The sequence below is a fragment of the Streptopelia decaocto genome (assembly GCF_964273445.1).
Source record: "Streptopelia decaocto genome assembly, chromosome: 5".
NCBI classification, from domain to species: domain Eukaryota; kingdom Metazoa; phylum Chordata; class Aves; order Columbiformes; family Columbidae; genus Streptopelia; species Streptopelia decaocto.
The window spans coordinates 53,391,787-53,535,965 of NC_138659.1; the positions used below are offsets into that span (position 1 = coordinate 53,391,787).

General features: G+C 43.0%; 1 protein-coding gene across 2 annotated transcripts; it reads left to right on the forward strand.

The window, feature by feature from the left end:
• Positions 1 to 19,711: 19,711 nt before the first annotated feature.
• Positions 19,712 to 38,512, forward strand: CXCL12 (C-X-C motif chemokine ligand 12). Of its 2 annotated transcripts, XM_082054500.1 has the most exons (5): positions 19,712 to 19,885; positions 25,197 to 25,314; positions 28,626 to 28,712; positions 32,383 to 32,480; positions 34,379 to 38,512. In XM_082054500.1, the coding sequence occupies exons 1-5, from the start codon at positions 19,825 to 19,827 to the stop codon at positions 34,408 to 34,410; spliced, it is 396 nt and encodes a 131-aa protein (XP_081910626.1). In that variant the 5' UTR covers positions 19,712 to 19,824; the 3' UTR covers positions 34,411 to 38,512. The 2 variants fall into 2 exon arrangements, with proteins under 2 accessions (XP_081910626.1, XP_081910627.1); XM_082054501.1 differs by lacking the exon at positions 32,383 to 32,480 and having other exon boundaries at positions 19,724 to 19,885.
• The last annotated feature ends 105,667 nt before the right edge of the window (positions 38,513 to 144,179 follow it).

The window sequence follows — 144,179 nt, forward strand, 5'->3', positions numbered from 1 at the left end:
GTGGCACCTGCTGAGAACTTGAGGCTTTAGCAGATAATTACTAAATCCCTTTGGTGCTCTCTACCAGCTGGGTATGAGTTTACTGAGTGAATTCAGAGTGGTCACTGTGTTATGGGCACAATGAGACAGGCTGCTGCTGAGCACTAGAGTGGGGGATGTGACCTGGCTTTCTCAATGCTGTAAAGAGGTGTAGCCAGCACTTTTTATCTTGAATCACCTACATGAATAAGAGCTACTCCCTTGGATATGTACATAGTTTTTAGTTGCATCAGGGCAGTTCAGACAGAGTGTGAAGGAAGATGTGAAGGGTGTGAATGTGGTAGAGACTGTTACATCTGTCAGGTGATAACCAGCACCTTTACCTGTCCAGGGCTGAACAGTGTCAAACCATTTTATAAGATACTTCTGTGCCTTGGCACAACATTGAACATGGTGTAACAGAGTCCACAAAAGCAACCAATTAGCTAGAGAAATCAAGAGGTATGCCATGAAGTAAGTACCTTTATGGAGTTGTAACTTCATGGATGCCTTCATGGTTCTCCAGCTAGACCAAAGGCTTCTCTTAATTTCTAGAGACAGCTGGTGGTCACTGCCAGACCCACTTCAGTTCATGTGTGCTATTGGGCAGCAGATAAATGGTGTGAGTTAAGCAGATTGTGATGCAGTAACAGCGTTGAGAACCAGGCTCTGCACAGTCCTCTTTTGCGTGGCCTTTTCTATGTCCAGTATTGCAGACTTGGAGGGGTTTGAAAGATGTGGAAGGGTTTGTGAGGTGTTTTCCAGAATTAATTCTTCACTTGGTGGGAGGAAGGAAACTTGAACTCTTTCTGCTGTTTGCTATTATTATACACCTCTTCCCTCTGATATGCGGCTTCAGTTCAGAAGTGAGGAGGTTTCTTTCTTGTGATAATAAAAGAGAGCTCAGTAAGAGCGAAAAGGGGAAATGTGAAGATTGGCATTTTGTGCTTAAGTGGGCCCAAATCATCTTGGCTCTCGTACTGTTCTTTCTTAGTGCAAGGAACACAAAGCAGCAAAATATTACATCCCTCAAACTCATACCTGGCTTTGCTGTCATAAAAGCAAAATTTAAAAGCAAACCCTCACATTTTCACCAGGAGACACTAGCTATAGCAGAGACAAACAGCCAGGCTTCTTCACAGCCCCAGTTCCAGTATCATCATCTTGCTGACCAGGAATCTTTCCCAGCCTGGCACACAGACACACCAGCTGGCTGGACTACCACCGTGAGTAAATACATTTGGAAATGACTGTACTATCACAGAGCCTTACGAATACATCAAAGTGTGCTACGTGCACAGCTGGGGTTTGTCTCCCTGCCTGCTGCCAGGAGCATGTAAAGGTTCCAGCTTCTTCCCCTCAGTCTCTTCATCCATATATTCTCAGCCCTTCCTCAACCCTTCAAAAACAAGCGTATTATTAATGATCTTTTAGTTTAATAGCCACAGTATTATGGAAAGTCTGAAAAGAGATCATTCCACATGCCAATAATCTGTCCACCAATTCTTCTCTTAGTGTCAGATGAGCATGCAAAGTATCTTTATTGCTATTCTGGTTAAATTTAGTTCTCAGGCAAATAAGAGGCCCTGACTAGAGCTGAGGGATAGTGCTGGCAAGCAAAATGAGAAAGAACAAGGTATTTAAATCCCAAACTTCATACTTAGCAAGTGATATCACCTTGGGCTGCTGGCTGTGTTAGGATTGGTCCTGCGGCCAGGCCTGGAGAGGAAAAGGATAGCTGAGCATCAGGGGATTCTGTTCTGGACCACGCATGGAAATTTTCAGGTCTCCTGTAAAAAATGTTAACACTACATTGCAGATGACTTCCTGTAATCTTTGTGACACAGTTTGTGCACCAGGCCCTGGAGAATCTTTGTGTCCAAAAAGCTTGCCTTGGTGGATTTCCAATGATGCAGCTGGGAGGCAAACTGGGTCCATCTCATTTGTAGCAAGGATTATTGCAGTCTCTGCTAATTCTTGTTTCCTGTGTTAATGATTTCTTTCCGACAAAGTGCTCTAAGAATTATTTTCTTGCAGCATAAAGGGTAAAGGATAAAAATACGCCCCATACTGCCTTGAGTCTGCTGCCCGTTTCTGCCGAGCCAGGGTGAAGATGGAAGCAGAAGGTTTTTGTCATTCTGAATTTCTTGGACAGTGAGGTCTTTTTGTTTTGTTTTGCTTTTCTTTCTTCCATATGTTTTTTGGATACCTTTTACCCATTTGGAATTCAAGTCTCCCTGTTTCCTATGCTAGTAATCCTGCTGCCTCCAGCTGGGATTCTGCAACACAAAGTACTTACAGGATTGAATACTGGAACCAGAAGTCTTTAACTGCCTTCAGAAGCATCTCAACCTATGCAACAGTGTTGGATAAATTCCTGAAGTATGGAAGCTGGTGCCATTCTGGCCCAAATGAGTTTGTCTTATAAGTTTGATTATACCTGCAGTAATTAAGGGAAGTGTTCATAGTTTTCCTATCCTGTAACCAGGGCTGGCACCAGTGCAAAAGCCCCAGGGCTTCCAGATCAGGGCTGCTTTCAGACCATTCTGTGTGTACATAAAGAGATCTCAGAACTGGACATGCTGCAGTAACTTTGCCATGAGTTGCTCAGAAACATCGTAAAGTTCATATTTCACAATCATTAGCCTCAGCAGTGCCCATCTGTTAAGCACTGGTAACAACTGCAGTGTTTCACAGCAGATGTTCTCCCTGAACAAGTGCCTGCATAGAGTTTGCTGATTTCCTGGATCACATCTGTTCAGCCCAAATAACCCTGCAAATAATTGCTAAAAGTCAGTTCAGAGTGAATGCCCTGTCTTCTGGATTTACACTGGTCTGAACAGTGCAGAATTGCACTCACTAGCCCTGTTCTCAGATACTGATACAAATCAAGAGGGGGGTCAGTGAAGTATAAAACAGATGGAAGTGAGATCAAAATAAATCCTTCCACTTTTTCCCTGTAACACTTCAGATCACAGATGGGAGAGCTGGGATGCAGACAAAATATGACAGGAGGTTACATGAACATCTGGAGTCCAAACAAATGCTTCTTTATATAAAATAACGTTTAGTAAAGAATGCCTAAGAAATGTGAAAACTGGACCCAGGCTTCTCATGGAAGTCACTGCCAAAACTCTTGTTCACGTAAGCAGTCCTGCTCTGATGACATTACAAATGTCTTGTCTGAGTTGCATCCGATGGTAAATAGAATTTTAAAAGTTTTCTCTGATTCTTTGTGGTAGAATTGGCTTTGCCAAAAAAAACTTCACAAGGATATTTCAGGCAAGACCCAAATGTCTAGTATTTGGACTCTCTCTTCAAAGCCACAAATATCTATGAGGTGTCCAACTCCTCGTGAGAGCCATTGAGAAACAAGCACTTAATTCTGCTTTGTACTTTTAGAAATGTCTCATCTGATTTAGATTTTGACATAGCTGTTAAAATGGCATGACAATTTAAGCTAACACTGTGGTCCAACCATTTGTCATAGAACCTCTTTCAGTGAGAAGATATTCTCTCACAACTGTCCAGCTATGGAACAGATTTAGATGTCTGCTCTTCATGTCTTTCAGTGCAACACCAAGTTGCTGCTCAGAGATGGTACAGGATAATCTGGCTGGCTTTGCACTGGAGCTGCTGAGGAGCACTCACATGGGTTGTTTCAGCATGAGAGTAAATGGGAATGTCACAGAATCAAGCCTGCTGAATGTCAAAGTCTCTGCAGGTGATGCTGCTGTACTTACACAGATAAGAACATCTACACAAAGCCTCAAAACCAACTTTCTTGAGAACCTGATCTTTTCAGTTCAGTTGGGAAATGTTGAGCATAGAATAAGAACAGAAGTTAGTTTGTATAAAGTTTTAGGAAAGGATGTGTTAATAAAGAAGGTCTTTGGATTGCAGAGAAGGTATCTGGAATTCTTGATAGATTATTAGAGTGGAAAAATCTGCGTATCCTAGTGTGTATGTTTATGGTTTGTATAATGGAGGACAAATAGGTAGCCCAGCCTCTACCCAACTGGAAATCTGTGTGTGATTAAGGAAGGAAGATGTGCTACCTTCACTGCCATTAAGTGGGTTACTCCCTTATATCACTGTCATGGACCACATTCTGATTTAAACCACATGTTGTAGCTGGTAACCTCAGATAAATCAATGTTTTCTGCCCTTCTAAGGTATTGTCTGTCACTGTAGGGCATTTAACAAACTGCCTGTAAGGGAATTGCTTGTTTAATCTAAAGCAGAAATACAGCCATCTTGAGGAGAGAAGGCAGAAGCAAGACCAATAGGACTTGTAACAAATACGTGAGAAGTACTGAAGTGGCTGAGATCCTCCACTGCAGGTGGTTTTCTGTGTGCACGAGGAGAAGGGGATTTCTCTGCACTGAAGGTCAGATATGCAGTGCAGGTATACCCAGCCAAATAACACCAACTGAGCTCAGTCCTGTCTGCTGGGTCAGGGGCATGGTGACAGAGCTTCCTGTAGGTTCACACCGTTGCACGGCACCTTGCTGACAGAGCTGGAAACTGAAGCCTAATCAGAAGAACTACCCCAACCACGGTGCCAGTCACATTGCACTTTTGGGTGCTCTTGGTATGTTAGTAAGACTATGCTGATCTTGTACAGCTCTCAGACTTAGGTTTGATCTTTTGGTGGGATTTTCTCAGGGCTTATGTACTTTAAATTCACAGATCTCCTACTAATTTAGCTGCAAACTTATAAGTGAGGAAATTAGATGAGATACAGATTTTAGGCAGCTCTGGATGAACAGTATTCCTAGCTGGAATGCTCATTCAACTCTTGAGAAGGGTAGGGTTGGGGAATGAGTATACAGAACTTATTTTTTTGTTTATTACCTCTTCAAATGTAAAATCCTCAGCTGTGATCCAAGGGGAGTAGCCATTTTATGTTCAGATGCAGCCCAGGGGAGACATGTGCCTGCACCTTAGATAGGTTCTTGTTGTTCATTCAGATTCAACTGAATCTGTATTTTGAGTTTCAGCTGCTGGCTATTGAAAACAACCAAACTTAAATGTGCCAAAGCCAAAGAGGTTGTCACTAGCATAGACATGTTATGTACAGTGTGTGTCTGTCATTAAATGCTGTTAATTGCTTTGGCTGGGTAGCCTGCTGTTCCCCAGTTGATTTCTGCTGTAATCCCAGCCTTCGTTCCTCTTCTGCAATGGAAACATTTCTTTCTTATTTATTTTTGCGTGAGAAAACATGTTTCCATTCTGAGCCTCTAGATACCACTTGGGTGCCCCCCTGACCTTTCCTCGTGGGCCCGGCCTGTGTGAATGACCAGACCAAGGAATGTGGACAAAGGAAGTGCCATAAAGTAGAAATATTGCTGGCTCGTAAATTCCCTCCACCACAGCAAGGTTTCAAAATAAACAGAGCTACGGTCCCTAGGACAGCATAACTCAGCAGTGCAAAATTCATCACTGATTCTTGCGCAGGAGAGCAGCCTGACGTCAAAATGAAATTCCTTCAAGGGTCCCATCTGCCCTCGCACCAGATCTGCATTATGTTTCCATGTGGACTTCACCTGGCTTTGTTTTCCAGGTTATTCCTCTCTGTGCAACCCATATCAGACTGAATCCAGGGTGGGAAGCTGAACTATAGTTTTTATTCAGGTCACTGGGATACAGTGGCCCTCATATCCTCTTGGTGACTTTTATAAAAATACTCAGTTTTTTATTTAACTGCAATCTTCCAGCCTATGGCATGAATGTATCTGTATCTCACATATCTGGGAGTCCAGCCATGAGAACTGCCCACTGCTGGATACCAGGATTGCTTAGGCAGATTCAAGCATCTTCTCAGTGCTGGATCTGCTCAGCTGCACTCTTGCCTCTGCTGTGGGGACACTTCTGCCTCTTTTTATAAGGGCTCGAGACCCCTCGTTTCTGAAATAAGGTTGTATCCAAACACCAGATAACTCCCACATGGTTGAAGAAGAGAAAGATTTATGCACCACACTGCTCTCAGCTTCTGGGTGCAATATTCTGTCATCAACTGTCCATGAGAAGACGGAAATTCCTCTTCATATTGGGAGCTTTTTGAAGAAAAGGGAGCTTTCTACTACCTTTTCCCCCAAAATAAGACCTACCCCAAAAATACCATGATTTTCAGGATTTTTCAGGGTACTCAAAATATAAGCCCTACTCCAAAAATAAGCCCTAGTTACAGTTCATTTAAAAAAGTCACTTTAAAAAGTGTCCAGGTATCTACACACATAAAAAAGTAAGAAGTTTTGGAGCAAAAATTAATATAAGGCCCTGTCTTATTTTCAGGGAAACAGGTTAATATTGCATAGGCTCACTCTGATAGGCAATGGGCAAATAGCTATCTAAGTTTCCCAAAATCTCAGTCAATGTGAAGAAGTGGGATCAAATTGGGATTACCTGAAAAAAAAAAAAAAACAAAAAAAAAAACAACAACAGCTCTGGAATATAGGTAAAAGCATGTTTCTCAACTTCAGATACAGACACAAGTTCCCACTCAGAAGCCTGTCTTATGAGTAAGAGCAATAGAGTCAACAGACTGGCAAGCAGACACCAATCGTTATTTTTCCACACTTGTTTGGGTTGACATCAGAGGTTTTCAGAAGTTGAAATTAAGGAACATTTGATGAGCTTGTACAGCTTGTTGAAAAATTCTCCATTTTGACACAAAACATACTGTCTTTCCACTGAGAACCAGTATCCTCCCGCTCTTCTCCCCTGACTCTGTTGTTCTTTTCTAAAAATAATTTTATTTGTTTACTCAGCAAGAAATTGAATGTTTCCAAGGACACTGAGACCTTTTTTCTCTTCATCAAGAGCTCAAATGTCCACTGAAGAAGCTTTTATGAGAAATTTTCAATCAGATCTAATGAAAAAAGAGATGAGGGAGGAAACAATGATACTTATTTTGTTGAAGCACACAACAGAGTTCCTTAACATCAGTTGTGGGAATGAAGAAGAAAGTGTCTGTCTTTGATCTGAAGGGAATCCTGTAGTTTTCCTGAATTCTGCCAGCTGCTCCAATTCGGCATTTCCACTCAGACAAAACCCTACATTATGATTGAGCCTGAGACTAACATAAACAATCCTGTGCCCTTTTAGCCCTGCTGTTAGAAGATGGAGTATCAGTAGAGCTGAGAATTTACTCAGTACGTCTAAATGAAGTGTAACCTTCCAGAGCTAGATGGCATCAGCTAGATAACCTCATTCAAGTGGAAATAGATGAAGGATGACATTGAAGATCACATGATGGGGCTGTAGCTGATAGTCCTGCTTATGAGTTCTGTACTAACTACACTGGACATACAAGCATCAAAAAGTTTGTAGTTGCTAAATCTACAAAAATCTCCCCAAAAGGCCAGCTAAAAGTTTTGTCTGAAAGTCAAGGAGAAGAGATTCATGACACCATAGACTGTATAATGCAAGAAGAAATTTGGTATAAATGTATGAAGAAAAAACTGAGGTAGCAGTTAAGAGAAAGTCCTTAATTATTCAAGCATCCAGGCTTTGGAAGTCTGTCAGCAGACCAAGTGAGAGAAGTGCAGAATCAGAGGGTCATTTGTGTGATAACAGGGTCTGGACTCAGCCCAGAAGTTCCTTCCCTGCACTGTGTAACCTTAGAGTCCACAAACCTTCATGTACTTTTTAACCTCTGCAGCTATATATCTCTTATGAATTAAATGTTTTCTAAGAGTGTGAGAGAGGCACTAGTATTGTCTGAAGGTTGTACAGGGATGCTGAAAGAACTGTCCAATGGGACAGACACACTCCCACAGACTAGAGGACATGGATGGCAGATATTTCTGAGCCCTCCTTCCTGAATGCAGGACCATTGCTCAGGACGGATCTCATGGGATGCCTTAGGCAGCATCTTGTAAGGATGCAGGTTCTACGTGCCCAAGTGCAATGCCAGTGCTTGCACATCTCTAACGGACCATGTGGGACCTACTTTTATAGTAGGTGCTTCCAATGGAGCAGAGCACCTGGAAAGGGCAGGCTTTGGATAAGAAAAGGGAAAGGCAAAACAGAGGCAGAGAAAAAGTAGAGAGAAGTGGAGAGCTGAAGGAGAAAATAAAAAAGCAAAACAGAAAACAACAGAGTGTGAGGCAGGCTAGGGGGTAGGAAAGAGGCTGAAAGGATGACAGAGATAAGAAACTGGGGAGAGTGGACAGAAAGACCAGCTGCTGAGCATGTCCTAAGCAACCTCTGGCTTTGCAGGCAGTGGAAATTAAAGAAGCTGACATCTGAGTCAGGTCTCAGTGCAAGTACCAGGTAGCTATTATTCACTTGACTATGCCCCTGTTTCACAACAGTGTCCTACCTTGCTGCTCTGGGCTGTTTTCCCTGTTGAGTATGACCCTCCCCCTCTGTCTTCCAGCTTCCCAACCCCAGTAGTGTAAATGTTTGGGAAATTCCTGTTCCTCTTCTTTTGTAGCATCTGGTGTTAGGGCTGAATAAAGCTCTTCAGGCTGGGAGGTTTTGGAAGGAAGCCCCACACTCACTGGGCCTTTTGCCAACAAGTTAATCCTTTCTGTATTGACCCTTCTAGAGGCAGCAGTCCCAGGCCACCAAGGATCTGATAGCCTTGAACTCTCCATGCCTGGAACTGTGCTTGCTGCTTCTTAGTGCTGATCTGTTCCCAGCAATTTCCTTCTGAGGCCCCAGGCGGCAAAGCAGGGGCAATGCAGATCAGTTAAATCATTCCTTATTTTCTCAGTCAGTGCTCCAGAGCAACTGTCATTGTGTCAGTCAAGATAGAAGATGTTATGCCATGTGCTTTAGCTGCTTTTGTTTACGATGCTGCTGCCTTTCATATGTACGTGCCAGAAACTCTATGTTTCTCCATAGACACCCAAGGCACTTTCCCAGGGCCATTGACTGTAAGCTGTATAGATCATTGCAACATCTCTTACTCGCCTGCCTCAAGCATGGAACTGAAATCAAGTTGGGCTCAGGCAGAGCTGAAGGTACAGAGCAGTTAAATGGTGTTTGCTGAGCTGTATGTGTACGTGTGTTTGTGTTCATGGGTGTTAAAGGCAGCACAGACACATCCAGAGCAATTCAGTGCAGTGTGCATGGGCATGCATCTGCTGTGTGGATGTTTGTCCTGTGTCCCATGGGGAGCCTGGGGTCAGTTCCATGACTTGGAGTAGGTAAATGGAAGACAGAGAATATTAATTATATTTGGCAACATCTGAAAGTCTCTCAACTTTCACAAGGAGCCATTGTAGCTGAGGATCACTGCAGCTATGGCAGTAAACTGCACTGCTTGAGACCCCAGGCTTAGCATTGTCTTTAAGACAGACTTTCCATGTAATCACAAATTCCATAAATAGCTCTTTGAGCCGTAGTCCTCCTTCAGCAGCTGTTTTCCAAAAACCAGTACACTCACACCAGGCACTGAGTCCAGCTGGAGCTGGTAGCGCTCAGCATCTCCAGCAAGCAAGGTTTGGCCTCCCAGAATCTGCTTCACTGCGAGAGGATGCCCTTGCAGCCATTGCCCAGAATAACACTCCAGCTTGGTTCTTCCATCCTTAAAACAGGAATAAAAAGCCATAACAGAATCATTTTGGTGGGATTTGGGTGCCTGGATATAGTTTCCTAGTTCTGTTTGGAACAGCTCAAGTGTGCAGGATGTCTGTCAGGTGACAATAAGAAGCTTATAGACTCATGTATATCTGAGATGGCAGCTGGAGGCCAGGCAGGTATCTCAAAGACTTAAAATGACCTGATGTCTGCATTCAGGGAACTGATGCCCCTTTCTTAGGGTCTGAGAGGTGCTAAGACATCCCCAAAAAGAACTCCATGGCAATGTCTATGCAAAGATATGCTTAATACAGTCAATCGGTTGATTTCTTCTTCACCTGTATTACAGACAACTCGCAGGCAGGCTTGCTCTCACTAGCACATTAGGAGGAGTGCAGAGAAGCATCTGCCACCTGAGTTTTTCTTCCACAAATAAAAGCTAAGCCCAAGGGTTTTTACAACCTTTAAACAAGTTACTCTTGCTCCTGTATCCCAGCTGCAGGCAATCCACCTGGTCAGGGTGTTTGCTTGGGAGGAAAAAGCTGCCTTCGGTGGGAGATCTGAAAAGCTTTTGTTTCCTCACCAGTTCTCCTGTTTGAGAGTGCATTCAACACCTCCAAGAAATGTAAAAGGGAAAACTATGGCCCCTGAGGAACCGACAAGACTGTAAATCCAGAGAAAATCTTCCTGTGTCATTTACGAGCCAGCACATCAGATACTGGCCTCTCATGCAGAGTGGCTTGGTGCAGGCACATTCCTTCCTCTCCTTCTCCCAGTTACAGAAGCAGGGGATGTTTACTGTCTTGTTGTTCTGGGAAAGGAGATTGCAAGAAACAACATTTAAATCTTTGGATGAGCACACTACAAAAGTTCGTTTTGTTCTTCTTCACAAGGAAAAATAGTTAGCTATAATCTGCCAGATGGACATAGGGAGAAAGTCCATCATAAACTCATGGATTTAGCATTCTAGGAGCGATGATGCAAGCCTAAAGACTATGTTTTCTCTGAATTCCCTGGCTTTTTTGTGCATGTTGTCCTGGGAAGTCTACTATTTTGGCTTTTCCCATGAAGTTATTGATAAGTGTTTTACTGCACAGGGATACTGCCATCAGCACTTTCTGCGAAAAGGAAGGTTCAATATTACTCTTGTTTCCGGGTGTTCTTGACTTTATCTTCATGGCAGACATTGACTATTCCATAAATTCCATCTGCAGGTTTTCAGATATTGCAAGAACTGGAAAAAGCTCTTTATAATCAGGGGTGGGAAGAGGAATGAAGCCGAGTTTTGTTTTACAGGGAGAGTGGTGCAAAATTTTTAAAAAATAGAGTCTATACCCCACAGTTCTTATTTCTACTGAAGTTTCTGATTCCCTGCTAAAATCAAATGATGTGAGATCTGCTTGGAATTGCTGAAATCAGTGAGAAGCGAGGAGCTCCACATCCTTGCTGGAGCTAAGCCCAGACTCTTGGCCATGTGCCGAGAGGGCATGCTGCAGGAAGTTTCAGCCATTCTTGCCCTTGAGCATCTGGTCTTGACCATGACTGGAGAGAGGATTCTGGACTATGTAGACCTTTGATGTGAAATAGCACGGCCTTTGTACTGCTCTCATCCTCTGGATTCTTTGCATCTGTGAATGCCATAGTGTATGTTAGCTGGTTGTGCTGTGTCAGTGACGTCCTTCTCCTCTGTAAGATACCAGGCTTGTGTCCAACACTAGTCCCGCCCCCGAACACCACTGAGGGAGCTTCACCAGAGCAGGATGAGAGCTAATGCACTGGGTGAACTCATATTGGGCATTTCATTGCATGTGAGGAATTTCCAGATGTGAAACTCTAAAAAAATGTCAATGCCTCTGTGTTGCGTTTGCTCTATTGAGTGGGAGCAGGGCCAAGGATTGGGTCCTCAACCTGGAACATGCTGTCAGAGCTTTGTGTACATGTTAAATTAACACAGACCAAAAAAGATGTACTTCAACTGTGTTACAGATGTTGGGGAACTGATTGTATACATGTGCGAAGGAGGTAACTATGCCAAATTTAAACACCTATTTTATTCCCTTGCAGGAGGCTGATGTTCTTAGAGCTTAACTTAATGTATGTCATGAAACATGACGACTCTCACATTTCTCATGGGAAAGAAGGTGCAGGGGCTTACATACATACAAGCATTTTGAGCTAGGTCTTTTTCCTGAAAATGTGAGCAATCACCATAAATGACGAAAAAGGCAAAACTTTATGACAAATTTTCTTCTAAATCACCTTGTTGTTTAGATCTGAATGTTTTTTTTACTAAATGAAGCAACTCTTGAGGAACCAATTCCTGCAGTCATACAGTATGAACATACTGACTTTTTGAAGGTCAGTAATTTTGAATTTACTTTAACCGCTAAAATGGAGATTACAAGATCTTCTCACATGTTTTCGTCAAATGTTTATCATTTTCACAACTGTGTTCCAGTCTGGTTAATTAAAATAATGGCTGAACTACTTAAAATGGATCTCAGTCTGGATGAGTCCCACACCTTTATGCTCTTTGTTGATTTGAAAATAGCATGCCAAACTGCCTTGGGTGAGCTAACAGAGCCACAAGTGCTTAAAAATATAAAACCACCTGCACATCAGCAAATGTCAGTCCTTATTTGTGACTTAGATACAAGAAGATCAACATTTTTTGGGACTCATGATATTGACAATGAAATAACATGTGCACTTATCATTTTGTTGTATGGGTCGAAGATAAAATAGAAACCATCTCCAGAGAGGAATATTGTAAAGTAGTAAATGAGTTTAAGTAGAATTTTTACACTCCCGAAGGGAGGAATTAAAAATAGAGACATTAGGGAAAAAAATATTTCTGATTTCAACATGTATTGGACTATAGAAAGGCCTCCTGGGGAGAAGAAATAGAAGCTGACTCTCTAAAAACTTTTAAGCACAGATTGAACACAGTAGCAACAAATCTTGAATCAGAAACAACCCTGTACTATGAGAAAAAAAGGGCTAGATTGTTTTACTATACTTCTCCAAGTCTTGTAACTGAGTGACTCTGATGCTCTTTGTGGATGGTGGAAGTTTTATAAGCAGCTGGAGATCCATTAGGTTGAAAGATACTGTGAGAGTACCAGCTGGTCTCATTCCTTCTGTGTTTTGGTATGTATGGTGATAATCTCCTGAAATATATACCCAGGCCCAAATTCTGAAGCAGAAGTTAGGAAGAGTAGCTGTAGCCACAAGACCAGACCTACTCGAAAGAGGAAAAATGAGGAGCTGATACTTTTGCCAACATACTGAGGGAGCAGCAGGTCACAGGTATGTACTTCAGGGACTGATTTCTGGCTGAGTATTTCCCTCTAAGTGAGCAAAAGTTTTAGGAGCTGGCTTTGAAAACCTCCGTTTACACAATCAGCTATTGGTTACATGATCCAGAAAGGATCTGAGTAAAACACAATTACGACAACCAAGCCAGTGATAGAATCTGGCACAACCCAATTGCCCACATCCCAGTTTGGTCTGGTCCTGTAAGACACGTCCTTGTTGTGTAAGTGACACGTATGTTAAGTGATGTTAATGATTGTTTATTATAAACTAAATGTTTTTGCCATCTGGCAACTTTAGATGACAAATGTTGGACCATTTCCAGCAAATGAAAGGTTTCAGTCACCATAAACAAGCTGTTTGCTGGATCTCACTTCAATGTGATATTAATACAGCTGCCCATAGCCATGAGAACAAATCTGTAAATACAAACTAGATTTAGTTTACACTGTCTGCCTCCTCAGCCCTCTGCGTATTCAGTGTACAGGTTGCCCAGGCACCATTGCCTGCTCCAGGCACAGAGCATCCTATCCTTTCTCTCCTACCTGATTTTTTTTTTTCTTGCTTGTTTTTATCTTACCTATTACTCTGGGCTTTTAGGTGATGAAACTCTGGTTACTATTCCCTAAAATGGCTATCTTCATGGTTACATGAAGTATAATACAGTAGTATTATACTTTTTCAAAGCAACACTAAAATAATGAAGTTTTTAAATTATAAAAACTCACTTTTTAATCAATCCAACTTTCAGAAACTTCTCGAATATTCACAGAAGGAGGCGGGGGGGTGGAATTTTCAAACCTCAAAGGAAAGACAACGGCACTTTGAGGAGCGGCTTGTCAGGGCCGTACCCGCCTCCCGTCACTAGAGGGCGCCCCGACACACGGGACCGCGCGGCCGCTCTCTGGGAGCTGCGGGGGGGGAAGCGGAGGGAGTCGGACCCGACTTTTATGGCCCTGAGCTTGCAGCGACGTTGGAGGTTTAATTGAGAGCGGGGATGTGCTTTTGGAGTGGGCTTCTTGAAGCCCTCTCTCTATTCACTTTGCATCACAGTGCTGCCTCTGAATGGGTGAGTTCGATTGCTTTGGGATTAAAGAAAGTGATAAAATGAACTCCAGAAAGGCATGTACTCCAGTTGCTAAATCAGAATGCTGTCGTTAGGACGAGACTACAGCTAGACTAAAGAACACCCTTGAAACGGGACAGAATTACTGCTTTGCTCTGTATATCTGTTCTTACTGCTCTGTGCAGGTTGTTATAATAGCATAGGCAAAATCATGATGCCCCTGCACTTTGCTGAGGGAGAAGGCAGCTGAAAAGTTTGTTTCAGAGCCTGAAAATCCCCAAAGTGTGTAAATATTTGAGTTATGGTGTTTCATTCATGCCTATATTAAATTAAAAGCAAATAATGTAAAAAATCCCAAGAGACATGTGACTCATATTTGTTTAGTCAAAGGAAAACCTGAAAGAAATGAGATGGGTGCTGTATGGACTTCTGATCATTTTGACCTGGCCATCAGGCTAAATCTTTTACCTGCAGACACAAGTCTGATCAGTTTTAATGCTCTGGTCTTCTGTGTATCAGTTTCCCACGGAGAGTGTACAAAGCCAGAGCTGAGCTTGGCCCTGGCCAAGCATCCCAGGTGCCTCTTCTTGCTGGGAACAGAGAACCTTTGTTGTTGAGGTCTAGGTTCCTTGAAGTGGCCTGCAAGCTCAATGAACCTGAACACTCCAAGCGAAACTCAAGCAAAGCCACACAGTTTTAAACACTCTTGGAATAAAATCCCCTCTACAGCGTTGGCTTGGTGCTCAGGGGGAGAGGCAGAACATGCCGAACTTGGCTCTGCTTTACCCCAAGCTTTCAGGAAACTCCTCACAGTAAGGCCAAGAGCTATGTTCATAACAAAACTTAAACCCAAGCAAAATTTATCACGTTTTGAGTTTCTTCATGAAAGGTTAGACCATCTTGGGATGTGCTCTGCTGGGATAAGAGGAGGGATGGATTCTGCCCTTAAGGGCCAATTTCACATCCATTAAAATCCCAGCAAAACTCCCAGGGAAGCAAGCTTAAACCTTTAAACACTGAAAAGCAGCTACCACAGTTCTCTGTCACTCTAGTTAACCATCTATAAACAGTTACTCACTTGACCTCCATTTGATCTCTCCCTCTGCCCTCCAAGGAATCTTTTGGGGCCAACACACATTATGGATATCTCTGTGTACATGAGCATTTGAGGCTATTTTACTGCAAGGAGAACAAACGTCTTGCAATTCTATCTGTAACTTGGTTATTTGGGGAGATTATTTTTTCATTCTGCTTAGCACACAAATCCAACAAGCTGCTTCTATTAGTTTATACTGATTTTTGCAAATAATTAATTCTGAAAGTCCTGTTCACTACACATGTAAAGGAGGAGCTTGGAACCCTGACATGGCAATAAGGAGGGAAAATAGTCCTAGCACTTGAAACAAGAAGGTCAATTACAGGAGTCAATAAAAATCTTAAAACCACTCTATGTTTGTCCTCTTCTATCTGCTCCTTGGATGTGCAGCAAGACTGCAAAGTCTTCAAGCTTTCACCTGATTAACAGTCTTGGGAAAAACAAACAAACAAACCAAAACAAACAAACCATTTAGGAATGCCACAAAAATAAGATGACTATTGAAAAAAAGAATTCTTTAGCAAAACAAGAATGTCAGTAAGATGGGGGTAAATCTAAGGGCATAGCGTTAGTAATTGAAGAAAGAAGAACTTCATATGGTTGCCTTGATTTTTTTTTTTTTTGAAAGTATGAGAAATCAGAATTTTAGAGTTACAAAAGTATAAAAATACATAAAAACAATGCAACACTGAAAATTTCCAAGCAATCTCAACTCTGCAGCCTAAGGATACCATGCAATGGTTAATGTCAATTTTAACATTTTAGCTTAATTTATTTCCTTTCTATCACAGCATCATAGTATGTTGCAATAAGCAGTTTAAGCAACCATGCTTTCAAAAATATATATTTAAAAAAAAAAGTTACCTCTGCAGACAGAGGTACTAAACTGTTGTACCCATTATCATGTTGCCTAGTGGATCATGTTACAACAAGGCAGAGATAAAGTTGATTTGGTACTTTAATTGTGTAGTTTCACAGCCTAATATATATAGATTTCTAAATGTATATATATATAATATATAATATATATAGATTTCTAAATGTATTATCTTTAGCTCTAGATCACTGAATTTCCTGACACTAACGTGCTTGGTTTGTATTATATTTTACTCCAGATTTCTGAGATCTGCTGTGAATCTTAACTCCACTTAGATTCTGTGTGAACACTATTGCTGTCCAAAAAATGATGCATTTAGTTACAGTTAATAAGTCCAGGAAATATTAAGGAAGATCACAGTCAAGTAGTATTAATGAAAACTAGATGAAAACAGGGGTACTATTTTCCCAATCTGAGCACATTTAGTTAAATTCTTAACTCACAAAAAAGTTTCTTGACAATAGTAAGTTGTGTTGTACTGACCAGAAATGGCTTACTTTAGACATAGTCTATGGGGATTTGAAACAACTTCATATAATGATGATTTCATTGCTGGGTTATGCCAGTCTAAAACTCTAAGCAATAGAAATGTTGCCATCTCCTCATTTAAGAGGAAATGTAATTTGATACAAACACACTAAAAATTTGGAACATTGTATTATTAAAAAAGGCTGTCTGAGGCTGTGTTGAAATCAACAGTAGGTCTATTTAAGGTTTCTGAATTCATCCTTTCTTTGTTAACATTCAGATAAAAGATTAAATTTACTGGCTATTAAGGAGCTCTGGCTGCAGCTGTTTTGTGGAGGGGTGGGATCCAGCCAGCTCATCGAGGGGTGCAGACTGGATTTTTCGAGCTCTGAGATAAACACTGGTCAGTTCTGTGAGAGTTAACATTAATTTGAAACGAATTTTTCAAGGAATTTAACACTAGCTAAGTAATTTGATTTCCTTTTAAAATGTCCAATTCCTTCAGATTTCTCTGAGTTCGTAATTCTAGATTGAGGGTGGGGGGGACCACAAACTATAAGACCTGCATTGAGGATTTTTTCCTTGTTTTGATTTGCTTTGTTGTTCTGCTACTGTTTAAATCTTAAACTGGGAATCGTTGTACTATAGGCAGCAATATGTTCTTGATGGGAAAAAAAAAAATAAATTGCAGTTCATAAAAGTTGCTCGGTGTTCGGATGAGGTCGGTTATTGTATGAAGATCTCTTCTTCATCCCAGTAGCAGGAACATAGCGGTGAAGTCGAGAAGGCAGCCCCACAGTGCAGGGCTGTATGTTGGTCGGGTCTTTCCTCCCTCCCTCGCCCTGCAGCCTCTTTCAGCGCTTGTGTTTGCTCTGGCCCGAAACAAAACTCGTCCCCTTGACGATACCCAGCGGGGGAAACTCTGGGCACTGAGCAGGCTCGGGTGGTCCGGTAAAATTGCCCTGGCAAAATAACCCTGAAACTTGCTGTGATTTCTGATTTTTGTATAGTAGAGAGCATACCTATAGGTGGGCGCAGATGTGTGTGCGTTCGTGGGGAGGAAGGAAACAGAACACAAAATACAAGCGGTTCAAGCGGCAGCCGTCGAAACGGAGCGGTCCAGCACTGCAGGGTCGCCTTTCCTCCCATGAGAAGCTCCCGGGGACTTTGCCCAGCACCCAGCGTTGGCGGCGACGGAGCCCCGCCTCCAGGCGGTCCCCAGGTCCCCCTCACCCTCCGCCGCCAGGCGAGCCCCGAGACCCCCCCCGCCCCGCCGGACACCCCTCCTCCCGAGTGGGGAGGCAGCTCCGCGCTGCCTCAGCCGCCGCTGCCGGGACTCAGCGGGGCTGGCCCCGGCGGTCGCTGCTGCGGGGGCGCGGGGGGCGGTAGAGGGATGCTGTCGGGTGCGGTGTCCCAGGTATACTCCTTTTCCCTGCTCCTCGGGAGACGCAGTCTTCCACGCAGAAGCGGCTTGGCAGAAAAGGACAGCACGGGGAATCCGGTCAGCCTCCAGCTGTAAGAAGGAGAGTGCGAGCCTTATTTGAAGCTGGCTGCACTCGGTTGTCGAGGAGTGTAGGGAGGGCCTGTGTATCTGCGTGCTGCATCTCTTCGAGTGGGCTCTAAAGGTCTGTCCAGGCATTTGCTGGGACCCAGCCAGTTTTCCCCTTCAGTTACAACATGTATGTATGTCTGGGGATGCCGAGGGGGAGACTGCTACTCAGATTTAACTCTGATCTCATTCTGCATCCATCCAGTCATTTTTATTAGATCCTTGAATTGCTCCTTTCTGTGCCTGTAGCAACAGCAAAGATGCACTATTACTCATGTGAAGGGCTGTGTGAACGTCCCCATGCACCACCCAGAGCACTGGTGGGACAGCAGTGCTCCTAGTAGTGTTTGCAGTGGGATTAGGATTCACTTCTCACATCCCTGCAGGATGTCACAACTGTCACAGCAGTTGTGGCCAGGCTCACAGCACTCATATGATTATGGGCTCTTTCAGTGCATCGGGTTCCTGCACTACTATGCTAGCTTACCTAAAAGAAAGAGGGGAGAGCAAGATCAGCCTAGACAAATTCAGTGCTCCTTGGTAAGCAGGGACCAAGAAATCCAAATTACTAGGTTTAGGGAGCTGAATGTGAGAAACAGCTTCACCAGTGTGTGTCACGGAGGGAGCCAGTTTGCGGCGCAGTGTCAGTGCAAGTATTTACCCCGGCGTTAGAAACAAGCTCTGCTACATGAAACAGCACAGCTGCAGTATTTGGGTTCCTATTTCCAGTCTCATGAGCTGCAGCTGAGAGAGTTTGAAGCTACTCAGGGTATAATCTGACTGTGTCTTTGGTGGTATCATGGACCTGTCCTGTAAATACTCAAGACCAATATTAGCTCTACCCACTCGGCCTCCCTCTGTCCCAACGGGCACCTGTTTTAAATGCAGCCGAGGGGTCCAAATTCAATCAAAGCCTCGATGTTTATTTAAACTATTGTATGGCAACAAACAGGGCCCTGTGGGCTTGGACTGCAGACAACGAGAACATGCTTAAGTCAATTACACTTGACAATGTAACAGCTCAGGGTAAGCGGCACCCGTTAGACCTCCCGGCTCTGCAGCGCTATCGGGCTTTCAGCCGAGGTGCCAGGGAGCCCGACGGCATCTGCAACACAAAGGAAGAGAATTGTGACAGCAAATGTACAACTGGGCTCCAGCTAATACGGGGAAAAGGTGGTGTTTTAAGCCGAACATGCGGAGGCAAAAACTGAAAGCCTCGCTTTCTCTTTCCCCCCGTTCCCCAAAATCCCCAAATAAACTTCGGGGAAGATGCTTCGTATGAGGTACTGGATCTGAAGCCCAAGACACCACTGTAAATATAGATTCGCCCCCACGGGAATGGAGACGGGCTTTTCTATTCTTCACGGTGTGAATGCTTAGACGTGACAGGGTGCCTCCCCACAGCTGTCCCAGCTCCAGCAGCTCTGGTTCAAGAGCAGCGCGGCCGGGGTGCCCAAAAGGAACCGGGGCTGGCATAGTTTGGAGAGGAAACTTTCTCCCCCGTCCTGGCTGGATGGGGTGACCGTGATCGCGGCTCCCCGCCGCAGCCCTCGGCCGCCGTGCGGGGGGAACGAGCCGCCGCTGCCGTCCCACTGCGGGCTCGGGTCGCGGGGCTGCTGCGACAAGCGCTTTGCCTGGGGGAAGACTGCCGGGCTGGCGGAGCGGAGAGAGGAGCCCTCGCTCCTTTGGTTCATTTCCAAACATTTTTGACAGAGGAAGGATGTAATAACATGCCACGGGCAATAAATCATAAGCTAGCTACTCCCCCTGGCTCCCCTCCCCCAGCCCCGGCGGTCCCGGCCCCTCTATAGAGGGAGGGGCGGAGGGGACTCCAGCAGAGCGCCGCAGCCGCCGGGACCAGCAGTCCAGCTCCTGCCTCGCGCCCCGCCAGCCGCCCCAGCATGGACCTCCGAGCCCTGGCTCTGCTCGCCTTCGCCCTGGTGATCATCTCTCTCTCGGAGGGTAAGTGCGTTGCCGGGACGTCGCCGCTCTCCCCGCCTGCTCGCCGCCTGCACCGCTGCTGCTCCGGGCGCCAGGGACCCAGGCGGGGGGCGACGGTCCCACGGAAATCCCCGCTCTTTCCCCCGCTCCCCACAGCTCTCCCGCTCTCCTGGCTCTGGCTCCCGTCGCGGCTCAAATGTGCGCGTCTGGCGATCCCCGAGCGATAGCTGTTGTGAGCTGGAAGCGGGCAGGCTCTGCCTCCCTGGCTCGCTCGCTCACTTTCTTCAAAAGAAGGCTGACTAAAGCGGTCCTCTTTGCCAAACTTATCCCAGATTGAAATCGGCTGGGGGAAGACTTTCTACAGCACTCGGTCTGCAGGGAGGTGGTTTGGTTGCAAAATATGCATGTAGATTTCTCCTTAAAAAACCGAAAAGTTAGAAGAAATGAGAAACATGCCGTTGTGCGGTTCCTTTTCTGTCCTTTTTTGTGATCTATCTTACCTCAATCAGGGCAGAAGTGCGTCAAAGTGGTCACTCAGCAGGAATTCACTGCACCCCCGGCAAGGGTGCAGGGAGAGGTTTCGGAGGGGCGCGGAGAGGTGCACCGACGAGAGGTCTAGGGAAACACGGGCTGCCAGCCGACGAGCGCTGCCGCGGCGGCAATTATCGCTGAGGCAGCGACATTGGGGCCGCCTTTCCCGCACCGCGGTGCAGCGCCGTCTCACAGCCCGCCCGCCCCACGCCAAGCCCCGCGGTACCGCCTGTCACCCCCAGCCGCAGCGGCAGCTGGCCGGCTTGCTTTCCGACTGCCCGCTCTGAGACCCGCCGGGCGCGGGCGGCCCCGGAGACCGTGGCAACCTGTGCTTCTGGCTCTGCATCCTGCGGGCAGCGGGGAACCCAGTGCCGCGGAGCTCCGGAGGAGCGGGGACCGCGCGGGACAGCCCCACTCCCCATGCGTGGCTGGACGGGGATCCTTCCCGCAGCCTCTGGGCATCTTCCCGGCGCTCCTTCTGCGGCCGGTTTCTAGCCTGGCAGAGATCTGCCACCTTTTGTCCCCTCATCGAAAGCTTGCTAGCTAGGTAACGAGCGTCCTTTCAAACTCCGCTCCCGTACCGTTCTCCCATTCTGGCTCACCGAAACTTGGGTGTTCCCCGCCCAGGGCGGCAGAGGATGCCCTCCGGTGCCCTCTTTGTTTAGCCTGAGAGAGTTAATTGCTCTCGATAATTTTGCCAATGTCTTTCCACAGTGCTGTCCCAGCAGCAGCCCAGTCCCGGTGAAGCACACAAAAAGCCAGCGCAGAGCAAGCACTTCCCCAGAGACTCCCACAGGCAGACCCGGCCAGGTGGGCTCTGGTCCCCGGCGCGCTGGGGCTGCGGGCTGGGAAGCGATCGCGCAGGTGGCGAAGGCAAACCCCGGGGGCCGTAGGTGGCAGGGCCAGCTCCGACCCCTCGTTCCCCGCCGCCACCAGCCCCGCGGAGGACACGATGTTCGGGCACCCAGAGAGGGCTCTCCTCGCCCTTCGATGTGGGTCTGCAGCGAGGTGGGGGAGCGCTGCCGGCCTGCACTGGGGCTGCAGCCCGGATGGGAGGCACAGGCATACTGGACCGGGGCCGGCGGGGGCTCAGGGGTTCCCCATCACCTCCTCTCCCCTCGGGCAGCACTTACCGCAGGGCAGAGGGGCTGGTGGAGCCGCATGGCTGCACCTCCCTTTGCTCCCTGCTCTGCGGCACTCCTCAGCTGGCAGCAAATGGCAGTAGGTATCTTCATGACAGAATAAGCATGCCTGGGACCTGGCTACTTGCGTGAGGAAATGGCATAAAATGTTGGAGAAAAACTAGCCTAAGGAGAGAGACCCCACCGGCTTGCAGGGATCAGAGTGAAGTTCTTTGCCTACTACTTTGCATGCCATGTAGTGCTCTCAGCCCTGATCCAGATGAGGGCTTGCAGGCCTACCTTGTTCTGAAGGGCAGGTGAACTCTGAATTCTTCCTAGCCACTGTGATAAAGCTGTATCTGCCTATCATAGCCTCAGTCTCCAGGGAAATTGAATTGTCTTTAAAAGTTGCCAGCCCTCCCCTGATATTGACAAATTCACCCTTGGATGAACAGAAGTAAAACAAGGCTTCCATGAAATGTGTTGTGTGTTCACGCTCAGCCTGCTTGCCTGGATAGAGCTTCCCTCTCCATTCAAGCGCCCCGAGCTTTCCAGCTGACACAGAAAGCTACTGATGGTAACTTTGTGGCAGACATGGCAACTCACTTGTTCCTTTACTGTGCCCAGTTCTACCCTGAGTGAGGCAAGCCAGATCCCAATGAGGTACCATCCAATGTTGGTAACTGGCCACTCTGTGAGGGAGGTTTTTGCAAGTGCTTTCTTGCTAGACAGAACTTGCCAGCAAAAGTGGATATTTAGAGGCAGCAAAACTCAGCTTTGAATTAGAAAACAATAAAACTATTTATTATTAAAAAAACCCCAAACTACTCAACACCAAGAACCTTTCAGATCCTTCTAGTCAAGATCAAAAGAGGTGTTCTCTTTTTCTTTTTGTCTGAGGAAATAAGGGTGAAGGAATGACATTGAGATGTCTGAATAGCCTCTGGCTCTTCTGTAACTTTTGACTATATTGACCCTTTTTAACCAAAAGGGCCAGACAGACAAAGGTCTTAAAAGTTTTATGTGCCGAGAGTTTCATGAAAACTAGTGTTTTAAAGTAATATTGCAATTAACAGACTACATGAATTTATCCTGCTGAGAGCATGGCTTCAGTGTTGCTCAGTGCTTGTTAGACGTCAGAGAACCCACAGAGCATTAACTCATGCAGTACAAATCTGTAGAATAAATGACTTAATCAGCTCTAGTGTGCATGGAACAATTTGTTTCAAATTTTAAAATGAGATAAGGAAGATGTTTGCCAGCCTCAGGGTAAGACCAGAAATATCCACTTCCCAAAATATGGCCCCCAAATGGCCCCTTTCCCCTTCTACTTTAGGATGATAGGGGTTCATGTGTTGGGAGATGCCACATGCACTAGTTTTCCCCGATTTTAAGTCTTGCTGAGAGCAGAGTGAGATACAGTCGAGCTCTCAGAGCCCAGAGTGTTAGAGGGACAGTGGCAGGACATGCTGTTTTCTTCTAAATGATGCTGAGAACACAGTGCCTGTGCTGCTGCTCTGTGGTGCTTAGTGCCTGTTGCTGATCATCACTTGGGGGCACAGAAAGGCTAAAGGAGTTCTTGTGCTGAGAGGGGAGCTGTCATTCCACCTCACATTGGGGTGTCAGAAGAACACTGAATGTTGGGGCTTCCCTTCTTTCTTGCTGTGTTGGATGCCAGGGAACAACTTTTGGACTCATGGATGTGTTACTCATGGTTGAATTTGCTCTGCTGCTAATTTCAAGTGATGGGATTTTAAGTTCCTCTCCCAGTCTCACAGAGGGCAGGGCTGCATTCCCAAGTCACAGATCTGAACAGTTCATCTCTTGCATCTTTAGGATAAAGCTTGCTTACACTTGGTTGGTACAAGCTTGCAGACCCTCTTCCACTACAGCTGTGCTGAGCATTGTAGTATGACTGCATTCAATTTCAGCGTTCCTTTCAAATACAAACTCACTGATGTGTAGCTATCAGGCACAGATTTGCAGTGGGAAATCCTAGTGCCTTTCTCTTTCCTTTCCACATTAACATTAGTCAGTCTAGTGCATATTTGTGAGGCTCACCCTGCAGGTGGGACCTTCTCCTCCCATTTATTAACTCATAGACAATATAATTGTTTGGTCTGCCATAAAACTGATAGAACAAGTCCTCCAGTCTTCTTAACTTATAGGACAGATCTTGGTGTGAACCTGGAGGAACTTTGCTTCCACTGATGAATTCCTCTCATGTCTGCCTATCTGCCTGTGTGATCTGATTCTGGCTCATCTCTTAGTAGAGACACCTGGAAAATAGGGTTTTCCCTTCTGAGAACAGGGTGATTTTACCATGTTGTCTGAAGTTATATGTGCTAGAGACAGGCCGTGTGCAATCTCTGTGGATCCACTGCACTTTGAAAAGCTGTCTCTTTTCTCACCTTTCTAGATGGCAGTTTAGGGATTCCAAGCCTTTCTCTGCTCTTTAACTCTCCATCTGTCTTAAAGGGAACTGGATTTGGATGCTGGGTGTGTGTCTGTGTGGCTAAATAAACAGAGCATCAGATTGCCTTGTGGGATCTAAAGCCCTGTCAGATATAGATCTGACCATCTACAGCGTGAGCCAGACCTTATGGGTTAGGAGTATGAATTTTAATTCCTCCCAGAGGCTGAAAACTTCTCCACTGAGAAATTGTTTAAAATCCTAGGCAGCTCCTCCTAGATTTCCAGGCAAGGCTTCTGTGTTTGTATTTTAGTGTGCATGGGACTTTGAAGCTTACATACAGAGTGAAGACCTTATTTATGTGCACTTATTTGCTTGTAATTAAGTTCTTCCGTGGAGAAATCCGGTAGCCAAAGGACTGCATCAGAGGCTGTGGTAAGAGCCAGGCTGCTCAGTTCTGCATGCATATTCATTGCTGATTTTTAGCCTAGAGGGCTAATCATTAAGAATTAATCTGTGCCTAGTGCTGCCAGTGACGAGACATCCAGTCTGGTGGTCTCTGATTTGTATATGAGGAGCCCACTGCCCGATAAATATCTCCGCGATTACTGTTACTTTGCCACCGGGTGGGAGTTCAAAAGACTCCAAATCTCTCCTGTGAAATCACTGTGATCTCGCACCTCCTCGTGTGAACATCTCGTCTGGGAATAAAGGTTGGCTGTAGTGGGAAAGGTCAGCTGCTGGGCCCTGGGAAAGCCTGAAAGACTCAGGGCTTTTCTGTAGCCAGTAAGTCCCCCGTGAAAAGCCTGCACCTGAGCTGAGCCGTTTTGATCTGAACTGTTTGGAATTCATCGCTTTCTTCTAGCTACCTTCTAATTTGGCCTCGGGTCAAAATCATTTGGCAAGAACAACACTGAGGACAAGTGCCCCCTCTTATGGCCTTTATCTTGTCTAATTACCAGGAGCATCACTGCACAATGGAGCGGTTCCTTATTCTAATCTCTTCTTCTTTACTTATCTCCATTTTCTCTCCCTCTTCTTTTGTTTTCCAAAATCCCACGCATCATTATTGAAAGGCTGGGTACTGGGGTAAAGGGACTGTGCTGTGAGCTGTGGGCAAATGCCCTCCCAAAGCTACAGCTTTTCGATTGCTTTTTTCCACCTGCATATTTGGAGGGAGTTTCTGTCAGCCCTGGTCTGTGTATCTGTGCTGCTGACGGGGGAGCAAGAGGGAGTAATGTGTCCTTTCTCTCCCTGTGTTTCACAGAGAAACCTGTCAGCCTGACTTACCGGTGCCCATGTCGATTCTACGAGAGCAACGTGGCAAGAGCCAACATTAAGCACCTCAAAATCCTCTCCACACCCAACTGCTCACTTCAGATTGTGTAAGTCTCTTGCTCTTTTCATCTGGTTGCAAATCTCAGGTGTCAAAAGGAAGAGTCACAGAGCTGGTTCCTGCTTTGGTGGCTGCAATTCAGTCTGTGTGTCATGCTATTATTTCCAATTCATCTCTTCACCCGATGTGTCACATACAGCTGGATCTTGCTTTGCCTCACACAAAGGATGTCCATTGCCTTAGATGTGGAACTTCACACCTTGAGAAAAAGACTTTACTATAGTCTGAGTCTCCTAATGCTCCACTTCTCCACAGAAAGGAGATAAACAGGGAAAAGGAACTCCCAGATTTTGTGTAGCCTGCACAGGAGGTACAGACTCTTGACATGTGCTGACCTGATCTAGGAACACACCAGGTACTGACAGACTCTGGTAAATCACAGATCACAACAGGACACAGATTATATGTTCCCCATGGAAAATAACCTCTTTGTTTTTGCTGTAAAAGAAACACTGATATTCAGAAAAAAAATAGGGTTGTAGACTTCTGAGTATGTGTGTTTTTAGGAAGGTCTTTTTGGTTCATTTGTTCATGGTTGGCCTCCTCTCTGCTCTCCCAAAATTTAGAATCTTCAGAAGAAAAACGTTAGCATTCATCTTTTCATTGCAAGGGAGCCCTACTGCCATCAGCTTCTGTTAGTCTCTGTAACAGGGTCTTAGTGACTAGAGAGTGTTCCTGTTCAGTGCTCCTAACACTAGTTTCGTCTTTGATCCATGTTGAGCCCTTCCAGTTGTAACTTACCTTCTGTGGAAATCCATCTTTTGTCATGCAAAACATTCTTGTACTCAGAAAACTGATGCAGTGGCATGAGATTTCTCAGGAATCTACAGATAGCATGCATCCATTCATGAAACAGTTTTTATTCATATGATGTTTTCCTTTTTTAAACCACCCTGGGTAAATCATATACTTTTTCTCATGCATGCTTCTGCCTTAGGATTTGGTAGAAGACAGTGAGAAAAATGTAAGCCTCAGCTGAGAAATAATTTCCTTTCGCAAAAATGGCAAAACCAGCTGTGACTAACTCTGATCTCTACCTATAAACAATTTTAGAGGCAAGCATCCAAAATGCAGTAGTGTATGGATTTGTGCTCTGGGATTGTAAATGGATGTCATAAGGGTCCCAGCACTAAGACTTCGTAGAGGATTTGGAATTTTCTGGAGTCATTTCAAGAAAATGGCAGGCATTTAAGACAGGATAGAGTAGACATTTGTCTCTTAATTAACATGGGATTATAGTAATTAGAAATGCATAGGAGCATGAAATGCAGAAACACAAGCAGTTCATGTTTGCAATATGATTTAGTGGCACACAGAACACATGCACCTATGGTTGTTACTTTAAAAAGTAAGGCTCTTAAAAACTTACCTCCAAATACCCCTGAAACATCATGAGTTCAAACTAGGTCTTTATCAAAACAGAAGCTGAAACGGAATCAAAACTAACATACGAATTTCTCATACTGGTGGTTGTAAGCACACTCTGAATTTAGTGGATAGGCATTTTACAGTGGAGGTGTTAATTAGAAGCTACTGTTTTCAGGAATAGAGAATCTCAATGAAATCAGATAGTTTCAAATTGTTTGGGTTTTTTGTTTGTTTGATTGTTTTTTGTTTTGTTTTGTTTGTTTGGTTGTTTCTTTTGGATACTTTTGCACAACTACATTCCCTTTTATGGTTGAAGGGAATTGTACCTGAACAAAAAGCCTAAGAGCAGGCTTTTGTCTTTGCTTCTGTTGGAAGTCATCTCTCCAAATTCAGGAATCTGCTCTGTCAATGTCTACTTCTACAATGCTCACCCTAATTTTCCTGCTTTTCATTATGGGGAAATAGGCATTTTTTGCATGCAATTAATTGCATCTTAAAGTAGACACCTAAACCAGTTCAGATTAATACTCCATACAATTGCCTAGGTCTCTGCCATGACTGTACAAGGAACATGGGTTAACAGGCTCAGAATTAAATGTCTAAAAAAAATCCAGGGTGACAGGAATTGCATTGCATGTGGCCTAAGGCTGGTTACATGTGCTTTTGGTTCTGTACCCTGTGAGGCCAGCTCAAGAGTTCCCAGGCATTGCTAACATCAGCAAATCCATTCTTGCTCTCTGTTGGTATCACTCCACTGGAAATACTCCAGCTTGGCACTGCTGTAAGGGAAATATGAATTAGGCTCATTCATCTTTTTTATTGGCACAGGGCTTGCAAGACTGAATCTTCGATGTGTTTATGTTACAGCTGTGTTGTTGCATAACTTCAGACCAAGGAGCCTTTTTGACCTGTTACTTCTTACACCATAGTTTCATATTCTGCAGATTTTGTTTTATAAAGCGGGGAACATTTTGGCTTCCATCCAGCAAAATACTTTAAAAAGCACTGAACTTATTCTTATAGGCATTTCCATGAAACTGCTGTTTAAGAGGAAGTTTCTAAGCAGCTGGAGCAGTGGCAGAGCACTTTGGGGAAAGTGGGAGATCACAGATCTCTCAAGAAGCCCTGAGATCCCTGGAGGGTCAGACCTGCTGAAAGGCTATTTGTACTGCTTCTGTACAAAAGACGCAGATAGCCCTAATGCCAAATTCACAGGAAACTCAAATTAGCTAAACAGTTTGGTGTGCAAAGTATGGCTTGGATACTCAGGAGAAACCCCTCAGGAGGTTTCTCCTTTTGTTTCCAGTGTGGTGCAAATACATGAGGAAAAACTTGCCTCCGCCACTATGGTACTGCCAGTTGTCTTCCTGCCTGCAAACTGTTAGTTCAGACTTGTATAAAACAAAAGGCTAATGAGTGATCAGACCCTTTCAGAGCATCCAAGAGGTATGATTTGGTGTCTGTCCCTAAAACATGTGAAACTTCAATTTTGGGTTGAATCCAAAAGCTGTTATTAATTAATTAATTGAGAAAATTACCTATATTTACCATGTCAGTATTTCCAAATAAAATTTAGCTGTTGTCAGCACTGAGCTCATAACAGCCCAGGTATGAATTGGAACACTTAGATTCAAATTCTGTATCTGTCCCATCCCCACATGCGTTCCAGTACAGACCACAAGAATCAACATCAGAGACAGATGGTACCAGTGCTTTGAAACCAGGGCTATTTATAATAGGTACCTCGAGGATGGTGGGCATAACCCATCCTCTTCATGGATTAGCTTAGAGCAGCACTGACACTCAAGGAAGACATAGCTCTACTGTCCCTAATAGAATTGCAAACCTGTGTGCAAAATCAGGCATCGGGAGGTGGGTATGGACTGAGGAGTATCACACACTAGACTCACTCTGACTTTTCTCCTTTGGCAGTGCAAGGCTCAAGAGCAACAGCAAGCAAGTGTGCATTGATCCCAAGTTAAAGTGGATCCAGGAATATCTGGAGAAAGCTTTAAACAAGTAAGGCAAGAGACAAATGGACTTAACACCTAACATCCAGAGTTATTAAAGGGTAGAACATTAAGGGCTGGCTCCTACCATATGGACAAACTACTCGTGGAATCAGATATTGTTTTGAAGACGGGTTTGGAGTTGACCCAGTCTGTATTAAAACAACGGCTTCTAGTATATCCTAAATGTTAAAGGGAGAGTTTTCCCAGGATTTGAGGCAAAATCTATCCTAATGAATCCATTCTGGGTTCCCCAACTCGTCCTCTTTTTTTAAAAGAGCCATCCTCCCAAGGAAAATACTTCCTTTATACCCCCTATTCCTCAAGCCAAACTACAATGAATTAAAAATCTATATTGTTCCAGTTTCTTTGGAGCCCCTTCTCCATGTTACACTGGGAGTCTGCTTGCACAGGCAGCTGAGGCTGAGGGGGTCTTCATGCTAAATATTGTTTCTGTTTTGATAAGTGTGGAGTGCTATTAATATTGGCCAAGGCAAGATGTGCTGCCATGAATAAGGCTCTCCCGCATGGCCAGGGGAAAACCAGCCATACTGGGCAAATTCAAACTTTTAAAATCTATTTTTATTCCCTTTCAAAGTGGGTGATCAAGGCTATCCCAAGGTGGACCCAGCCTATCTTAGTTCAATTTTACAGTAAGCAAGAGCAGCACAGAGAACATTTCTGTGCTGAGCAGCAGGGGAGGGCTCCAGCCTTCCTGGGATGACTTGTGATGGTACAAAACATTTCCTTGCTTGCTCAGGCCCCTGCAATTGATCCTGCAGCAGTATTTTGGCCAGCAAGTCTACCTGTGCACTCAGTATCCCTTCCACCCTTGCCACCACATTCCCACCCCTCAGTAACCGCTGTAACCATGCTGAACCTTGTGCCCCTGCATCTGTAGGGTAAAGACAGAGCTGGAATCCAGTCATTTGCAAAAGCAATGCATTCTTGGAGAAATGTGAGGAAGGGTATGACCCCAGGGCAGATGTGAGGCAGTACAGGTAGCTGAATGCCTTCCACTATTTGCTTTGCAAACGCATCTGCCAAACAAGGGGTAGAGTTGGAAAAAAAAAAAAAAAATCTTTGTTCCCTTGTGCTTTTACAATAAGCAAGGCAAGAAATGCTTCCAGAGGTAGAGAGATTCCTCCATGTGGCCCATTCAGGATCACACTGGGGCCAAGAGTGAGGAGGAGGAGGGAAGGAAGCCAGCTAACAAACTGACTGGGATTCCAGCTCTGACAGCTCATCCCACCTCATCTGATGCTCAGTGCCTTCTTTGCTGCCAGCACTCAGCCTCTTGTCCTTTGAGCAAATTCTCTGCAGAGTTAATCCAGGTTAATGCTGCCAGGATGGCTTTGGATTTAGGCACAACTGAACCTAAGAGCAGGATGTGGCTCATGCTGACTATCCTAGGGACTTGGGCTACTTTGTTTTCCAGCTTGGGAAAGTTCTCAAGCTCCTGCCTAAGTTTCTGCTTGCTATCAGCCCCAATGAACCCTTGGTGCTGTTCATAAGATCTGAAACTTAGGAGGCACTTAAGAAATTTGTAGGGTTGGACAAATGTGATTATGTGCTCCGATCCTGCCTTCCTAACTTAGGGGAACAGCTCAGCTGGTACATGTTCTGCTCTCACTTCCACTAGTGAAGATCTAGGGCCAGCTCTACTGAAACGAGTGAGCCTGTGCCTGATCTCCAGCCAGATGCTGGGTTTTGTTTACCTAATGCTAATCCAGAAGCAGTTCTGCTAATTTGGTGGACTTCATCGTGGTTTACATTGAGTAACAGAAGATAATTTGGTCCCAGCTCTGCTGAAATAAGATGACAGGAAGCATGTATCTCCATCACCTAATCCTGTAATCATGACATTGTTTTCATTTTCCAACTAGTAATGATAGCACCAGTGGCATTTTCATGCTCCACGGACAGTCAATGCTCTGTCTGTAGTATTTTCACAAGGCATGTTTTTGACATATTTTAGTGCACAGCTTTGTCTTCTTCAATGAAATGTACTTTGGAATATATTTATAGCGCATCAAACAATTCATATATTTGAATTGGAGCCATATGAATGTTGGTAGTTTAAAACACCGATATCCCTCTAAACTACTAACAACTTGTAAAATAAATATATATAGATCTATAAATGTTAATGTAGCTATCAATTTCAATCAGCCATATATTATATTTTTTCACTTGTACTGAAATTGTATGAAATGTGACATTACCCTATATGCACTAGCAATAAAATGGCTAATTGTTTCATGTTATGAAAACCCAATTGTAAATGGGAATTTATTTTTCTGGAATAAAATCAATACATTTTGTAGAAAGAACTCTTGTAATTGCTTAAGTAAAATCCAAACTGTCAAGACATTTTAATCTATACCAGTGCTTCAATATGAGAATATCTTTTGTGTTATAATCTGCAGCTAAGGGTAAGGAAAAGTTCATAGAATATAGTAGTCCAATACAGTTGATTGTGAGACCAGAGATGGTTTTTAGTAGGGAATTTTTTTGCTCACTAATTCTGCTTAGCCTTTATTATTGCTTGATATTCATCACATCTCCATGTAATAGACACACTTATGAGACATCAATAAAATACATTCAGGCTGTCAGGAATCCAGATTCATTAACTGGCTTTAAAAATCATTGTGCGGCTGCTGTGGCCAACACCATTCAATGTTCATCCATTTAATAGACAAGGGGCAAATCAGTGTTTTCTTGAAATATCTAACAGACCCTTTATCACTTCCAGGCGATCCCAGTCATCATTTACAGTATATTGACTGCCTTTCCTTTTTTCTTCTCCCTTTATGCAAGGATATGCAAAACCATGCCCTTGCAGACTTAACACAGCCCAAAATAAACAGAGACCAGCTTGTCCACTGCCACATTATATAGTCCCACCTGAGAAGTTCTCTCACTCTGAGATGCTGGAGTCCATTAAGCTCAGTGGCTACTGCTGGCATAGACGAGAGAGCTGATGGATTAGGAAAAGATAAAAAAGTCAAATAGGAAAAAACTTTCCCTTGTGCCCACTGGGAGAAAGGAAACTCCCAACTCCTAGGAGCTGGCTGTGATGGGAGCCAAACCCTACTGCTGCCATCTTACATAGTGTTTGTAAATCCTGGTGTGGCAGCTCTTCCTAATTTCTGACCTCATTTCTAAATAAGGGCTCAAGTACATGATGCCAAAAAACTACCTCCCAATACCCCACCACACATGTGCTGGGGTATAATGTAGGTGACTCTCTTTACCACCTTGTTTTAAGGCACCGAATGCTCACAAATCCTATAGAGTAGCCACTGGTTCTTGTTGATGGCAATGGGAATGCTGGGTGCGAAGCCAGAAATCCAGTCTTCCTCTGCTTTCATTGTAGCTCAGGGGGTATTGTGTGGATAGTGGGGCTCCTGGGTGACAAGTTCTGGCAGGCATTTTGGGGAGCTTTGGTGTTTTGGGTAAAAGAGTTGTTCTGGCCTCAGAATTTGCAAATATCCTGTCACCAGGGCACTTTCATTTACCCAGCATTCCTCTGAGGCAGAGGGTATACAAAAGAGGATGTTATAATCATTTGCACCCTGCCAGCAAGATGGGAAGGGATCATAGGATAAATGTGAATAAGGCCTTTGTATATGGATAATTCATGGCAGTCTTTTTGTATTTTTCTTTTAATTTAGACCACGTCATCGCACTCATAAAAAAAAGCAACAGAAGAAACGGGGCCCACTCTGCCCTTCCCGTGCAACACCACTAAAGTCTCCAGGGAGGAAGAATGGTAGGAAGCATTAGTTTCTGAGCTGGGATATCTCATGTTCAAGTCCCTGCTCTTCCACTGACCATCCTATGTGATCCTGGGCAAATATATTAGCCTGTCCAGACCTCCATCATTTTCTCATATTTGTAGAGGATAACATCTGTAACCTCCCTGCAGAGCAGTATTATATAGATAAAATTACTAAAACAGGGTCAAAGTTCAGCCACAACAAAGGTGGGAAAATTTTCCCATTTTAAAGGTAGGAAAATGGACACCTAAAGAGGCCAAAATAACCTTGAGGAAAAAACAAAGTCAAAAGAGGTTAAAGGTTTGGAAGCCATATTACTTCTAGCTGGCCATATTCTTCCAATACCAAATTGACAGATTTAAGCTATAAATAACAGCTGTGAATTTGTCACTGGTGTTTTTTAATGACAAATGCAGCACTAGGTGGTGATAACATGATCTGATGCATTGGTGACTGGTTGACACCTGTCCTATGGGAGATGCTAGGCAAGTCCCAGAGAACAGTGTTACATATGCCAATGCTTTGAATGTCCCAGTTGTTTTTTTCCACCAAGGTGTTGTGTCCTGCCTTTCTGCACAAAAAGAAGTAGGGTTACTGGTGTGGGATATTGGCAAATGTATCTTCAAAGGGGAAAATTTTGCTCGTGACTTAGTTACCCTCTTTATACCCAGATGAGTTTTCCAAGGCTACCTTCAATGAGAGTAGCCACAACTGTCTCTGGCTGTGGTCACACAGTCTTAGCTGTCCAGCAGGTTTTGAATGGGAAGTTTGTCCTGATCCTGTAGGCTAGACAAGACATGCTGGGACATCAGGGTTTTTGAATACCTGGTGTTTAGCCTCTAACACTTGTAACTCAGCCTTAGTTACCTCATCTATATTGAAAAGGCTGATCAGCCTAGACCAGAAGTAAGGGTAACTTCAGACAAAACCCAGAGGCCACCAGCACAGCCTGGCTCCCTGTTCTGAGTGAACCCTGCACACAATACACTTGCACTTTGCTGTGATGTCTAACCCACCACTCCCCCTGGGTACCATGCTCACACTGAGCATGGGAGACTTGATTTGTCTGCCTCCTACCCTGAGCTCCCTGCCTTGGCACTTAATGCCTCACACATTTACTGTGCAGCTTGTGGCTGCTCACCCTCCCTGCCACCCCACCTTCCCTGGGCAGCTGGTCACCATGAGGTGTGATGTGCTCCCTAGCTGCCCACAGCAGGTGAGGTCTCAGAACAGGGAAGCCACAGGGATGGCTTCTGGCTGGGCAGTACACTCTGCAACCTCTGGTCTACAGTCAGGACATGGTGGCAGCTGAACACCAACAAGAGCAGAGCGTGGGCTGTACTCTGTGTTCCTTCATCCCCACAGAGACATGGCACCCTGTGGAGCTGCAGTCCATGATCTCCAGCACAGCTGTGGGGTAGGGGCACGTAGAGGAGGCATTCCAAGTGTCACTTGTTCCACTACTGGGCTGCTTAAAAATTTTTAATCCCTCCTTTCCCTGGTAGTTTTTGTTTTTGTTTTGTGTGTGGTTTTGTTTTTTTTTTCCTCCTGAGTCTCTTTGCCCACTGATAATTCTCTGCTCTGACTTTCAAGTCCAGAATAAGCTTCCTAGCCAGCATCCCTCCTAAGTTAGCTCTGAACACCTTACTAACTGTGATGAGCACAACCTGCCCAAAATAACTCCCATTGCTGGCATTGCCCTGCTGGGTCCCAGTAGCTCCTTGTGGAGAACTTTCCCCAAAATACTTCGCAAATACTGGTTGGAGGGGCTGCAAAAGAAATGCCTTTGTGTTAGTCCAGACACAGATTTGCTGATTGACTAGGCCTGATATCAAAGCTTTTGCAACTGAAATAAACCTTAATAGTGTTTCACTCTGTTCTTCATCAACAGGAGGTTCAAGATGTAAGAGGCAAGCATTGTAAGCCGTCTACAGGATTTCTTACTGTAGGACCCAGAGAGCAGATAACCAGTATTAGGGAATGAATACATTTCACTGTTATCATGCAGCACAAAAGCAACGCTTCATGCATTTCCAAAGGATTTTTTTTTGTTTGGGTTTTTTTGTGATTTTTTTTTTTTCCCCACAAATTGGCTTGCTTTCACAGTGCTATTTTTATATCGTAAGATGTAAGTATTTGAGAAAAAATATGTTTTTATACAGGTTGTTCTATTACCTAGCACTGAGGGCAGATATGAATTTAAACTAACCCTATGTTATTATATAATATTTTATTTCCTTTGCTATGTAGAGGTCCTGCTTTATTTAACTTTCTTTTGGTTCATGCAAGTCTCCTGGAGTTTTAAACCTAGAAGGACATGAACTGTACAGTGCAATGATGTTGTGTAAGTAGTGGGGGAACTCCTTGCCTCCAGAAGTCATCAAGGCCAAGAACATAGGAAGGCTAAAAGGCATCAGTCATTGATGAAGGTGGATAGCATTACTATGGGTGGCATTTATAGGTATATTGAGTAAGGGATCAAACTCAGGTCTACAGGGCTGAAGCCCTTCTCTGAAGACCAGAGACCTTGGTTACAGCTGTGAGCAACTGGGTCAATGCAAGGTGCTAGTACTTGGTTTGTAACAGTTGTGTGTTTTAGGAGCCACAACACTGGCCTGATGTCACCTGGCATTTCCTATGTTCCTGTGTTTCTGATGACAAATTTTAGCACAAAAAGGAATGGGTTATTAAAGGTCTAACCACACGATCATGTTGGAAATCGCTGGAGCAGTCGAATATGCTGCCATGCACCAGGTGTCTCTTCCCACCCATCCACAGGAGGTGGCGTCAGCTCATCTGGCTAGCTTTGCACTGAAATATGCAGAGATGCATTCACATGACCCTTCACCAACGATGCTGTAGCCTTGTCTACTGAACAGTCACACATACACGAGGGCAGTAACATCTCTGATTGCTCTGGAGATACCTAGAAGAGGATGTCTGGCCACATCTTTGGCAAAAAGAGATGCCTGGGCAAGAGATGGTCTGCCTAGTTTGTGGAAGGAGTGGTGTTTCCCAGGTGTGGAAATGAAGGCTGACACTCACTGTTCACCAGTGGTCATGGCCCTGTTTGCTGGTGAACAGGATGGCCTCTGCAATTTCCTTTGCAAAGTACACCTGGGGACAGGTACCACTTCTTGCACCAATTCCCTCTCTTAGCCAGAAATGTCTTTCTCCTGATTCTTACTTGGATATGCACTGTCTTTGCTATATAGTGTATGGAAAGACACTTGGAATACTGCAATAATCACATTGCGCTCTGTGGCTGGATCCAAGGGAAAACACATTTGTGCAGCACAATGCTTGTGTTTGTGTGTATCTGTGTGTGTATTGTAAACAAAAAGATGTTATAAGATTGTACTTTTTTTGAGCGGGTTGCTTCAAAAGGAAACCTCCCTCTTTGCAGCCTGTGTTGGGAACATTGAGTGTTTCACTAAGCACTCCGTTTTGTGGCAGGCATCTTCGGTGCCTAAGAGGCACTTTGGCTAGCCAGAGACTACCTTATTTCCATGTGGATTCAGGTAAAAATCTTTGAAGTATTTTCCTCTCTGCAAAACAGTGCTATTACAGAGAGTGCTTCAGTTGGGACCACATCACCTCATTTGCTTTAAAGAAGAAATCAACTGCTGTGCCTAAAATGTATGTGTTATGATTTTGACATTCCTTCTATTATTATCATTACCAACTTGATGCTTTAAGTATATTGTGTCTCTATTTTGAAAGGTCTGATACCACTATACTTGATGAGAATTGGAGTGTTGATTTAATGTCAGTAGGATCAGATTGTCTGTTGTAAAGGTAAAGACAGAAAGAACTGTTATGAGAAAACCGGAGTTTCTTGTCTCCTCCCTGCACTGTACTTTATATCCCAGGGTCCATCTCTTGTCCCCACAGATGCACCCACAATTGCTAGTGGTTTGTCAGAGGTGGCCACTTGAGTGTCAAAGCCAAGAATGACTTTGGGGAAAGCGTGGAAGAATCTTGGTTCTGACACAGATGGGGAGCTTGTCCTTTTCACCCAGGACAGTGCATTCTTCACAGGTGTTTCCCATCCAAGGACAGCTTGAGGTCTGATCAGTTCTCATTGGAGTAAACAGATAATTAAATAATCCTAATTTTGATTCAGCAGCATACCTTGCTAATGATTATAGAGGCCATGAAGACTTTGTTTTTAGGGGAAACATAAGTTTTCAAGGGAAAAGATGGGGTGGGTAGATGTGACTGTACAGTCTTGCCAGAGCCCTGCTGCAGGCAGTGCTTCGTTAAAGGGGGTGCATGTGGGGTCAGCGCCAGCAGGGAAAGGTCTCTGGGCACAGGCCAGCCCCACATTACAGCCTGGGCAAACTGACTGCTTTGATAGAAGCATTGAGATGGGCAGTGCTGGAGCACCCTGGCCAAACCCTGGGGTCTCAGCTCTGGACAGTATAGCCAGGTAGTGGAGGTACTGCAGGAAATGGGGTCACCTGACAACCTTCTCTTCTGCGGCACACTAGTGGGCATTGCAGGGGCAGATTGTGCTAAAGGGAGGGCATTTGCTCCTGGGAGAAATGCATGAGTAGCAGCAGGAAGGAAAGGGACTCCCTGCAAGGCTAGGGAGCACTGACTGCCAGGTGGTGGTTGTCTGGGTGCCTCGTGGGCTCGTTGCCTTGGGCACTTCTTGGGACTTACACTGTGACCTGGGCCCTGACATGGCTGTAGGTAAGACCACTCAGGGCATGGGGCTGCTCTAGGGAGCCAGCACCATGTCCCTCCCTGGCCTGGAGCAAGGTTGAGCCCAGTGTGAATGCGGGGTTGTCATAGACCTGGCCAGGAGTAGATGAAGACTTAAGTGAGAACCTGGTAAAAGGTTTCTCATGCTTTGGACCAAAATTCAACCTTGAGTAGGAAGCTTTGCTTTTTGCCTGACAATATTTTCATGATACAATGGGAAGAGCAGCCGTTCCCTTCACACTAGTGAAATCCATCACTTGGCTACCCCACACTCCCTGTGCTGTCCTGTGCATGGCACACTAGTCCTCCCTTGCAGACCATGGTCTTTGCAGGTTAAAAAGCATTAGAAACCCGTTCAAGGAGAGCACTAGGGTTTTCTCTCTGCCTTTAGATGTTGACCAAAGATTGAATCAGAGCAAGGAAGTGTGGGCAGATGGGAGTGACATGGGGACCGCACATGAAAAGAAGGAGGGAAGAGATAACACTGAATTGGTGCTGAAAAAGCAGCTTCCATAAATGTGAAATCATCATGTGTGGTATTTTCAAAGTGCAGCTGTCGAATCCTATGGTTGGATTTTTTTCTTTTTTTAATAGAATTAATGGTATTTATTGCTGTGCCAATTTTTTATTTATATTAGCTTTACACTTGTATGTATATCTTATCTGAATTCTGCCCAAGGAAGGATGAAGGGTGACTTTTTGATATGTTTTTAACTAAGGTGTTTGAACAAAGGTGACTGTTCATTTTGCAATGAAGGCTATATTTGAAGTGAAAGATACACATTTTGTGGAAAATGCAGTTCCTATAGAAGTTTTTCTTGCTGTTTCCCCTTTATTAGCATCTAAAGAGTCCTTTTTTCTGGCAACTTGTGAGTGATGTGATCTATAGTAACCAGGGGGTTCTGAGAACTCATAATCTAAAATCTGAATTATTTTCTTTACCAACCTACTATCAAGCCAAGCCTTGTCTGCGAACTTGAAACTGGTGGCCACAGAGAAGAAAACGTGTCATGATTAAAGGGCTGCATGAACCTCCCATTTTCCACTCCTTAAGAACTCGGTGTTGTCAGAATGTGGTAAATACTGTATTCTATTTTTTTATTAAGTAAAAAGAAATATCTTCCCAGATAATGTGAAAAGGGTTTTGTATTTGTGTTCCTGTATGGCAGCTTTTATGGAGGAGTTGTATTATGCTTTTGAAATTACTCCTTTCATAGAATATTTTGAAAATAAACACTTTTATATTGTTGTAATTTCTCCCATAAATGTGTATGCACTTAAAATTTTCTTAATAAAAATGTTTATCTAAATGAAATTATTACTTGTTTCTAATTTCTTTCCCTCACATACAAACAGCTGTAAGTTTCACAACAGAAAAAACATTCAGATGTAGTTTAAGTGTCCAGTCTCAAGGATGCTTCTGTGTAGCCCCATGGGCTCAGACTCTGTGTGGGGAACCTGAGACAAAGTGCCCACAGCATTTGGCAGGGAGGGGCAGTGTAGCAGACTCAAATATGCCACCTTTTAAAGGAAAGGCTTCACCATTTTCTTCCTAAACAGAAACCTAAACTTTTTTTTTTTCTTCCAACTTGTCTCCTGCAGCAGGTTGACTTCAGTGGAACTGGGAACCTTGAGCTGTACTCACTCCAGCAACAGGGAAGCCATCATCATCTGTGCTAGGGAAGGGATGGGAGTTTCTCTGAAGAGCCTGATGGGTGATGCATTTGACAAAAGAGCAGATCTTGTGAACAACACCCTCCTTTGGGTTGCTTTTCTAGGGCACAACAGGGTTAACCTTCAGTTTGAAGTGAGGAATGTTTTTTGAAGCTTGTAGGACTGGCTTGAGATCCTGGAGGTGTAACCCTAACTTGGATAATGCCATAGGGAATTTGCTGTGAGCTTCAAAACCTGAGTTGAAAACTGGCTTTTGTCAATGCCTTCCCTCATCTCTGAGTCCCCATGGCAGGAGGGAAGTGTTTCCTCAGGTCACCCTGCTCCCTCCAAAGCTGTCCTGCTCAAACATGCCAGTTTTCCTCCATTCATCCACTGCTACACAGGTGAATCGCAGCACCACAGGCAGCTCTCGCTGGAGCAAAAGTTAGGGGTAATGTAATATCTCATAACAGTGAAACAGTGCTTAAGCCTTACTGAGCTTCCTATTCAATAAATATTTCTTGGCCAAATTGTTGCAAGGCAAAAGACATGTAAAAATGGAAAAAGGAAGCTCAGATGACTGATTATTCCTCTGCAAATCCAGCAAGGATTTAATAAGAGATTATGAAAAATTGAGCAGGTAATTGTGAGTGCAGATGGTCAATGAGAGATTCCCAGGCCACTGGGAAATCCACTGTGAGTGATTAGCTACATTATATGTTAATATCAAGAAAAGTCTCCATGTTACATAGAGTACTTTGCTATGACTTTCATCAGGTTTTTTCTCTTGAATGTGGAAGTTTTGGTTCTTAATTCCTCAGCAAAGCATCATGGCAATGTATCTGTGAACTGCCTAGGAATTATTGGTGAAACCACTTTATTAGCACATCTGGCTCTCTTCATAGGCAGATTTCCAACATTTGCAAGCTGAAGTAAATCTGCGTTCATGGTCTCAGCCATCCTGACAGAAGACAGCATGGGAAATACTCCTTCTTGGGACCAGCTGGGGATGTTGCCACTGAGGATGTTGCTCAGGAGCTGCTGTGATGCTACATGACAAGGGTCAGTCCCAGCTTCTGGTGAATATCTCCCTGTTTTATAACCAGGTCATCCCAAGAGTCCCACAGACAAAACAAGTGCATAGCTTTGAGACTAGCAAAGGCAAAATGGAGGAAAAAAAAAAAAAAAAAGAAAGAAAGAAAAAAGAAAATAAAGGAAAAAAACCTCAAAACCAAACAAACACAAAAAAGCAACCAAACCAAACCAAAAAAGGAAGGTCTAGAACCTGAAGCCAGAGAAATTAAAACTGAAAACAGATTTCTAATTGTGGAACAGATTAGCCTTTGAAATACATTCCAGAAGAGAATGGGGGGAAGAACCAGTCTTTCCTATGTCTTCAGAACAGGTCTGAGCACTGTTGTGGTGTTAGCCACATACAGCTCCCTAGGCTCTCAGGGGACACAGGGTGAAATTCTGTTGCCTCTGTTACCAATAGGATCAGATGAGATGAGCTAATGATCCCTCTGGCCTCAGAAATCCATATGCAGAAAGCCCCGGCTCCAAGGGAACATTCCTCAGCCTGTGATTAATAACACCAGTACATCATCAGCCATCCCAGCTCTGCTTGGACCAAGGCTGATGATGAGTCCTGCTGTTACACAGGAAACAGATTTAGGGTAAAAGGTCTTTGGTCATGAAGGTTGCCCTTCAGCTGCAGGGGCAGAAGCATGGCAGTGAGACAAGGCTGCAGCTCTGTCCCTGGTCCATGCAGCCCCAGACTCCGAGGGGGTGATTTGCTCACACAGGTCCCCTCCAGCAGGAATGCTCACACTGGTGATTTTTCCGTGTATGAAACCCCCAAGTTTCTTCCTTTGTCTCTTTTTTCCCCTGACTCTTATTTGTCCTTCATTCTGTCCTCTGGCTCTTTGAGGATTTCCTCTTTCCTTTCAACTGCAGTTGACACAGCTCAATCAACAAGTCTTGCTGTTTTAAAGCTGTCTGTCACTCTCTGCCAGTCATCAGCACTTTCTTGCTTTCTCAGCCTTGTGGGTGCTCTCTGGCTAGGGCCAGTGGTCCATTTCCACTCTCTGAAAGAGGTGGTAGGACTTTTTCCTTTCTGTCCTTTGCAGCCACTGTATCAGAGCAGGATCAAGGGCCCTTTAGGAGAGGAGCTGCCTGAACGCTGCTGCTGAGCTCTTTGGCTTATTTGGTCTTTGGCTCATGCCTGAGCATGATGTCTGATCCATGTGCCCCTGCCTGCCATAGCACCATCCTTTGTCACTTAAGCGTGTCGCCGGCTTGGGCGCCTTCCAGCACCTCCCTTTACTGTTGCGCACAGTAGCTGCTGAGGAAATCGGTGACCTGCTATTGCTTCCTTCCCACTGCCAGCAAACGGAGACCCTGACACTCTGGCTTTGTGAGCTGGCAGAACCAAGAGGGTGCTTTGGGCTTTTGGCAAACCCAAGCCAGACCATTGTGGCTTGAATGGAGGGTGAAGTTTAGCACAGTCTGTCAAGAGGTGGAAGAACACAACCTAAGGACAGAAGGATAGAGGTTTAAAATGCTGCTGTAGCTGACTGAAATCTCAAAAACATGTGTGATTCTTCCATCCCAAAGATCTGCAATAACTTCCAGCTGCCTAGTGTGCTGCATGATTTATTGCAGTGCTTGGAAGAAGATTTTGGCTGTGGTGAAATATGTTTCTATGTTGCCTGTAAAAACAGCAAATCTGAAGAAAGGGTTCTCTGGATGTTGTTCAAATTGCCAGATCGCCAAGTCCTTGCACACAGTACCACAGAAATATAAAACTAATATAAATTTAATATCTAGCACACGCTATCTGTTTGCCTCTGAACACCACAGAGAGACTTAAAATACTTCATACTACATTGTACAATTCTTACGCAAAAGGAAGACTACTTACATGAGCAAGTGCCAAGCCCCATTGCATAGCCTGGCTCAGGTTGTCTAAATTAGAGCCTTCCCACAAGGCAGAATACTAGTAAAATAATTCTGCACTAAATATTTGGAAAAAAAAGGAGGAAAAAGAGAGGAAAGAGCTTTTTATTTCAAAATCTAAATATGAATGCAAACAGGAATCAAACCACGTGTGCCAGACCTACAGCCACAAAAGCAGCTGGATGACTACTGTCATGCTAAGTGTCCACGTTCAAAATGAAGGTCCTCACAGTAATTTTCATTGCTTTCCCCAGCCTGGTTATCCCAGTCTTTCTCCTTCCTGCATCTTCTCCTTAGCAGTAGCCTGCTAAGTGATCTACTCTAGCTTTGTTACTGATGGACTGGTACCCCTCCCTGCCCTTGAAATCCTGGAGCAGACATCTAGTCTTACCAAGGAAGCGGGGAGATCCAAGGGGCATTTCCAGGATATATCTATTGTACAATCTTGTACTCCCCTACTCCTGCATCCCGTCTCCTTGTTTGATTTTCTCTCTGTCCACTAGTATTATAACTGGGAAAAGTCCCCACTGTTCAGGAGTTGCATAAACACAGAAAGATAAAGTCACTCCCTACCTGATTGATTTCATGGTTGAAGATCTGCTCTGCTGGGCTCTTAATCGAACATACATGTTGCAAGGAGTGCAAGTTGCTATCTCTTCGTTGGGTGTTGGAGAAGCATCACACCAGATGTAGGATGGCTTGTTAAGCAAGTGAAGAAGTACAGATCATCTAATGCCACATTCATCTCTTTCACCATATGTAAGATTTGGTTAACAGAAAGTATTTCAGTTCCTTGGAGGGGTGGAGTAATATAAAAAGATAATGGAGAAATGACAAGGAGAAGCAAGGTTTCCCAGTCATTCAGTTACAAGAGATAAAGCCTGGAGAGGGATGCTCTGCAGGCGGGAGATGAGTAGGTCTGAGTGGCGCAGCTTGCTCTGCACAGTTCCCACGTGGCTTGCGCCCATGTGAATCTTAGCAGCGCTCACCCCGTGTATCACTGTTTTGGGCATCCAGCCATCAAGGCTCCTCCCCTTCTCTCCATTGCCTTCCCTTCCCCTCCCTCCTTCCTCACTTTTAACTACTTTAAGATTTCTGTTTCCTGCTGCCATATTATTTGTTGCTGACTTTGGACATTCTTTATTGCCTTTCATCAGGCTTCCCAATGCTCATACACTCTATGATGGTTTGGCCTGCTCTGCCTTTTGTCTGTGCAGAAACAAAAGCTTTATCTGTTGCCCAAAGACCATGGTGACTTGAGGGCTTTCCTAGTGCCAGCACCTAATTGCAAACAAATGGAAGTCCCCTGCTATGTCTCCAGCCATACTGTGCCTTGGTTGGGAGGGCCTGATTCTGCTCACTCTGCACTATGGGACTGGTGAAATGCTCTTGATTTACAGCAGTGTCTCTCAGAGTTCCATCTGGCCTACAGCAATCTAACTGCCTTGGAATAGAAGGCATAAAAGCCAAACGATGCTCATGACATAAATATCTCAGATGTCTGGTTTCCCTTAACATCAATGAATAAGGGGCAGCTGATTGCAATGGGCAATCTGGACACTCTTCAGAAAATCCTCACAGAGCACAGAAGCAAATGGCATGACGTTTCCACGGCATTTCTGCCTCCTTTGAAACCCACAAAGGGACCATCACTCCATGACAGAGACTGCCAGAGAGAGCACACGGAGCAGGGCATTAGGCTGCAAATGTGTAGCTCACATGCTGCACACAGACACTCCTCTCCCCAGCATGCAGAGCTGCTTGTAAATTAAACTTTCACCCAGGAAAAAGAGGGAGAAATTATTAATAATCTGACATTTGCTTTATTTCAAAGCAGGACAGAAAAAGTCTGAATATCGTGTTTTTCTAATGGAATGGAAAACTTGGAAATAATTCAATCAGGAAATGACAAAGTAAGTTGTTCTGCTCAAATTCACAGAGAGCTGGGTTTGTCTAAGTGTCATAATGACTAATAGGAGTTGTAGTTCTAGCAGTCCACCCCATCCCGGTTTTCCCAGGTTGGACTACATCTCCTATCCTTCATTGCTGCTGTGGCCCATCTATGACTTACTGGAACACATCAGCCAAAGGTGTTTCATGGGGTTTACAGTTTCTCCACAGCACCTGCCTCATAAAAGGTAGTGGGAGAATGAAGAATATGGGAGCTGGGACAGAGACTGAGCACGATGGATTTAATCTGAAATATTTTCATTATGATTTCCCCCCTTAGCAGACAGTATAAAATTTTTTGAAAAATTCCCCTGAAAATCTTCAGTTTCATGAAAGCTATTTTTAATTGCATAAATACTCTGGCAGAAAATTCTCAATCACCTCTACATTTCCTGACAAGTTATGACTTAGCTGCTATTCATTGTTTTTTTTGCCACTCTTCAGCTTATTCAACTTCACTGGGGAATCATTCTTCGGTATCAATCAGTAGATGAACAACCCCAAGTCCTGCCAGCATTATTTCTTTCTCTGTTGCTCTCAAGAGCCTCTTTGCTCCTTCTTCTGGTGGTCTGCACAGGCTCATCCCAAGCAGCAATCTCATCACCCTGTGTGAGGGCAGGTAGCAGATAAAGGAGAGGGAGGATTATTCTTGCCTGCTCTCCAGCAAACAGATCTGGATTTTTTTTTTTGTCAGGCTGATTTTCTTGGAATCCAAACATTCAGTGGGAACATGGCCATGCTGGTTAAACTTTAGTGGGAAAGTCCATATGCTCTGAGGTAACTTTTTCATTCTCTCTCAATAGTGCTCAATTGTTTCATTTTCATAATATTGAAACCTCTAGTTGTGATAAGGTAAAATGGCTTGTTTTGACTTCACTATTTTAAACATGACCTAATAATATAACACAGCAGAACAACATCAAAAGTAGATGTTTTTATGTTTTTGAAATTAAATATAGTCCCAAATCAAATAATTTTGTGGAAATAGTTTTCCTGCAAGAAGTCATGATATTCTGACTTCCCCTGAGCCAATTAGTAATGGAAACAAATGGCAAAACATCAGTAGTTCTCAGGAAAAAAATAGATATTTTTTTTTTTTTTTAAATCAGTTCTAACAGCCTCTCCAGACCATGGTTTTGGAGAGAGGAACTTAAGAGGAACAGAAGACCAATTTTTCCATCCAGCCATGCTGAAACATTGAGGGTGAATCCCTGCAGTGCTTCTGGGGTCTGTTGCTAGCAGCAGGGAGCCTTAGTGGTAAGAAGGGGAAGGTACGAGGGTGCCCAACGATGATGCTCTGGCAATATCAGTGCCTGAAAACTGTGGAAAGCAGCATGAGCAGCAGCCAACCTGGATGAGTCTTTCACGTACATTTCCCTCTGGGGGCTGTTCTGCAAGGGATTTGAATTAGGTGCAAGATATGAATCTACAAATGTGGTATTTTTGGTCATGTTGCCTGTTTTGTATTAAACCTCTGCAGCTTAGCTTCTTTCTTTTTCTTTTTTCCTCCATTTTAGCAGCTGTGCAGGGTGCAGAGCGCTGCCTTAACGTGCCTTAACATAACCAGAAAAGAAGACAGAAGAATTATAGGAGTAGGGGAAAGGTGTAACATTCTCCTACCAGAAAAATATTTGGGGTGTCAGTGGTGGATGGACTGAAAGAGTAGAAAGGCGTTAATCAGAGAAAAAGGCCAAGTATCAGATTCCAAGTTTTGTCCATTTTAGAATTAAGGAAGAGCCTCTACAGGCAAAAAATAATAGAGCTGATTTCTGGTTTTCTGTGAATCCGAGAAGGAACCCACAATCAGATATGCACAGTACACCCATGTCCTTTAGTCGTTCTTGGTCTATAAATTCAGGACCCAGATCACTGAATGCTTTTACTCATCATACAAACCAGTCTCTGTAAAAGCAGAATGAGGTCCAAATGACTGCAAGTCATTTTGTCAATCTAGGGAAAAAAAAAAGAACAAAAAGCAAACAAACAAAAAAACCCAAACAAAACAACAACAACAAAAAACCACCAACAACAAAACAACAAAAAACCCAACCAACCAAACAAAAACAAAAAAACCCCAAAAAACAACAACAAGACAAAACAAAACAAACCCCCCACACACACCAAAAACGCCCCCACAAAGAAAACAAACAAACAAAGAAACAAAAAACCTCAAAAGGCCTAAAAAGTTTCAGGTATGTAGATTTAATGACATGAAGAACAAAGTCAGTGGACTTATTTTGGATTTATACTGTATAACCAATACCAGAACTTTGCAAAGTATCCTCCCCTTGGACTGTTCATTGCTTTGTTTTACTTTAGGATCTGTGGATCCTAAGTCTTTGAACATTTGCCTTCAGAGAAATTAAATTAGATTATTGGTAGCTTTCATCCTGCAGTCCTAGTTGCTCAGACTTTGGCAAATGTCCTTCCACAGAGGAGCAACCTTTGGGACCTGCAGAATAAAATGCAGAGAAGGCTGAGACAAAACCCACACTAATACACTGTGAGGAGTAACAAAACAAACGACTAGAGCTGGAAGGTGTGCTGTTCCCCAAACACAGAGATATGCCTGGTCTCTGTGAGTAAGGTGGGTGCTGCCATGTTCCACAGCAGCATAATGAGCAATGCTCTGTGCTGAATCTTTGTGCAACAAATTCATCCCAATGCATGGAAGATCATGAGAGGTCATGGCTATCGGTGTGTGTGCGTTTGTTTTTTTGTTTTGTTTTTAAGCGACAGTTTTGATATGGGAAAGAGGAATTTCTAGGCAGGTGTTGATAGATTGTAGTTAGGGAAGATTTTCACTTCTGAGAAGGTGGGATTTGCTTAGGGGGATAGCATAAGCAACCCAGGATGTGTAAGAGCAGTTTGCTCTCTGTTTCTCTCAGGGGCTGCATCTTCAGCAAAATGGTGTCAGATGCTAAATGTCTTCCTACATTGCCTTATCGCTTCTAATCACCCTTATTTGCTCTGCTCACAGGAGTTTCTATACAAGATGGGTTCTGCTTTTCTAATGCATTATCCAAACTTGCATGAGCAAATCACTTTAAAGAATTGCTTAAGGAAGCCATTTAGGAAAATTCCTATTGAAATGAAGTGTTGGGTGACCCCTTCAGGGACCAGCTCTCTCTAGTGCCGCAGGACAGCGGAAGCCTGTGCTCTCCTCAGAGATGTCTTCTCCTGGAAGCTGGCCCAGAACCGGGTAGGAGCAGCCAGGGCCTTCTGGCCTCACAGCTCCTCAGAGATAAATCACCAAAGCCCCATTTGGTAGAGTCCAAAGTACTCTGCTTCAGAGGGGACAGTTTGCAGCTATGATCTGCATGATGTCTCCCACAGCTCCTGGACCATTCCCTGCTGCCGGGAGGTGATGCTTGCACATCTGTGATGCTGCAGGAGTGACAGTCAGTTCAGCAATTTGGCAGGGCAAGGAGATCTGATCAGACTCCTTTCTTTGCTGAGTCACCACACAGTTATTAAGCTCTTAAAATCTTTACTTATTTCCAGTGGCCTGGAACAATACCTCTTTTTCCCTACCCAAATGCTTATGTTATGAAGTGGCTGTTGGCTTTGAAATGAGTCAGGAACTGACACACTCAGTCCAACCCATCAGCTGGGGACAGTCCATTTCCTGCTCACTGAGAGCCAGAGAATATTTACAACTTTCCCCCTGCCCCCCAACAGCTAAAGAAGACCAGCACTACAACAGTGTGCTTGGTCGTTCTGTTAAAATTTATTTATATTGTCACCTGCTCGCAAGTGCTGCCATACCAGAAAGAGCCTAATGCAAATTAGTAGGCAAATGAAAAGCACAGGATTGGGTGCTGGCAACAAAAATGGACACGAGCCCTTCTCTTTGTTCTCATGAGTGCAAGCATCCCTTCGGGGAGCCTGAACTAAGCACTGCAAAGGACACAGCAGCCCAAGAAGACCAGCATCTTAGATACACAAAGGAAAAAAAAAGAGTGAGGAATTCCTACAGCTTGGATCCTCATGACAGGAACAAGGAGTAATGAAAGTAGAGAAGCCTCCCACAGCAATAGGTGGATGCCTGAGGACTATGAACCTCCTCTTCCTTTGCAGTGTCTGCAGGGAGAACCAGTTACAAGGCTTGCATCTAGCTTCCAGGTGTTGCTGATGGTGCCTGGCTAGGTCCGGGTCCATGTGCAACATCTCCCTCTAAGTCATCACAAACTCCCCTTCCATCTCCTCTCTTTGCATAGCCACAACCTGTGCAGCAGTGAGACTACAACAGCTCCAGCAAATGGAGGAGGGGTAGCAGTTAGCAGGTGCTGCACCATGAGTGAGAGATGATGACAAATAAGTGAAAGAACAAGGAGCTGAGCAGGTTGCAGATCACACATGAACTGAACTTACCTGCCTTTTCCTTTGGCTCTTTGATTTTCAAGTCACCCTGTAGCTTCAGTTCAGTTTGTTCTTGATTCAGCCATCTGGCATGCTTTGAAAGTTAAGAAAACAAAACAAAACGAGAAGCAAGTCTGAGTTTATTGCTTTGAAATTTGCACATTTGTGTGTAAATGTAAGCAAGGCCACTGCATGCTTCAACACTTGCTGCCCACTCAGTTGTAAAGAAACAGGAAGCTGTAATTATGCCAAACATTTTTCCTGAGTAAAATGTGTGTATAAGAGCTGTATGTGTATGAACACATACATAAATGTACCTGTATACATATATTTATGCGTATATATAGTCATACATATAATCATTTTACATGTGTATAAAAGGCAGCCAGCAACCTAACAGGCCAATAAAATCACACCCCAGGTGCTCCAGCTAGAAAGCACAGAGAATTTTATTAAATTTTCTATTGAGCTTGGCGTGTATATCAAGCCTTACCTAGTGCTACCCATAATATTAATAAGGAAACGGCACCGCAGAGAAATTTGAGAGTGTTCAGTCCTTGGAAGGGACACATGAGATGTACATTAGTCCTTCCAGTGGGAGCACAGAGGAGACTGTAAACACCCAGGCAAAGCTGTACTAGAGATCTGCTGGAAATTAGTGCTTTTTCTCTTTGGAAGATGGAGTTGTGAGAAGATTAAAGACTTTTGAAGAAACAGACTGATTTTGGCAGCATCTTCTATTTGGGAAAATTGAAGTCAAATGGCTGTAACATGGGGATTGCCCTGCAGACCAGGAGGGGGAGGCCATCTGGGACTAAATTCAGCACAGGTGGGGCTGAGGAAATGCAAATCACTACCAAGTCTTGCTGCAGAACAGGGGGAGAGCATCATGTTAGCCAACAGCAAATAGCTCACCATTGCTGAAAATGGTTCTTCAGTTGATCTCTCATTCTGTATCATTGCTTTTCCTTACACTTCTGGATGAAACAGTGAAGAAAATACCAGAACTGCATAAGAGGGATTGCATTTCTCCTTTAGGCTCTAGCTGATAAGGCATTTGAAAAATTGTGTTATCCATGCAAGAATATTTTTTGGGAAAGGTCCACTTAGTTTAGAAGTAAACAAATGTTACAGGGGGGCATTGTGTTACAAACCTTTATGCACTGAACTGCTGGAAAATAGACTAATTAAGCTCTGAGATAGCTCATATGTGTATAAGGTGCAAGCATCATTTACTAGCAGGACCCTTTGTGGGCAGAGAAATACTGAGTTATTGAAATATTTTGGCTAAGCTGCACTCAGCTGTTGTTTCTCAGGTTAGCCTGACCATCCTGATGAATTTCACACCAGCAGAACTGGATTCAGGTGCCATCTCAGTAGGATCAGGGCAAGGAGATGCTCAGCAAACTATATCCTACTTCCAGCTCTCATCTGCTCCATCTTTGTGCTAAATAGCATTGCTTCCCATCTCTCTATCCTTCCTTTATTCTTCCTCCATTACAGGATTATCCAAATTGCTCTGAAAGCCCTTTTTCTCCCTGACATTCTCCTTCTATTTTGGACTGGAGACTGTTCTGCAGAGAAAGGAGAGAAGGAGCTGGAGGGAGGGTAATAGTGCAATAGTTACAAACCTGGTCTCATATAGATGCTGCCAAGTGGGCTGGGATATGATGTGTAACAGCCAAGGCTCTACTGTGTCACCCCCAGTCACTGTCTGTGATTTCTTCTCCACTGGGGTGACTACGTGTTGGCAACAGCCACTCCACATCTGTCCCTCAGTGCTGCTGGGTGACAGTTGTCTTTTTTATAATGAACACTACCAAAGCACAGGGGGATTGAAATTAACCACATGCTTGGCTGAATCCAGTCAACCATTTCAGATGAAAAACATGAAGCAAACCTCAAAAGTAGTTCAGCATTTCAGTTTGCCATTTTAAAATTAAAATGGTTTAATTTTTCCTTTTAAAAGAACCTTCCTTATCTAAAAGTTAATTTAATCAAAAAGATAATTTGAGACAAAACAAATTATTCTGTGTTGATAATCCATTTTTTTAAATTGTTCATTAAAGAGGTTCATCTCAGTGCAAATTACCTCATTCCTTGCCTAAGTTTCCTAATTCAACTACATAAAAAGTCAGTCTCTTTCCAGCTCCTCTCCATCTATATTCTCAGTCAATGGTCTCTTCTTGATCTCACCACATACTGTTTATCAATGCTGAACAACTGGACTGCAGTGGAAGCTAAAGTACTCTAGGTATTTCCCATCTTCACTTTCTTGTCAGCAGGATGTATTTCTTCCTTCTTTGATGAATGTGTCACCTCACCACTAACCTCTTTGGTTTCCTCCAATGACTTTTTCTAAGGTTCAAGTCTTTTTAGTATCTCTGCTCTAAACTGCACATCAAGCAGGTGTAACTGCTCATGCTGGGGCAGAGTATGTCTTCAGGACTAGTCAGTCACAGAAGGTCCTTTTGCTTGTGAGTATGATAACAAGCACATCTTCAACTGCTGTAAACTGGAACAGCCCCTATACCTTTGCATAGATCTGAAGTGGCTTACACTCATTCTGAAGAGATGGTTCATCCAGGAAGACCACAAGATACTTTGCACAGGGAGAGTTAAGGGTCATTTTGCTGTGGCTGGTGTGTAGCCAGTTTCATTCTGTTATGTCTATCACTTTTATGAGACTTGCCTTCCTTACAGGCAAACCTCTTGCAAGCCTCCTACTTGGGTAATCTGCTCTTCATCATGGTGTGTATTTCAATCCGCATATTTACACGACTGGGGTTATGTGGGAAATAAGATCCACATCACCCCACATCTGTACTCCCATTCTGGAAAATATTTTACTGCTAGGCTGTCAGGAATCATTACAAACCTGAAGAGCCAATGCCCTCGTATGAATGTTTCAGCTCACCTCCACAACCAGAGATGATGTATGACCTGTGCTAGGCTCTCTGCTTTCCCTGGTGCTCAGAAACACAGCTCCTCTCTGGAAAGGAGGATGCTTATTGCTGCAGGAGTCTAAACACATCTGCATTCAAGGAGCAGAGAGAGATAAAAGCCTGAGCCTCCCATCACCGCGAGGTGCTCCACAGGCTGTGCAACCCAAAGCATTCCAACAGAGACATAACCATCCAAATAGTATTCCCAGCTAGGGAGCCAACAGACACTGGTGAGATACTGTTACAGTAAGTCATGGCTCTGTCCCAGAATGATGGATGGCATCTCGCTTAGTCTGAGGAGGATGGTGCTCATCCTCCTGCTGGCAGCTGCGTTCTCTCTGCTGAGTTTATATAGCATGTTGTGATGGTGTCACCCACCGGTGACAAGTGCCTGGTGCACACCCACTCCACAGCTGCTGGTACACGTCAGAATGCCTCTCAGGACCTTTCTACAGGCAAAGCTCTTGTCTTCTTTTTACTTGTTGGCTAAAATAGGGATGACAATATGTCCTCACCTCACAAAGATATTAGGAGTATGAATGTTTTAATGTGAGAATGCTAAAGCCCGTATGAGTACTTCAAACTGATGTCCCTTCTGTCAAGACCCAGATATGCAATGCACAAAAACTCTGTGGGTGTCTTTAAATGCACAAGACCAGGTTTAAAATTTTTGCTGTTGTTTCTCCTCTTAATTTGGATGGGTAAAATCCCTCCCACCATTTTTTTTCTTCTTATAATTGTGTTTAAAAAAGAAGATGGAAAAGGGTAAACAGCAGTGAGAGAAGACAAAATATTTCCCTTCTTGGTTAGTCTTCAGTGTCCCTTTCTTCACCAGGAGAAAACTGTGGAACGGAAGTTTCAAGGCAAATAGTATTTTTAATAGAATTGGATAACTAGTTTCTTGGGAGAAGAGGGAAAAAAATCCACAACAGAAAAAAAAAAAATCCATAAAAGCCCTTTCTCAGAAAACGACCACTAGCCACAGGAACTCTTCAGGGATCCCTGCTATGGGTAGCCCAGGGCTGCAGTGGCTACAGGCTTGCCCTCAGCTGCCCTGGAGAAGACGGTGGCCTGGGCAGCCCCCAGGCAGGCACTGGTGGGACGCCTCCGGCTGGGGGCTGCACGTGTCCCCTTGGCAGTGAGGGCGTTTGAGCAAGAGCTCTCTCCCCCTGAGCCTCATCTGAGCCCTGGCAGCCAGCAGAACACCTCTGCCTGGACCCACACCTCCTCTTCCTCACCCCACCCCACCCCACTTCAAGGGGTGAGAGAAAAAAGTGGCTTAGGAGTGACTTGAAAGGAGTTTGTATACTGTGACACTCAGTTTCCTATCAACACATGAAATCCAAGCCCTCTTTTCTGTCTGTTTACTGCCCATTTAAAAGAATTTCCCTGTTTTATGTCAGCTCATGGGTGACACAATGTCACATTCAGAATTAACGAGGCCAGTGAGGCCAGGAGAATGTCATTAGACTAAATGCAAATGCAACACTCAGAACCAGCCCAGACCTTTGCCCCAACACCAAAAGAATTCAAGGCTAAATCCTGGATGCAAATAGCCCAGGGCATGACCCAATTCTGCTTCAGACTAAATCCAGACTTTGAACTTAAGAAAATTTTGTTAGTTTTTTACTTTTAATTTTCATGCACTACTTAGTTTCTGTCTGTATGCCAGAGATGAAAGAAGAAATGCAGAAATACTGCAAAGGAGGTCATTCTTCAGCTCCCATCAGTCAGATTAGAAGAGGAGGCAGCTAAAAAGTCTAGATGTGTTTGAAAGATTTCCAGCATTCATTTGCAGACTCCCCAAATCTGGATCAATTCCCAGTGATCATCCAATCTGCTAGGTCTTTCATGCAAATTGATCTCAGCAGATTCTGGTCTACTCCAGCACAAAAAAAGATGATCTATCTTTTCTGTCTGAATGATGTCTCTTAGACCTTAAATATATAAGAACAGAAATACAAGTTCTCAGGGAACCTCTATATGGGATTCTTACCTGACATATTTTCTCTGAAATTACGAACTGAGTGGCCATAGCCCCCGGCCAGTCTACAGCTTCTCTTATGGCACAGGTGCACAAAATCCAGATTTACCAGGTTACACATAATTCACTTTTTTTTTTTTTTTTTTTGTTCTGAAATGGAACGAAAGCCAAAATAAAGAGGCATAAGAAAAGAAATACTGAAAAGCGAAGATGAAAGGGAAAGACAATCTAATGCAGTTTTTCTAGGCATGAAAGTTCCTCATGATCCGTTTTGACCAAAGTTTTCACTTTCAAAAATCCCAGTGATCATCCAATCTGCTAGGTCTTTCATGCAAATTGATCTCAGCAGATTCTGGTCTACTCCAGCACAGAAAAAGATGATCTATCTTCTGTGTCTTTTTATTTGTTATACAATTATGAGGGTTAACCTTGCTTTTTCATTCCAGTTGCTGATTTCATTTGATGTGTTTTGTTTTTTTGCTGCTTCTTAGGCAGCCTGAATACTTTCTATGTTGAAAATCTTGTCTTTGCCTTCTCAATATAATTTCTTTCCGTCCCCACACAGAGATTTCCATTCCTGGCCCAGAGATGAGCATATGATCTTAATGTTACTAGAGCATCCACAATTCCTACTCATCTCAGCACCTTCACTGAAACTGAACTGCAAAATTCAGACTTGAAATGAGGTTCAGATTTCAGCTATTCTGTTTGGAAGCTGGGCTTACTTTTAAAAGTGTGCAATATACACCAGGCTGTGCTAACTTTGCCTGGTACTGCCCAGTATAAAAATTTCCTGCATTCAGGGACCAATTAAACAAATAACTCACTGCAAAAGGAAGCAGTTTCTCTCTGAAAGCTCTGCATAAAGCTTGCATCTGTACATGTTCTTCTTTTTCTCGGGTCTACTTTTATTCTTGATGGCCTGTTGCCAGGGCAGAGTTTACTAGTGAAATTCACCTGGGAGTAGTTTTGAAAGCCTAAAAATCAATCATGACTTAAGCCTTTTTTCTCTCCTTTTCCGTAGAAATAACAGCCCTCCATCACCCTCCCTTCTCCCCAGTTTGCATTGCTCTGGTAAGTTATTTATCAATAAAAATTCCACAGCCAACACACAATTGGATTTCTATAAAAGCTTTCAAAACTGAGCTGCACTGAGTTGCAAGAGGCTGATAATTAACTTGACAGAGGAGTTAGCACTTCCAGTTTTGCATCTGTTTTCACTGCCTGTTTCTTTCAAAGCAATCATTTTCTCATTTTATTCTGTCTGTGGAAGGAACAGGTGAAAACAAGCTACAGTTTCTTTAGCAGCCAGCTCTGGTGACTGTCTGATACTCATTGGAGTGTCAGTCAATTAATGCTCTGGGAACTGCTGCTGGCAATTGCCTTCAAACTAATGCTTACTGGGAAAGGTTTTGAGGTAAGAGAAGCACATACAAGAGGTTGCAGTTTAATTTCAAGAATTTTCTGCTTAAGGATACACCTCATCTGAAGAAGCCAATGTCACAGGTGAGATGGGCTATGGAAGCTGGGAGGCACAAATGGTTTGGGTTTTAACCCCAGTGGTAACACTGATTTGGATGAGAGCAGATTCTTTCTGATGAACAGTGGGTATGAAGCACAACCACAGAGCTCTGTACCCTCATGTCTGCCACCACAGCACAGGATCGCTCAAGCCAGCTAGGCAGTGGAACTAGCTTAAGCAGCAACAAATACCAGTTCTTTCTGAGTTGGTTTCTCCTCCTTACCTTCAGTCCATCTTTTCAAGCCTTTGTATTAGAGGGGCAAAGAGGGCTACACTTCTCCCTGAGGCAGGTAAGTGGCAGAGATGCAGATGGGATGCGGATGAATTACATAGGAGACTGACTGCTCTCTCCTCTCTCTCACCATGCCATTTTCCTGCCTTCAAAGAGGGTGTGCATAGCCCAAGAGCAAAGTTTCCCTGGTAAGGGGATCTGTACTGCTAAGGTACACAGACAATCCAGACTGGGGAATGGCTAATGAAAGGCAGGGCACAAACAATGTCACTGGCAGCGCTTATCATCAGATTTGCAGCCACCAGTGTAACCAGATGTTAATGTCACAAACCCACAGTGCCCAGCAAAAGATGATTGGGGTCCTGCTCTGCTACACCGTGCAATGAGATTTCAGACTTCATTACATACCTGCAAGAGAGCAGAAGCAAAGCTGGCAGTTACTTTGTGCTGCTGGGTAAATCCCTCTCAGCTTGCAGAGTGATCTCTCCCTCTACTTCCAACGGTAGCTTTCTGGTGGGAAGTGGTTCCTTGTCCTGCTAGGGCTCAGCTGGGCTCCCTGGCAAGGAAGCACTAACGGTGTCTCCTTTGCAGCTGGCTCCACTGCTTCCCCATGGTGGCCATCAGCTGCTCTCCTCACCATCACCTGTTCCAGTCATTTTTCTTTTTTTGATCTGGGAATGAAGGTGACAGAGCTCTTCCTGTTACCAAGGTCCCTTCCACATCCTCCAGGCTTTTGTTCTGCTCTGCCTGTCAGCTTCCATGATCCCAGATCCTTCTCAACATTTCATATAGCAAGCCCATTCATCATCTCCAAAGCCCTGACAAGGTCTAGGTCTGAGTTCGATTTCCTAGCTGGCACCAGAAAGGAGTGGACTGCCTTGCGGCTGCAGGGCTTTGCAGGCATTTCTGATGAAGCAGGCAGAGAGTACAAATTAGATTCAGGTCTAAACCAAACTTTCAACCCCAAACACTTCTAAAATTAAGCTCAGAACTGAATCTGGGCTTGAAGTTTAGTTTTGTTCCTATTGTGAAAAGGAGCTGGAGCTAAGCACCAGAGCTGAGCTGTCTTGAACCATCTAAATGAAACACACAGTGCGTGTCTTAGCTTGTCTATCTGAGGGCTAAGAGTTGGAGGCCAGAGAAGGAAAGACAAACACCTCAGCAGAGCTTGAGGTGTTGGGTCTTCTTAGAGTCTTGGCCCAGACCATCCACCTCTGTGTCCTTCTGCTAGTGGTGGCAGAGAGGAAGACTGGTTCTGTTGCAGGAAATAAAATGTCTTTACTATTTGCTTCCTGTTTGAACAAAACCAGAAGACCAAATTACCAATAGCAAAGGTATTTTTTAAAGGCAAAGAATTTCAGGAGAATTGAATTAGGAGTATGGAAACAGCATTTATTAAGGCATTCTCAACAAAGATTAAAAAAACAACAGTAAAATTGATGGAAGCAGATTTTTCCATCTTGACTGAATGTTTTGAAACTAAATAACTTTATTTTGCGCCAAAGCTCAAGTGGAGGCAAGTTTTCTTTTTGCTTCATTTCATCTCCCTGGAATATTGAAAAACATCTGTCACGATGGCCAAGTCCCTCTTGCCTCCCCACAAATATTGCTTTCACTTGAAACCACATTTTCTGATAGGAAAAAAAATTCAGGCAGAAAAAACAGTCTGTGTGAGAATGGACACAGAGCTGTCTGGAAACAAGCTATAACTCAATGCAACTTCTCCACTCATGGGGAACTTCTCTGGCCACTTGGTTTCCCCCCAGTACTTGGGCTTGTAAATAAAACATAAAGGCCCCCTGCTCCACACAGCCCCAGCAGATGGAAATAATCTGCTCTGGTTGTGTATCACTTTACACCTTGGGGAAATCAAGCAGGTGGTGACACAGTTACCTTTAACCAGGACTTTAAAGCAGTTGCAGTCCCCACGGTGCCCAAGGGCAGCCTTCCCCTCCAGCCAGCAGAGCCAGGGAAGGGAACAGACTGAATTGGGGGGGGAAGTCACACACACACACGTGTTGTGCTCTCCCCTTCTCTTGTCTGGTGTGTTGACTCTGTACCCTCCAACTGTGGCTGCCTGCGCAGGGACCCCTGGCTCACTGTGCTGCTTGAGAGAAGCCCTCAGCATGTGCATCGCTGCCTTCTAGCTGGCTGGGAACAGCCTTCAGAGGGGTTTCACTGTCCATGGCAAAAGCTGCAGCCAAGGCTAGAACCCAAATGCTGCTTCTAGTCTCTAATCTAATATTTTTTGCCTGTTTTCAGTATGCAAATTCCCAGTCTAGAAGTGCTATTTTTCCTCACTGCAAAATTCTGCTTGGATTTAACACTGTTCTTTCTTCCCTTGCAAATGATTTCATTTTACTTATTCATGTATTTCTGTTGGGTCACTCCAGAAGGCAAGGGTTAAATTAAGCAGATTTGTGCAAGTGAGACCACTCAGCTTTGGCAGGATCTGTGTTCCCCACCCCTGTTCCCTGTGTTTTATGAGGTTTGGGTCAGGGATAACTTGTGCAGAGACGATGTAGGGATGAGGTGATCTGGGAGCTACTCATTCCTCTGCTGAATGATTAGAAAGGATTTCAGAGCTCCCCCAACTCTGCCCCACATGTTGTCTTTGGAATATTCCGTTGGATCTGGAGGGAAAAGTCAATTATGTTTCATAAAAATATCAGTTGGTATTGTAAAAAAATTATGCAGTCTTCTTTCCCTCTTTTGTTTTTCAAGAAGATTCATGGAAAGGGAAAGAAGATACAACCATGCTTTTGAAAAAGTGTTTTAAATAAAAAGTTTCAGGTTTTGTATTTCAGTTTCCCCCCCAAAATCCCCATGAAGTAGTAAAATAAAAAATAAATTAACAGGGGGAGAAGGAAACTCACATTCTTTGTCTGAAATCAAAATCTAGCTTAAACAGCAAACACTAGGCAAATAATCCCTCTGCCCATCATTCCCTTCCCAAACACAGAAACAAAGCAAACTTTTATTAGTACAGGATTTGCCTATACAGAACTGTGTTGCTTTGGAGAACATGGAAGTAGCACACATCTCATGCAATTTCTGTGCATTTTTTTCCTTGTTAAAATGCACTATCAAGCTGGATCATTCATTCCAATAGACAGCTGGGCATATGTTGTGCCAAAGTAAGACGCCTTTATTTTGATATAACCTCATTCACATGGAAGGTTGCACATCTCCTCCATAGGTGGAAAAAACACATTCCTGACCAAAGCTGTTGTGGCGATAAAGAGTTGACATTAAAACAGGTTGCCCTTGCTACAAAAAAGCAGTACTGTCTGAGGTCTCCTCCAAGCCCTTCAAACCCTTTCTGAATGGAGCAAGGCTACCAAATGGGAAAGCACACTTTCAGTTTATAATTTTACCTGTGGCAGGGATTTCACTGCACTGGCTTCACACTGCTATCCCACATATTTACAGTAGAAAACTTTGGGCCAAAGTATATTTCTTATGGTGAAAGGAAAGCTGTCAGGCAGATAGTACCAACGTAGTGCCAAGAAAGGGCTGCTTGATTTGCACAGCCTGTTGGATTACTCCTTTCAGCACTGTTGATAGGATGGAGAGTAATCCAGTCAATAGCATAAAGATATTGCTTATATCAGTGGGGACCCTATCCCAAAAGGAAGGGCTGGAATCAGAAGTGTGATTAGAGGCAGGAAGAGAGATTACAGCCTAGGAAAACACATTGGCCAAGAAGATACTGAATACAGTGAGACTTGCTTTACAGCAGAGATTAATGCAAGGGATATTATAGAATTTCACAGGGCTATCAGGGCTGTATAGAAGCCAGATCATCACAGAGCTTCTGTTGCTGCATCTCCTAACACAGGAATATCCTGAATGTGCACAGATACTTTGTGAAGTTGCGTTATAACATTTGAACATAACTAGAGGAAAGGTTTTTCCACACGTTGCAAATATATATGAAGCTTTTGATTAGAGAGATTCAGAGTAAAATAGGATTTTCCTCAAAGCCATGGGAATATTCACAATGATATTCAGTTGCAAAAATAAGAGTTTGGAGTTATAAAATACATTGGCAGACAGCTGCTAATAAAGTAAATTAGTAAGCAACTTCCCCAACGGGCAGTTTCTCTCTTCCTTAAGAGCATGTGGTTCTGAAATAACTGGAGTTGGGATATTGGCCCAGATGTCTCAGGCAACTTGGCAAGCCTCAGGTTCTTCCCTTCTGAATTTACTCCTATAAGTCAGCTAAGGTTCAAAATGCTCAGTTTTCTGTCTTCCTTTGCATTTTCTCAGTATCTATTCCTGCTTTCCTTATTCACACAAACAAGGCTTATGTTAGCACACTGGAATCCTCTAACCAACATCCATGCTCCTATGAACTGTGGAGTCTGAGTTTTGTAGAAAGATTAAGAATATTTTACACAGATTTTTGGTTTTAGCCCAGACTGGATTCCTCTTGCGGCATTTCCAGACCAATCATAAACCTCTGGAGGAAGTTGGGGGCTTGAGAGATTTGCAGCTTCATTCCGCTCACTGTAGAAGTTGGAATAACATGGATAAACATTGGTTAATCAGTACAACTCCTCATGCTTATCTGCAACAAACACAGACAGCCTACTCCTTACTATTCCCCCAGCACTAGTTTTCACCCGACATAATCACAAATGTTCCTGTTTCCAGATAACACAGAAAGAAGCAAAGTTGATTCGGAAAAATTTTCTTGTGTGTGAGAGCGCGGGCAGCTCCTCCCTGGGGCTGCTGCCTGCACCCAGGGCAGATGCTTGCAGGGGCTCACCAGAGCCAGCCTGACCTCCAGCCCAGCTGGGGAGATAGGGAGCTGAGGAAGCATGACTTCTGAAGAGCACAGATAGCCTGGGATAATCACTTATTGGAAGCCACTGAAGTAGGTCTCTCAAATTTCACTTCCCGATAGTACTGTGAAGTGTGCATGTGACTTGGTGACACTTAGGAGAGAAATGAAGAATTGACTGGAGGAGTTAGACACTTCTGAATGGGTGCTGGAGAGTCATGAATTTTTGTTGAGCTTGGTCAATTCAGCAAATTTTAAGTTTATGGAGGGAACAAAATTATTTCAGGAGTTTTCGTCATCTGAGGGAAAGTTTTCAATTAAAAAATGCAAGGAAAATTTTGAAAATGTGTCAACATTCCTTGATCACTTTCTCAAAATAATTAATTTTTATTTAGAAATGTTTTGGTTTAGCATTTATTAAAGGGGGCATTTTTGATTTGGTTTGCATATGAGATTTAGGATGGAATATTCCCATTAATTTTATCTTTTTACCTAGCTAGAAAAAAAGTTTATGTTTCAGCCACCCTATATTTTTGGTCTTGTTTCCAAACAAAAAGCCTCAGATGAAGATGTAGTGTATACTAAGGCAACAGTCACCACCATCACATAGTTTTTCTGGGCCACTCTTTAGAAATCACCTTGGGCTAAGGTACATCATTACACCCAGCTCCCCACTCAGCCCAGACTTCCTGAGGAAAAACTGTAACCAGGAGGGCAATAAACTCCTGAAGAAGGTGAACCTTCCCCTCCTTGGCTGATGGCAAAGAACAGAGTATTTGCCTAGCAGATTATTTCAGAATAAAGATCTGAAATCTGAAAGTTTGCATGGCTGTGTTTGTGCACAGCTGCCTGGCAGCAAAGGAGGCAGGAAAGTGCTTGATCAGTGCTGGGTCTGTCCTCTGCAAACACATGTTTTTGGAGAGGGTGGGGAATGGAAGAGGGCTAATGGGATTAGCTCTGATACACAACTTGCTGCTAAAACTCCCACAGCAGATGTGCTGCTGTGCTGGGAAAACAAATGGCACTTCAGCCCTCCTACTCCCTGATGTCTGGTGGACCTTCCCCACACCATCCTTAGAGCCAGACCTCCATAGGCATGGCCACCCAGCCCACCCCAGGAGTCTGGGACTGCAGATCCAGCAGCCTAACCTCCCCTCTGTCTCCTGTTTGCTCACCTGCCTCTGCCTTGAATTGCCTTGTGGTGCTGTCAGCCCACGCTCCTGAGCCAGAGGCTGGCTTTGGAGAGCCCTGGGCTTTTGCAGGCATGAGTTAGAGTCTCCAGATTTGCAGACTGCAAGGTGGGTATCCTGGTGAGCTGTTCAGGCTGGCATGGTTGCACTAGGCATTCACTGAGTCTTGGACAATAGATTTTCCTGTTTCACTTCAGATTGTTACCATTGGACACTGAGAACACTAGAACGTAAGTCCTGGACTTCAGGAGATGGCATTACATCCTCACACACGTTAATTTACAACAATGTCTATAGCTCTCCTAGCTCTTTTGAGGACATATCTATTTACTTATTTTCTCATTTTACCAGTGACATTAATAGCTCAGCAGCAGCTGCTGCCAAAAGAATGATCCAGTTTATAGACCCAATGAAGAATGACCTTATGCATTATTTGAGATAAATAAATCTTAATTCCCCAAGCACATGAAATGGTTTCATTCAGTAAGGTAACTCAGCAAAGAAATGCTTTCCTTCCAAAGGGTTCAAGAAGTGCTAGTACTATGGAATGCAATCACCACAACAGATTTATTTATCCATTTTCCCTCCATCACTTGTCATATACTTTTAAAACCAAGCTGACTCCCAAAGGGACCAATTCACAAGACATTTATAGTAAAACTTATGTCCAGCCAAACCAGATGGAATGCAGATAGTGTAGGATATGACAGGGGAGCAGATGTTTTCTAATCATTCCCGCATCATTCCTGGTCACTAGCCAGTTGTATTGGGATTACCCAGTCCCCACAGATGAGGAGCATGGCTTTGCACTCTGCAGAGACACATACTAATCCAGATGCCTGCTTGAGAGAAAAATTAGGAGACTCAGCACTGGTATTTTTACGATGCCTTGTTGTTGCACCTCATTTAATTTTTTGTGCTGATGGTAAACAAAGGGAATGAATATCAGAACCTAAATCACATTTTTCACAACCATCTCCAGCACAAGTGTGGCTGCTCTGGAGCCCTCTCCATCTCCAGGAAAGGTGCAGCAGCCCTGCAAGGCTGTGCATGACTCCTCTGCTGTCTCCCAGCTGTTGTCTCTCATTCCTGGCCTGGAACAATATAATTCATTTTTGCAAGCTTGCTGTCATCTCTAAGTCCATGACCAAGTCACTCTTTGAATTCTATTAAATGTCACAGGTTTTTTCCCCCCATAAGGACTGAATACTACTTCTATCTGTATTCTGAGAAGAAATCACTTTTGTCTTCATTTAGACAGTGGATAAGATCCAAATGGTTCCCAGAAGAGAAAGATTTATTCCAGACAGACCTGCTGTGAAATCTCTGCATTCATTTACATGCATACAGATATATGTAGAGGCAGACACACATAGATACCCATATACATCAGCTATAACTACATCAACATCAAAATCTATATCTGTATAATCCATATCTATCTATATGCAGTCACACACAACACACTGCAAAAATATGTAGAGACAGCTCCATGATGCTTTTGCTCATATTGTCCTAGAATCAAACCAGAATGACGTTTCCTGAGTTAAGACAGAGCTGCTTTCATTCAGGAGGTCATATGGATTAGATAAATCTTTCCTTCCTTGGGAAGCTGTGATTTTCTCAAGAAATCCCATTCACATGTCCATGACCTGTATTTCACTGTATGGCGGTTACTGTATTTTTGCATTCCGATGGCACCTGAAGCAGGGAAATAGAATCATGTTATTTTACAAGGTTCCGGGTAGATTTGTGCCTCCTGGGCTTTAAGACTGTGTGTGGTGCCTGCCTTAACATCAGTCCCTCCTCTAGCCACTCCCAGCTGTGCCTGCAGGTATTGCACTCCAACCTCAAGGCTGCAGAGCTGCTACATGCTTAGGGCTGTAACCAGTTTAGGCACATCTGAAGATAGTCCTGATTTCTTTGTAGTGCACTATGTATGCATACATCTGTATATATATGGACAAATACTTGAGTAGCTGATCTATGTAGAAGCAACCTTTCCTTTCAAGAAGCCACCTGATAAATGTCTGCTTCTAAAATAAACCCAGAAGTTTTCATAACGCTTCACATGTGAAGGACTGAGATTTTGGTGCAGCCAAGGAAAAGTCTGATAAACATCACTGAAAGAGCTGTCTGTATTAAGGACATTAGATATTGGACAGAAACAAACCGATGGCCTGGTGAATGCTTTCATATTGAATTAACAGAATGCAATTATTTTCTTTGGCTCTTCTGCTTTTGTCAGCAAGGGAAGGGCCTAAGCACCAAATGTACTTTATAGAAGACTCTTCGTCACCTCTAAAAGAGGACTACAGAGCAGACAGAGGTGATGGAGAGTCCATCAGCCAGCTTGAGAACAGAGATAATCGGGCTGCTTGGGAAAAGACAGGAAGGCAACATCCTAATGCTCAGGAGCCCCGTAACATTGACATCGCTGATAGTGACACACTAAGGGGGCAAAGACCAGATGGACTTAGTCTGTGAGATCTCATGCTAGGGCTGCAGAAGCCTAACAGTTTCCATCCCTTAGCTGGATTCATTTGGGACTTGGCTTTCTGTCAAACCATGGTCAACACATGATACTTTCCGTTGCCCTTTCAGGAAGGAGTGTGGCTGGCATGCTCCATTACCTTGGGCAGTCTTTGTTGGGGAATGCTCCCAAGGAGTGAATGAGTATTTAATTGCCCTCAAATCCCCAGGGAGACTCTTGAGATGCCTCTTGGCAGGGGCAGGACATGCCTGGAGGTAGATGGAGAATCAAATTTTGTTACTAGCTTGTGCCAGGCCACTTCTGGTGTCCAGAGGACTCTGCTCTTTAGATCCCCTCAGCCAAGTGCTGCTCATGAGGGTGCAATTTACAGCAGACTTTGTGTGGGTGGGTCTGCTCAGGGAAGAGTGATACTAACCCAAACACAGAGCCAAACAGCTTTGCTTTCCCAAGGATGAGGTGAAGATAAAATAGATTATGGCTAAAACATATTTTGCAGCATGAAATCTGGAAGCTTTCAGGAATGTGGAATTGTAATTACAATTCTGTCCTGCTCTCAGCCACACCATAAAAAAGAAGGTCACCAAGATCCTTCTGTTGATGACAAACATGACGTCTATTGCTCTAGGTATGACAGCTGCAAGAAGATCATTAGATAGGGGAATTTCTTTACAGAGAACCACTATATTATTCCAACCTGCAAAATGCTGCTTGTCTTTTGATTAGGGCCAGTCTGGAGGCATGAACTCTGCAAGGGCGATAGACCTAGCTTGAAAAATTCATATCCTCACCTGACCTTTCTCTTTTCACCTCTGAGAGTTCATTTCCAGGGAACAAATAACCTGACCATTCATGAGTCCATTGGGCAAATACAGCCCTTTCATGGTCTTCCTGTAACCTTCAGGCATCCTGAACAGATGAACATATGCCAGCATCTGAGACAGGGGTTGTGGTAGTTAGAGCAGAGACCAAATACAAAAGCCTCCTAAATATTGCCTGTAACTTTAATTCAACAAAATACTAAAGCATGTGCTTGGTCTGAAATTGCAATACAAGCAACAGTCACTTGTCTACTTAAAGCTAGGCATGTGGTTAAGTACTTTGCTGGATTGAGGCCAGCATATATAGCATGATGTTACTAGAGGAGTAATCAGCAGTGGGGACTGAATCCATACATGTGGAGTGAAGGCATCTCCCTGATTTGTTGAGCTGAGCTCTGCAGGCAGCCTTTAGGAAAAAGGGCTGCCACACTAACCCCTAGAAGGAGACAGCATACTCACTGCCCAGGTTTAGCTTGGCAATGCCACCTGGCACAAGGGTGTAAACCACCTGCATAACTTACATATGTTGGTAACTTTACTACCAAGGTCCTCCCAGTCCTTTTAAATGTGTGAATATAACATAAGCGAACACAGAACAAATGGGAGAAGCTGACAGTGAAGAAAAAAAGGATGTATCTCAATACGTAAGATTTTGGTCATGGCCTGAACAGCCAAAAAGACAGAGCTACCTATGCACAGGGCTCCTTGGAAGAGGACTGGAGCTGTGAGCAGATAGACTCCGTCTTACTGTGTTCAGTGAAAGGAGTTTTGCTTGTTCTTTGCAAATTTGCAGAAAAAAAAAGCAACTCAAAACAGCACTAGATTTTCTTTCCTCCTGCCAGAAATAACATGTGACACCTTGAACATTGCTAACTGCTCAGGGCAGGGAGGGCTGCCAAACCTGAATATTTCATGTTGTTAGCATGTTATCTTCAGACAACCCTCTGAGGCAAGGATGTTCTTGGAGGTCGATTGCTGCACAGAGGCCATATTCAGAGCTGTGGAGCACTGCTGGGCTCCAGAGCCCCCTCCAGCTGTGCCCCAGGGACCTTTGCTGTGGGAAGGGACTGGGGTGCTGCTGGCCACAGGGCTGTGCTGTGCAAGGATCCATCCAGCAGCAGCAAAGCTTTGCGAAGCAGTGTGCCCATCTCTGGACATCTTATTTTTTCCCCTGTATGAAGGGATGGATCCCGCTTTGTAATTGTGACAGGCAGTCAAAAGAGAGGTTTTTCTCATGAATAATCTATGGTGTTTTTTTAATTGCTCTACCAAAACACAGATGAAGCAACAGGGAAACAGTATTTTGTTAGTAAGAAAATGAGATGCGTTTTGCCCACTTAAACACAAATGAGATTAGACAAATGTGCATTCCATTAGAAGAGGTTTTCTTTGAGGAAACTACCTAGTACTAGAGGAGAAAAAAATAGCTTAAGGAAGTAACTTCTAGTATTACACTGTGTCACTCGAGTACTCTTGGTGAATCAATGCCAAAAGCTAGAATTCATTCATTAGAAACCATATACTGTTCGATCTAAGTCTGTGAATGAGTTAGGATCTCGTTTTTCTGTCTTATGGGAAATTCAGCATGAGATGTCAAAAACATTTCTATTTTAAAATGAAACAAATAAAGACAAATTGGGGATTGCTTAAGCTTTGTGTGTGAAAAGATTCAGAACATTTCATTTTGCTTTTGACCTTTAAGCCTTAAAATGCTTTTATGTGTTAAAAAACCACAACCAAACATCCAAATAAAAAGCATCAAACAAAGAAATAAAAAAAAAAAAAAACAAACAACCCACCGAGATGTTCTGGAAAGTTATTTTCAAAAAGAAAAATGAATCTTTCAATTAACTGGTATCATTAAATATATTGTGTCAATACTTTTGAAAAGTTTCCTTTTACAGTTTCTCTCCCAAACAAAATGTTAAAATTAGCTTCTATAACTTTTCAGTATAGAAGGAGCTATCTTTTCCTAGTTAACAGTTATCTCATTAAAGAATACGAAGCATGCTGTTAAAACTTGCTTGATGAAAGATGGGTTTATTTCAAAGAGCACTGGAAAGCAGTCAGCTCTGGCAAAGGCAGTGTGAAGGTTTTCAATGGCTCAGGAATTCATCATGATTAGACACTTAAACTAAGATGCTTCCCAACAGGGATTTGGAGCACAGAGCTCTCAGTAATATTTAGCCATAAATACTATTCAGATTTTAATACCATGTGTGGTAAGCAATCTTAGACTTCAGTGAAACTCAGAAAGGCTGTCTTTTGTGTCTAAAAGATACGTGTTTTGTCAAATGCTGTGTCTCAAAGCTGTGTTTGAGAACAGCTCTACCTTGGATTTAGCTGAGTGTACTGGGAAGCATCTTGCCCAACAAAATAAAGATATATTGCATCAAGAGATTTGAAACTGGTCCTTTTTTTTTTTTTTGTTTGCCTGTGTACATTTCTGTGGGTGGAAAAGTAATATATACATACATATATATCTCAAAGGTGAAAGAACTGAAAAATGTAACTTTCCAGAACAAATCTTTCAGCTAAATTTGTTCTGATGAATGATACCCAAAAGTAGTCTTACATATATATCAGAAGCCATATATATACACACATACATATACATGGCTTTCAGATATAAAGTGGTCTTTGTTAGGAAACTTTCTGACTTTACTTTGATGTTAGGCAGAGGCCTCTTATCTACACAGCACCCAGTAAAGGAATAATCTGATCAAAAGTGTTTCAGATACAGGTAATTTAATGAAAACCACTGAACTATTCTAGGGCATGATTACTATCACACTGTTTAATTATATTTTCTTTCTCTAGAAAAATGCAGCTATCTGAAAGTGTAATGAAGTGATTGCTGTTTGTGTAGCTGTGAAGAAGGGAAGCTCATTGGTTCATTAGCAAAGCAAATGATTTGCCTTTGGCATTAGTTAACCCTAAGGGCCAAATTCCGCTCTCAAGTACAGCAAGAGGAAAATAACAGAGGGTAGACTGCATTTGCAGTGTTGGGAGGCGAAGCCAAATTTGGCCCCTACCCTTCAATGGGAAAGTAAATATAATATTCCAGCTTTCCATCCATCATGTCAGATAGCTAGATGGCTTGATTAGATTACAGAGGCCACACTAACAGCTACGTTTATTTGGCTGAATTGAAAAAAAGCTATTGAAATGAGATTCCTGGAATATAGTGGGAAAACAAAATATTTCCTCTCCAAACTCATTACACTTATAGAAAAAAATTGGTTAAGTAAATGAGAGCACTTTAAGGGACCCTCCTGTCTGTGTTTAAAATTAAAAGCATTTAAATCTAATCACATTTTAAAATTTTTCCCTGGATTTGTGACAAGTCTCTGGATATTTCTGGCTTTATTTTAGGAAAACATGTAAATCTTAAACTTTCTGAAACATTTTTAACAACTTCTCATGTAGAATATACACTCAGCATAACGCTTATCCCAGATCTAGAAGACAGAAGAGACCAGCACAAGATTCTTGATGGGAGAAACATTTTTGACTTTATAACGTGTTGCTTTCTCAATCTAAACACTCTGTGCACAGCTTTGATTTTGACACAACTCAGGGACAGTTGAACACTCGTCTGCTTTTCTGCCAGCTCACTTTTCTTGGTTGATAGCTGGAGACTCTAGGATTTGTGGGATGCACCATTCACAGCATTCCCACCATTTGCCTTCAAGCTGGAGGAAATAGGCTTCCAAATTTTAGATGGAAGACAAGGGGACAAAACAGTCCTTGGCACTGGGCAGCTAAGTATCATTTTTCACAGCAGCCACAAGAAATGCAGAGGATTTCACCAGGCTGCATTTGGCTAAAAGCCAGCTCTTCCCAGAGGGGTCAGAGGGAATGCTGAGTCTGTGAAGGACTGTCTGTACCAAACCAGGATGAGAACCATGGTCCTGTCTGGCTTTCTTTCTGTAATATTAGGTTTATATTTCTGTAGATCTTTGCAGAGGAAATTAGCATGGAAACATTTAGCTGTGAACACTAGCAAGGACAGGCTGGTTGTCAGTAGAGAGTGGAAAGGGACTAAAAAGGTGAAGCTACACTGTGGTGGAAGGAATACTGAAATATTTTCAGTCCTTGGCTTTTAAGGTCAGAAAATGACTTTTACGTCCTCTGGACAGTGTAACACTGACCACAGGTGGGCCTTGAAAAACTAACCTTGTTTTTTTGAGTTTTCTACCAATCTTCTTGAATCAGGCTTCACCTCTGTATAACCTTGTTATCCCCATGTGTCAGGTATCCCCCCTGTTCCCATGTACATTTTCCCTTCCTTCCCTCTTGTCCATACCCACACAGCAGGTAGGCAGGGATTTGTCATCCAGTGTGATTTTTAAAGGTATACAGGGAAGGATTCCAACATTATTAAGTTTTCCCACAGTAAACAGTCTAATTTATTGTTAATATGTTACAGTTTTTTCTTGGACTCACAATCCTTTTGTATGTTGTGTTTGAATCCCTTTACTGCCAGTGCAGTAAAACTTTGACTACACCTAAAAACATTCCTAACAAATAATCTAGAACTCCACTTATTTCCCATTAAAAAGGTATCTGTAAAATTCTTCTCTTGTTTAATGTTGTGGGGTTTTGTTTTGTTGTGTTTTGTTTTGTTATGTTTTGTTTGTGGTTTTGTTGTTTTTTAATCTTGCATTCAGCGTTTCCATCATTTGTAACTAGATCTAGTGCAAACCCTTGTGGAATAAATTTTGATCTGACTGTATAAACTGAGAGTAATTTAGGTGACATTAGAAGACCTGCTCCAAATTTGCATGAGTATAACCAATTGTGAGAAGGTCTACTGAAAATGCAGACAGATTTGAATTTGTAAAATAATGCATCACACGCACTACCAAGCTGCAAACAGCAAATTGAGGTGCACTTTACAATCCACCTGAAAATAGTGTTTCCCAGGGGCGTATCAGTGATTTAGCAAGCACTTGATCAAGGGATTAAAACCAGCCCAGATTCTGAGATGCATTTGGAATGAGGAGCTGCTTTGCCAGCCCATTCCTAGAGGCTTTCAGCTATTTCTGCAAGAGGGAAAGAGAAACTGTAAGCTCTGCAGCATCCACAAGTGCAGGTGGAGTCCTGGGTGCCCCAGGAGAGGGTAGAGTATAGGGGAAGCTGCCTAAATTATCACTGTTGAGCAGGAAAGGTGGCAGGGAGGACAGGGGGACCGCAGGGTGGGTATCAACCTTCCCCCATCGGGAGACTTGCTTAACTCTGCATCAGCAGCAGCAGCTGTTATCACCCATTCACAGCTGGATATCTAAGCTAGGTTGAGTTTTGCTTCTTCATGGAAATTTGGTAGAGAGATTGTTTACCTTCCCCACCTCACCTTCTCCAGCCCCTTCAGGGACAGGGACCTGAATAAATGAAAAATAGTTCAGATGGAGTGACCATTTTCAAATGATCATGGAGCTCAGAGTGGTCCCTGCCTCCAGCCTGCAGGGATGACTCTGAGCTGCTTCTTGTGAGAAGGACCTCTCCCCACAGGGCTTACCTGAGCAGTGCGGACTTCTCAGCTCACCTCAGGCAGTTTCAGAAGGGATATTTCTGAAATCAGAATGAATGTGTGTGGGGAGGGTAGTCACAGAAACAGTGACTGAAGTAACTGGAAATGAAAGGTTTTATCTTAATGAATAAGTCCACCCATCAAACAAGATTTGATACTTCCTGACTTCTGCCAGTTTGATTTCATGATTTTCCTAATATATTCTTTTTGCAGGTAATGTAAGAGACATGTCTGTAGTTAGAGGTAGCTAAATAATAAAGGAAAGTGCAGAAAATTGATGAAATGTATTATAAATAATAGCCTGTTCCCCACCTCTATTAATATCTCTACAGAGAAGTCTGAGGAATGAGGAGGTGTCTGGCTGTATGGGTCAATACCTTTCATAAGTATTTGTAACCAGTGCAAAAGATAGAAATCAAAGAACAGATTTTAACAGTCTGAGGTTATAGAAAAAAGGCTTCTCCATAGACACAAGCTGTTTTCCATCCTTAAGCAGTGTACAGTGATCTCTGGTGCCTGCTGTCCTGCTGTCTGCAAGTACTCAGAAGTTATGACAGACCTTTAGTATCTCACATCATCTTAGAAAGCAGCAATGCAAACTGCCATATATGTGTCTGTTAGTGTCTTCTCTTCTGGTACTTTTAAAAATTCATGTTTCTAATATTTTCCTTTGCAATTCAAGGACCACGTAAAATTCCTCTGAGAAAAGCTGCAAGTTGAGCTTCTTGTGCAATTACATAATTTTGTGATCTTGGACTGTAAGTAATGGCAGCAATAGCAGGATCGGTTGACAGACCATCTATAGCTGTCTGGAGTATGGTTGTATTGGAGTTGTGGCAGTGTCAGATTTGGGTTGGGTGGCTGTTACTGTATCTGTGAGCCACAAAAAAGGGCTGTGCTATAAAGGCATTACAATGGAAGACTCTTAGAAGGAACAAATAGATGATAAATTAGTGGTAGTGGGACACTACCACACTTCGAGTCAGCTCAGGAGGTTTTTGTGTGGGAGGGCAAGTCATTTTGGATGAAGCTGTTGTGACAAAAGGGGATTTCACACTGAACATGAATATTAAAGGCGTGCCAGAAACTTTTTTTTTTTTTCTCCCAGAAAAGGATTACTAATGAAAATTGAAAAGTGTGGGGATTTTTCCTCTTTCAGTTGCATTTGGCTCCTTTTTATTTTGCTGTTGTGAACAACACTCCGTTGCTAGATTATAGACTATCCCATTATTTATCTCCTTGGAGACTGAGAGGAGCAATGTGTGGATCAATGCACTACAGTTTTATTCTGGTATTGAAAAAAGACTGATTGGTTTGTCTGTGGCCATAAGTGTCCCTGCAGAAGCTGTACTGTAGCCAGTCAATTCAACTGTAAATTTCATCCTCCCGATCTGCGGAAGCCCTGCTACCATTGCCTTCCTTTCAGAGCATGTGTGGCAAGAAACAAGAATGCTTAAGGTATTACCGGCCATGTGAGAGATCTGTGTATTTCCAGTTAAAGTATCCCCCATTTATTCTACCCTTTTTTTGTTTAGTTCACTAAATAGGGATATTTATGGCTCCTTGACATTATTGCTGGCTTTCTCTCTCAAAATCTGTCTACAGGGGGCAAATAAATCCTAGGTCTTTTCTCAAAGGAAAGGATATCTGCTCATTCTTTCACAGTGATGGCAAACCTTCTTCCTTTTAAAGTCTTTTTAAAACACAGTCTCCAACTTTGGCTAGCTTAAGTCCGTGAGCCCTGTGCACATTTGGCTAATGTGAATTTCTGTGGCTCTTCTGTGCCTTGTGCATATTCAGCAATGGGGACACTTCCGATGAGTCTGTGATTGCATTAGCAAACAGCATATTTTCAAGCTCCTTTGGGGGCAAAGAAGACTGTGAAAGACTGGGAAAAACCACAGATTCAAATAATCATCACCTGAGCCATTACTCTGGCTAGCAAAGGTTGGGTCTGTGTTCTGTCCTATCTTTTTCCTGGGCTGTGACAGCTTATAAGACTAATGTAGAGGCTGAACTGATTTCCCACAGAAAATTGAGCTTGAAGGGTCATGGATCATCTTGAGTACAGTTACAGGTGCTAGCCCAGGCCAGAACTTCAGCAGCATCACTGCTACTGCCTGATAACAGGTACAAGATTTCTCTGGCAGCCAAGTGGAGAACAACATTTAAAAGAAAGCAAGATCAAAAACCACCAGTGTTCCCATCTTCCCTTTGCCAAGCCCTAGAGCTCAGTAGAGAAGGCCAAAAGAGCAACTGGGAGCAAGTATGCAAAGTTCAAAACCACATGTGCAGTAGCATTTGTGAGGATGCCTGCAGTTTCAGTGGGTGCTGTCAGTGGGTTTTGGAAACACTACTTAAGCCCTTGGGTGCTACTAAAATTACCTCCTGTGCAGAGAGCATGCCCTTTGCGTGCCAGAGAATGTTGGTCTGAAATGTTCTTATTCAGTCTGTGCAGAAGTACTGTTTCATGGGGACATATCTGCCAGATATCACCGTCCTCCCTGATCTGCAGCCAGAGCAGTTTCTGAGACTTCTCTTAAAGTATTTCCGTCAAAATGATCTCATGCTATTATTCTAATGTGGTATTTGATAACCGATCCTTGGTAACCCAGCTCATTGTCGCAGAAATGAGGTGGAAAGAACTCTGCCAAGCAGCTTTGTTGCTATGTCTGTGCTCTGGCACACTGCAAGCTGGTGGTGAGCAGAAGGGTCCTCTGTGGTCCAGCTGCCTGCAGTGCACACAGCTGCCTGCAGTGTACACAGCTGTCTGCAGGGAGCATGGCTGTCTGGCACACAGCTGTCCACATGGCACACAGCTGTCTCCCGGGTGCAGAGCTGTCTGCAGGATGTCCCAGTGTTCGCATGGCACACAACTCTGCCTGGGACACAGTTATCTCAGGGTGCACAGCTGTCTCAAGGTGCACAGCTGTTTGTGGGTTGTACAGATGTTTGCGGGGTGCACATCTGTATCGTGACACACAGCTGTCTGCAGCTGCAGAATTCCGGTAGCACTGTTCTTCCCTAAGTGTATTCACCTTAATGCAGTTTAATTGAGCCTATCCAAATTAATGCCTTTTCTTAGTTCAGGTTGACTTCAGTGGGTTCCCAGGAGCTGCCTGGGACACAGCTCTTTCAACCCTCGAATCAGGTGAGGTGCAGGGGATACGCTTGCTGAGGACTGCCAGAGGTCACTGTTGATGTCACATGAGGCATTGCCCTGCCTGTAGGGCAGACTCTTTAAATCTTGGCAGAATCCACAATTACCTTTTTCCATGGCATCATGAAGGTCAAAAACTTGGAAGGACAGACCCTGAGAAAGGGAATGGCCTGTGACAAACTAATGTGACATCTGCCAGGAGGGTTTTAGATGAAACTGGTCTTGCCCTAGGCAGAAGAAAAGATTAGATGATCTCTCAAGGTCCCTTTCAGCACTATGAGAGAAAAATGAAATTCCTCATGTGAATTACAGAATGTTACTGTTATACATGATCATGAACAAAATATTTAATAATACTGAATAATTAATAATACCACCACCAGCTGGCTCAGTGATTCACTGGAGTTGAGAGAAGTGCCAAAAACTTTTCCACCCTACCTTCTTTCCCACCTTCTCTGCATGTGTGGCAATAATTCACAGCGTGATGGAAGCTGCCTGGCCAGCACAAGTATAACAGCCTTCATAGGGTCTGATTTGAGTTTTCTTGAGACCAAAACATGTCATCTGGTGAAGAGAGCAGCTGCCTTCTCTGTGCAAGAAAGCAGTAATGCTGTGGCACATTGCAACTTCTGTGGACTGATTAACTTCAGACCTCTGCTCCTCATGTAATGAACTGCACTTTATGGACTGGCAGCTGGATTACTTGCTCTGTAGCTGGCAGCACCCACTCCAGCGTGCAGCAGGGCAGTGCTATCAGGAGGGAAATGTCAGAAAGGTTGGCAGGGTGCAGAGATTCAGAGCAAGCTGAAGAGCAGAGGAGGGAGGATGGTTTGGGCACAAAGGACCCAGGATAATAGGGAAGATGGGTCCCAGGAGACAGGAAGTGGGATGGGATATCCCTGGCTAAGGATATGCCAGGTGGGGACCAAAGGTTATTGACAGGATTTATCCCTTTCTGTTGCCAAACCCCATTGCAGAGGAGCCAGGAAGCACTGCCTCACTGCAGTCCCATTGCAGGCAGACCCTCAAGGCTGCATGAGCCCTCCTGCCCTGCCCTGGGCATGCAAGCCACCATGTCCTGCATCTGTGTCCCTCCCACGGGTCAAGTCTCCCTCTGATGGTGAAGAGCAGACCTGCAGAGGCGCCACGCCGTGGGAAGCAGGGAAAGGACTGTGATCAGGCATGTGGTGTGAGGGGTTGATATGCAATGTAAATCATAAAATAAGGAGCCTGGTGAAGGCAGGAGTGCTGGAGAGAAGTATTATTCGAGAGGCTTAAGCACCCTCATTGTGTACAGGACATGTTGGGTATGTCCCCACTGCAGCCCTCAAGTGCACAGTGAGAACACCTCATTTATCATATACCTCTAAAATGAGTTGCATTTAAGTGGTGTAATTTATAACGACTATAGCATAAATAGCTATTTCTTCTTCTGGGTAAATTTGGTACAAATCGTACAAATAGCTGGGCTGTTTTTGGGTAAGTTTGCTTGTTGAGGAGAGAGACAAGTGTCAGGGGGTTGCACAGGAGAGGGAGGGAGCAACAGCAAGGGGAACAGGGTAACTGTCCCTTCAGCAGATTTGCTGGATTTAATGTGGAACTGCACTCAAAGACTTGTTGTACTTTCTGATCTCTACCAAGAAGGCAGCTGTTTCCACAGACTGTATAATGACTCCAAGATTTATTTTCTGAGTGACACTACCTAGGTTATAGCCCATTATTGTGTATGGGGAAGTAGAGTTGTTTCTTTTCCAAAAACATTCCTTTGTACTTATTAGTATTAAATTTGCAAATAAAACTCATCTTGTTCATCTTCCCCGCTGCTCAGTAACCTGGGATCCTCCTGCATCTCTTCTCAGCCTGTGAGGAGCTCTGAATCCTTGGCAAACTTTGTCACCTCTCTTCTTGCCTCTTCCCAAATAATTTCCAGATCTATCACAAAGAGACTTCAGCTGAAAACTGTGATCCTGCAAAGAGTCCTGGTAAATCAGACCATTATGGCCTAAACATTGTTCCAAGACTGGTATACATGGACTCCTTTTGCAAGATGAGAGTCTGTACTAGGAAAAGAGTTAACAGGAAAAGGAAAAAAAAATGAGAGAGAGATAGCTCTGTAGATATGGGGATGCTAATGAATATCTAGTGGAAATAATGGAGGTTGTTGTTAAATAAATGTGATTAGTCTCATTCAGACAAAGTTGCAGAGGATGAACACTGATTTCTTCTAATAATTTATTTTCTGTACTCAGAATATTATTTTTTTTACAAGCTGAAAAAAATATGTTATTTACTACATTCACAAAAAAAAAGTCAAGGAAAATATCTTAATATAAGTAACCCCAAAATGTTTGGGCTTGTAGTAAAAATAGTAGGGTTAGGAACAGGATTTGTCACTCCCAGAGCTCTGTAAGACTGATTGAAGAGCCCCACCATGTGCCATACTCCATCATAATAGTTCAGCCCTGGGATTACACTGACAGAGCACTCATGGGTCTCTCCAGAGCCACTTCTGCAAGAACTCCCAAAGGTCATGTTGATGGAAACAGAAGCTTGGGAAATATCTCCACTAATTCTAGGCAAGGTAACTTTTCTCTGTTAATGAAATTTCCGAGTAAACAGGCTTTGGATGAGAGGAAAGCTAGATGCTTTCGTGCTAGATGAGGAAAGCACATCTTGTCCCAGAATATCCCCTATTTAGTTTTGATGGTTTTAATCCTTTGCCTACTTCATTTACATATTATAACAATTCACTCAGACCCAGGTGAAATTCAAAACTCTGGGCCAGTATTATTCTGTTCCTTAGGGTTTCCCTGGCAATCACATGACATTTAGCAAAACAGCTAGGGGTGGAATAATCCCATCATAATCCCAGAATGGCCCCAGCGACCCCGTAATATTGGAATGTGGATTCGTTCCGGGGGATATTTCCTTTGCAGTAAACAGGGAGTTGGTATCTAACAGATAGAGAAGAAGTGATGAAAAGGACTTGGGATTTGATATGAAGGCTTAGGGGGTGTTCAGACCTACTGTTACCTCTTGATTGAGGGCCTGGGGGTAAAATCAGTGAGGAAAAGATCTGTTTGTCAAAGTTATGATTCCCAGCTCTCGTCACAGGTGCCAACACTTAAGCTTTCAGGTATGTCCTTCCCTGCCCCTAGCATAGGGTCTGAATTGAAACTGAGCACTTGTTCTCATAAAAGGCTGAGGTAGTTTTTCAAGTGTCACCTCCTGGGTGACTTTTAGCCACTGCCTAGCACTAGTGGAGCACAGCTGAACTCCTCAGGGACTTGTACTGGGATGGGCTAGAGGAGCAAACTTCCCTTCAAGAAGGTCAGGTTGACCAAATTCTACCTTTGTCCCTCTCCCAACACTATTGGTGAAGGGAATGCACTGAGACCTACCTTGCACTCTGCAAGGTTAGATAAGAAGGGAGAAGAAGGATCTTTTCCTTCTCTTCCCATCCTGCACAAGTCCACAACTACCAGATAGAGCCAAGTCTCAGTGACCTGTTCTCATTCTTGCTGGAGACTATCAGGAATATTCAGAGCTGTGTTAGTGTGCACAAATGTTAATGAGAGACATGTGAGAGCACTGAATCTCTATCCTATGGGAAATGTGGATATTTTAGCTTCTCCTTTAATCTCAAGGCAAAAATGAAAGGAGGAAAGGAACTAAGCGGAAGAAAAAGTCACAAGAATTAACATTTTTTGTGGGATAGCAAGTCTCTAGAGATATAATATGAACCCTCAAAAATGTTAATTTTCAATGGATAAGGAAGTGCTGATGGCTTTGATGTGACAAAACCTCTAGTAAGAGCAACATTTGGTGTTTCAAAGGCTTGATGTGAGAATGTGGTAGCAGCACAGTGCTGGTGGGGTGAGATGACTCATCCACCACACCTTCTTACTATCACAGGCATGTGCACTGTAAATCCAGTATTTGCTTGGATACATTAAAATAAGTCTAAAAGCAGATTATTTTTCAAAAGCCTGATTCTGAATACCACTGCTTCTCATTTCTAGTAAAAATGTAATTATGCTTATTAACACTAGTACAAGTATTGTTCTTTGGCCCTTCTTTCTATGTAGTTTTTGCCCACTGTCACCCAGTACTTTTGGAAGGTGTAACCACACTGCCTCTTCACCTTTGTTTTGCTAAGATATGCAAACCAGGCAGATTACTTCAGTTCTCTTGCACAGGACAGACTCTTCAGTTTCCTAAGCATCCTTGTAGCTCCTGTCTGTACTAGATTATACATGACCAGATATGTGCAGATGAGGTCTTATTAGACCTCTGGTTTCTGGCATGAGTATTTTCCTCTTCACATGGAAATCTCTCTCTTCATATAGCCTCAGCAGACTCCTGCTTTCCTCTGTCAGTATTATAGTGGTGATTCCGAGACATCCTGTGTCTAAGAGCTGCAGAACTTTGTCAGTTCCCAGTGATGAACTGTCCACTGAAGGTGCAATTCTTGAACCTAAACCCTACACGTACGAATTTCTGTCCTCTTGTTCTAGTTCCTGAGATCATCTGATTCTTCCTTTGTGTGCTATAATTACATGAAAACTGTAATTTTCCCATGTATGCATTCAATTAAACCCATGTTTCATAAGAAGTTTTGGATGGAGCATGCTTCTTATTGTTTTGTTTATTAAATCAGTTTTCACAATTATTTGGTTTAATTTTCTTCAGCTCTTCTATTGACAGTATCCTGCCACTGTTCTGGATTAGACTTTTTGAGCTGAGATCTAGTCTCAGAAAAGTTGTGTAAATCTGATGTAATACCATACAAACAAAATATGTGTCCTCAAATTAAAATTAGGATAGCCCTTAGCATTGCTGAAGTGATTCTGGGTTAACTGAAATCAGATTCTGGCTGAGTGACTCCCCTGAGATAATTTATTTGAGTAAAAGGAGCAGGATTTTACCCAAAATGTAGATAGCATTGCACAGTAACAAAAACATACCTTGAACTGGAGGCTTGTTCTCTGGCTTGAAGCCAGTGAGAGGCTGCCAGCAGAGTACAGTCAGTGAGATGAGAGTTAGAGGACTGGAGCTGGCCTGCTGTTTCTGTCCTTGTCTCTCTGAGCAACCATGGGCAGGACATCAATTGTTTCATGAGGTATTTAAAGGCCTCTGAGGACTGGGGCCATTAGTTCAGCTTTTCAAAGGAGCTGGAGAAGTAGACTCTTGCCTGGTAGGATCTACAAGGATGTCTCAGCAGGCAAGAAAAGCAGGTGCAGGTTTACTGGGAAGGGTAGTCAAAAGAGCTGTGTGCTCCCCTCGCTAAGTGACGGGTTTCCAGCAGTGTGCTAAGGCTGCAGATATTATGATCAGAAAGAGGCAAGGAGCTGTGCACCCTCCCCAGGGCTGCATCCAGTGCTGAGCTGGATGCAGGAGCTTCTGAAAAATATCACTAAGCATTTGGATGCATTTTTAGGCTTTAAGTATTTCTGGCACTTTAATCTCTTTCTTCTTCATCAGCATTTGCATCTATGAAAGAGAAACTATTTCACTTCCCTGCCAGGGTGGTTGCTAGGATTAGTGCATTCGTGAGCATGAAGGACTGTGATACTGTAACAGAGAAAGTAATAGAAGGCCCTGAGACATACAACTCTGTGCGGTAAACATGGGAATTTGCCAGCATTGTGGCAGGGCTGATTGTTTGAATTAAGCCTCAACATACTTGCAGGAAGAAAACTGTAAACAGAGAATACAAATGGAACCATTGTTACTCGCAACTCAACTTTCAAGAGTCTCGCCAGATTATAAATCTTGAGTGCATGTACCTCTGCCGTTTCTCGGGTTTGAACCAAAAATATTTACCAAGGAAATAATGTTTGTAGTGATGATCTCAGACCAGTGCAACTCATTAGCTAGTAATGTGCCTGCAGGCAGTACTAAAGATTCGATCCATCTGGAATTAAATAGCAAGGGATAGCTGGAAGCTGTATTCAATACTGATGGTGGGAAAAGCCTTAAAACTCCTTGATTGCAACACATGAAAGCTGTGAACCATCAATAACCAAAAAAATATGATGTGCCAACTATAGCAAAAGTAACAGCAGGGCAATGTCATTATTTGAGGTCATTCCACCTTCATCTTGTCAAAAAGGGATAAAAGAAGGGCATGACACAAGCCAGATCTCTAGTATATCCCTCCCTTGTCACTAGGACCTAATTGGCATTAAATACTGAATGTGTCTGGATTTAATATAACTCCTCTGCTCAATTACTTCATCCACTCAAGCAATGGAAAGCTGCCCATTTCAAGAGTTTATAGGGGAAATCTTGCTTTAAGTGCTTCAGACATCAGAGGCTGAAATGTCCTAATTGACAATTTATTGATAAATTCTCAAAACTATTACAACTTGTACCAAGCAGGGGAGGCAAAATCATGAATGATTAAGAGGGAAGTGTCTCTTTTCTATATAATACATTTTTTGAAGCTGCTCAGAACTGAGGGCAAACACTGGAAATCTTTCTCCATCACCGTCAGCAGGTTCATTGGGAAACATGCAAAGCACAACAGGGAAAGGATAAACTTCTTCTGTGGCATCTCTGACCATTGAGTCCATTTTAGGGCAAGTGGGGACCTGAGGCTCCATTGCCTTTTTGTTCTGTGGCTGACCTGCTAGCAAGGGCGAGCAGGGTAAATGTTAGAAGGCTTCATGTCTGAGCAGGAAATAAAGCATGCGGGATGTACTCCAAGCTTGTAGTAGGTTACTTGAGAAGCAGAGGCCAAATGTCAAGAATAGAGATTTCCTTCTGGATTTGAACTCAGTGGTCAGCCCTGTCCAAGGCCATGATGAAGAAGTTCCTGCACTGAAAGTAGTATGAAAACTGCTGCCCACTGCCTCTCTCTCCATCCAGGAGCATCTTCATCTTGTGAGACTCTCCAAAGCAGAAAGCATGTCTCCAGTGGAGCCAGCTGCAGTCTGGGTGGAGTAGGACAGGGCTGTCACACCATGAGACTGCTATTGTGCCTTGCCAATCTGAATAATACTAATAGGGAGGGAGCAAGGTTTGACCCCATTAGCTGCCAGGTGTTTCTGCAGCTCCTGAAATGGTGTGGCACTGACCCCAGCCAAAAGTCTGCACTCCACATTAATAAATAGAAGCATTTGAGCACTTGTGACAGATTGATAGGCTCATAAAAAGCAAGATGGAAAAGGAACTCAAAGCATCATCTAGTTCAGTGTTTCTTTGCATCTGGTCTGCAAGGCATCAGGAGACTGTTTGTGAAAGCAATGCAAAAAGTCTGTTGTGAACCATACTTGCTCACCCTATACAGTAACATATGTGCCGAAACATAGTGGGGGAAACAACACAGCTTGATTTTCATTTAGCAGTAGGTTAAAAGTATGGTGGTAATACTACACAGGAGGAGCTGTAGATTTCTATCAGATTGTTTGTGTGGCCATTTATTAAAAAAAAAAAAAAATCATTCAGCTGCACTAATTCAGACTTTCCCTGTGTTTTCTAGAGAGATCAGCTCCAACCATTCGTGGTAGAAATTTGTCTAACCTGCATCTGAGTTTCCTGGTACACCTGCTTTTTCCCACCTGGAAGTCTACCTCTGCAGGATGAGAGGAACCTGCCCATATCTTTGAGATTTTATAGCAGTCCAACCAGGAGGGTGACGCCAGCCAGGCTGCCTGAGGACCAGAGGTCTCAGGCTGATGGCCTCTGGGCAGGCACAGACCACCTGTATGATGGGAAATTGGTGGCTCTGGTGCAGGTGTGATGCCCCCAGCCTGTTCTGTGCACTCTGCAATGTACACACACCCACATGTCTCCCAGGGAGAAGAGGTGAGCCTACTTCAGCCTGCCCTGAGATGCCACCTGGGTTTCTCTATCCTCCATCTCTAGGGTATACCAGACCCTCATGATCCTCTCTACTATTACAGTTTCCATTGCATTCTGCTAATTTCTTACAGTAAATGGACCCACCTGTGGCTGCCACTGCTGTCTCCATAGTATATGGACATACATGGAGTCCTCCATATATGGAGACATATATGGAGCACAAAAAATTTTGTGTAAATGGGTGGGATGTAAATATGGACAACATATTTTTCTGCTGTTGCCTTCTTATTTTTTATATCTAAATCTCCATGTCTACTGGGTAATACTATTTGACCTGATAGATGTGTTAATGAAGCCTTCAATTACTTACTGCATTTTTACATCAACTTTTGTCTTGTCCCTCTCAGGCACTTTTCATCTGTTATTTGTTGTTAAGACACTGGCAAGTTCATATTCATTTGCAACCTTAATGAAGAGTCTTTTACTAGATTAACCTAAACCTCTGTCCACCTGTGTATCTGTACCAGCTAAGTCCAGGAAAAACAGGGAAAAGGAAACCAGGAGAGCTGCAGGCAGGAGAGGCTGAGTAAGCTCTTACTGCAGTTCTACTAATATCAACTTGACAAAATCAGGATGTACTGATGTACTTTTTTCCTTTGTCCTTTTTTTTTTTTTTAAGATCATAATTACTTATTATACTTTTGCCTTACCTGTATTTGCTTTTTGGAACTTAGTCTTATCAACTATTTGGTGTGACATTTGTTTTTATATTTTGATTTTGATATTCCACCAAGCAGTACTGGGCCAATGTTGAGAGTAGACAGCAAACAGGGTCTCACTCTTCAAGTAATTTAAATATTAGAACAAATGACCAGTTTCATAGAGCTATTCTGCATCAAGGGACTAAGAGAAAGCAAGAAAAATACTTCATCTGTTGGCATAGCTTACCTGAAAATAAATTTCACTCCCAAATTTGCAGGAATTTTGAAATGAGATTAAACAAGGCTTGTTTGATTTTAAAAAAAGGACGTTTAAAATCATGTAGTAGCTTTACTCAGTTGTATCTGTCATAAGGGCAATGCTATTATGTGCTCTTACTCTGAAAATACTTTTTACAAACCTCCCTAGCCACCACGCAAGGGGTACCATATGGTGATGATAACCAGAGGGCAAGATCTCCTGACAATGCTAGCATGTTTGTTGAATGGTATCTAAGGTTAACTTAAGCATGTGTTGCAGTAGCCTGATTTCTGAATCTTGATTTGGGTGAGGAATATATACATATTAACCAAGGAATACAAGTATTACCTGTCTTTTGGGTTTTCTGAGTCATATTTTTAAAATAAAGACACATTAAACTGTACTTTATTTCACTTGTTTTTACTTACACTATTATGTAAATAACATAATGTATGCATCATAATGCACATAAATTGTCCATGTGTGCACAGTCAGCTACCTTTGGAGGTAATTTTGGGACTACACAGAATCCATGGCAGTGATGCTGAGGTGGGAGTATATACAGCTGGATCGATTCTAGCACTAATAAACCTTCCCAGAACCTCACTGCAGTGTAGTAATGTAGCAATAACCAGCTGGGATCCTGCAGAGCTGGCCATGAATTGGATGGAGCTAATAAGTGCTGGTGGGCCCCAGCTGGCCCCGTGCAGAACCACCTGGCACACAGTGTATCGTGATCCCTGGAGAAGCCTGGAGCATGCACATTTTATTCTTCAGCTATGCAGGTATTCAAACCTCCTTTCCCTTTTTCTAAGTCATGCATAGAGCACATTTCCAGGGGACTGGTAAGATCTAAAAACATTCTTTCTAGAAAATCCTGGCTGGTAAAGTACTCAGAAAATGGAAACTACATTATCAAGCATCATTGTTTTGATCTGGTTTTGTATTCTGTCCTACTGGAAATGACAGGCATGTGGCATTCCAAGATAATAATATGGCCTAGATTTAAAGGCAACTTTTAGCTCAAGAAACAGATACATGTGTCAGCCTTTTAGCCCCAGCTCTAGTTGTACATCTCTTTGCACACTGGGATGCGTCTTCAGCCACTTCACCCTGATGCTGCTGAGAACATATTAATATTTTAACAATCCCCAAAACTCAGAAAACAAGACTTCTATAGCTCCCTGTCCACATTTAGGTTTCCTGGTTTTATAAACAGGTGCCCAAGCTTTACACATTGTCAGAAATTCTGTAAGAAGCAAAATCTAATTTTCACTCTTTCATTTTGGAACAGGATACTGGATCTGAGAGAAGGCTCTTACGTTTGTGTTCAGCGCATACTTCTTGCTTTTCACATAGTTAAGTTCTGGAGAGTTCCCATAGGTGTAGAAAATAGTTTTGGGCTCAGGGTGTTCAAAAGAGGATTTAGGTGGTTCCACAAGCAATACAGTTGAACCTACATTATCCATTGTCCCACCTGGTGGCTTTATCCTCCTAGTGCAGGGATGTCAAACTCGTTTTCACCGGGGGTCACATCAGCCTCGCCGTTGCCTTCAAAGGGCCGAATGTAATTTTAGGACTGTATAAATATAGGCTTATGTGGCCCCCGGTGAAAATGAGTTTGACACCTCTGTCCTAGTGTGTGCTCTGGGGACTAAGTTAATTATGACAATTTACAGGTCTCTGGGACTTCCCACTTTTGTAGGCACCACTTCATTTACAATCCCTTTCAAATCTTGCCTTGCCTGAGGAGATTTCTGAACTGGCCATTAAGCTGGAGTTGGCAAAGCCTCTGTTAGGATTTTAATGCAACATTCTGCTTTGGGACCCTGGATCTGCTATTTCAGGACAAAAGCAATAATAGAAAGCAAGGCATTCCTGAGAGGCAATGCAATTTGTACATGGCATCTTTACGTTACCCTCCTTGTGTAGCACGGAGCTCTTTAGAGACCTCTCTTTGATTCAAGTTGAACTTTAGCCCTTTGGAGTTCAGAGGTTATGTCAAAAACTTTCTTCCTGGCTTTTAATGTCAGCAACTAGAGATTTAAGCCTTAATAATGACAAACTCCTATTGTTTTCTGTGCACCAGGATTTAGATGGCATTATATTCAAGGAGATTTGCACCAGGTCTCTGTAACTTGCTGCTGGTAATGGTGTCTCTCCTGGGATCTTTAGGCTTTCAGGAAGAAACTTAATGCCCAGTCATAGTCTGCATTTATGTCCTGATCAAAACTGCCATGCCCCAATACATTTTGGTGAAATAATTTAAGAAAGATCTCTGTTTATCCCATCTGCTTCCATTTTTCTATGTTTCTGTTGGCTGATGGAGTTTAGAAATGTGTAATAAACTGTCAGTGCTCAGAGAGCTTCCCATCACTTAGTTTCCCATGGAGAGCCTTGCAGGAAAGGAAAGTGCAAACATTTTGCTCATGGGCATCATGACCAAATTCAACTTTTAATATTACCAGTCCAAGCCCAGATGAGTAGATGATCATGTTTCCAGTGAGCTTCAGCCTCTAATTAGGAAAAATATCAGAAAAATGAAGGCAGATGCTGCCAGAAACTATCTCTTCCCCTGGAGAGCAGGGAAAGAATGAAAGACGTCAGCTGGCAGTGAAAAATATTTTGCCATGGGAGGTTTTGGAATGGTTCCCTCACCACAGTGGGCAAATCCTTATCTATCTCTCATCTGGACTCTCTACTTATAAGTGCTGTTAATGCCCCTAACAAAATCCAGTCTTTTGTAAAAAAAACACAATAAATCACTTCAGCCTGTCAGCCTGTAGGTGACAGCTTGATCTACCATGAAATACAGTGAGAGCAGAGCCTTGCACAGTAGGATTTGCTGTTTGCCTCTGATATGCTGCTCCGTCACTGCCAGGGAGCAGATCCCACCTGGGCAGTACGGCACTCTCTTCAAAGGCCAGCATGGAGGACCTCCTTAGGGCAACTTGAAAGCACAGCAGCATGGAACGGAAAAGGCCAGGGTCATGGTGGGGCATAGATCTCTCCCCAGGAGCAACCACACAGCCTGCAAGACACTTGGCTCTTCCTGGAAGCCTCTGAGTTGCAAGATTTCCTGTGTTAACTAGCTGGCTGCTGGACTGCTGAGGTGATCGCTATAAATCAGCAATGGGATTTTTGATGACTCCAGGACACAGGTTTGCAGGAGGACACTCACACAGCTGTGCAAAACTTATTTCATGCTCAGTTGCCTTTAAATGGGGCAAGAAGGATATTAACCTCATTTTTGCTCATGCTACCCCAAAAGTACCAAGATTCCTAACTCCTCTCTGGTTGCAGCAAGGCACCTCAGGTCCTCGGCTTTCTGTGTCTGTGGAGAAGGACGTATGAGAAAGTTGGATTTGATGTTATGTGTGCCAAGTCAACAGCTTGACCACTGAGTTATTTGATGGCTTTGAGTGCCTGTGGATGTGATGCTTCTTGGATACTGAGGGTCCCTGAGGAGCTCAGCCTAAGAGTGAGCAGACAATGTTGCTGTATCCTGTAAAAATCAGTGGGCTGTCTGCAGGCAGGTTTCCATGAGGACCTCCTGAAGGTCAGGATGAGACTCTGGAGTACAGGCTTGAGGAAGGTGTGATGTGATTTTGGTGAATATGTGAGAAAACACAGCAGTGATTTTTTTTTCAAAGGCCAAGGGTTGGGTCAGAGAAGGAATAAAGTAGAGCAAAAGAGTGAAAGAGGTGTTAAAATCAATGGTGTTGAGAGAGGCCTCAAGACTTGCCCCAACAGAGCATTTAGTCCTCACACATGTCCCCATGGTTTTCATATTTCATCTTGTATGTGAACTAGAGCAGAAGAGCATCTTTTCAAGGCAAAGAAAGAGAGACCAGTGCCTCAGTGCCACACAGTCTTGCTCTTGAGCAAGCAGGGGTATGTCCACATTTGCAGCAGCCTCTCTGCAGGCAGATGCAGAGGCAATAGCCCAGATGGTGACAGGCAGTTGTGAGCTGTCCTCTGCTATTTCACACTTTGCTTCCCTCAGAGATCTTGGATAAACATCACCTCTTCACCCCAGGGAATTACTACACTTGTTTCTCTTTTGGTGTTCATAGCTGCTGCTGCAGAGGTTTTGCTGTGCTTCAGGGCTTTGTGAGGGTGGCTTCATACCAGGAACTTCTCTTGTGCCTTAAGTGGCAACAACTGAATTACAAGCATGCCCTGCCCTGAGGACAGGAGCAGCTGTGATTTCTCTGGTCTCAACACTTTGAGGAAAGGAAATACTTTTAAATGCTCTTTTTGTTGCCCTGCTAGGGCAGCGTGTTCCCCAAGGAAAGGGTGTGAGAGCAGTTTCTGTGAGGGATGGGGATTGGTGCCTCGCACAGGAGAAACAACTGCTGGGCAGAGCTCAGCTCAGAGGCAGGATCAGGCCATTTCTTGGGGACAGTACTTCTTGGCTGTCACCAGGAGGTGACGGGTAGTGCAGTGAGGTACCACTATCACCCTGGGCCTGTGCAAAGGACAGACATGTGGGGAGGCAGAAGTGTCTGCCAGGATGAGCCAGTAAGTCTGGTTTATCCCATAATCACAGACAGCTTTTGTTCTGATGGCATCAGGACCACAGGATATGAGACCACAGGACACTAATTCAGCTGTGTGTGGTGCAAAGAGTTGACCTTGGGAGTCTCTAGCATGAGCAGTGTGCCTGAAGCGCCTGGAACATGTTTTACGCCTGAATTGGCCTAGTTTGTTATTATGGTAAGCTCTCCCAGTAAGGCTCAGAAGAAGGAGCAGTGAGGGTGTTTACTTTTCTGTTCCCACACCTTTCCTTTACTCTTCTAAAGTTTCAGTGAGGCAGCAATGTTTCATTTGTAGAACCTATTAATACCCGCTTCCCTTGGGTTGCACGACTTTGTTCTCCGATTCCCTCATGTCTCCAAAGACAGCCCAGGCCAGAGCAGCCCTGCAGTTGCTGGGCAGTCCCAGGTGCTCCCAGGAGCTGAGGGTGGAACACAGAAGGTGATACCCTGCTTTTCAGTTTGCTACTGAATGATGAGCTGAATCCTGCACTATCCTGGGAATCTGCAGTTACCACTGGAAAGATATGTGTTGCACCCACCATGTAGGTGACATGCATTGGATCTTTCTGGAAATATTACAAGGAAAATGGAAGGCTCAGTGATTTGGAGAATTTGTATAAAGTATCTGCCTTGTGCAATTTTTTTTTCAGTTGGAAAACTAGGAAAAAATGTGGCCACAAATGGGAATAAATTAGATTTTCAGCTGAATATGGCAAATATTTTTTTGTTTGTTTCTCTCAAAAAACATAATTATTTTTGGCCGTACTTCAAGGGTACTTGTTGGGAAAAAATTCTGCTCAGTCCTGCTGTGTTTCTGTGCAGGAAGAGCTTTTTGTCACAGTTGTATGGAAATGGTATCCTATAAAGGTTTTAAGTGTGAGATATTGGCTCTTAGCACTATTACAGTGCCCTTTGCAGATACAGAAGTATATAAACCTTGCTGGAAGAGTTGAAGAATAAGTTATTGAGCCTCCTCGATTCTGCTATCCAAACTATTGCCATCCAAAACCATAAACCATAGCTAAAGCATAGCTATCCCAGCTATACTTTTGGACAAATGTTCCTGACCTTGCTATCCTGTTTTGCAGCTTGGTGTTATGCATTCTTCAGTTTCAGGCAATACTTCAGGCAATATCAGTGAATCTGGGAAGGAATCCATTCATATAACTTATCCAGTGTACCAATTTGCTGCTCTTAGCATGAAATCGCTTAGTAGTGGGAAACACATAAAGAGGACACATAACGTTTAATGTAGCAAACACTTAAATGACAAAGAGATTACCAGATGTATCTTTGTTCAGTTCAGATCTCTAGAAGAGTAATTTTCTAGGGTATTGCAATTTTTTGTGTTAACTCAAGGAATTTTTCTGAACAAATGGAACATGTGGCTTTTTATTCAGTATCATTAATCAATGCATCACAGATTGTAGCTACAGTTCCTGAAACTGTTTTCTCTCCATAGTCTTTCCTCTTACCTCCCCCATTCCCACAGACTCCTTCTCCCCTGTGAACGCTGTGACCTAGATTGATAGTATGGTCTATGTGTTCCTAATAGGTTTCCTGTGTGTAAGAGGAGAGTGAGAGTACCTAGTCCCTCTGCTAAAGAACTTTCAACTCTTGGGCTCTGCCAGCAAAGTTTTGCTGTCACTTTATTTTGGCTGTTGCCCGGAGTATCTGCAGGAGTGTGTGGTCCCCGGGACTGGGAGCACAAGAGCTGTGCCCAGGGGACACTACAACACAGACACTCAGGGTTTCACCTTGATGGGAGGGCAGGACTTTTGTGCTTAGCACATCATCTCAAGGGGTTTTGCCACCTGAAGAGGGACTGAAGCACAGCACTGCCTGTGCTGTGCACTAGGTCTCCGATGCTGAGGGAGCACCCAAAATAGGAAAGGGGTCAGTCATGCTGGAGTGATCCTGGCAAGCCTTAAAGAGAGAGAAGGACAAGGCAGGGTTTGAAGGACACCACCAGCAGGTTCTCCTGGAAGGAAGAGGACATCCAGAGTCCTGAAGATCACAGGCAAAAGGCCTTTTTTGTCCCAGATAAAAACATGGCAGCAACACAAACACTTCTGTGCCAGCGCTCTCCTCTGGTTGGGGTAAGGGTATACTATGCAGCTCAGTTTCATGCACTGTCAGCAGGGGCTATTCTGGAGAGGAAAGCAGAGTAATTCCCTCCCAGGCAGATGCTTCCTTCACAGTCTGGGCACTGAACACCAGGTGTGTAGTTCTGGACCACAGGAGGTGCTCTGATGAGCTGCAGGCTGGTTCAGAGTCAATTTGTGACATTTAGAAGCTGGAGGAAGAGATAAGGAAGAAACAAGGCCAGTAAAACTATCTTACAGCTATGCACTCTTTTTGCACTGGAGTGCTGTGCTACAGATTGAATCCTTGCAGCACTGCAGGGTGGCCAGCTGAGTGTTAGGACAGCCAGCACAGGAAATTTTCAGTTCACCCTGAGCAAGAGAGTTTTTTGAAGTGATACCAGCCACTGCTTGGAAGAAACATATCTGCTGCTGGGCAGTGCAGCCATTGCTCCCTCCCCATGTCCTGGTTCCTGGCAGGGCTGGCCAGCAGATCCAGGAGGCCACCAGCCTGCCAGTGCTGGGACCACAAGTGGGACCAGCTGTGTAAGCCCCATGCTCAATATTCAAGGCTTGATCAGCTTTAAGTTGCCACAGGTTTGGCACCCAAATGCTGAAGTGTCTCTGAACACCTGTAATTCAGAAGAAAAATAAAAGGATGAGGTTCTTGGATAGGTTGCTTACTGTAGAGTTGCCAGCACTCAAGTCTTGTAACATGTTTGTATTTTTTTTTAAATCTCAGCTGCCAGAATTAGATTACCATTGAGAATAGCAGTTTACATTTCTTAACTTATTTTCCTAAGGAAGCCAGGCTTACAGGATCAGCATACCTATCCATCTGCCTTTCAATCCCTCCCTAATGACTTTCAAACCTCTGAGCAGACTGGAGAGAAGGGATGAAATCTCAAAGTTATTAAGTTTGTATGCGCACTGCAACACTGGCAAGGAAAAGAGTCATTATTTTTGTTGGCAGTTGCCTGCCCAGTCTGTGCACATAGGCAAGTGTCTTGGTCCCCCCATAGTGCTCCTGCCCAGCCAGCCAAGGCAGCCATGAGAAACCAGCCATCATCACTTCTGCTGTCTGCAGAGCAGCTTTAGCTTACCTGCAATCTTCATGGCTGCAAAACTAACCTGGAAAAAAACAAGCCTAAAGGCCCCTAGTTTCAGAAGACCTCTATGGAATATGCTCTGGATGATGACATTTTAAAAACATGGGTCTCTGAATGCTCTGTTTGTAAGTAAGCATTTCAGTACACCTCTGTTTTCCCATACCTGACACCCCTGGGAGAATGAAGTGTGAAGTCTGGTACTTTATGATTCAGCATCACTGTATTGGTATCCCAACATCTTTGTTGTACTTCTCACGATACCTTTTCTGAGCTGGGCAGAGCCGTTGCTCATTTTCCTAATGATGAACCATGATATAAAGTGACTTGCCTAAAATCATGAGAAGTCTGAGGCAGAGAAGCGTTCAACACTACCTCTGCCATGCCCCAGCATTCCATAGAAAAAAGATGCAAGACATGCTGAGAACCACTGGTGAAATCAGCTGTGAATATGCAAGACCAATTGCATTCACTTACCCCGTAAAAAAGAACTGCACAAATACTGCATATATAAAACATTTCATGATTTGTACTGTAGGTTCTTGAGAATAAAAGCTGCCTTTCACTTTGATTCTGCTGCACATTGAACAGTGGGACCTTGGTAAGGTTAGTGTAACACCTCCAATAATAACAATTACTAAATGCAGCAAATGATGGTACCTGTTCTCAAGGGCTTACTATAATGTATGTTATTTTTTGATTCAGCTCATGAACAACAGGTTAGGAGCATAGCTTTTCCTCTTCCTGTTGTTTGTTGGTTGGCTGGGGTTTTTTAGAGTGCTATAAATTCACCTAAAACTTAGTGAAATATTATTGAGAGTCACATTCCTCTGATATTTCTTTAACTGAAAAGAGGAAGAGGAGATCAGCTCCACCATCCCATCTCCTCTAACTGAGCTTTATTTATGGACTCACTAGAGAAAAAATGTGGGCTGTTCCTCATTTAGCTGAAAGAAAAAAAAATCAAGTCACTTTCACTGACAGCTGATTCTCTGAATCATTTAGACAGCCCTTTTACTTTTGAGAAAATATCTTTTTTTCTTTAAAAAATATTTTATGAAGTGATTAAGAAGGCCATGCATGAAGGTTGTCTTTTCACTTCATGGCATGGAAGGTGGTTGATCTTTTCCAAGCAGATTTTATTCCTTTCTGCTTTAGCAGTGTCTCAGATTTCACAGTTACAAGGACACCGTCTTTTTGTGAAAGCCCGTGTTGTGAATTGAGGGAGAGAAGGGGATCCACAGAGTTCTCCTGTTGCAGAGCTCAGAAAAAAAGATGCTCTTTTCTGAATTCTTTGGTAGATCCTTTTTAGTCAGAAGAACTAATCTGAACTAATGAGACTGGGCACAGCACCCACATGCAATGGTGAGGCAGCTGTTTTCAGCTCCAGGTTCATGTCATACTTTCAGCCAAGGTATACTGTGCTCATCTTCCCTTTATCTCCCATCTCACAGTTCCTAGGATGCTCTAGCCCAGAAGCCTCCACAGCCCTCAGCAGATCTTGAGGCAGGGCAGGAGTGGGGCTGGGGTCCTGAGGCAGGAACCAGCCAAGAGACATGCAGGGCTCAGCTCTGCTGGAGGCTTGACATGACTCAAGGATGGTGTTTGCAAATAGCATGCAAGTCCTGTGCAAGAGAGGAGATGCAGACAAGAGTGTCACACCATCTCTAGGTGTGATAGTCAGCCCTTGACAACATGCAAGAATTTAGAAGACATTTGGGTAGGCTCAGGGAAGACCTTGCAATATATGAGACCTGGCTTCAGCCTGAGAAACTTGTGCCTGCCTAATTTGTTTCCTCAGCAAATGGTTTTCTAGACAATGAAAATGTGGTAAGGTGAGCTGGATTTCTTGGAACACTTGCTGCAGTGACCTGTTGGGAAAGGTCAGTTTAACTGCGAAAGGAAGTGGTGGGAAGAAGAGCAAAAGAATGACAGTGAATGGACAAAACCTAGCAAAGCTAGATTTAGGCTCCTGTGTGATCCTGGAGGGTCATGGGTAACCTCCTGAGGTTACTCCTTCCCCACCCCTTCTCCTGCTGCTTGATACCAAGCATGATATTTATCAGCTAGTAATACAAGAGTCAATCAGCTCATCCCCAGGGGCTAATATAATCACAAACTCACAAAAATGCTTAATTACCGTGCTGAGGAATGTGAGATTGCAATAACTCATTCAGTTATAGCTCATTTTTTGTACTTCAGTATGAAAATGCCCCCTGTAGATACAAGTTGTTTACAATATTAATACCTTCTAACATACCAGCACCAGTGCCTGTAAGGCTGGGATCCATGTTATAATACAGCAACTCTCTGATTTGCAAAGTGTGAACACACATACTTCACTGATTTCTGCCAGTTTCTCTGGACATGCCAAAGCCTGTAATCAGAAGCAAAAGTTCTTTAAAGACTGAGTATTGATTTTCAGATGATGCCTTTGAAATGCTAATGGAGCTGAACAACCAGAAGCTGAAGCATCAGTCCATCCCCATTGCTTCCCTGGGACAGAGAGTGAAGAAAATGGCATTTCTTGGACAGCATGGGCATCCACAGCCTGGCTGGGTCTCCTCCAGGTGGCCAACAGTCCAGCAGGTGCCCGTGAAGCAGAGGGATGAACTGGGGAGCAGCAGGGCTATTTGGACTCCCACGCGTTCTTCTCTATGGCCAGATGTGCTGACCCTGGGTGGTTTTGCTGGAGCATCTGAAAATGGAAGGCACTTAGGGAAACAGAGTTATCAGTCAGCAGCTGAGCCCATGGCATTTTTTTTTCTCAAGTTGACTGAAAAATTCTTAGTCCTAAATCAAACATTTTATTGCATTTTTTAACTTTGTTTTGTAAAGTTTTCTAAAAAGTTGGAATTGTCAGAAAAAAATACTGTATGGATAAAAACCCCCACCATCTCCAAGTGGAAATGGTTTCTTCTGACTTGTTTGGATATTTTATTTCTCTGCTTTTAATTTCTTCTGAAACCCCTCATCTGAATTAGCATAAGGTCCAAGAATAGCTTCCATCCCTTCAGAGCTGTCCCCAACATTTTTTTTTCTTTTCTGCTTTTACTGTTCATTAGAATATTTTGTTTTTTTTCTGTGACTGTTGCATCTGCAAGGTATATGCTCATGTGCATGCTCTGAGAGCAACGGCAAGGCATTTCTGGCAAACCTGAAAGTTGCCCCTTAATCCAGGGCTTCCAGCTCTGGTACCTGGGGAGCATTGGAGCCCAGTCACCCTGTGCCCAGGGCACTCTGCACAGAGGGACTGCCCTGGCACAAAGCATCTTAAAGCCAAAATCTGCCCATAGTGTAGCTGTTTCCAGACTTATGACCCCAGACCCAGACACAAGCCTCACTTCTGCTTGAACTTCTACCATGCTCCCAGCCCCTTGTTTGGCAACTACTGCTGTAGTTCATTGAAAGTTTGTCAAAACCCATACAATTCCACAAACCCCACTGTTTCAACAAATCAGCGTTTTTCTGCTGAAACCTGTTCTGCTGGAAATTTCCCAATCCAGTTCTACAGAGAGTCATTATTTCTGAAATGCTTTTATAAACATTTATTGCAGGGTTTTTCTTAATGACAGCAGCTACAGACTCTGGCTGAGCTTAATTTGGCAATTTGCAAATCTCACTCCTTTCTGTGTTTTGGCCAGTTGGAGGAAGGGAAAGATTTTTTTGTGTCTTTCAACATGACCGCTGTGGTTTGGCTGCAATATGTGCTACAAAATGTTTCCTGGAGATGTCCCTGCCTGACACAGCTAGACTGTGGTACTCAGGGCATTGCTCATAGATAGTGTCAAAATACTCAACATTTGTGTACCATCTTTCTCGTACAAATCTTCAATGGAAAATAAGGTTTACCAGTGGATAGGGAATCTCAAGTAGAAGGACAGTCTCTCAGATTGAATTTCTTTTGATCTTCACTAAAGAAAGGATACCAAGTCTAATCTTGGGGCAAGAGGAGACCAAATCCTGGAGGAACTAAGCATCGCCCAAGCTGCATCCACAGGGACAGCAGTTACCACTTTCACACAGGCTCTTGCTTTCTACCTAAAAAAAATGGGAAGCTCTTCAGAGCTTGGCATGGAAACTATATGCATGTTTTGAAAGACCCCAGTGGAGTGGTGTTGGTGGGAGGTGACAGACAGGGAATAGGGGTGGGATTTGCACAGGGACTGAAGGTGATGTTTCTTGTGTGACTGCCTGGAGGGGGTCCAAAAGGGCTCCCAAAGGGCTGCCCCCTCTTCCTGGGGACTGGGGCAGGGCACCCTGAGCTCACAGTTCATCCCATCTCTTCTAGGCAGGAGTTGCAGCCCAGCTTTCACAGACAGACATGTTCACCAGTGCAGCTTTGCTGTTCAGTGTTTCTCTAGTGCTCCCAGTGCTGTCACGGGGAGGTGGCCAGCAGGATACAGCCAGTCTGGATGTGATTTCATTAGCACTGCTTTGTGGGCCAGTGTGAGTCTGCTGTTTTTCACATCATTCCTGATCTACAGCTGCGGTACAGAGAGGAAAGCTCAGCCTGCAGCACTGGTGGGGGATATTGCAATCTGCTGTTCCTGTTAACCATCCACCTTTCCTTGCCCCTGAGAACCCTTTCCCTGCAGATGCTCTCCGTGCTGGAATGTGGATTTTCTCTTTGCGATCGTTATATTCAAACCTCCTCTCCCTCAGGTTTGGGTTACCCTGATCCATGTTCCTGAGCTCTTGTCTCAGTACCTAACACATCTCTGGGATCTGTCTACTTGTCTAAACTGCTGAATATAAATCCTCACCTGCACATTGCTCATCCACTTGGCTGTGTGTTCTTGGATTCGTCCACTGAAATCCTTGATCAGTCTCTTTGTGATGCAGGAGGCCACCCCCTACAAACAAAGGACTGCTATTGCATTTGGTTTCTTCCTACTGCCAGATCACACTCTGAGCAAACCATTGTGGCAGGAAAAAAACATGTAGGACTTTTATAACCTTGCTGTTCTTTGAGCATACTGGTTTAGTGAGTGTAACACAAAACCAAGAGCATAAGAATCCTATGAGAGATGCCCAGAGCTTGGCCAGGCAGAGACAGGGAAGAGGTGTCAGGCTGCTGTGAGAGGTCAGGGGCATCCCCCAGGCAGCTCAGCCACATCAGTGCCACTTCTCTGTTTCCCCCAGGCAGCAAGCTCCAAAACTTGTTCCTGCAGTTTTGGCCTGACCACACAGTATCCTTCCTCTCTATGGGGTCACCTTCTGCACCAAGGGACAGGTTCTCAGCGGAACTGAGCACATGTAGCTGCTCTGGATGGGCTGACGGCAATTTACACTGAGTTTCTCATGTAGTGCTGTGCTGAGTCTTTGTTCTGCCATCAGAGAACCAGCAGTGACATCTTTAAAATGAGTCCATTTCCCAGCTGCCCAAAAGAAAGGCTTTGCAGCATAAGGTTGTCTTTCACTGTGAAAACCATACATAATATACTTCTGTACTGGAAGAGAAGGTTCAGGTATACACAGAAAGTCCCAGAATCTTTCACAGATGGGCAAGTTATGGCTTTCCCTTGCACTGTGGTATAGGAGTCAGGGCAGATGAAAAAAAGAAGTATAATCTCTGCAGGGCTCCCTGTGAATGTGCTGAGTTAGTTGCTGATTCATGCCATCCTGAGTGCTGAGCCTGCTCTTCAGAGTGAGACAAAGTGCTGCAATCCAGCCCTTGTAACTAAAGCTCACTTCAGGCCTCCTTAAAAAGTCCAATTGCATTTAATATAAACACCCAACTGAATGTGAGCAATATGTTTGTGTGCTTAGGGCAGCAAATGGAGAGAGCAACAATGTTTTCATCAGGTGCTTCTAATTTATGCATTTTTTTCTATTTCTTGCAGTATTTATAACACTGTTTGAATTACAGCCCAGAATACACTCTCGTCTAAAACTGCTTTAGAGCTAGTAGAAACCACACAAAGCAGAACTGCATAACCCTTTTTCCTCATTAAATCATTTCATACTTCACAGGTCCTATAGAATGCTTTGCAATTCAGGAGAACAGTCCCTCTGGGACACCACACATCCCATTTTAAATAATAGCCCAAGTGTTGCCTGGAGGAATATTAGTAACATTTGCCAATTTTAAAAGGTTTGTAAAAGAATTTCTCATTATAGGATTTCACAAAGCAGCCATTTCAGTATCATTTATGCTTTGTTATGTTTCACCATCTCTCTAAGTTTATATGTAGCTTCTAAAATAAGAAAACACTTGTTCCAGTAGACACCTCCCAATTGTCTCTCTAGAAAACATTTTGCTCCAAGTGAGAAGAAAAGATTTTGCTCCAAGTGAAAATACTGCAGAGTTTCTGGTGTCTTCATTTGGCTCAAACTCTTTGGTCCTACAGAATCATTAGCATCCTCCAAAGAGTATCAGGACAGCTGGCTGGCTGGCTCACAGCAAGCAGGATGCAAGGTTAGCAGTGCAGGGGGTGGGGCTTGTTAAGCAGCTGCTATGAGATGCTCTGGTTTCTTGGGATTTATTCATGACTCAAGATGCGATGAGGCAGACTGCCTTCAATGCAAGAAGAGCTGTGAGACCAGCCAAGCTGAGACTGGTACCAATATTTGCCCCAGGCTCCCATGACTGAAGGATGTTTCCTCTGCAATCGTGGCATGAAGGAGAAGCCCATGGACCCACGTCAAACATTTTCTTGCTTCAGTATGATTCACATGGAGACAGGAGGATGCTGTCAGGGCCAGGATGCTGTCAGGGCCCTTGCTTGGGCCATTTGCCTCTGGTTGCTTTGCCTTTCCTTCCCCTGCTTTCTATTCTGAGTCAGCAGCAGTGAGACTGCAGCTCTGCCTCCCAGCACCCTCCTGTGCTGCTGGTGTTCTCATACCACTGACGGCCATGGGCAGGACAGCCAGTGAGTGAAGCAGAAAGGACCCAGCTGCATTTGTTGATGCACAGCTGGATCTGCAGCTCTGACAGGTGTAAACATCAGGGCTCAGCTTATAACAGCAGTGGATATAAGACAGCAGGAGACATCCAGATGACAACGCTGAACTCTGCACCTCACTGCAGAGGCTGGCAAAATGTTTCAGGTTAGAGTCACTAACTCTGAACACCTGTACCAAACACACTTTTAAACTGCTTCTGGAGTAAAGGCTCAACTCCTGCCTCTCTGTGCCTGCCTCCTCCCATTTCTCCATCCTGGGTTGGTGCACTGAGTACACTCTGGGATAGAGGGTGCTGCAAGTTCGAGTTTTATTAGGCTCAAGAGGAATTAGAATTCAGGGGCCTCAACTCTTGCTCTATTCATTTCCCAGGTATATAAATGGAGGGAAGGAGGCTGCTTCTTTTCTTTTCTTCTCTAAAAGAAAATATAACTTGATATTTAGAGTGTGAACTTCTTGGTGTGAAGCATGTTCTCCAAGCATGCCTTGCCTCTTCTGAGATTCAAGAGATCAGCCCCTAGTTTTAGGATCCTCCTTAGTGAGAAATAAGTGGCCAGTGGATCAGACTGTGGGAATGCAGGCTTTGTTGAAAAGTGGAAATCTTGGCACTGAGGGACAATAAAGCCAAGGAGTAGAAGAGGTCTAATACATTCATTTTGCTTTTACTGGAGAATGCACTCCTTGTATCAGAATCAGCCAAATACAATGCACCCACACCTCAGAACTTGTGATTCCCAGCTGTAGCATAAACCCACCACCTTGGGGACTTAAACCAAGGCACCAGCCTAACCACTGGAGCAGCCATGGAACAAAACTACTTTGTGCTGCTGTCTAGGACCCATAAACTTCAGTGCAGAGGCAGGGCAGAAAGCCATGGGCAGTAACATCTTAAACCACATCACTGAGCTTTTCCAGAGCTCATTTGTCAGACCCTGAGGTCTTTAACTGAACATAATATTTTCTGAGCACAAAGAACCAGTGCTATATGAAAATAGTGGAGGTATTTCGAAGGGTGTAACCACAACTTGCCGTACAGAAGCCACAGCTGGTTTTCTGCACACAAAACTCATTTGAATCTTCCACATTCACCAAAGCTCCAGACATTTGCACCCCACATGGGAGCTGAGAGAGCTCGGAGTGTCATCTCTTGCGCGCTTTGACCCAGAAACAGGCATAAGGTACTGTGATTGCATGACAGTGTTAAAACCAGCAGTCCTCAAAATCCTGAGAAAAAAATGAAGATGAGCATAACAGAGGTGGAGAAGAAGGGAGCAGAGTGGATATTATTGCAGTTGTTTGGAAACATCACTTTATGATAAACAAGCACATAACTTGAGAGCAACTTGACAACATAAACACTGGAAAGAGCTGAAATGGCAAAAAGGACAGGTAACAGCCGGGGAGGAGTGTGTGTGTTGGTGCTGGCACCAGCTGTGTGGGATCTTGGCAGAAGCTGTGCCTTGGTTTCCTGTATCAGAAGAAGGAGAATAGTATATCCTTATCTCACAGTACTCTTGTAAATCTTAATTAATTTATGCTCATAAATCACTGTGAGAGCCCAAGTAGGAGTATCCATTTACTGTGGAGCTGAAAATGATATAATCATTTTTTCACTTTGATGAAGCACAGCACAAGGTGAATATTTTGCCAAGTGAGAAACTTAATTATAATTTTGAAGAGAAAATAGCCTAAACAGACCAGTATTGAAACAAAGTGTTAGTTAACCACAGAAGGGCTTTCCACGTCCAGACCTGGATCTTCAACTTGTGAACTTAAAGCCTAGAGGCTACATGTTGGAATAAAATATTAATGGCTCTGATCCTAGGGAAGAATCCAAAGACTGTAATAGATCTAAAGGAGAAGGAAGTGGGCAGCAGTGCTCTCTGTGTCTAGGAAATATTTACTTGACAAATATTTAGCAAGCTTGGAGGTATTTTTGAGGAAAAAAAATAGCATGGCTTCATGTTGATGAATGTTTTGCTACTGATTAAATCTGAGCCTATATAAACTGTGCAGTGACAAAGAAACCTGAGACTGTAATGAGGAAACAGTTGGGTAGGATGTGAGAGATTGAAACCACAGATATTGCCATCCCCAGGAGAAATACCTTGTTCTAAGGGCTGGAAATTAGTTTGGGACTATTGGATTCTGTTCAAGGAGTAAGTCCTATTATGTACAATATCTCTTAATCTTTACCCCAGAAATTGCCTTCAAAAGCCAAATCTTGTATTGCAATAATTAAAGGAAAACACATGTGAAACAAGACGCCCATTTCTTGTCTGGACTTTCATTAGCCTGTCCAGTATAAGACATCACAGTGTCTCCAGTCAGTATAGGTCAACTTTCCCCTACACATCCCCAAATGGAAAATGGCTTTAAGCATTTCATAAAACCACTATTTCCAAAACACTCAATTTTGGTTGTCCAACCTGACATCCTCCTTCAATATTCATTTATTTATGCAGTTATACTTCTTGGTGTAGCAGTCCCACTAACTTCACAGTTACATTTTATTCATCCAAAGCCCTAAGTTGTTGTTGAACCATAGTGCTTGGCGTGTTACTTTTTAACATAGAAGCCGTAAGTTTTGGAAAGTGGTAACATTTAAAAATGAATTTCCTAGCTCCTGGCTTGGACCCTCATCACAGCAACACTTAATGTGCAATACTTTTCGATCTTATGCTGCTAATATAACAGGTCCACCTAGTCATCAGAGCTAACTTAGTTTTGAAAAATATAATGGCAAAAGAACAAATAAGTTGTTGCAATACATTTGTGTCTATCCAGGGTAAAAGTCTGCCATACTTTGAGTAATTTCCGTTTGACATTAATAAATGTTTTATTGGAACACAAAGTACTTTGTATATCCTTGTTCAGCAATATTGACACCCAGAGGTCAGGACTGAGTGAAATAGACTAGACCCCATGAAAATGCAAAATGGATTTGTGGTCAGCCAAAACCTGAGTTTCATATGTGCACGGAAATAATTGACCATTGGAGTTTTTTAGTATTTCCTCGCTGAGGCTTTCCTTGTAGCTCTGGTGGTGGCTGCAAAATTCTTCATTAGGAAACAACAACAACAACAACAACAACAACAAAACCTGTTCATGCCAATGTCATAAATGCTCTGTCTGTGATAGGCAGGACTATTATGGTACAACTACAGCAGGGCAGGCTCTGTCCAGGTGCAACCCCATTTGGCAGTAAAGAGCAGGGGGTCTCCTTAGGGGTCTCCTCTCCTTCCTTAGGACCACAGCAGGAGAGTCAACAGTCAGGAAAACTCACCTGTCCCTTTTGCATGAGTTGAAAAGTCATAGACCAGTCCCCAAAAGGGAATGTCAAGTGTTCAGGAGAGCCAGGCTCTCTCTGTAAGGTAGGGCTTTTGCAGATGGTGTTAGGAGGAAGGGTTTGGATCCAGATGCTGTGCCATGACTACTGACCCTGAATCATCCCTCAGTCCCTTGCTAAAAATGCATGCTGTGCATATTTATTGCTCTCCAACTGCTTTCATTTGAGTGCCCTTGTAGCACTTTGGCCCTGAAGCAAAGCTTTAATTGCTTGTGTTTCTAAGTGCTCTAAAATCCACCTGCGTGTTTTAGAAAAATTTTCAGAAGGGAAAAAAAAATAGTTAAATTGTTTTGACAAATTTATAACCACTATAGGAATAAAGAGGTGGACTGAGACTGATAAATACAGCTATGGATTAATGAACTCAGGACCAGAGCAGTAACAACAACCACTTTTTGTTTTTTTTTCCCACAAGTGAAAACAAGGTATTTTAAACATACTGTATTTTTTTAAGTCTTTTTTTTTGTTGTTTGTTTTATCGTGTGCCATTTGAAATGTTCTATGAAACTTAGTCTCATTTCAAGGCTTTGTTTCCCCAAATTTTCAAATACATTTAAATGACAGTGGAATTGTAGTTTTGTCTGGAAAAATGAGAAAATTAAGCAGATGGACCTTATCAAAGTTTTTTTTTTTATGTTTATTTTTGCTTGAGTTTTACATATATTTTTATTCTATGAAAATGGTAGTATTGGTGGAGATTTAACCAAAGAGGCACTAACTTTCCTCATAAACACTTGTTTCACCTCAGCTCTGACAACATCCTCAGTCCTGTTTCCTTGGGTTCTCTGCTCAGGAGGTTCCCTGAGCCTCTCTTATAGCAATAAGCTGATTTTAATAATCAGACTTCTCTCGAGGCATGTGGCCAGGGAAATTGTCTTCAAAACTGGTAGCGCCTGGGAATGGAAACTGGGGATAATGTGATTAAGGGTTTGCAGGCATAGATCAATCTCTCAAACAAACTGGGGCTTCATTTTTTTTTTTTTTTTTTTTTTTTAAAAGCCTAAAATTCTTTGTCCTAAGTAGGCTGCCTCAGAAGCCATTATACTGGGAAATAAATGGGAAATGAGCTAGAATAGGACTTGCAGTACAGATCCATAGCCATTACGTGAATAGTTTTTCAAGGCAGAGCCTCTCTTTCTCGGTGAGCCAAGAGACAGACAACTCATGTGTGTACTTGTCTTCACTGAGCATCTTTTCCCTTTCTCTGCTCAATGAGTTACCCAGGAAAAACCAACCCAACAGAAAACCTTCAACGGCCATTGCTCACACAACTGCAGTCTGTCAGAGACTGAGGGTGATAAGAGAGCTGCACTTCACTCAATGTCTATCTCAGCTGCATCCAGACAATCTTCTCTGCCCTTCAAAAACATCCATCAACCCTGTTGTTTTTGGTGAAACACAGAAAACTTGAAAACTTTGATCTGTGCTAAAATTTTCAGGAAAGATCCTGACCAAAATGTTCTTCATCTGTAAAAGGGGCAAGAGAATCAGCTGACATAACCAGTGGAAAACACAGCTGTCCAACTATCTGTGTTGCTGCAAGAAAAAACTCCAAGCCTTCTGCAGCCAAAATCTCCCAGGAGCCATCCAGCCCTGTGCTGAGTCCTGCCTGGTGCAGGGTGCTGAGTCCCTGCACTCCCACAGGCTGTTTTGGCCTTCTAGTACCTCCCAAGAAGAGGTGCAGAAATGGTGCTGCAGCCCTGAAACCAAACACATTCTGCTTGTGTTCGCCTCTATTTAGTTAGGAAAGTGGTAAACATTGCAGAGATTAACCTTGTAACCTCAGCTAATTCACATTAAGTTAGCAAAATGGAGCAGAATATAGAAACAATCAGCATTTGTGGCTTTCTAGGCCTTTTAAGCTGATTTTTCTGCAATGCAAACCTCTCTCTCCAATGATTTGTTCAGCTTTAAGTCCTCTGAATTCCAAGCTGTTATGTTATTACAAGCTTCCCTTTACTGACTGTGTCTGTGCCAGCAGGTGCATGAACTGGGAGGCCCATGGCAATGTGTATTTTATTACATCCAAACAGACCTTTTTTTTTTTTTTTCTGATTATTGAAAGTTCTGGATCTATTACTTGCTATTTAGCTATTAACATTACAAGAGCAGATATGCCTGACTTTTGAGCATGTAACTATGACTGTCAAGAAGGCTACTGTATTTGAAATGTGTGTGCCAGCTGGGAAAACTGCACATGTGGAAAAATACCCATGTAAGAAATAAAGAGACATAGTAAATTTTGCTAAGGACAAGCAAGATGTTTTAACCAGGGTTTTTGTTTATGTCAGAAGGTAACCATCCTGCTGCATTAATAAAGTAAACAGGGGTCCCTGGCAGCTCTAGCACTGAGATGAGGGAGCTCCAGCCAGTGTCCTGGGGCTGTCATGCAGCATGCTTCTCTACATCAGCTCCAAAGCAGCATCACCCCTTGCTCGCAAGGTGTTTGCTCTCTGTGATGTTGCCTGCTGTTTCTGCCTGTTTTCAGTTACGTGCTCTGATTTATCTCTGCCAGGAAATGTACAGGAGTGGATGGCTATAACCAGGCAGACAGGGCCTTTGAGAGAGGGAAGTCAAACTCCGGTAGCTTCATGAAAAAAAGATGACTCAAGTTGCCATTAAACTGTGTGTGCACAGCCCTGCCCAGAACTATTTCTGGTTGCTATTTAAAAGCTCCAAGAGCAGTGGAAGTCCGTTTACAGGAAATCAAACAGCAAACAATAGGGACCTACTTCAGAAGGAAAAAGCACAAGCATTTATTTACAAGGAACTAATTCTTCCAAGCAAGTGGGAGTGCCAGGCCCAGTGACAGACTCCCTTTCCCTTCCTGAATGGCTGCTAAAAGGGACAGACATTAGACTCTGTCAAAATGTTTACATATAGCCTCACAGGAGCCAAACCTACCACCACTGAGAGTAAGAAGTGAGCAATAAATACCATTGAATTTCACCTTGCTGCAAAAGCTTTCATCTCAGAGGACAGGAAACACTTTCTGACACATTTCACACCCTGAAGGTGGGAACTGAAGTGAATTTCAAGAGATGTGTCAACGCACAAGGGGACCTAGTCCAGAGACCACTTATTTGTGTCCTTGCTCTGTCAAAGAATGAGACTCGAGGAAGTTGTTCCTGCTCAGTCAGCCTTTGCTTCTCCTTTTTGGAAGAGAAAGTACTCAGGAAGAGGGCTGTGAATAATTTTGTGCCTGTTTTTAAGGGACTGTGGTGGTGGAAAACAGATTTCAATTTTCATGGCCTAGCAAGCTGTTAAAATTGGACAGTTGTATATGATGGTCTTGCTGACACTCCTGTGGCTTTTGTAGCCTGTCAGTGCTCTTAGCAGGCTGAGGGGCTGCCAGTTATTTTCTGCAGGCACTTGTCCTCCACCAAACCTTCAAATAAAAGCATTCCCACATCCAGTTGTTCTTCTGAGTACCTCTATGACAGCTCTCCTGCTTGCAGGCTTTTGTAGCCTGTGGTGTGTTTATGGGTTTGGCTTTATAGCCAGCCTAATTAGCTGCTGTGATAAGGATAATTAGGTAATTAGGATAGCACAGTATGAGGCCTTTCAAACCTCTCTTCTGTAGAGCTTTTTCTGCCACAGTGCAGTTAGTGACACTTATCTGATCTAATGGAAAAAAAAGTCCATATATCTCTGCGCATGATTGATGGGAGACACTTAACATCCAAGCCAAGGAAAGAGCTGGAAATAAGTAACCTTGAGCCATACTCTGTGAGGACAGAGCTGCAGGTCTCACAGTTACAGCTGAAAGACACAGGACACAATAGTTTCCTCTTACCTCAAGGTTTAAAAAATCAGGACTTGGGTCCCTCTGCTTCTAACATACTGACTTTTGATAGAGACGGTGATGAACCCCTAGAAAAAATGACAAACAAGGCAGGGAATTCTTTATCCCTTAATGTCTTCAAATCCAAACTGGATGCTTTCCTGGAAGATACACTCCAGCCAAATACAAGCTATAAGCTGCAGAGCAGGAATAACTAGAAACTCTAGCGTTCCTCAGAGAGGGTGAGACTGTAAGCCTCTCTTATCTGAATGGCTGTATATTGATGGACTTTCTCTTGTAACCCCTTTCTCTCATTCTCTTTTCCCTGTAGATGCTAATCTAGCTGTTGTGAGAATGGAAGTAAGAACAGCAGTGGGACCATAATCACAAAGAGAGGATGCTGGGTAAAAAACTCTGAAAACATTTTCCTGTTCCTAATTGTAATTTCTGACCTGTTTGTAGGAGGCTAGTCTCCTGACTTGCTTCAAGAGGTGAAGTGTCAGGCAGGACTGAAAGGCAACATATTAACTGGGAATAAACAGCGAAACTGAAAAGAAGAGAGTGGGGAGAATGGGTATCAAAAGCCCAGCTGAATTTCCAGCATTCATGGGAAGGAAATATTGAGCAACCATTGGAGCCCAGGCTAAGGAGGAAGAAGGTGTAGGACATATTAACATGCTGCATGTTCACAGAGAGAGAAATAAATGTGAAGGCTGATGAGCAGTGAAATTTCTAGGCCATGAAAAGACAGGTTGATTCAGCATGGAGGAGAGCAGCCAGGCTGAGCTCTGTTATTCACTGCTCTGAGCTGCCCCTGGGAACTTTCCCCTCTGTTTAGGTGCTGGAAACATGAAAAAGCTGATGAAAGGAAGCAGAAGGGAAGCAACCTTCACAGCTGGAGCATCATGTGGGCACTCCTGGGGACAGGTACAGATGCAGGTGTAGAACTTCTCTGCACTGCAATGTGCAGGCCACTTCTGGAGACAGAGGGGTGTAGAAGCCATAACAGCTGGGAGGTGAGATAAGATTATGCAGCCCCTCAAGCACAGTCAGTTTGCCAGGGCTCAGTCCTAAGAGCTGAACTACAGAAAGGAACTAAGATGAAGCTGAAAAGCCAGGAAGTCTCACGAAAACCTGCTATTTTTGTAATCCCAGGTCTTCCTGGGGCCATAGAGAGCAAAAAGCTTTCCTAACAAATTGGTTTACTAAGGTTTTAAACTGGAGACAGGCAAGGATCCAATCTTTATCGAGAAAACATGCAAGATTCATGCCAAATACAAGTTGAATTATAAGAAATTACAGGCTGAAGCTCCTCTAATCTTCAGTATATTAGATCTGAAGGGTCCAGGAAGCACTGATGTGGTAGAAGTCTTCTGACTTCTACTTGATGGCTTGTCTTATCCACGTGCCATTCCTGGAGGAGAAAAAAACTGCATTCCTTTTCACTCCTGCAAAGCAGATGAATCCAGGATTTCCTGGTTAGGAAGGACTGGATGTTCTTCAAAACAAGCAGAAATCTTTGGGCAAAGCTAAAAGCCAAATCAATTCTTAACTTCTTCCAGTAGTCTCCTGGGTTCTTCAGAGTTACTGTCCTGTAAAAATATATGCTGCAATTAACTGGATTGATTGCCCAAACCTCTATTGGTTGTTGCAGTGCCTGCAGACTTACCTAAACAAAAACTACAACCTGCTTCTGAACTGTAGTTCAGTGATTTGTGCTGTATTTGTATTCTCAGATTAATGCCTCTGATCCATTCTTTCCATGAAATTGCTGTTGGCTTGTACATGTAACTGAGTCTTGCAACAGACCTTACTCTTAATCAGCACTGACTAGAGCTGCTCAGGACATTTTTGCTGAAGTGATTTTTCACTTGCAAGATGTCAATATGAGTAAACCTTTTTTTATTTTTTTTCCCACAATAATCTGTAGTGATGATTAGTTTTTTTCACCAAAATTTTTATACCTTCCTTTTTTTTTTTTTTTTTCCAAAAGGAAAAACATTGTATTTACTCTTCTCTGTTTTCAGAGAAGACGTTGCTGATCTTGTTGTTGTTGCTGTGTCATTCAGTCTTCCAACTGGTGTGTCATAGTCTATTGTAAAACTGTTGTGGCAGTTGTTATGTTTTGAGATGAAAAAGAAGGATGTGTGTAGGGACATTAAGCAAATAGGAAAGTGGACACAATCAGCCAGTGCATTCACTTAGTGAAATGATATATGACATAACAGGCAGCACAGGATGTGATAGTTATGTTATAATACCTGCTATAACAGCCATCAGTTTTATAATTTATTATTTTATTTCTAAATAAATAAGGGCAGCTGCTACTCATCAATGATTGAAACATCCTGTCTTTTCTGGATTATGTCTTCTACCAGTGTTAGCATATAAAACAAAAAAGTACTCATAACTTTGATGAGCAGCTATTTAAAATATTTTAACATGATTCCCAGTGAAGACCAGAATGGCTATGTCTCAAGAAATGATGTAAAACTAATAAAAGTAACATAAGAATAAATATACACAAGAACATTTCTTTCTTTTTTTTTTTTTCCTCCCCAAAATGACATTTTTTCCTGACTGCATAGATCACACAAGGAAATATTCAGTGCTTTTTTCCACAGTGTCTCAGAATGAAAGGAAATTTTCAAATTCAGCACTGGTGAAAAAAACTAATAGCTGTACCCATATATAGAACTGCCATGTTCATACAGAAGTGCTATGTTTTTTGCTGCTTGATAAATCTTGTTCTGTTTATGAGCCCAAGGGAGTGTTGCAACCCCCAGACTGAAGCAGACCTGTTATACTCCAGGTTTGTGTCCCCAGTAACAGCCAGCACATAACTTCTCTCTTTAGTACTTAAGGTTCATCTTTAACCTTCTTTATTTAGGGATGAATGTTCCTTTCAAAGTACATGTTATCAATAAATATTATGGATTTAAGCATTACTGTTGTCTCTATAGATGTCCACTTTGTTTCTGAGTTCTCTCAGTGACATTGTCTGGCAACAAATTGCGCTATGCAAAAATAAAACTAAAACCATGTCCTTTTACTGGTTTTGATTTTATTTTTTTTTCACTGAATTGCCATGTTTGTTTGTTTTTACCTTATGAGTCAATGGGAAACAAATCTCTCTCTCCCTTTCCCAACACTTTCATTGCTCATACAGTTTTATCAGACTTCTTCCTGAAAAAAATGGTTTTTAACAGTATCTTCTCAGAGATTTCTCTTCTAGTTCCTTCATTACTTTCATCACCATTCTCAAGGCTCTGTGTATGGAGAACGCTTCTTGAGGCAAGTAATCAGAAAAGCACATTAGAAGTGGCTAGAAATTTGCTATGTTTTTATAAGAATTATGAAAATTATTCATGCTGGAACACCTTCTGGTGAAAGGCATGTCCATTTTTTTAATTTGGAGCAACTGAAAAAATCAATAGAGCTACATTTCATCCTTTCTATAAAACATTAAAAATATGCTTATTTCATGTAGTAAAGACATTGTATTTAGGTTTGCAATCAAAATTAAACATTTCAGATGACCAAAAAATAGTTTTTAAGAATCTAAGGGAAGTTTTTTCAAGAAAACTTTTCAGGATAGAAGTTACATACTCAAGTATCGTATCTATTTCAGGATGGGAAAAATGTTCCATGTGTACTTAATTTCTCTCCCATCTGCCCACATTACAGCATCCAGGTAAGGCAGAACCATTTATTTTATATAGTAGGATGACAATAGTCTTTGTTATTTCCTATTCCATCCCACCTACAGTTTTATGTACTGTCTTCCTTTAGATTTTAGCTAGTCAGTATTTCTGAAGAGTTGGCTCAGTTTACACTCCAGCCTTCATAGACAATTATTCCCCTGCTGAAGCAGGCTTAGGACTATTGAGGCAGCCCGACTTGTGTCTGTACGCTTCTGCATATATGGGTTTCAGGGAAATTCTGCTCTCAGATCCCACACATTCTTGTTACTGGTCTCTTTAGAGTGAGTCAGTGGCCATGAGTTTTCCTTTACAGGTGTCAAAGACAACTGTGTGCAGCATTGGTCCCTTGGTTGCACAGAGTATGCAACTCCTGACACAGAGGGGCAATGTCTCTCAGTCAAACACCTCCCCAGGGAATCATGGTGCAAGCAGAATGTGGAACAGGGCTCTAAGCAGACCTTAATCATAGGTGGTTGGGCTGGACCTGATGTTTCTCTCCAGTCATTGGCTCAGATGAAGGAAAGCTGTCCTGTGCTGAGGACATCAGGGAGTGTGCACTGTCTGGACAGCAAGCACAATGCTCTTCTAAACCCAGGCAAAAAAGTTTCTTTGGCAATTTTTGGCTTTTAAATTGACACTTTCATGTCACATATCTCAGCAAGCCCAGCAGACACCTTGGTATTGAGACAGTTGACCTCACAGCAATTAAATGCTATTGACTTATTAGGAAATAATGAGAGATCTCAGTGTGGCAGATACTTCAGACAAAGCAACTGATGCATGGGCAAATGCATAATGAATTACAAGAAGAAACCAAGTCCCTAAAACTGTGAAATGTCCAGTGGTCAAAGCTCCTACTAGTTTTAGAAGGATGTAATTTTGTCCAGAGTACAACAGCATCTGACCCAAATGGGCTATTTTAGGAGGTCAGACAGCCCCTGCCAAGCTGTTCTCCTTGAGCTGTCAGACCAGTGGGCTTCTCCAGGTGTTATTAATGCTGAAAGCTTTTTGCTTGGACTAGCATGGAGAGATAGGGATGTCTCCTGGGAAGTTAAAAGGCTGCTTCGCACATAATAAAATATGTTTTAATACTGTCCCATGGAGGTTCATCTTGTTTCTAATCTATCAAAACTAATTTGTGCCTCAAGGGCCTTTGGACCATTGCCCAGGTTGCCTTGCCCATGTCTCATAAAAAATAAAAAAATAAAAAAAAAAGGTTTCGCAACATCATTATTTCATGAATGAAGCATATTGATGTAAACAACCCTGTACATTTAATGGGGTCCATACTTACAGGCATTAGTCCCACTTTGACCCCATACTCTAGACTCCTGCTGACCTAGGGGTTAGGCGCGTCTGAAGATAACATGAGTTTCTATACCAGTCCCTGGATTTATTCAAGCCTATGTTGACTTTCAGCCTGTCTGCCTTAAATATACATGGGGAAGGACAGATTGCTTTCTGAACCTAGTGCTAAGGGAAGTGTCTAGTGAGTTTTTGGTTCTGGGCCAAGTTTCCTGCTGTCTAGCATTAGGGCTTTGGCAAGGCAGTCTGGGCCCTGTCACAAAGAGAATCTCTAAAAATGTTTTTTCCTTGTCATCACACATAATTAAGGACAACATTTTAATCAGGCTGCTCCCACTTAATTGCAGTGCTTTGCGTTAGCTACTCTGGACCTGCTGTTTTAAGTACATCCAGTGCATTTGTCAGACTGGGTCAGGCTGGGAAGATGAAACCTCATTGGAGATATAGAGAAGTCCATTATTTTATAAGGAAGGAATGTGCTCATGTCATGGTGTGTTACAAAATAACCATGGTTAAATACAGGAGGGATTGATTGCTGTGGTACTGGAAGTCAGCTTTAAACTCAGTTAGCTTGCTGTGGTTTAAGAGATCATATGGAGAGCTGAAGCTTTCAGAAGTAAATCTTGGAACTGGACAGGTCATGATTGATCTATGGTTTTATTTTGACTTAAATAATAAAAAGAGCAACAAAAATGATTTGTAGGTACCTTGCACATGAAAAATATGCCTGAAAACTCAAGACCTCCTTTTATTAAAAAAATAGAACAAGTAACCTAACCATGAAGGACAACCTTTTGATCATTTGTAGCCCAACTGCTCCAAAAACTTTTTGCCCAAGGCTTTTTGTACCATGCTTTGGAAGCCACCATTTTTAGACCCTATTAGCTCAAGGCATAAGAGGGAAGAACTTTTTCCAGCATTATGGAGACCTTAAAACCTGTTTAGTTGATAGCCAGGAGGATCCCACAGAAGCACTCGAGCAAAGGAAACTAATGAAAGGAGACAATCCTTTGATTGCTGGCCCATGGTGATCTCCACAGCTTGCTTTAAGTGCTGCAGAGAAGTCAATGGGTAGACCTGATGTCCTGAGCTGTGCAATGGTCCACTCAGTCCATGATGTATTTTGCTCCAGCTTCAGCTTGTAAAGTACAGCCCAGTACAGGGCTGTTATGGGAAAACAGGAATAGGCAGGACAGTTGTAAGAAGTCCATTGGTCTCCTACTGTGTTACTCACCATGTCCTGTGTTTTGGAAACTCCCAGGAAAGAGCCATAAAGACATTAGGATGTAGGTTGGCTTTGCACATGTGCATGATCAGTATAGGACTCTGAGCTTCTACATGGTGTCATTGCAAGCCTGCTGGATCAGTTGCTAATCTCTGTAACCTGCCTTACGCAAAAGCTGATCATTCAAAGATTATACTTCAAAGGATGCAGCCCTCTGTCAGAGATGTTGATAGTAGCATTCATTGAGTGAGAGCTGACATGTTTGTCAAATCCTTTTAATAACACCAGTCAGCTGTTTATGATATGTTTTAATTAAATCAGGCTTCTCATCGAGAAACACAGGGAAATATTGGTATCCAGACATTAGGTGGACTAAGGGCAAAACTGACTCTTCTGTTCAAGCATACTGACATTCTGTAGTCTATTAACAGCATTTGATGGCTGTTAATTTTCTTACTTTTGTCTGAGAAAGGTAGATATGGGAACTACCACTCCAAGCTGCTTGGCATGTATAAACTGTAGATTTAAATGAGCAGCTTTTGAACGCACCTGTAGCCATGGTTCCAGTGTTGCCCACACCATAGCCAATGAATCTGATATTCAGGTGGGTTGGGAACTCTCCTGCAATTGCAGCACAGACATATTAAGAATCTGGACCACCAGTTTTATATCCTGATGATAATCAACTAGATTTTCTGCTGTTGTAATGAATGGCTGCCCAAAAGATTGTATCACAAACATAGCAGGTCCCATGCAGGACTGTCAGACCTGCATATGATGACATGTCTGTGTGAATGTCTACAACAAAAGAAGCCTCTCCAGCAGTGCCCAGTACCATTTTTTTTCAGTGAGGCAGAGATAAGGCATCTGTTTGATCTGCAGGAGTGGTTTGGTAGTGTGACACATCTCACTCTCGCTTGTCTGTGATGTCATCTTGTGCCTCCAATTAGCAGCTGTGGCACCTATTGTTGTGTCCATTTTAGCCAAGTGTAGATCTATAGCAAAAAGGTGGTTGCATGAAGGCAGCTAGAGGCCCTTGTCCTGCTTCTTCATTAGATCTCTCTTCCCAGGTCCCTGATACTGTCAAATCACTTCTGGCTACTGCACAACACAGGGATTTCTAGGTGGCCAAAGCTGGAGGGAAACAGTGGTGTTGCAAAGCAGCCAGGAGGGAAAATATTTGCATGTGTGTGTTATATCCTGCTTCTTCCTTCATGTAAGGAAGAAGGAACATATCCCATGTCCCTTCCTTCCACCATGGGATCATTCAACCTGACATTGTGTGATGCTGTCTGTCACACAGCCCAGTGCAGATTCAGAATCATACACCAGGGCTTGTAATCCTCTTGTCTTCACACACCCCCTTCCATTTAGCTGCAAATTCTGGGCCAAGCCCAACACACAGGTAAATCAATTCAGCATCAGTAAACAAGTGACAAGAGATGTGTCCTTTCACCTACAGCTGCTGTCTTTGAGCACTCACTAGTGCCTCTTGTCTCATGGGATGGGCTGTGCTGTGGCACAGATACTCACGCTAGCTATGATCTTTCCCATTGTACCTATTCAGACCTATTCCATTTTTCAAAGGTTGCAGAGCTGGCGGGGAAGAGATGGTAAGCTGGCCTCTGTGCTGCCCAGCTTGGCTGATAGTCCCAAATCTGATTTCAGACCCTGGACCTGTTCCACCTGAGTTTGCTCAGAAGAAGCAGACCATGCCCAATGTGATGGGGCCCATGGGTGTTTCAGAAATGCACTGCCCTGGGACTCCTCATTCTCCCCCTGGTGGTCAGTTCAAGTCATTATAAGTCAGGTCTGCAAGCAATGTTGGTTTCTTGTCAATGATTTTGGCCATCACCCACTGTAAATCTCTTTCCAAATTCCTACCCGAACCACAGATATTCACAGGAGAGGAATAAATCACTGGACTGGCCAGAAATAGGAGACTGGGAAATCAGTAGTGGAAATCCCCTTTTGACAGCTTCCCCATCTGTGGATAACTGCTGAAGAAGAACTGTGCAAAGGGAACATCACTGTTGCCGGCACTGGCCTCTACTATACATTTTCTACTGGACCATATTTCAAGGACACTGTAAATACCACCCTCCTTCCAGAATGTCAGGTGTAGAGAGGATTCACTTCTAGGTGACATGAGAAGGATCAGTTGAGGAGATGATTGTCTTTTTATTCCAGGATTGCAGTCAGGCTTTCTGGAAGGTTACCAGTCTTATAGCCCAAGCATTCACAATCCCACATTCTCCTTATCTTTTACAGTGCAAATTCACCTGGTGCATGCATTTATCTTTGCAAAGAAACGCAATGGAAACCCTCGCAGGAGCTGTTATGGTATCTCAGCAGGAGATGAAATAACTCCCTGCAGTATTTCCTCAGTGGAAGGAATGGACATGTGGGTCAATAACTTCATATGCCATGCCAGCTGTATCCTCAAAAGGACCTGACCTTTGTTTGTTGGTGGAAGGAACCTGTAGAAAATTAAAATGAGCATCTGAAATCCTAGACACCAAAGTCACAATTAGAAAGGACATTTGATTGTCTGACTGTTATGGATCACTGGACATTTCTCATTGTCATGGAGTTCTTGAATTCAGCTCATGATAAGTTGTTCTGAAAGTAAATATCTGGCAGTAGCGAAGGTACAGCAGTGGCAAAAGCAAAGAGCAACAGGCAAAATTGACATCCCTGGAGAGAAGCACATAGCTGACACCACTGAAGTATGCTTGTGGTCTGTATAAAACATGTACTCTACAGGGCACAGGCTTATCTGTGGACACTGTGCCACCACAGTCTCTTGGCACTGTGGGAAGGTTTGGCCATATGTCATTTGCCCTATATTGTTGATGTTTCCTAAGGATTCCACTTCTGTTTGATAAAAACCTGTGCTTTTGAGGTAAGAGGATCAGTTTTGTACCTGCTGGTCCCAAGAGGGCTTTAATGGCTGTGATGGAGAGAAAAATCACAACATGAATATGATGCTGAGCCACAGAGGGCTAAGAGAATCAGTCTGGGTCAGCATGTTTCACATTGCCATCTAACTCTTCAAGCCAGCAGCTGATTTCTTAGCTCTGAAAAGCTCTGAGGTTATTCAATATATAACTATCTCTTCAGATTTGTTTTTCTAACAGCAAGTCAAAATATGGTTTCAATTCAATCAGAAAAAGTCCTATTTATACAAGTGTTTGCAGTGGAGTTTTATGGTCTTTTCCCAGTTGGATCAGACCATTACATTGCATTCTGCCAAAGTTCGTGCCGTGTGTGCCGCAGTCAATACTGATGGGCAGCAAACACACCTTACGTTTAGCACATCGCTCTTCCTTTTTCTTCTTCTTTATCACAGAGGGAAATAATTGAGGAAAAGCCAGGAAGACTCCTCAAGGCGTGTTTCCAAGTCAGGACCTGGGATGTGCCAGGTATCTTTCAGTAACATGACAGGGAGCCAGTTTCCCACAAACCATTTCAAGAACACACTCTCCATCTTCACAGTTCAGTTTCATCACAAATACCAAGGATTTGTGCACACACACCCCCACATAGAGAACAAAGCAGAACAACACATGGCAAAGCAATCAAATATAAAATATGGACATTCTTGAATTTCATTTGCCTCAGTGTTTTGGACTCTTTCCTTTAGACAATTTGTTTGGTTAAATGTATACAGTTGTGTTACTTACTATCATGAACAGAATCAGTCTGTGATCAACATATTGGTCTCTGCCTCTTCTGTTTCCTTTTTTTCCTTCTTTATTTTTCTTTTTCTATTTTTTCATTTTTCCTTTTCCCCTTTGTTAATTTTTCTTTTTTTTTCCATTTTTTAATTTTTCCACTAGTCATAAGAATGGGTTTTTATTTACCCACCAGTTTGTGAGCTGGGAATTTGCATCACAGCTCATCAATTACTCCAGTCACTTCTCCAGTCCCCTTATCAGCAAACAAAAACAAATCAGAGGAGTTAAGCACAGTGAGAGAGCCACTGAATGTGCAAACACTATTTAAACACTATTTTTGCTGGAGGACTTGTGTACAAGGCAATAACAGTGCTGTTTCTCTAAATGGGAAACCTTTTCCTTCCACCAAAGCAGTCCCTATATCTGTAGCACTACTCTCATGTCCAGGTAACTAGTGAAAGTGCAAATGCTCAGTTCCATGTAAGTCAAAGAACATATTTCAAATTGAGATTGACATATGCATTATGAGACATTTATTTTGTTAGAAAATATCCTCCAAAAATTGACCAAAACAAAAACAGTAACTTGCCCATCTCTCCTTCTCAGTGGAACATCAACACAAAGTTGCACAGCTGAGTGTAAAATTGTGTGTTGAAATTCAGCACGTTGGTTCCTTGGCACATACTCTGAAGCAAAGTGTTTTAAATCCTATCAGTATCTCACTTGTGAAAACAGGAATATCAGTTTCTCAGTTGACTGGCCAAACAGAAACAATATGTTTTCAAGTCATATTGAAATGCTTATAATTATTTGTAGTTTTCCCACTAAACGATGTAAAAAAAATAATGTTCTTGCAGAATAATGTCTGTTCTTTCATTGTTTTCTCCTGATTTTTTCTTTTATAATAATTCAATTAACTTTAGGGACCAGTAACAAATTTAAAAAGTAAAACCCCATACTTTAGACTATATTACTGCAAAATTTTAATCTTTCTCAAGATTTTATTTCTCAAAGTTTAGTTAATATATAAATTTGTACTATTTTCATCACAAATACACATTTTTCCGTGGAAAATAGTTTGCTTAAGACTATATACTTTGCTTTGCATCCATGGCATGGAGGAAGCAGAGAGAGTATTTTGAGCACTTAAAGAATTTGATATTAAAAATACTCTTTCATAGAAAGTTTTTCTAATAGTTTTGTCTCAGTTCCTCAAATGAATTTGAGGAATCAGTTCAGTGGAGCCATCAAAGATGAATTTAACTATGTCTTAAGCATGACTCTTTTCACAAATCTAACCCATTGTTGTGTCTAAATAAACACAAAGCTCAGCAGCACAGCTTTGGTATTCACATTTCTCCAAGCCCTAGCTCTCACTAAAATATATTTATTACTGCCTATATAAATGACTACAGCCAGAATTTTTTAACCTCAGTTAAAATGCAAAAACAAAGCAGGAATCCCTTTTCCAGCCCTTACCCTGTTAGATTTATGATCAAAAATACGATGTGTCTCGCAACAGGGGGAGGTCACAAAGTGGTCTGAGCTAATATCAGAGCCTGTGAAAAAATGCATTGTTGTTTGGTTAACCAGTGTCACACAATTAAGCAATGTTCAGAATCAATTAGTCATACACTATAGCCAAAATGGCATGTTTTTCTAAGTGTGGTATATTTTACTGCCTCTTGAAACCCTCACATTAGTTCTAACCAAGATGGTTTTAAGTTCTATATGACACTAAAATAATGCTTTCTTGGGGGGGGAAACAAAAACAAACAAAAAAAAACCAAACTCAAAAAAAACAAAACAAAAAAAAACATGGGGGGATTTCAAATCTGGAAATGATAGAGTTCCTAAAACCTCCAGAACAGCTTTAGAACAATTACTTTTGTCTGCCGTGGTCTATATTTTCGAAAGCTTTTAGGTCAGTTTGTCTTTTTTTTTTTTTTTTTTTTAATTTAACTAAGATGCAGCTGTGAAAACTGGATTCTTCTTTTGAACTCCTGTATTTATGTTTGCTTCTGGCAGCCCTGAGGAAATGTGATTGTTTTAAAGCTTTCTGTAGAGTTTAAAAGGTTTTAATATGGGAGGCCAAAAGTAACACGTTATACAGTTCAGCGGATTTAGAGGTCCATACTGCCTTAATCTCTATGGTGATCAGGTGAAGCTAGGCTGTAATTACAGCATAGGTATGCTGGTGATTTCTGGTGATTAAGGTAGTTAATAAAAAGATTAACAAGTGATATTGTTCTGAGCTTGACCAGACTTCCCGCAAGGTGAGGACCATTTGCCCACAAGGCAATGTTTCTAGCCCGTCTTGAAGAACTTAAAAGGTTTTGGTAGATATAGCATTCATGTAATTAACCTACATTTTAAGATAGATGGAAGCCAAGATTGTTTTGGTTAAGATGTACCTACTAACACACTGGTCAACATACGGCACAAAGTGAGTCTCCTGACACAGGTAATCCTTGCTGCAGAGTTGCTGTTGCCACGAGGCAAACTGGTCACACTTGTGGCATGAATGGTCAGTGGCCACTGGCCCCAGATAAGTGTGTCCCTGGGCAGAAGCAGTGAGTGTCAACCTGCCAGCTGGTTTCCTTTGGATACTGGAGCACTCTTGTGGTTTTCTGTGTGTATTATGCATGGATGTGAACTTTTAATCTCAGCTAAAAGGCAAATGTTAAAGCCTAGATCAAAAAATAGTCTAAATCTTAATATAAATCCTAATAAAAGTTCAGATTCAGTTTATTCTGCTCGTTAATGCAAATCAGCATCAATCCATTTAAACACTATCACCATACCAAAATGAACAGAATTTGCTGATGAACTAAAGGCCTTAAGTTTGCTCCAGAAAAATACAAGGGACTACTCTAAATACTCTGTTTTTGTGGTTCTAGTTACAAGTGGTCCCAAAAACATAGGAATTCCTGGTGAAGAGCTCTATCCTAATTAATTCCAACTTAATCTCCTCAGATTCAACTCCATGAGTGAATGAGAAAGTAATATTAACCATGTCACCAACCAAGGCAAGGTGGCTGGCGCTTAAGTACACATTTTTCTATATGTTGATGTAAATCAACTAGATCTAGTGAGGACTCCCCAACCTTTTTGCCATTGTAACTTCACTAGTCATGTGAATTGTAGGGAATAGTTACTCTGGATGAAATGTCCATATAGTAGTTTTCTTTTTTGAAGGGGTTCAAAGTGCTTCTTTCTCTACATTTTGCTGCTGGGAGTGGCAAAAATTGCCTGATTGTGTCAGGATCCATTTTATTTCTCCTCAGTACAGTATGTGCCTGGCTTAGCTGGCCTGAGTGTCACTGGAGAGGAATGTGTGTGGGCCATAGGCTGCTTTCATCAGCAATATTTGCTGATCACTGTGGTGCTTACAGTGGCAGGAGATCACAGTGCTGCTGCTTTTGGGGATATGTCAAGGAGCATTTGGGAGGTAACTGTCCAGAACGGCATGCTCCGTGTGTGAAATGGCAAGGGAGGAAGCTGGGTTACTACCATCCCCTTTTAGTAAAAGAAAAAACAGATTTTTAATGAGAAAAGTAGTCATTGTCTCAGGGAGGGACGTGTGAGTAGCCATGGTCCCAATTTGTCAGGACTCAGGCTGCATTATTTCAGAGGTTAAAACACAATTTCTTTCTCTAGCAATGGTGAAGGGCTGAGCAAAATTTTTGTAACATTCAGCGAAAAATGGAAGGAGCAATATCCTTCATTAAGTGTGATAGAGCTGAGTCCACAGTCAGCATTAATGCTTCAGAACTTGAGAATATGAAACAGAAATATCAGTTTTATTTTCAAAATGTTTGTTCTTAAAAGATTTTTGTTTGTTTAAAATCTTCTAAATGTAAAAGGAAGTAAGGACACTTGAAAAGGTGACATGACACCCCCACAACATAGCTTCACTGTGTTTCTTTCCCCATGAGGATTGCTGTGTGCAGAGAGCAGATATGAGGTATGCCACAGCCCGCACGCAGGAAGAGAAGTTCTGGTTTGGACATCCTTCGAGAAGTACGTATGTTCCTCACAAATAGTTGCTGTGTAGAGGTCACGGGTATTCCAATCCTTCTCCAAGAGCAGAGTGACTAAACCTTTGCTTTCTGGGCAGTATATGCAGGAGGCCTGTTTGATCTCTTGTTTGTACATTATTTCCACTCATCCGCTTCCAGAAGAACTTGCTGTCCTGTTGAAGAGAGCCCTCCCTCCTGGGACACAGCACAGACCCTTGGTGGGTGTTCCTCTGCACACATGTTTCTATATAGCAAGTTTGCCAAAGAGAAGTGCACACCCCTTCCCCACTACTCTCTGATGTGTTATGTTGGGGGTTTTGACAGCTGCACTGCAAGTGCCTGTTGTTGGCAGGAAGGAGGGATAGACAGGGGACAGAAGTCCTCTTATTGGATATATTGCTTCTCTTCCCTTTAAAATACACAAAACAGTCACCTTAAACTAGACATGAGCCAGAGCTGGATGCTTAATATTCAGATTTTGGAGTCTCAACCTTTAGTTCAGGCTTGTTTAATAGCAACATTTGACCTGGAGTCAGGACATCCAAGGACTGTGCATCCCAGCCCTGGCCAGACTTTTCTGTGTCAGTGGCTGGGAAATGACTTGTGGATCTCTTCCAAATCACTCATGGTTTTTCAGCACCTCCCTGCTGGTTCTTGATATTCTCTTCCCTTCCTACAGTGAAGGATGTCTAGAACGCTCAATAGGAGGTTCAGAAGACCCTGGGACATTATGTATTGCCAGTTTCTTATTTCTTGTAATTTCTCTTTATTTCTCCTAATTTTTCCTTATCTTCTCATTAACCTTTAATGTTTTACCCACCACTTATCTTCAGTTTTGGGAGATGTATTTTTGCCAGCTGGTCTTGGATCTAATAAAGAAAATAAACTTTCTTGATATTCTGCTTTAACTGCCAGTTACTTAATTCCTTCTACTGATTCTAATTGGACATCCTGAGAGAGTTTCAAATAATTTCCTTTCTTGCTGCAGTGTCTCTCCTTCAGACACCCAAAGATGTCTGTCTGACCACTCTGCAGGTCATCCTTTCTCCCTTGCATTTTGGCCATAATAGAACATGCAATTCCTTTGACATAACCCCACATAAATCAGTCTCTCCAGCCACTTCATCATGTTACTGTGCTTCTCTGAATTCCTTCCAATTTGTTCTCACTACTGTTACTGAGCTGTCCAGAACAGAATGCAGTATCAATATTCCACACACTGTATATACTGCCTGTCAGGCAAAGATTAGGAGCTTTATGAAGATTGATTATTTAAACCTCCCAGTGCCACCAGTGATCATGGAGTCCGTGACTATTATTACCCCAAATTTGAAAAATTCCACTCATCTACTTATCAAGGTCAATTCATGTTTCTGATGGTTGAGTGAAATGTTAGCTTTTCTTGTCCTCACTACAGTGAAGTGTAAGCCAGTAGACTTTGGCATCCAGCCACAAAAATCCTCATATCATAATAGCATTATGGTATTTACAGGCACCTAATGGAGCTGCCAGCCCCAGGTTCAGTGTGTGCCCTGCCCTCTCACTGCACGGGGATGGCTCTGTGCTTCAGGAGTCAACCTCAAGCTGACATGCTGGGAGAGGAGTGGCTAAGTGAGCAGATAAAAAATGCCAATAGGAAAGACAGGTCTCAAATTCCTGTTCCTGTCTGGTACTGGAATCTAAGGACTCAATGATTCTGAGGGTTGTTCAGCCAAAATGATTCAATGTCTGCCCTTTACTCCCTAAAAGGGAATTGGGACATGGAGGAAAGGGACTCGCTGAAGTCAACGATAATTTTTTTTCTGTCTGCATCAAGCAGCTTAAGACAGCTCCTCCTCTACCTTTCCGGGATGGTGCCCAGGTCTTAGGAGCCACAGTACTTCAATCTCCACGTATTTGGTTTACATTGACTTAAGTACTTTGTAAGGAATCGGCACGACTGAAACATTTGAAGACTGGACATTAGAACAAATAGCTTTGTCTAGAGCTTATTGTAATAAGATCAGTATTTCATGGTGGGACATGATACATTGTACAGATAAACAGTTGTTTATATTTGCTACAAACAGGTAGAGAGGAGAGCTAGGTTTCAGGTTTTATTTATATGAAACCTTGAAACATGCTAGAAGCAAAGAACCCAGACCTGTGTGGTGTATGTTGTTGCAATGATTTCAAGGAAGCATAGTAATGTTGTCTCCTTTTCCCAACTGCCTGGTCCTAGGCTTCTGAGGGATATGTCCTTTGTTCATACCCTTTGTGCAGTACATAGTGATGCACCATGCAAGCTGTAGTTAGACTAGTCTTGGCCATAGAAAATGATGGATATATGTGTTATCCCATACAGCCTTGTCTTCCACATGAGATGCAGTAGAGATGGGATGAAAATTTCCAGTGTTCTACTTTCACAAAAATATCCACCAGCAAACAACCAAACAAAACACTTTTGCATGGAGAATTTTAACAAAAAACATGTATTTCTCCACTTTTGTAGAAAGTGGAGTTTACAGTTAAGAGAAATAAACATGTCCTACCTGTAGGCTTGCTCAGATAAAACCCTGGCTCCATCGCACACTCTGTATACTCACCCAGAGATTTCCAGTAAGGGGTCAGCAGTGTATAAAGCTTATTTGTTCCCTCAGCATTGGAAGATGAATGAGACTTTTCAGCCATGGCTGGCTGAGTCTCTCCTGCTGTCCTGTGCATAGACTTCAGCACTATCACACTTTACTAGTTAAAGGTTGCCACACAGTCTTCTGAGTTGGTGAATCCCACTGTGGGATCAGTCATGTTGGTATGCTTTGCAAGAATGACCCAGTGCTTGAGCTTATCAGAGTCTGTATTGTAGAAGGGGGAATTACCAGAAAAATGTAGATGATTTGCTGGAAATTAACAGAAAAATGTATATTTGCCATTACAATGTAGGTAAAAAGCAGCTTAACCGCTTCCTGGCTTTCCTCAGTATTTTTGTAGATGATAGGTAAGCCTGATGAAAGATAAAGTAGCATGAAGTCAGTGTCTTTGTTACTAATGTCCACTTGCTGATACTCAAGACAGCGACCTGTAATACTTAAATGCTACTAGGGGAGGCTGTATTTACAGGGTGGCATTTGATTTGAGTTCAAATGCTCTTGAATTAAAATATCACCACACGTGCATTTTTCTGCCTCATTTCAAATGAACATGCAAGTGTATCTGAAGCCAGACAGATAAGTGCTTGGAGTTTCCCTGTCTGAGCTCACCATGAACAGTACAGCAAGCACCTTCATGGAGTAGATGGAGCAGTTTGTGTAGCTGCAGAAGCTTGAGGACAGATATCTGCACAAACTCATGGTGGAGCCACTGATTAATGTGATAGGAGGCTGTAAATTAGGATGGTGGCTCAAGATTGACTGGTCTGAGATTCTGGTAGTGCTGGAAGATGTTTCCTACACTGGGGGAACAGGATTAGTCTGAAGCAAGTCCAAGTTCAAAATCAAGTCTCTGTTTTGAAGGAAGTAATAAGTGATAAAGGTGAGATATGAGACTGAAATTATGGGCTGCTAATAACCCTCAAAGGCTTCTAGATTTAGTTCCTGGAATTACCATGGGTCAGATGTTCATGCCAACAAGTTTTCTGAGGAAAATAATCTCTTCTACACACGCTGATGAGTGACCACTGCAGAATTGCCACGGAAAACCAATCCATATGGAGTGTTTTCCAGTAGTTTTTAAAGTTAATGGAAAGAGTCCAATGGTTTAATTGTGGGTAGTCCATCACCCCTCTCTGAAAGGTTGCCTGGCTCTGCTAAGCTCATGAAAAGGACTAAACCAAATGCTCTAAACTTGTAGCTCCTAATGTAGAGGCGGAAATTCCCATTTAACCTCTCTTCTCTTTCCAGCCATCATTAATCACAATTCTCTCACTAATTTGCTGATTTAATGACTTCTTCAAAACATCTTCTAGCAAGTTGTTACGCATATTGGAAGGTAAGATTGGCTTTGTGTAGCCTGTAGAGTGTTTTCAGAGATGAATGGTGGTGCCAACGTATTTCAGATTTGCAAATTGCACAGGGAAATTGCTGACAGAACTTCATCATTACTAGGTTTCAAAAGAGATATTGACACTAACTTAACTTCTCCTGCACAGTTCTCATGTTATGAGGGCTAAACAACATTTTCCCAAAGGAAAATATTTTGAAGAATACCCAAGGGAAGATTTGTGGGTCAATTTTTAACCAGATTGTCCCACAGTTACACCAATTGCAACAATCTATTATTGTGTATGATGCTGGAATTTTTCAGAGGATTCGATCTGTACAGTATCTGTACCAGCTAAGGTTTTTGGCATTTTCACAAAGTTTCTGCCAAAATGTAGCTGCCTGCCTGTATACAACATTTTGCAGACAAAGCAGCATCTACGTGTGTTGGCCTTTAAGTATAAACTGGAATATTAAAGAGCAATAGTGGCTAGAAAATGTATCAACAACAGTGTGGATAGATCTGCCTTCAGGATATTATTTCTGTACAGACAGCATTAGTGTTTGGAGTATTGTGCAATCCATGACTGAGAAACTCTCACCTCACTGGTTAGTTTTTGATGTCTCAATGAGGCATGAAGACAGCAAATCCCTTGATGGTTGGCAGGAGACGTTGATTCATTTCACAGGACTCAAGAGGGCAAAGACCAAACTTAATAACCTGAGAAGTGAACGTTTTGAGAAGTCTGATGTGGAGCAGGGCCTCTTATTTGAGCTCATGACGCTTACTCAGCTGAAAGTTGTTCACTTTGTGGAAGTTTCTGTCAAGGCCAAAAATAACAACATTCTGTTCCTCTTTGGAAATCCATATTCCCTACCCCATTCCTTTCCATTCAGGAGTTTAGGATGCTAAATCAAGGGCACTACCCAGCCTCTGCTCCCTCTGCTTCCACACTTGACTCAATGCAAGGATATCAGTGGAGGTGAATCACAAGCACAGCACTGAGGTAGTCTATGGTATTTCACCTTGGAAAAGGGTGATTCTGTGAACAATGTACCCATGTGTTCCACTTCTTGTTTAGCTCCAGTTTGTGCACCAGCCACAGGTTCTCTCCTCCTCATAGACAGTGGTACACAATTTCTGGGGCACTGAGAACTACTGCTCCTATCAGATCGTCCCCGTTTCCAGGAAAAGTAGTGGATAGGAACTAGGAATAGAATTTTCATGGTCATCTTCAACAAACTAACTTTAAGTTTCCGTGGGCAATAGCAATTATTTACCAAAAAGGACAATGATGAGTCTTTTGCAAGCAAGAATTGGGAGTTTCAGTTTTCTAGCCTACCAAGATGAATCAGAAAGAAACAAAACCACTAAGGAAAGCTGATATTCTACAGAAATATTTAATTGATTAAAACTTTCTTCCCAAATTCCACCTGAGCTTCTCAGACTGTTGGGTTTTTCTGTTGTTTTGGGTTTTTTTTGTTGTTGTTGTGTTTGGGTTTTGTTTTGTTTTTTTTTTTGTTTTGTTTTGTTTTGTTTTTTGTTTTTTGTTTTTTTTTTGTTTTTTTTTGTTTTTTTTTTTTTGTTTTTGTTTTTTTTTTTTTGTTTGTTTGTTTGTTTTTTGGCTTTTTTTAGGACAAAGCACTTTAGAGGGCCCAGAGAAAACTGGTAGGAAAAACACTACAACCCGAGGAGTCAGGTGGAGTATAGGCCAATGTGAATAAGAGCTGTAACAGCTTAAGATAAGATTGTCAAAATGAACAGAGATTTTCTGCTTGTAAAGCTCTGAAAGGTAGGTCTAAATATCAGGAACAGGTCATTTTTTTTTTTTTGGTGTCTGAACTCTCCCTTCCCACACTTTTTTTTTGTGGTGACTTCAGTTTATATTTGTCAAACTGGATCACCTTATTTTGATTTGCTATGCACTGCTGTGGTACAGGTCAAGATTCAAAAAATGCATAGAAAAGGTAAGGAAGCTATAAGAGAAGTAGTATTGTTATGAATAGAGGCTTTGAAAGGTGTTTAAGGTTATGCTTATGGTGTTTCAATGAAAGTTAGGGTAGTGGAGTGACTGACACTAAAGGTTACAGAAAAATATAATGTCCTTCCCATGGGAAAAATGTAATTTCAGCACTAAGGACAAACAAACAGTTGGGACAAGCAGTTGAAATAAAACTTAACTGAGTTTATTTTTTAAAGAAAATCGTGGGTTTAGAAATGCTGAAAAGCTGCCTTCAGTTTTAGGTTTGACCTTATTCTTGGCATGTCCTTTTCCCAAAAAGGCCTGAAGTGCCCCATGGCCCCTGGGTCTGGTGGCCACCCCTTGCCACCCCCTCGTCCTGGAGCACTGGTCAAGCCACACAAGGGGCTACTGGGCAGGGTTTGATGGCACATCCCTGCAAGGCTCCCACGGTGCCATGTAGACACCAGGCATTGTATCAACTCTGAACAAAATGTTGTGGGCCTTCTGCACTTCATTTTCCATTGTTTTGTGTGGAAAATTCCACTGGAAATGATCCATTTCAGTGGAAAATGTTTATAATATTGAAATAGACCCATTTTTGATAAGAGAAAGTGTGGGGGTGTAGGGATGCTTTGCTCAAAATATTTTTACTAACTCTGCTTAACAGAAGAACTACTCATCTAACTGTTTGTCTGAAATCAAGGGATTTACTATATTTGTTGTTAAACAGAGATCCAGGGAAATAAACCGACCAATGAATCAGGAATAAAACACAGCTTGCTTTTATTTTTCATCCAAAACTAACAAGCAACCATAATTTTGGAAACAGTGAGCTATAATGCTGGACAGCCTTAATTTGTCATTGTTTTCTTTCAAAATTATGTGTTGCCAGTTAATAAAATGATCTGCTTTGGAAGGACTCAACATAGCTTTTTAAATGCTTCAAGGTGATCAAATTATTTCAGGTTGATCCATGTTAATTTTTTCAGTATGTCTTGCTTTTCAGAAAAACCCAGAAATATTTTTGGTCCAAGCTGTGTTAATGCAGCTCTAATGATTACAATTAATTGCAATTTGTAATGTATTTAAGAAAACAGAGCTTATCAACATTAATGAGACTTTGCCTTCTCCAGAAGATAGATCTTAAGTCACACCTGGAAACAGATTCCTAAATCTCTTGGATATTTCAGAAAATCTTACTTTCCTACATATATTTCCTGCAAGGCAGGCTGATGATTGTGCATATCCTATTAGAAACAAATGGTTGATCAGAGCCGGTACAGTTGTAGCAATGGCACATTAACTCCTCCTGAAATACCGGAATACCAGATCTACTATTCCTGATCACATCAAGCCACAGTACAAGGGTCATTTATACTTGCCTGGTGACTGACTGAGCAAATAATGTGAAATGATCCATCCCTGCAACTCTGACGTCATGGTGCTGCAAGGGCCCAGAAGGAGACGGTAGTTCACTGAGACATCTCTTCCAAGTTTATTTCAGATTTAGTGGAGCATGAGGTCTTCTCTTTAAGATTTTATTGTCTAATCTGTTCTCATTAAAAACAAACACTTGTCATCTGTTTCCAGACAGAGAAACAGTCCTATATTCCCTCCACCTTGGTACAATGCATTCCAGCCGCAAACATTGTTTTTTCACTATCCCTGACATCCTGTTTAGGATGAAGAATTACTCTCTGTTTGGCATAAATATGGTTATTTGCAAGTGTTTGTAAAATGTCTGGGACCAAGAAGAAAAGTGGAAGAAAAAAGGCCAAAAGGACTGAAAGTGGGAAAGGACCATTAGCAACCATTTGTTTTACTTAAAGTAAAAGTTCATTCTAATGCTCTTTTAAAAAAAAATAAACCCATGTATTTTATGGCACGTGCTTGGACACAGCATGGCCTATTTTGGCTAGAGGGCTGCAGTGAAAGGTGTTTTTTTTTTTTTCTACTGATAACATGCAGCATCTAACTGGCATGTTTGATGAGCATGGACAAGCTATTCAGGGACTGGCATTAACCTTTCGTGTTTCATTTGTGTTTCTTTTAGTGAATTCTGTAAATTATGGAGCTTGTGCATGTGCCAGTTCCAGCTGGTGCTGTGCTGGGGGCTTTGCTCTGGACAGCAAGTCACAGGCATCAGTGGGTTAGAAAAGCTGGTTCAGATGCTGCTACTGAGGGGCTGTTACCACCTTCCCCAGCTGGAAACCTCTGTCTGTAGGGAGAAGGAGTGGGCTGGCACAGTGGCCACCCTGAGCCCTATGCCAGGGCCAACCCCAAGGCTCGCTGCCCAGCAGCATTCACAGCATCGTGGTGCTGCTGCCTGGATGAAAGGACAAGAGCCAGGCTGAAAGCCTGCTTCTTTCTTCCCTTGCCACTTCTCCATTAACATCCCAAGCAAAAATACCCTCTTAAAATACTTCATCCTTCAAACTTTCCTGGCTTTCCTGCAGAAGGGTGCACTTGCTTTTCAGTTCAGAAGGCAGTCAAAATAAACATAGATCCTATGTCCACTTAATCAAGAAGCCTGCAACATTTATTTATTTACTTGACTTTGAGACCAGACCAATCATGAAATCATATTTTCTGTGGTTTTAGGGGCCTTCCAGTCTTTCTGTAACATTTCTGTTTGCTTAGTTCTCTCTGCTCCCTGTCTATTAATGCTTTTTCTTCAGTCACCTCCCCATCCTCTTTGTCTCCCTTTCGAAGAAACAGTAGGTGTATTTACACAGGCAGGCTTTTTCCCATCTTCAGCCCTTTGTACTCTTTAACCTCTTTGGGTGGTGGAGAAGGGAGAGAACAGAATGCAATTGAGGGGTGGAGAAAGAGGAAAAGTGAAATCCTGCCCGCCCAAAACCTTAGCTCCAGATAAAGCCCAAGTTCCAGATGTGGGACCAGAAGGGTGTATGTCTCAGTAAAAAAGTATCCCTAAACTGTTTTTCCAATATATATCTTCTCAGTTTCCATCTGGAAAAATTAACTTTCCTAACATTTTGTATCCTCAGAAAGCTTCTGGTTTTTATAAGGTTGTATTTTTTGTCAGGATAAATTTTCAGTTACACATATTTGATCAGATCCAGCATTACACACACCCTGCTCTGCCACTGTGCCTTGGACACTCAGCACTTCCACGGGTCATTTTCTAGTTTTCAGCTCATTGTAAGGTATTTTTATATATATATATATATATTTATATATACATTTATCTCTTTTTTCATAGATGGAGGATACCAGAGCACAGTGATACTTGCCTTATTTCTGTTTTCCTGGATGCTGATATCTTCTGAACAGCCTAGAAAGTATGTCTGTTCAAGATAGAGCCCTGCACACTCACTTTCAGTCCTGTCAACATCCTGCCCCATCCCACTGCTGGCTAGAAATATGTGTGTGTGGGGATGCATTTCTGTTTCGTTATTCCTATTATTCCTCTGAGGCAGAGGATTCATTATCTAAGTCAGCAAATGGGCTTTAATAAGGAAAAAATTAGAACTAATATTACCATAGAAAGCTATAGCAGTCCTTTAAGAAGGACAAGCTGCGGATTTCGCTGAGCCATACCTGCTATAAATGTGCAGCAGTCTGATGAAGGCAACTGCTGGTAGGCTTCCAGGTATTTGTATTGGCCAAATACACTTAATTCACAAGACAAACCAAAAATGTTGAGAGTTTTGTGTGTGTGGTCTGATTGAGGAGCACTGTTTTCTGAGTTATTTAATTTGGAGAGAGGAAAAACATACTGTGGGCCAGCTTATTTTATTTTATAATTTACTGCTCAGTAAAGAAAAGAAATGCCTTTGGGGCCCCAATTAGCATGTAGCGGTATCACTTGGAGACTGCAATGTGTAGGACATAGAGGTAAAATGTTTCCACTCTAGCAATGAGGAGAGGCTCCTGTCAGGGAGGAACACCTGAGCTGGAGCTGGTGCTGGCCACCCCAGGAGGTGTGCATGGGCTTGGTTTTCCTTTTTTACTATGTGCTGTTCAGAGCTGCTTAGTTTAGGCTTGTTGCATTGCATGTTGAATAAAGTAAACATGCTTGGTAAGCAAGCAGATGATTGATAGTCTTGATGTATCATTTGGGACAAATCCACTTCCACTGGGTTCCTGCAGCACTGTGGGTCTTTGCAGAACATGCATCTACTGTGGTGGGCAAAAGCTGGTTTTAGCCAAAAAAAGAGAAAGCTTGGATTGTTCATCTCTAGGTTAACAATTTCAGCAAACACCCAGGGGGAAAAGGGTCACGGAACTGATGATAGTATTGAGTCTAGCAATGACAACATTTCCCTTGGCTGGAGCCAAAGTGCAGAGGACATCAGTCCTGGTTTGGTAGAGAACCGAGTTTTCAGTGAATCAGCATTTTGCTTCTGGTGTTAAGGCTTTGAATTCCTTTATGGGTACTTTGTTTCCAAAATTGCTCTTGAAGGTTTTGTGGTAACGCTTCCTTATTGCACCATAGCCCCAGTGTGAATGCAGTGTGGGGACAGAAAGAACCTGGACTAAAGGGTGAGAGAGGGAAAAGAAACATTGATTGAGTTCTTGGAGCTCCTGGAGGCTTACAGCATCCCCAGGAGAGCTGGAGGCAGCGAGGGTTCTCTCTGTCAGGCAGCCACAGCTGGTCCCATCCCTGGGGTCTGCCACAGGCAGCTACAGCCAGAGGCAGCAAGCTACAGCTGGCAGAAAGGCTGAGATGGGAATTCTGTGTTTATAAGCAAGCAGGGTTGCTGCCAGGGCTGAATAACTATGTCTGTTTGAGTCAGAGACAAGAGGAAACGTAAACATTTATAGATGTTCTGTATAAGCACTTATAGATGCTCATGGCATCCCAGTGTTACCTCAAACACCACTCAAGAGTTCACTCAATATGTGGATAAAATTATTCTTGTCTTCACATCAGAATGGTTTAGCCAAATCTAACATACAGTGAATCTGCTTTGCTCACAGTTGGGACATCAGTCCTTTTGGTGACTGACTTTCCTAACAGACAGCATACTGGGAGGAGGACAGCAGCTCAGCACAATGATGGCCAGCCAGGGAGTAGGCAATGGACCTGCCTGGACAACTACTCTCAGTCCCTCAATGCAAAACTCCACTGTTTCACATGGTACTGCTGGTTCTTTCTGGCATGTGAATGCTGTTTTCCTTCCATGCTTTCAGGGCTGAAAAGCACCTTGGGGAAGATGAACTTGGCATTGTTGAGCTTCCTGTCCAAAGGGGGCTTTTTCTCCTGAAATGCCTCATTTGTAATGGGTGCTTGGGTTTGCGGGACTCCAGTACCTGCAAGGGGAAAGGGAATGCAAGTGGGCCTTCTAATGACTGTAATAAGTACCTGTGCTCAGGCAAAAACTTTGCTTTGCAAGGCCCATAGGGTCCTGGGTACTGCTGGTGCTCGAGCTGCAGCCTCAGGAGTGCAGCTGGAGAAGAACAGTGCTGACGAGCGCAGGAGAGCAAAGGAGCAGGGAGGATGAAGCATCGTGAGCTGGAATCTGGCCATGGTGTTATGCTGAGCATTTCTGCACTTGCAGAAGTTGCCATGGTATTTTAATAACTTCAGGTGATTTAATGGCCCATCTGGAACATGGCAGCACTGGTACAGCTGGCTTCACGCCACACACACCATTGCTTACGATTTTCTGGTGAGGCAGCTTTCTTTTAGAAACCAAAGGGGAACCTATTTTGTGCCTCCTTTTATACCAATATGTTAAAATGTGTTGGCAGGTCTGTTCTTTTGTGTTCCCTGGTTTGCAATAAACTTTATTTATAGCAGGGGCCCAGGACAGATGTAGAGCAAAAGCAGGTTGTGTACACTTGCAGGACATGGACAAGTCCTTCTCTGCCCTTCTCTTACATCTGTCATTCAGCTAAGATGGAGCCAGAAGCATCAACTTCCATTCAGCAGAACCATCTGTTCTGGTTGACTTCCTGTGCACAGTGACACAGAAAAACTTGGTGTTCCCACTCTCTACTAGGCCTTTGTAATTGCACTTAGGAAGTCTTCTAAAAGTTCTGTCCCAATGCCCAAAACCCACTTGATGCCTCTTGGTGAATGTGGTTTCTCTGATTTATTTCAAACTTGTCCACTTTAGGCTGGTACAGACCATACTGAAGAACCCAGTTTCAAAATGCTGCCCTTGCAACTGCTTTACGGTTGTTTTTTAGTCCTTTCCTCTAATTCTTCTTGCCTTTCGATAGGGACTGTCAAGAGACTCAGGAAACAATAAATAGAAATGTTGTTTAAGTTTATCTTAGGAGAATATGGGATGTTGGCTCAAGGAACTTTTTTGATTATCTTGGCTAGCCTTGGACATTTCCTTTGACATATCTATAATGGCTTTAAGAAACGTGTTCGCACTGAGCCAACTTCTAATACTGTAGTTTCAACTACTTGATTTCAGATACATGGCCAAGTTCTGCCCCCTATCTTACTGGGATTGCCCCAGCATAACAAAAGCGTAATTTGTCCCACAGCTCTCAGGTATTTGATTTCTTCATTATAACTTACTTATTCCTTTCAGGATATTTGTATCTTGGATGAAATTTTAACCTTCTGGGAGAGGTAGTTAATAGGAGGGAGTGGGAGAAAAGGTAACTACACAATATATCTAAAAAATATGTGACATCTAATTTAAAAATCTGTTGTTTTCTTTCAACAAAAGGGAAGAAAGCAATGAAGCCATATTCCCTCTTTCCTCAGGATATTGGCACAAGTCCTGGATTCATTGAAGTTTATATGGAGATGTAATTAATTAACATCAAATACCAAATTAGCTCATGGATTCAATATATTTCTATTCTGACATGGATGTAAAAAAGCCTTTGATTAATGATCACAACCTTGCTCAGGTATTTGAAGGCTTTTACTTACTAGCAACAGCTTTTTCTGGGATTCTGTATCATCAGCACACAAAGTGACTTCAGTGTCTGGTATTCATTACTGATACTGCAGATGAAGCCTACAGGCTGCAGCCTTGGCCCTGTGAAGTCACTTGCAGTTTAATCACTGACTTCAGCAGCACCCAAACTTCATTCTGGTGCTTCTCTTAATAAAGGCCTTTACTAAACCAAACAAAAAAACTACATGACCAAAGGCTATTGCCTGCTCTGAAGGGCTTGTGAAGTTAGGTAGATGGCAGTGTCTTGTCTTAAACACCAAGCCAAAGCCCAGAGCTTGAGGAAAGGAGCAGGTGAGGCTGGTCACAGAGGGCCGGCAGATATGGCTGCAGGAAATTGTCACTGTGTGTAAACTATCACTGCCACTCTCCAGACTTCAGGTCATAGCAGTTTGATGTCTTTCAAATAAAACTTATCTCAGGATGCTCCTACAGTTTCTGACCCACCCATGGATTCTACTCACTCAGATGTTGCAGTGTGACAGGTTTGGAGTTCATTTATACTGCTGTAAATACACCTACATTTATAGCTGACTCCAGCTGCACTTCATTTCTTTCAAATCACACCTCCAGTATGAGGGCCATGATCTAGCACTAAGACCAGAAACACAGCTACTGACATCTGTTAACAGGTAAAGCAAAACACAGTCCTGTCCAGCCTGGTCACTCACAACACCTGAGTTAGGACTGTCCACAGAGAAGATGGAACTACCTCCTTAGGTTTTGCAATCACACCATCCGGAAGGCAGACCTCATGTCCAGCAGCTGCAGCTCAGTAAAATGATGCAGCTTTGGCAGTCAGTAGCTCAGACACGTACAAAAACCTTAGGCTGGTTTCCTTGTTGAGCCTAGTTACATTCACAGAATAAAATTAGCCAGTCACGTTTCCGCTGATTACACTGAATGAATTTCCATTGGCACCAGGGGAGTCCAGACATATTCTTCCAGGCTGGTGGGAACATGTTAGGGAGCCATGCACAGGGTATCTTAAATGTTGATGTTGGTAGAGATCCATGTCAGATTATCTCTATGGTGCTGATTCCCTACCCACTTCAAATGGTATAAACTGGGAGAGATTCTATGGGAACCATAGAGTATTTCTGTAGAATAGAGGAGAAGGGAGGTCCCTGCTTAATTTCCCCTTTAAATACTGTATCAGGATTCCAACGCAATATGGTACAAAGGACAGACACTTCATTAGAAAACCCTTTATTTGACTAATTGCATCTCTGAAATAATAAATTCCTTATGTGAGAAACTATAGTCTGATCCACTGTCAAGCATGTGGAACAGGTTCTCCTTCTGGGTCCAAATGAAATAGCTTAATAGGCTGTTATGGACAGACCTGTGAAAGAAGGTGGATTTTTCGGTTGGAGCTGCGGTACTGGGAGGGTATAATGACTCAGTCACAATGGTACTTTGCAAAGTGATTGTTATTGCATAACTCTGGGGCTGAGTTGCCTTGCACAGACACTGTTTTTGTTCTGCAAAATTGCCACTGAGCTTTTAAGCAAAACATCTTTTAAGGTTGAACATTGTTGTCAGGTCTCTTGGCTGCTATTGAGAAGGAGTTACGTATTGTTTGTTAGGTGAAAATCAGGATAGTGTTGTGAGAGCAGTCTCATCCACAAAATGTGAAGTCCATTTATATAGCCACATTCTGGCCTGCTGTGATCAATTCCCCTACTTCAAAGCCTGACAACAACAAAGAGTTTCAGAAAGTTACGTGTAAAGCTCAGGGACTCCCACAAGCCTTCAAGGTGAGAGACTGATCCTGTAAACATGCTTTGAGGAACATTTGCAGGAAAGTTGATCCTGAAGTTTGGAGCAACTTGGTGCTCAAACCCATTCATAAACTGTTTCCATCTTCCAGTGCCCTTGCAAGCCCCTACAAATCACTTACATCTATTTCATTTTTAAGGATAATTCAATTTTAAAAATAAAATCTAACATGTGAACAGCTTCCAGCATGTGTCAGGAAGAGATAAGTCACCCAAATCTATGATGACCCACCAGGGTGCCTTAACTGGAGTCAAACTCCCGTCTACACTGTCCTTATTAGGATCTTTCTTTCCCTCCCTCTCTCACTTCCTTTTGGCATTTGCTCTGTAAACTGAACAGCACCTGAGCCGGCATCTTAAACCTCACCAGTCTTTGTGGAGTTCAAATTGAGTTCAGATGTTCTAATTAAAATGTGCCCTTCCTCTCTATCGTTAGATAGCTGAAAACGGATGATTGGAGCTTCCTGACTGGGAAAGGCTGGTCAATGGCCTTAAATCCAAGGGATGAAACATCTCTGCTGGGAAACAAATCTTGACTCAAGTGGTCTGTGCAAGGACATCTGTTAAGTCAGAGCAGTAGCAGCTGCATTAAGATTTTAACTCTCTGCACCATGGTCTTGTGGGAAAGGATTCTGCCCTCCAAAGTTGGTATATGGGTCTCTGACTCCCTGTTCAGACCTGATGTGTGTGACTGGCTCTTTGCCTCCAAGTACCCACGGTGGTGAGCACACATTAAGTGTTGGTTGTCTTTTATTGGAGTGAGATTTGCTCTTCCCATTGTAATAGCACTGGGAACTGAAGGCAAAGAAGGAGGAAGAGGAGCTCTGTGCACAACTGACTTTCTGCTACAGCTGCTAAAAGAAAGGGTGGGAGTAATCCCAAAATGAAAAATATGCATTCTTTTCAGAAATGTGCTGACCCCCAGTCATACTGCACTTTCTTTTCCCAGAAGCAATGATTCATTATTTTTTGGCACTTTTCTTTCTTTAAAGAAATGAAACACCAGTCTCTGTGATTCCAAGTTTGCTTTAGAATGGGGAATGAAAAACTATTCTCTTGAAAAACAAAAGCCAAGTATTTTTAAACCTTTTTAGTTCAATTTTTTAAGCCAAAATTTAATACAGCTCTGCCACTGGCAGCTCTTGCCCTAGCTCAACAATTTTCAGAAAATGGTGCTTACAGCTGAACCTTTGAGCCATTCAGAGTCCACTTCAGATTGATCTTGTACTGTTGATATTTCCTCATTGCTTCCTTTTTCAGAGAAGAGATGAATACAAACCTGGCCTATAGACGGGCAAATTCTAGCCCAAACCCTTCTCAAACTTTAAACTAGAAAAGAAAGTGATCTGGTATCAGTAGAAAGCACAGAGGAAATGTTTCCCATCAAACTCCAGAGGTGTTTGAATAGCTCTAATCTCAGGTCTGAGTTTCCTGCTTGCCCCTTAACCCATGCAATACAGTCCCCACCATGGCTAATATACTAAGACTGATCAGAGGTCTCTTGAGCTCCAAACCTGTGCTGCCACAAGTTTGTAGGGAGAAATGTGTCTTCATGACCTATAGCTGAAATAGTCCTGTTGCCAGTTCTGAGTGAGGCAAAAGGCAATTCTGCCAGGTGCTCAGCAGCAATTGCTGAGGATCTTCCCCCGCAAGATATTATTCTACAGTTTGCAGGGCCTGATTCTTTCCTCCCCTGCCAGTTCACACAGCTAGATACTTGCTTAGGCTGTGTATCCATGAGCAGCCCATGCTGGCAGAAGCTGGGGCTAATGCTGAAACAGGCTGGCTCCCCTCTGCCCATCAGGTCCTTCTTTCTTTCTTAGGCCAACACAAGAGGTGTGACAACAAAAACAAAATCAGCAAATCACTGGTGCTTTCCTAGTCCAGAGCATGGCAGACTGGCTGTGTTTCCTCTGGGAGCAGAGCTGCCTGAAAGACCTGTGGAAGAACCATCTCCTGTGAAGGTTTCCCTTCCAGTTGCTGATGAAACCTTTCAGTGAAGAACCAGAGGCTCATTTGCCTACAAATATTTTTATTGCAGTAGTAACATTGCTGAAGCTATGGTGAAAGGATATAGGCCAGTCAACATTTGTAGGGACAGATAACATCTTTTATTAGAGTAGCTAATACTGCTGGAAAAAAACAGACATGCTTTGGAAGCTATATTATCCCTTACTATCTCACTGTTCCCTCTCCCCTGTGACCCCCTACCATCCTTCATCTGAAACAATAAATACTTATAACGTGGAAGGAAACCTGACCCTCTGGGGCAGGTAAGAGACAAAGGCTTGTGTCTGACTCCTGATCCCCCTACCTCTCCCACTGGTATCGGCAAGAAATCTCCCAATGCTCAAGGGCATTGCATGGCCCCCGCCTGCCCTGGTGTTCTGTGCCAGAAACAACAACAATGAGAAAACGCTCTAGCAGTAGTGTCGGTAATGAGCATTTCTGATTAGGATCCCTAGCCTGGCCTCTTCATGCCCCTCCATCAGCACCTCTAGGGTCAGTGAGAGCCTGTTGGCAGCTGGAAGTTATAGGCTCATAATGTGCTTACTATTCAGGGAAGGGATGTTCAGTTAGATATCAGGAAAATCTTTCTGGGGCATGATTACTGATGTACCAAAAAAGATTTGTCTGGAGTTATTGCAGGTTCTCCTTTGCCAAAGGGACTCAAGAGGTTAGAGGAATATTGGTCAAAAATGACTTTACCTAAAAATATGCTGCCAGTGGTCAAGGAGATGGACCAAGGTGATGTCAGCTTCTTTTCTGAGCCCATTTTCATGTTGGGGCTGTCCATTTTCCTGCCACATCTTTGAAGGCCAGTTTTAGCTCCACATTCTTATTCTGCCTTCCAGCCTGGGGACCAAGGAGTTGATTTCAGTGTTCTTTGAATTTGGGGATGCACGTTTTCCATCTGGCTGTCCTGTAGGGAGGAGAATTATGTAAATTAACAAGACTATTTTGTTGGCCTTCCTGTGACTATCACCCAATGTAGCCTTCGAGCCCCCTCTCAGAGGAATGGAGAAGGTTTCTTCACAGACTATAGTCTCCTTATGCTTGGCAAATCCCTGGCAGATTTTCAGGAATGCATCCCATAGCAGCACCTTGTCAGAGGCAGCAATGTGGGGAGGAGAGAGGATCATAATAAGAGTTTTGATAACACTTTTCAACACCACCAGAAGGGTACAATAGAGATCAGGCCATGTGTAATTTGCTTAGAGTGGGAATAACACCTACAGGGAATGATGCAGAGTCTGGGGGTGACAGCTGGGTATCAATGGGAATGCACATGGTTTGAATTAAATCAATACAAGGATTTTGGAAGTGGGAAAGACCTTTGATTCATGCTGATGGGGATAGAGGCCCTGCCAAACCTATTCGGAGCAGACTTTCAACTGCCTGAATGACCATATGCCATGTTATCTTAGTGTTATTTCATACATCTCTGATTGTTGCCCAGGGCAGAAATGACCCCAGAACTCTGCTCAAATCAGAGACTATTGCCTCTTTTCAGGACCCAGGGACAATAGATATACATGAGGACATGTCACCTGGCTCTTGTTTGTAAAGGCAACTGGCCATCACCAGAGGGTTTTCTTCCTCTAGAGAATATCTTGAGTTGGCTGGAAACCTCTTAGGAAAATTTCTGATTGGTTCAAAGAAAGGAGGGAGGGAGAGAAGGAGGGAGGGAAAGACAAAAGGAGAGAGTGATGGAGAGGTTGTGAAAACATGACAGTTTAAACAAAGTTGTTTTCAGTAGTGTCAGAGTTTCTTTTTAGCTCTTGTTTTGACTCATATCAGCTTTTTGATAATATTACAAATCTAGATTAATTTCCTATTAGTGTTTTAAGTTATGTTGGTGTTACTTAAGCTGTGCGATGTTTTACAAAAAAACCCCAGCTACCTACCCTCTCTTGGGATGTTATTGTTACCCTGAGTTCTTTCAGTCGCTAGTTTTAATTCCTTTCAGGTTAATTAAACTGTCCAGCTTTCCAGGGCAATGACTAAAGAACAGCTTCTTTCCCTGACAGTTGGCACCGTTAACATTGTAAAACTCAGGTTCTATCCAGTCCTTCACTTGTAAAGTTTCGTAATGTACTTTGTGAAGAAGATGGGTTACACTAAGGCCTATCATCTTGTCCTGCAGGCCCCTGGGGGTTAGCAGATGTTGTTTGTGAAAGGAGTTTGAATAAGACACTAATCCAGAAGATAAAAGTAAATAAATAAAAAGGGGCTAAATTAAAAATTGATCAGAAGAAACACTTTTCTAGCCAATGTGTGATCAAACTACAAAACTGATTTCCCACCATATTGTCAGACAACATAAAATTGGCAAGATCCTAAAAGGAATGGATTCCTCTATAGATAAAAAGCATATCCAAAGCTGTAAATAATGAATGGCAAATTTGTTTTAAAGGGTTATTAAAAACTCTGGTTACAGGTTTGAGACTAATCCTTAATAGGACATGTAAGGAGACGATCTTGAGAGCAGATCATCTCATTATTTCCTGCTTTGGACAGTATGTTTCCCAAAAGCACTGATGCCTGCTAACTATTATCAGAAAACAAGCAGCCACACTACATAAACTTTCTTCTACAGTGCTGTCTTGTCTGTATTCATACTGTAGCTAAAACTGCGTAGACAATGAGATAAAATATTTGGCAGTATTTAAAAAGGAGAGGATAAATCTATAGATAAAACAAATCCTGAACCTGAAGGGAAATCAAGACCTCTCTTCTCAGAGTTGCAGTTCTGTACTAGAGAAATCAAGATCTTCATATATAGATAGGTATAGATGTAGATGTAGATGTAGATGTAGATGTAGATGTAGATGTAGATGTAGATGTAGATGTAGATGTGGATGTGGATGTAGATGTAGATAGATATAGATATTTATGGAACAGAAGATTCCCTAAGAGGCTCAAAGATGGTCTGTATAAGTGCAGAGCCCTGTAGTAGTCTATCTTTCCAGTATACATGCAGCACAATTGCAGCAGGACCAATTTAAGATTAGGATAGTTTTGGCTGAAAGAGGATTTATTTTTTTTATATGAAGTACCCCAAACATCAGAGAACTTAAAGGAAAGACTAATTTATTTCCATGGGCTTTGGCGCCATGAAAACTTGTGATTAAAATTACCTGCAGCGTGTTCCAGCCTATTCTCCTTGCCAATGCTGCCCCTCTCACAGAGCTGTTATACCGATAGGCCTTATATTATTTTACATTATCTCTGATGTCATCTGGCGGGTCTAATTGGAGCTGACTGGGTCTCTGATCTATTGAGATTACACATCTCTGTCTTCACACCTTTCTTGGCCACAGTAGCTGCTAAAAGGAGCCCGAGGGACAACTGACATTCTTGATTGCAAGCCCAAACATGTCAGCTGGAAGGAAGACTATTTCCCAAATGACATCCCCTCCCCCACAGAGTTTTGGCAGTCACCCCACTGCCATCTCCCGTCAAGAACATCTGGCTGTCAGATCAGACAGAGACAGAGCTCTCTGTGACCCCTGATCCTGGCTGCCCTGTCTCAACCCCTAAAAAAGGGGCTGCCATTGTCTACCAAAGTGGTGTGTGGCCTCAGGCTGGTTCCCATGACCATCCTCTCATAAAGTGCTGGCTGGCCTTAGGCTGGCAGCCCTGGCTGCAAGGTCAGGGGCTGAGAGGGGCATGGAGCCACCCAGGAGGCAGCATCCCCTCTAAGATGCTCCAGGGTCCCTTCCCTGTGTGGTAGTGGGAGTGGTACCCACCCGCCTGTGCTGCACGCAGGCTGCCCTGTGCGGCAGCCAGGCAGTCCCCAGGGATCTTGTCCTGGCTGAAGCATTGGCAGTCACTTAACACTTTATAGTGGAAAGGTGACACTGGGTCAAATTCTGCTGTTGGTGGTGTTGGCAAAAAGCCAGAGCAACTGCACTCAAGTCACAAGAGTCCATTCCTGTGTGACCAAGAAGTAGGGCTTATATGCTTGGACTTCTTACCTTATCACAGAGAAATTTCTGGTTTGCTTCCTTACCCAGGAATATAAGAGACAAAGGAATTAATTTCATTTTCCAAGTGGCTAACAGAAAGCAAAAATCCTTAGGAAATCTTAGCTTTCAGCCAAGCTGCATTTAAGCAATTATGCATCAGAAAAAAAAATCTGCTTACAGTTCTTAGCCACAAAATTTCCCCCAGAACCCTTTCCATTTTATGCTGGGGGCTCTACACCTCCCCCTTCTCTTTGCCTTCATTAAAATTGCAGTCCATCTACTCTGTCCAGTCTGCTGCAGCTTGGGGATTCTCACCTCACTTCTGTCTCAGCTAAAGATGAGCCTGAGCTGCACATTTTTGGATGGAGATGCCTATGTTTGTTTCCCAGTTGTAGACTCGTGGGAGGAGCAGAGGAGCCTTCTCAACTTTGCCCCAGTTCCTTGAAAACAAAAAGCCAGTAAGGAAATGTGGTGGGCTGCCATGTCTTTCCTGGGGAGCTATGACATCATTGCTACCATGGGTATACGGGGAGGGAGGGTTTCCTCAAAAAAGGGCAGTTCACAAGGCATCATCTATCCTCCACTGTAAGACAGCCTCTCTGCTGCCTCGCCTGCCTGCACCGCCCAGGGCATGAAGAGACCAGGAGACAGGCAGCTGCCCCTGGCAGAATGCCAGAAATGCCAAGGTGAGGTTGGATGGATGACTCAGGTAGGGCAGAGGGTCAGTGCCCTCCCTAGTTCCACCAAAGCTTGTGTGCCTGGGTCATGGTGGCCCCTCCAGACCCCTGTTCCCTGGAATCCACCTTCTGCCCACTCTTCTAGCCCCTGCCCTTCAGATGTGCATAAAACAGAGGGGGAAAGCAATCCAGAGAGGCAATGACTCTGAGAAATTGCTGTGAAACAGATGTCTGGGAATCATTATGAGAACACTCTCAATCTTCACAGAGCAGCTGAAAGCTTTACTGCCAACAGCACTTGGCTGCCAGTCTCCTATTGCTGTATAAATGATGATAATGGTCTTCGCTACTTCTCCACACGTTCTCCTCCTCTCCGTGGGGGTGGGCTCTCCCTGGCAACCACAAGGCTCTTGTTCTATGTAAGGATTTGTTGGCAGCGAGGACTGGGATTGAATAGAAGAAGGAGAGGGGGTAAGGTCCCTCCTTAACCACCAGTGATGGGCCCCCACTGAAGCATTTTGTGCTCATTACATAGCTACTCTGGGTGCCTTTAATAGGCAGCACTCGCCTGTTCACAAGCCCTGAGCTTTGATAGGCACTGAAGAGTCAGAAGCATCCATTGCTTATAGGGAAAAAGCAATGAGCCTCTTGCTTTGTGGTAGCACTAAGCAGAGTCTATCAAAAAGTCCAAGAAGCAGCTGTCTGTCTACCATGGTCCAACACTGTGCAAGCAGCACATTCCTACAGCCCTCTGTTTACTCAGGTCCTGTCTCAACTTTGTGCAAAAGATCTCTGCTTCCAGACTTAAATCTAGCACTTTCCTCACTTTGTATTTCTTTTGATGATGCTGGTCTGTAGCTCAAGGATTTACTCTGCAGCAGCTCCAAAGAGCCTTTCTGTATGGTACCCTGCTGATGAAGGGCTGTCCACACAGCCCTGTGAGATATTCCCAACAGCACACTCAGCAATAGTAACACAAACCTAGCAAGTTAACCTCTGTGGTCATGGAAATATTCTTTATGGCAAAACAATAAAGCAGAACTCCTTGTCCTGCAGCACCTCTTTCTCTGAGCACATGTGGAGTTACAGAGACCCACCAAGCTTCCTAGAGGTGAATTTCTCCCTGCAGCAGTAGTGTTCCTGCACTTGCCTCATGTGTGAGAACAGACAGCTTTTTCACCTATAGGGCTTCAGGCTGTAGTGCTTATATTTCAGACATGAAGCTTGACCAATAAGAGCAACAAATAATCAAATACACAGAGATTTGTGGACATGTATAGATTGTGTCCCAGCCCACGTGCCTGCCAGACGTAGCCCAGTCCAGAGGAGCCTGGAGTTCACAGATGACACATCTGAAGATGAGTTTTCTGTGTCTAGAGAAGGTATAGAGACACAAGTACCTTCCTTTGCAAAGTATAAGGAGTTATTCTGACTCCCAGAGACAAGCTCGAGATATGGGAGCTCCAAGTTTGTCATTTTCTTGGCTTAAAAATCTCTAGGCTTCTCCAGAAATTGTCAATGTTCATATACGGGTCTGTTAAGCACATGTGATAGCTCTAACGTCAGCCCTATTGAATATATAGAAAATTAGTATCAGAGCTACTGAGCAGAAAACTAGGAGGTCCAGCTATCTCACTGACATATAGCAAGATACGTGTAAACCAGCAAGCCCTGAAATCTTGTTCCTCAGTAACCATCTCTGTGATTCACTGGTGGGGTGTTCTGCATGGATTTTGCTCTAACAGCCACCCAGGCTTGAACACTGGGCCCCTGGGTCCCTGAAGGATGAAGTATCGTTGGATTTCAGTAGACTCTGGCATGAGTAAAAGGCAAGTGATCCCTGCTTTGACATACTCAGAAATAAGAAGCAGGCACAAGTAGGCCTGCACAAGCCAAGAAACATTTCTCTGTAAATCTGTGATTTTTTGGTCGGATTAGTAACAGCACAGAACTGTTTTGCAACACAAATGTTCATGTACTCATTTTGTCCACTTTCAAGCAGTGGAAACATGCAGGCAGCTTCATTACCCAGAGAAAAAAGTAGACTCAATGCAATTACTGGACTACTTTCAGATCAAAGGGGTGCAGCGCAGCAAACAGATAAACCCAGGGCCAAAGCATTTCCTAAAGAAGAATTTATTATAGCCAGGCTTTATTCTCAGAAGGCCTTTCATGTTCTTTGCATTACAAAGACATGGGGTGACTTAACCAAAATGACTAGCACTCTAGAACTGCATTGCTTCTCTTTTGTTGTTTTGTTATCAACCTCGCGTTTCCTAAATCTCCATAATAAAAATTCTCAAGGGATTGATGAAGATGGGAGAAGCCAGCCAAGTGCAACATTCCAGGACCAGCTCTCCTTTCACATAGGGAAAGACTTAGAAACTGAGATTAAAGGTCTGGCTTGAGCCAGCTGAGTCTACCAGATACAGAGCTATATGGTCAAAGATCTACCACACCTTGTGCTCCTTTCTCTCCGCACCCACTGCTGTCCCTCTGCCAATCCTGTCCTTGCTGTGTGCTGGTTAGGTTCTGAGCAGAGCATCTTTATTCTGAAGGCTAAAAAAATGTACTTTTTACTGAATCATGGGAGCAACACAGTGGTTCAGCTTGCACTGATGTTTGCAGATAAGGAAGGACTTAAGCTTTTTATTGAGGGATGTTCTGATTGAAGTACAAGTTCTGTTTTGTTTTGTTTTTTTCATTAAAAAAGTCCACAAAAAAAAAAAAAAAAAAGCAATCAAGGAACACTCCACAGGAAATTTTTCATTACTGATAAATGGGTGAATTAATTGGCCAAAAGTTAGACCATTGCTGATCTGAAAACCTGTCAAGAAGTCCCACAGGAGCAGCAGCTGGAATGCTTCATACTGCTCCTCTCCCTCATGGGCTGAGACACGTGGGTGGATCACATCCAACAATGTGCAATGTAAGGTGAGCTCTCAGGCTCATCAGGGAAGCTGTACACCCAAACATGAGCAGTGGTGCTTGGATTTATTTCTGAAGACTGAAGAGTCATCAAAATGCAGTGTTGTCAAAGGAAAGGCAGATAGATCGCCAGCAGTGCTGATGCTACATCCATCATTTTGTCTTCACATGAAAATCCTCACCTTTGACTGGAACATGAAGTGGCATAGTACAACCCAGCACTAGGAAATAATCTGTTTTTAGATGTCTGTGTTTTCCTATTGTTTGACAAAACTAATTTCCCTTCTCTGGCTGCCCGGACCTAAATAAAGCACACTTAAAAATACAGACAATGCATATTGCACATGTTGAAGGCACATTAGATCATTCCATGTGGCTCTGTCGCAGAAGCAGTGAGGCTGCCTGTATCCTCAGGGGTCACCTCCAGTTCTTGCTCCTCCCGCTCCACCACCTTTCATTTTGCCTGCAGTGATGTGCATTATTACTGCACAGCCACGTGGGCGCCAGAGAAATGCAGACAAAGAACAGGAAAGGAAAAAGAAAGCCAAGGGAATACAGTGGTGCGTTCAGCTGCCTGACAACCCTTCTGGGGGCTTTAAATCTTTTGTTTCAAGTAGGGGCTTTCTTTAAATGACAATGTCTAAGTCAGTTATCTAATATGCAGGTGTAAAACCCTCAGCAAGAACATATAAGGTATAAAAGACAACTCCTGCGTCCCCCAGGACTGCAACTAACAACTGTTTGTTCAGGTCTCCTTATGATCATGTAAGTCATGAGGCTTTTCGCCTAAGAAACACTAGAAAAAGCTCTTTTTTTGTTCGATTAAGGGAATGCTGGGAAGATGGTTTTCTCAGATATCCAACACCCTTTAAGGCTCCAAGGTGGTACTCATTGACTTGTCTTCCCCAACATGGGAAAAAATTCAGCACCAGAAGTGCAGTCCTGGGCTGAAAGGTGGCAACCAGCAAAACAGCAGAGACCACCTGGGGAGAAATTTTGCCTATAGATGTTGGGATGGTTGCTCATGTTGCAGGTCATCACTGCCTTCAGCAGCTGTAGGAGCAACAGTGATGTGGGAGGATGTTGTGGGTTGCTGGGTTTTCATTTGAAGTTTTAGAGGTTTCAATACTTTACATATCCTGGTGGTGGTGAACAGTCAAGTTTAGTCTAATCTTTAATCAGGCCAATAAAATGCCAAAATTTTTGACACACTGAAAAAAAAAAAAATAAAACCTGTTTTAAAACATACTTTCAACTATTTTTTAATGAAATTACGCTTTTCCAAAATGAAAAACTCTTTCAAATTCTTTTTTTTAATGCCAAAAAAATATTTGTTTCATTATAAATGATTCTCAGAAGTGACCAGTTCTGTGAAGTTTTTCTGAAAATATTTTGGTATTACCAGTGTTTTGCCTCATGCACAAACTAACAAAAATCTTTTCCAGTACAGGGCTAATCTGTTCATAAACAGTTCGTTCTCTTGCTGATACTACTGAGAAAGCTGAGTAGCCTCTACCAGCAGAAGAAATAAGGTATTTTAAAGCTGACACTTCTCATGTTAGAACAGTTACTGCATTTCTACTTTTGCAGAAGAAATAAGGTATTTTGAAGCTGACACCTCATGTTAGCAGAACCTCTACAGCCCTCAAAGTACTGTTTCCATACACTGAGAGCATGCGATAACAGCACCTCACAGTACCTCAAGAGTTTCAGAAAACAAGTGTGCTTATTGCCTAATATTTCCTGTAGTTTTTCTAGCCAGAACATCACTTATTGCACTCAAGCCATGAGCATTTTGATTTATTACTTAATATTTATTTCTCATTTAACCCTGCTTTGCCAGCGCAGGTCCCAGGCTCAGGTGGTGCCGTAGATGTACAAGTGAAAAGTCACTGCCAGAGAAAATTGTCAACAAACTTTGTGTTGTTTGTGTCCTCAGAAAGCAGCATGCTGTTACCTGCACCTGGCTTTACAAGTCTTTTCAGTGTTTCAGCACTCCTATTTGATATTTGCATTTACCTCCACCTTATACATTTCCAATTGCATCCCAAATTTACTCCTGCAAACCTCTGACCTGCCCAGCTCATTCAAAAGTACTGAGAATCTTTAAAATGTTTATAGACCAAAAGTCTAGCCTCATCTCCCATTTAAGTCGCTGATGCTCTCCCATTAAGAATTTTCATTTGGGGGTTTTCTGACCCTCTTTTTTTTAATTTAATTTAATTTAATTTTTTTTTTTTTTTTTTTTTAAATTCTTACTGCAATCTTTGGTGAGAAATCTCCGGTGAGATTCCAAACTCTTCTTGGCAGTAATACTTAGAAATATTTCACAGCTACCTGCCCACATTGAAACACATGTGACCCAGACACTGATTGGGCAGATAATGATGTTTGTTTTGTAGTTTAGTGTTCCATTGGTGTAGTGAGGGAACAGTTAGCTCTCTGGCTAATGGAGAATAATCTCAAAATCATGTTAAGCTTACACAGCCCTAGGTCTCCTGTCTTGTGCACAGACTTTGTCCTCCCCAATTTATATGTGGTCTCATTAACAAACTTTTCTCAAAATAATATTGTGTGATATTTTCTAGAGCTGGGTCTTGGCCTGACTCATACTGAAATCAAAATGTGTAAGTCCAAATCTGTTTTTTGTTCTCTCCTGCCTTGCTCCTTTCCTGCAGGTTTTGCAGACCAGGCTTATAATTCAGAAGAGTTGCACTGTGCAATCTTCATGCCTGGGTTAGTAAAGTAT

What these genes read in the sequence shown, in the direction of transcription:
- CXCL12 (XM_082054500.1), top strand. Translation starts at nt 19,825, where the DNA reads ATGGACCTCCGAGCCCTGGCTCTGCTCGCCTTCGCCCTGGTGATCATC. An exon ending in AACTGCTCACTTCAGATTGT is followed by an intron (nt 25,315 to 28,625) that starts GTAAGTCTCTTG and finishes CTCCTTTGGCAG; the next exon opens with TGCAAGGCTCAAGAGCAACA. An exon ending in GTCTCCAGGGAGGAAGAATG is followed by an intron (nt 32,481 to 34,378) that starts GTAGGAAGCATT and finishes CTTCATCAACAG; the next exon opens with GAGGTTCAAGATGTAAGAGG.